The 144,179-nt window shown below is 34.5% G+C and overlaps 15 protein-coding genes, 3 long non-coding RNA genes and 1 other non-coding gene across 20 annotated transcripts; 8 read left to right on the top strand and 11 right to left on the bottom strand.

Annotated features, from left to right (window-relative positions):
• Positions 1–1,988: 1,988 nt before the first annotated feature.
• On the top strand, positions 1,989–2,561 carry LOC105972013 (protein NDR1). Its single transcript, XM_012996949.2, has one exon. The coding sequence runs from the start codon at positions 1,989–1,991 to the stop codon at positions 2,559–2,561; it is 573 nt and encodes a 190-aa protein (XP_012852403.2).
• A 17,339-nt stretch (positions 2,562–19,900) lies between these two features.
• Positions 19,901–21,325, bottom strand: LOC105972102 (F-box protein At3g07870). Its single transcript, XM_012997042.2, has one exon. The coding sequence runs from the start codon at positions 21,256–21,258 to the stop codon at positions 20,140–20,142; it is 1,119 nt and encodes a 372-aa protein (XP_012852496.2). The 5' UTR covers positions 21,259–21,325; the 3' UTR covers positions 19,901–20,139.
• Positions 21,326–24,538: 3,213 nt separating this feature from the next.
• LOC105972009 (F-box protein CPR1) lies at positions 24,539–25,835 on the bottom strand. Its single transcript, XM_088811867.1, has 2 exons — positions 25,348–25,835; positions 24,539–25,210 (listed from the first exon to the last, which is right to left on the bottom strand). The coding sequence occupies exons 1-2, from the start codon at positions 25,833–25,835 to the stop codon at positions 24,733–24,735; spliced, it is 966 nt and encodes a 321-aa protein (XP_088667993.1). The 3' UTR covers positions 24,539–24,732.
• A 1,531-nt stretch (positions 25,836–27,366) lies between these two features.
• On the bottom strand, positions 27,367–28,002 carry LOC105972011 (F-box protein CPR1). Its single transcript, XM_088811866.1, has 2 exons — positions 27,496–28,002; positions 27,367–27,426 (listed from the first exon to the last, which is right to left on the bottom strand). The coding sequence occupies exons 1-2, from the start codon at positions 28,000–28,002 to the stop codon at positions 27,367–27,369; spliced, it is 567 nt and encodes a 188-aa protein (XP_088667992.1).
• A 3,251-nt stretch (positions 28,003–31,253) lies between these two features.
• Positions 31,254–32,324, top strand: LOC105970453 (uncharacterized). Its single transcript, XR_016029271.1, has 5 exons — positions 31,254–31,359; positions 31,466–31,493; positions 31,599–31,666; positions 31,785–31,853; positions 32,058–32,324. It is a non-coding gene; the product is annotated as an uncharacterized LOC105970453 (long non-coding RNA).
• Positions 32,325–32,379: 55 nt separating this feature from the next.
• On the top strand, positions 32,380–34,660 carry LOC148765636 (F-box/kelch-repeat protein At3g06240-like). Its single transcript, XM_088811865.1, has 3 exons — positions 32,380–32,394; positions 32,980–33,013; positions 33,966–34,660. Exons 1-3 carry the CDS (start codon positions 32,380–32,382, stop codon positions 34,658–34,660), a joined length of 744 nt encoding a protein of 247 aa, XP_088667991.1.
• Positions 34,661–49,206: 14,546 nt separating this feature from the next.
• On the bottom strand, positions 49,207–50,650 carry LOC148765635 (F-box/kelch-repeat protein At3g06240-like). Its single transcript, XM_088811863.1, has 2 exons — positions 50,114–50,650; positions 49,207–49,221 (listed from the first exon to the last, which is right to left on the bottom strand). The coding sequence occupies exons 1-2, from the start codon at positions 50,648–50,650 to the stop codon at positions 49,207–49,209; spliced, it is 552 nt and encodes a 183-aa protein (XP_088667989.1).
• Positions 50,651–64,229: 13,579 nt separating this feature from the next.
• On the bottom strand, positions 64,230–65,548 carry LOC148765634 (uncharacterized). The gene is made up of 2 exons (XR_016029209.1): positions 65,416–65,548; positions 64,230–64,509 (listed from the first exon to the last, which is right to left on the bottom strand). It is a non-coding gene; the product is annotated as an uncharacterized LOC148765634 (long non-coding RNA).
• A 478-nt stretch (positions 65,549–66,026) lies between these two features.
• Positions 66,027–67,897, bottom strand: LOC105972028 (F-box protein CPR1). Its single transcript, XM_088811947.1, has 2 exons — positions 67,712–67,897; positions 66,027–67,648 (listed from the first exon to the last, which is right to left on the bottom strand). The coding sequence occupies exon 2, from the start codon at positions 67,361–67,363 to the stop codon at positions 66,248–66,250; it is 1,116 nt and encodes a 371-aa protein (XP_088668073.1). The 5' UTR covers positions 67,364–67,648; positions 67,712–67,897; the 3' UTR covers positions 66,027–66,247.
• Positions 67,898–68,792: 895 nt separating this feature from the next.
• Positions 68,793–70,011, bottom strand: LOC105972006 (F-box protein CPR1). Its single transcript, XM_012996941.2, has one exon. The coding sequence runs from the start codon at positions 70,009–70,011 to the stop codon at positions 68,908–68,910; it is 1,104 nt and encodes a 367-aa protein (XP_012852395.2). The 3' UTR covers positions 68,793–68,907.
• A 7,964-nt stretch (positions 70,012–77,975) lies between these two features.
• On the bottom strand, positions 77,976–79,441 carry LOC105972004 (F-box protein CPR1). Its single transcript, XM_088811973.1, has one exon. The coding sequence runs from the start codon at positions 79,385–79,387 to the stop codon at positions 78,293–78,295; it is 1,095 nt and encodes a 364-aa protein (XP_088668099.1). The 5' UTR covers positions 79,388–79,441; the 3' UTR covers positions 77,976–78,292.
• Positions 79,442–79,654: 213 nt separating this feature from the next.
• Positions 79,655–80,316, bottom strand: LOC148765633 (protein NDR1-like). The gene is made up of 2 exons (XM_088811862.1): positions 80,177–80,316; positions 79,655–80,066 (listed from the first exon to the last, which is right to left on the bottom strand). Exons 1-2 carry the CDS (start codon positions 80,314–80,316, stop codon positions 79,655–79,657), a joined length of 552 nt encoding a protein of 183 aa, XP_088667988.1.
• Positions 80,317–83,287: 2,971 nt separating this feature from the next.
• Positions 83,288–85,924, top strand: LOC148765632 (uncharacterized). Its single transcript, XR_016029255.1, has 3 exons — positions 83,288–83,456; positions 84,489–84,645; positions 85,466–85,924. It is a non-coding gene; the product is annotated as an uncharacterized LOC148765632 (long non-coding RNA).
• Positions 85,925–87,126: 1,202 nt separating this feature from the next.
• LOC105972046 (protein NDR1) lies at positions 87,127–87,899 on the top strand. The gene has a single exon (XM_012996978.2). The coding sequence runs from the start codon at positions 87,195–87,197 to the stop codon at positions 87,753–87,755; it is 561 nt and encodes a 186-aa protein (XP_012852432.2). The 5' UTR covers positions 87,127–87,194; the 3' UTR covers positions 87,756–87,899.
• A 4,370-nt stretch (positions 87,900–92,269) lies between these two features.
• On the bottom strand, positions 92,270–92,351 carry TRNAS-CGA (transfer RNA serine (anticodon CGA)). The gene has a single exon. It is a non-coding gene; the product is annotated as a tRNA-Ser (tRNA).
• Positions 92,352–97,961: 5,610 nt separating this feature from the next.
• Positions 97,962–101,416, bottom strand: LOC105972098 (uncharacterized). Of its 2 annotated transcripts, XM_012997035.2 has the most exons (7): positions 101,291–101,416; positions 100,536–100,610; positions 100,205–100,425; positions 99,341–99,563; positions 98,969–99,054; positions 98,774–98,865; positions 97,962–98,702 (listed from the first exon to the last, which is right to left on the bottom strand). In XM_012997035.2, the coding sequence occupies exons 1-7, from the start codon at positions 101,303–101,305 to the stop codon at positions 98,461–98,463; spliced, it is 954 nt and encodes a 317-aa protein (XP_012852489.2). In that variant the 5' UTR covers positions 101,306–101,416; the 3' UTR covers positions 97,962–98,460. The 2 variants fall into 2 exon arrangements, with proteins under 2 accessions (XP_012852489.2, XP_012852491.1); XM_012997037.2 differs by lacking the exon at positions 101,291–101,416 and having other exon boundaries at positions 100,536–100,831.
• Positions 101,417–106,865: 5,449 nt separating this feature from the next.
• On the top strand, positions 106,866–109,649 carry LOC148765630 (uncharacterized). The gene is made up of 8 exons (XM_088812172.1): positions 106,866–106,964; positions 107,360–107,595; positions 107,672–107,887; positions 107,997–108,092; positions 108,167–108,346; positions 108,479–108,885; positions 109,043–109,279; positions 109,366–109,649. Exons 1-6 carry the CDS (start codon positions 106,871–106,873, stop codon positions 108,581–108,583), a joined length of 927 nt encoding a protein of 308 aa, XP_088668298.1. The 5' UTR covers positions 106,866–106,870; the 3' UTR covers positions 108,584–108,885; positions 109,043–109,279; positions 109,366–109,649.
• Positions 109,650–137,825: 28,176 nt separating this feature from the next.
• On the top strand, positions 137,826–138,395 carry LOC148765629 (protein NDR1-like). Its single transcript, XM_088811858.1, has one exon. The coding sequence runs from the start codon at positions 137,826–137,828 to the stop codon at positions 138,393–138,395; it is 570 nt and encodes a 189-aa protein (XP_088667984.1).
• Positions 138,396–140,943: 2,548 nt separating this feature from the next.
• On the top strand, positions 140,944–141,785 carry LOC148765628 (protein NDR1-like). The gene has a single exon (XM_088812031.1). The coding sequence runs from the start codon at positions 141,046–141,048 to the stop codon at positions 141,700–141,702; it is 657 nt and encodes a 218-aa protein (XP_088668157.1). The 5' UTR covers positions 140,944–141,045; the 3' UTR covers positions 141,703–141,785.
• Positions 141,786–144,179: the final 2,394 nt, after the last annotated feature.

Below are 144,179 nucleotides of genomic sequence, written 5' to 3'. Positions count from 1 at the left end.
CCCCCTTGAAACGTAGTTATAAACTCTAATGGGATAATGCATTGGATACGTTATTACGATAGAGTTCTAACGGACTATTGGTTTCAGGAACTGGTGCAGACAACAAAGAGTTATGGGTGATTTAAGAAATATTGAGGGAGCCATGTCACCCCATAACTCTATGTTATCTCCATCACTAGCTAAAAGTAATAGTCCATTAGAACCCTATCGGAATAATGTATCCAATGCATTATCCCGTTAGAGTTTCTAACTACGTTTCAGGGGGGTGAGTGTAATTATCGATACCATAGGGACCTTAAAATTATTTAAGCATACCTCAGGGACGTGGGTGTAATTTACCCATATATATATATATATATATATATATATATATATATATATATATATATATATATATATATATATATATATATATATATATATATATATATATATATATATATATATATATATAATGATTAAAAAATTGACAGGAAAAAAATTATGTGAAGAATTTTTTTTTCTTGTTTTTTATTCCAAATCAATAAATAGAATTGGTCTTAATTCGTACAAGACGGCAAAGATAATATTTTATCCTTAACAAAAAAAAACAAAAGACGATCATATTTTTTTATTGTTGCAACTTATAATGTCAATATGCTAACAATCGCATAGGAATGAAATAAGGTTTTTATATTCATCAATTATTGAATTTATTCCTTGTTATACTCACTCAATTATTGGAGCAGGTGAATGGTGATCGATCACATAAATGTCAAAACGTACATAAACGAAGTACAGTTCACGATCCTATCCAAAAAAAAAAGAAAAAAGGTGTACAGTTCACGTACGTGTGGTGTAATTGGTAGAATTAATAAATTAATGTTGGGTTAACATCGACTGTTTTAAGTTGAACTTGTTAGAAGGACCAAACGTACACGTTTATGAATATATATATATATATATATATATATATATATATATATATATATATATATATATATATATATATATATGGGAAATGATGAATACATGACAAAACGATTTTTAATAAATATAGGATATTTTTTTAACTTTAACTTTATGTGTATTTTTTAACCCATATTTTAGTACTAATAGACATTTTAATATGAAAATTAATTCTCGTCATCTATTTATCATTAACTATTAAATGATTATATTTATTCTCTGCAATTTCGAGTCTCAAACATATTTGAAAAAAACTCTAGATTTATTTGTCTTTAATATTCGATATTGAGTATAACTAAATTTTTACCTCACTTTCAACCGTATTATCCTCCAAAACCGTAACTCCATGTTCATTAATGATGATTAATGGTATGATATTCTCTCAAAATAATGTCAATGAAAAGAAGAGTTTGAAAAAAATAAGAGGATATATATAAGTTTTGAATTTTTAAATAAATGAACTATGTTTACTAAAAATATTCGTCTGAAATTTTCCCAAAATAATGCCGTTGAAAACTTCTAAAAAAATAGATTTAACATAATAAGATGGAATATATAATAGATTTTGAATTTTTCAAAAATAAAATGTCCTACATTTACTAAAAGTCATCCTGCATTTGTCAGCACCCTAAATATGAATCGGGTGGACCAATGGGTTAATAGGCATACCAATAGCATTAGAATTTAAGCTAATTGTAAAAGTTAAATAAGAGGGATGTTACTAAATGGCCAAAAAAAAAAGATTGTACCCATACTTTAGGTAAATGTGTTCTGAGGGATATATATATATATATATATATATATATATATATATATATATGTGTGTGTGTGTGTGTGTGAGAGAGAGATATTGTAGATATTTTCAATATTAAAAGAATAATAATAATAATAATAATAATAATAAACAAAGAGTGGATGATCCCATTTGTGTTTATATAACACTATGCAGTTTATATATAATAAACACAATTTTCTGAACGGACACCACCAATAATATAATGCATGAATTCAGCAAAATAATATGTGAATGCTTGTGCTTGATGGTATCCATAGTAATCACAATTTTGGCTGGACTGACCTACACGATCAAACGCCCGCACTGCTACATCCAAGAATTCTACGTTCCCGCCCTCGACCTCTCCCTAAATAGTACCGTAGTCAACCCTTGTCTCTTCTTCGATCTCGCGTTCGAGAACATTATGAAAGATCACAGTGTACGCTACGGAGATGTTAACCTCACCTTCTCGTACGGTCGAAGTGCGGTCGCCAACTACGTGGTCCCCACTTTCTACCAGGGGATGTCGAAGAGGGCCGACAGGCGAGAGGTGGTGGAGAGCAGTGGTGTGCCGTGGGAGGCCGCCGTGAAGGCGGTTTCGAATGGGTCGGCAGCGGTTTTTCGTGTGGATTTGGTGGCTCGGCCGAGGTTTGGGTTTTGGTTTTGGTATTCGAAGAGGAAAGGTATGAGGATTGGGGCTGACGTGGAGGTTGATCGGTTTGGGATGAAGGTGAAGAGAGAGGATATTAGGCTGACCAACTTGGGGGCTTCCAAAACTAGGGTTGGCATTTTTGTTATGTTTGTTGGTCTTTTAGTTACGTTGCTGTGTTTGTTCTAATTTTGAGTTTGTATTATTATTTGTTTGATTTTGAAATCTAATGTGACAAAACATAAATGTCGGGATTAAAAAATTGGAAGTTGATTGTAATAATATGATTGTGTTTTTATCCAAATTTTAAGTGTCTTTTTTGTTGTCTTACTTAATTAAAAAAGGATATCCTACTTTTTTGTCTTTCAAATAAATTCAGCTCATTCAAATTTATTTGCAAATAAGGAAAACTCTTTTATATATATCAAAGTTATCCCAAATTCCTTGAAAACCTAATTCAACTTCAATTTCATTATTTACACCCCAATTTAGCTCAATTTCATCAATTAACCAATTTTGACCGCCACCGCCGGAGACTGTCGGTCTCCGGTGCGCCTGTCTCCGTCGTTGACTTTTTTTTTTTTCTTTTTTGTAAACTTGTTTTTTATAATAAGAAAATATTTTAATTAATATCACTGTCTTCTATATTATAAGAAAATATTTTAATTTATTTCATTTGTAAGAAAATATAGTTTTTTCAGCAATTCGTGTGATTTTTATTTTTCTTGCACTTTGTACACTCGAAATTAGGTTGGATGTTGAATAAAATAAAATTTTAATTTATTATTTTCCACCATGGAAATAAAGAAAAAAAACAATAAAATATAGCTGCCATTATTAAGTCATAAATATTCAATTCAGGGTGGATGGTGAATGATTCCGGCTTAATCCCACTCTTCACCTTGAAATGGAGAATTTTGGATTTTTGCACCCTTGAAAAACAACAATAACACTTTGCACCCGCAAACACAATAAATTATTTACTATGCACCCTTAATTGAATAATAAAGGATAATTCATTTTTTATTGGGGTTTTTTCCCGAGGTGCAAGATAACAAATTAAATTCTTATTTTCTTCGACCTCCAACCAAATTTTTAGCACACAAAGTGCGAAAATTAAAATCACACCGGATAATTGAAACAAAATTAAATTTTCTTACAAAATAAAATGAAATACACTAAATTATTCGATTGATAGATATTTTATTATAACTGATGGAAATATTATGTATAAATATTTGGAAGAAAATTGATTTTCAGATAACTTGATAATGAAATAGCTGAAGGATTTTTTTTTCGTAAAATATTTTTTTTTGTGATAAAAAATATAATTTTTAAATACCACTTCAAATATTAAATTACATTTATTATCTTTAAAAACTCATGTGGGGTGCATTATGCATGATATATTGTGTTTCGAGGGTGCGAGGGTGCAAAGTGCCAAAAATTTATATTTCAAGGGCTAAGGTGCAACAAAAATATATATAAAGGGGCCACGTGCAACAAAAATACTCAATTACGATGAATAATCCTTCAAAATTTTGCTATGGAGGCAATGTGCACTAGGGATGGCAACGGGTCGGTTATGTGGCGGGTTTTACCTAAACCCAAGACCCGACCCGCAAAAAATATATAAAATCCAGACCCGCCCCGACCCTTTTTAGCTTAGACACGGACCCGCCCGAATCCATACCCGAATTAAAATGTTCTGACCCGCTAGACTCGTTAACATTAAAAAAAAATTAATTTTTATAATATTTTGCTCGTATATTTTAACAACAAAATCTCAAAATTAAAATACAATATGTTAAAAAACTTGTACAAGTGATATGAAGTGAATAATAAAATTATATAATTAATTATATTTAACTTCTACAGTAAAAAAAGTTCAAAAGACAAGATGACTAGCGGTGGTAGACAAGTTTGATAGATATTACTTACGAGAAACAAGATTCAAAACAAATGAAACGGTGAAAAATTGGCAAATGAGAATAGACACGATGAAAGTTGGAAGTTTGATGAATGAAATCTTAAAGTAATTAGTATATATAAATTAACTATTAACTATAATATATTTATACGGGTCGATTCCGAGTCAGTTCCAATAAGACTCGTAACCCGACCCAAAACCGTCGGCTTCTAGAAACTTAAACCCATTACCCGACCTAAAGGCTAAAACCATTAAACTTACCCAAACCCGCCCAAACCGGTCAGTTCCGAGTCTACAACCCGGCAAACCCTTACCCATTGCCATCCCCATGTGCAACAAGAATAACATTTTGAAGGAGGACATTCACGTTTTAAAGTTTTGAGGGGGTAAAGTGCAAAAATTAGATTTTTTAGGAGGTGATGTGCAATTTGCCCTTAAAATAATGTTTAGTATTTATATATTACATCCGTAATAGGGTTGGATCACATCCGTTTGGCTAAGCTTATTTTAAACAGCTGATAAACTCTTACGTTTGATAAGATATATTTTAAGAGTTGATAAGCCGTTACATTTTACTTTTACAAGTAATTTTTAAAGTGTTTGGATAATGAGCTTATTTGCCATTTTTATTCATTATAAGATCTTAAATAAAAAGGTGGGGTAGATGTACTTATTTAAAAAGATTTTATTTGCTTCCCAACAATTTATTTTTTAAAAAATTAAGATCTTTTTTTTTAAATTACCAAACACTTTGGAATAGCTAATAAGATCTTAAACATCTTATAAGCTCTTTCTAACAAAATAAATAGCATCTAGGACAAAACGATCATACTTTCTTTCAACAAAATATATATTACAATTACACCCCTCATGAAACAATACTATAAGGCCTATTTTGGTTCAATGGATCCGGGTGGATGGATCCGGTAATCCAGCCGGATCTGTGAACACGCTAACCGGCCTAATGATTGATCTTGGGCCCGGGTACAAATTCGGCAATGTTGGGTATGCGTATCATGCCCATGGAGTTGGGTTCCTCTAATCCAGCGTTTCTTAAGCCCAAGTGCATACTTGCTGTTACTAAATTGCCCTCTTTAACTTCACGTAATTACCATATTACTAAATAGGGGTCTTAGGATATAGGTCCCTAGTGACAAAACTTATTAGAACTAAATGACAAGCTCAACTAAACATTTGCTTCACATCATTTATAAAATTCATTCCAAAAATGCCCCTCCACTCCCAAATTCAAAATATGTATTAAGTAAATTACAAACTGCATTTATCAATTTATTTATTATGCATTTAATATTTCATATCTTCATTTAACATTTTTTATTTTTTTTTACAAAATATTTGTATATCTTCCTTTTTTTTTTTTAATTATTCATTTTAGAATTGTATACACTTTTATAATTTTTTTTATTCAATATAATATTGAAAATTAAAAAAAAAATAACTGTTATTTTATTTTTATTTTGTTCAATTTACATATTTTCGATTTGTCTATAGTAGACTATGGTATACTACAGTGTACTATAGCATACTACGGTGTACTTATACTACGGTGTACTATAGTGTACTACGGTGTACTATGTTTTACTACTAAACCCTAGCCGCCAACAACTCCCAACCGTCGCCAACCCTAGCAGCCAACGCTCACAGCCACCGCGACCATTGTCACCTACCAACATTGAGAAAACCTAGAACTGCCGTTTGAACCCAAACTAAACAAAATCTCTTAAAAAATAAGAAAATCAGATGCAATTAATTATTCAAAATATGTTTTCAATAACATCCCAATCATAACCACAACCCCCGCCGCACAACCCCATGTCTTCGCCACCATAGCCGTCGCCACCTATCATAACCATTGTCATAGCCTCCATAACTATTCCACTGAAATTGAATTTTATCTTTTTTCTAAATACAAGTCTTTTAAAAGAGAAAGAAAAGAAGAAAAAAAAAGGGGGGTGGGTGACGATATGAGCGAGAGATTTGTTAATAGAGAAAGAAAAGAAAAAAGAAGAAGGGGGTTGGGGACGACATGAGAGAGTGAGAAGAGAGAGAGAGAGATGGGGGGAGGGGGTGGGGGGGAAACCAGAAAGTCAGAAGGGTGAGAGAGAGAGAGAGAGAGAGAGAGAGAGAGAGAGAGAGAGAGAGAGAGGGGTGTTGGGGGGAAACCAGAAAGTCAGAAGGGGTTCGCGGCGTGAGATTGAGGGGAAGAGAGAGAGAGTGACTTTTATTAGGTATTGTAGAGTATTTTTTGGGTTAAATAAAAAATAAGGTATGTGTATAAATTTTTATTTTGAAATAGGGATGTAATTAAAATGTTCTATTTATATCTAATTAGGTTTGGTTTGAAGGATGTGAGACATATTACCCCTAAATATAGTGGGGATGTTTGGTTTTATTTCCAAAACCAATTTCCAGTTCTATACTATTCATAAAACCGAGATCATATTTGTTTCACAATTTTATCCAGATAATTCCATTTTTTCCTATCAAATTTCTATTGAAAATACACTATTCATACTTTTTTCAATTTTCAAACCTACTAAAACCTACTACTAACCTATATATTTTATTCCATCAACTCATTTCTCTCTCCTCATTAATATTCACACTCTCTCTCCTCTCATTTCTCTCTCCTCATTAATATCTACACTCTCTTTCCTCTCAATTTACTACTACTAATAATAATAATAATAATAATAATAATAATAATAATAATAATAATAATAATAATAATAATAATAATAATAATAATAATAATAATAATAATAATAATAATAATAATAGTAATAATAATAATAATGATGATAATAATAATAATAATAATAATAATAATAATAATAATAATAATAATAATAATAATAATAATAATAATAATAATAATAATAATAATAATAATAATAATAATAATAATAATAAGGGTAAATTACAAACACCCCCCTGAGGTATGGTCAAATTACATAAACACCCCTCTTGTTTGGATAATTACAACCACCCCCTCAACTCCTCAAATTAAGTGGAATCTTCGAGATTACATGGAATATTATCGCTTGTGTACCCGTTTTATCCCATTCAAACTCTACATTATGAAGCAAGTTGATCATAATATGTGATTTTTAGCTTGTATATATTAGTTTGTGGTGCATCGGAAACTGTATGTTTACACAAAACGAGTACAAACTAGAGCACATTCCACGGAATCTAGATGATTACGTTGAATTTGGCACAATAAGGGTGGAGGTGTAAGAAAAAATCATAGTTGAGGGAGGTAGATGTAATTATCCAAACAAGAGGGTTTTTTTTGTAATTTGACCATACCTCAGGGGGGTGTTTGTAATTTACCCTAATAATAATAATAATAATAATAATAATAATAATAATAATAATAATAATAATAATAATAATAATAATAATAATAATAATAATAATAATAATAATAATAATAATAATAATAATAATAATAATAATAATAATAATAATAATAATAATAATAATAATAATAATAATAATAATAATAATAATAATAATAATAATAATAATAATAATAATAATATTGTTATTGTTATTAAAAATAATATTCATTGTAGAAGTAGTAGTAATAATAATAATGGTAATAGTAATAATAATACTAATAAATAATAAAATAATAATAATTATAATAATATAAGAATAATAATAATAATAATAATAATAATAATAATAATAATAATAATAATAATTATTATAATAATAATAATAATAATAATAATAATAATAATAATAATAATAATAATAATAATAATAATAATAATAATAATAATAATAATAATAATAATAATAATAATAATAATAATAATAATAATAATAATAATAATAATAATAATAATAATAATAATAATAATAATAATAATAATAATAATAATAATAATAATAATAATAATAATAATAATAATAATAATAATAATAATAATTATTATTATTATTATTATTATTATTATTATTATTATTATTATTATTATTATTATTATTATTATTATTATTATTATTATTATTATTATTATTATTATTATTATTATTATAATTATAATAATCTTCATCATCATCACTATCATCATCATCAATCATTATATTCTACTTTTGCACGTACTTTCGTAGAGAAAATTCACCACAACCAAACATATTCTCATTTCTACACCTACATAAAACTAAAAATATACCTTCATCCAAACATATTCCCATTTTCTACACAAAAACCAATAATCTACTTTTTCCATCAGAAATTTTGAAAACTAGAAATTCATTTTGGAAACATAACCAAACATCCCCAATATCTCTTCCTCACAACTGTTTTTTTCGCTGCCCTAATTCTGAAATTTTCAGATCTATTTCACAGAGCTTCAAACTCATCCTAGTCAAATTGAAGAATTTGGGGATCGTATGGGTTTCGATTGTTTTTATTATTCTAAGTATCCGTTCTTCATCTGATAGTTAAATGTATTTGTTTCCGTTGTCGTAGGTGATTTCGGTTTAGGTTTCGAAGCAGTTGGTTGTTCGGCCGCTAGCTCCCCGTTCTGGCACAACCATGGTTCGCCGGAACATAACAGTGCATTGTCGCGGACACTGCCGTTCCAGTTCCGTTGCAACGTCGCGGCTGCGTCGCGGCCGGGACGGACACATTTTAATTAAATTGTTAAAAAAATACTGTATATTTCAAATATGTTTTTAATAACAATATTACAATTCAATAATATGCAAAATATTATTAAAATTTAAAAAATAAATATTACAACGAATATTATGAAAATACAAGCTAATATTAATACCAAATAGAATACCGAACTGGAATTGTGTAGGATATAATTGAAGAGTGAGGCCAAAGAGATATGTGATTCAGGGGAATCTTCATTATCTAACTTGGCCACCACCATCATATTAGTTATTTATTTATTTTTTTATGTTTTTTTTTCCTTATTTTTTTTAGTCAAATTTGTTTTTTTTTTTCAAAATCTTTTTTCCTGTTCCGGCACCGTTCCGGTGCCGTTCCGGCCCCGTCGGGGCCGTTCCGTGGCTCCATCTCGCCCATCCCACCGATTTCTTGGCGTTCCGACGAGTCACGGTGCAAACACCGTTCTGGATACGGATTCCGCAACGGAGGGCACCGTTCCCGTTCCGGAACGGCCGTTCCAACCGTTCCGACGCCATTCCGGCGAACCATGGGCACAACGATTTCGGTTTCGCTGGTGGTAGACTGTTTGGTTGTCGATTTTCTCGCGGTACACGTCGAAATAAGACCTATAGTTCTCCAATGGGTTTAAGCTTTTGTAGATTACAGATTAATGGAGATTTGTCTTTTTTTTTTTTTTTTTTTTTTGGCATTCACAATACATGATTAAGGTTTGGGAAATGTAGCATTTTTTGGAAAAAAATAACCAATTTTTAGTTGGGAAAAAGTAGTACAGTACCTCATACTTAGTTGGAAATAACCATTTTTTGGAAGAAAACAAACCTTTGGGTTTGTCCAGAATCCAATTGAAATTTAATTGCCCTCTTTTGTATTGTTTTTTGTTTGAATGCAAGGTTTGGAAAAGTTGCAGTTTATGGAATAAATATGAGCAAATTTTTTATTTGCTCATACATTTGTTGAATCCGAGGTTAATAAAAGCTGAAGTTTTTGGAGTAAAGATCAAATTTTATGCTTGAGCAAATGTTGTAGGATTTACAATTGTTGAATTCGAACAGGAAATGACTGAAATTAGATCCAATCGATTGATAATTTTGCAGTTTTATTGGTCATTGTTCTATTATTACCAGGTTATATATTGTTTTTACAATATATGTTGTTTTTACAGTGAATATTGGTATATATTGTTATACACTGTTATATATTGTCAAATGGGTTTGAAATGGGGGTTATGGTTCGAATGATCCTCGAAGGTCGCTGCTTCAGATAGGTAGAATACCATCCACTCACAAAGCGACGAATAAATTTTCTACAAATATTTCGTAAAGTTTCTGTTAGTTTGGAGCTACCATGCCTAATATGGCTGGAAAAAAATTCTGTTATTTTGGAGCTATTTATCAATTTTAAAGCTTCATATTTTGTAGAAAATAGAAGATATAGATAATGACATCTAACTGTTATATTAATGTTCATTTTTCCAATACATAAACACAAATTGTGAATTATAATACAGTAAAATAAAGCAATAATGAAGTCACCCCATAACATAAACAACTAGAAACGTTTATTTGGGAAGTAAAGAAAATTCATCGTAGCTCGGGCATTCGGGTGTTTCAAATTCATCGTAATTGACCTTCCTCTTGTCATTATCGACAGCAACATCACCCGTTTTCGTGTTGAAAATAGAATTAATCTCCTTCCATTTTGGTTCGCCTTCATTACGATACACCAATGCGAACTATTCGTTCAAATCCATCACATTTAAACAACACAACGTGTATCCATAGTAAAAAGTAACTATGACGTACTAACCTTCAATACGAAATCCCAAATGTTCAGCGAAAACCGTATACGTCAATGAGGAATAAGTGACACCGGGAACTTGAACCAGCCAAGAGAAAGTGTTGTACCGTTGTACCATTGCTCGATGGCTAATTTTATAGTTACAAGAAAGAGGGGTGTTGTATAAAGGAATGAATGAGTGGTGCAACCAATATTTTACAAAGTGTCGGGTGTATAATATTTATATAATAATAAAAAGGGCTTGCAGGGGGTGGAAATGTAATTAACCAAAAAAATTAGGGTTGATTTTATAATCACAGGAAAATGGGAGGAAAGAATGGGTGGTGCAAGCAATATTTTAAAAATTGTCAGGTCTATAATATAAGAGCAAATTGCACTTCGCCCCCTCAAAAAAGTCGGTTTTGCACTTTCCCCCCTCAAAATAGAAAAATGAGACTGTCCCCCTTAAGAATATATAACTCGGTGCAGTTTGCCCCAAATATGTATTTTCGAGCTAATTCTTGTCGGATTTGAGTAAGTTGGAAGGGTAATTTCATCTTTTAAGGCTTTAAATGTCATTTAACCTTTTTTCACCCTACATTACAATGATTAAGAAGAACAAAGAACAAATTTTGTTGAATTTGGAAGAAAATTTCGTCTAACTTGGAAGCGAATATCATCAATTTGGGAAGAAAATTTTGTTAATTTCGGAACCCTACTTAACTCCGAAAGGAGGATTCTCAAGAGGAAGATGTAAAATGACATATAAACCAGTCATTCGGTGAGAATTAGACCGGTAATACCCATTTGGGGCAAAGTGCACCGTGTTATAAATTTTTAAGGGGAAGAGTCTAATTTTTCTATTTTGAAGGGGGAAAGTGCAAAACTTTTTTTGAGGGGGCAAAGTGCAATTTGCCCTATAATATAATAATAATAGGGCTATTTGATAAACACCCCTCATTGGATTTTTACTTCTTAATAAATCCAAATTTTAATTCAATTTTTGATATAAACCCAATTGACACAAACTACCCAAAATGCCCCAACTAATTGGTTGCAGATTACATCCATTTAGTGTCTTTTTGGATTTCTTTGTTTTTTTATTTTTTTTTTATTTTTTTTAATTTTAAATTAGTTTTTTTATTTATATTTTTCATTTTTTCATTTTATTTTTTTAAATGGTTTTATTTTATTTTCAGTTTTTTTAATTTAATTTTTTTGAAATGGTTTTTTCGAATTGTTTTCCATTTTTTTTGGAAAAAAATGTTTTATTTAATTTTTTTTGTTTTTCTTTATTTTGATTAAAAATTAAATTTCTTTTTTTTTCAATGTTTTTTTAAGTAATATTTTTTTTACTTTTTTTACCAGGTTATCAAATTAAAATTCGCTACATACTTATCGAAATCCACTATAAATTTATCGAAATCCACTATGAAATTAACATAATCGAAAAATAAAATTAACGTAATCGACTATGAAATTAATGTAATTAACTACAAAACTTCCGCAATCAACACCATCTAATGTAGATAAGCAAATCATTAGTACTAAAAGAAAAACAATGTGTTTTGCGAGGAGGAAAACAACTAGTTTTAACAATTCTAACAAAACTACTACACCATTACTCTCGTTTTTTTTAAAGACACCAACAAACGCCGCCACCACTAAAAAATAGTAGAGTTACCCGAGCATCACCTAACCTAATCACCCTTGTGCCATCGCCGCCTGTCAAAAGACTAACACAAAGAAAAATGAGACAACGTGTCAATTTAATTCATACGAAAAAAAAATCATTCTGAAAGCAAAAACCACTACGAAATTAATCTAATCCACTGCCAAAAAAATCTATATATAATATAAAAAGAGGATCTATGCCCTCAATGATTGACATGTGCCAAATATTGATGTCATTTATCAAAATTGCTTAGTTGGAGTTCAATTGATGAGGTGGATTCTTCAATTGGTGAGTTGGCTTTATATTTTTGGTATGTGTTTAAGTTATTTCCTATTTAATATTTGCACAATCATCTAAACATTACCACATATACATATATTCTTTAATGCATTTAATCTATATATAAATTCGAAAAATATTTATTTTTTAATGCATAAAATTAATTTTTTTTAATATTATGTATATATTTTTGATTTTTTTTAATTAATGTATATATTTTTCAATTTTAAAATATTTTGAAAATTTTCGAATTCTATGCAAAACATTTTCGATATTTTTATTATAATAATATTCAGAATTTTTTTAAAAAACATAATGCATTAATATATTTTATAAATTTATATTCATGTATTTATTATATTTTATTAATCATTTATATTTGATATCTTTTAGAATTAAATGTCATGTATTTTAATTTTGTCCATATATAGTAAACATATCAATTTATATTGAAAGAAGGTGTGCCATATCCATCTATACATATCAATATATATCATCCGGATATATATATATATATATATATATATATATATATATATATATATATATATATATATATATATATATATATATATATATATATATATATATATATATTCTACATACTATTTTTTTAATTACATATAACAACCATCTTTTTATTTATTTATGTAATTTATAAAGACAAGATACACAATTGAGTTTTTCACATATCCAATTTTGACCACAGTTTTTTTTTCTTCTTTCAATTCGGTTAACTTTCCTTTTATATTACACATTCCATGGTATTTACAATTATATTTTTTAATTTACAATCATTCCATTTTTTAATTAATGTAGTTGACAATTTACAAATTCAATTTTTATAGTCATCCAAAAAACCCGATTTATAATTATCATTTTCATATAGATTTGTGTATTTTCATTACTTTGTAAATAAAACTTGATTTACCATTCTTTTTATTTTATTTTATTTTTATTTTTTAATTACTTCATTCATTTTTTTAATATCATTTTTACACAAGTTTATATATATTTCATTTTACTTTTATTTTCCGGGTTCTCGTGCAATAAACCATCGAAAAATGATATTTAAACTAAATTGTTTTTTTCAAATAAATTTTAATCTTAATTATCATTTCCATATTTATTTGTCTATTCAATTTTTATGGATTGTTTCTGAATTCTCATTCAATAAACATATTTTTTTCCGGATTACCTTTACACTCTTATTATTTCTATATTTATTTCATTATACTTATTTTTTTCGGATTCTCATTCATTTTTAAATAATTTCAAATTCAAATAATTTGGCCATTGATATGCTTTTAATATTATTGATATTACTACCATATTCAATTGATATTCTCTGTTTTCATCATGCAAACACAAGTATATAAACCCCTACAACTTCAATTCATTCCACCACTGCATTTCATTCAAATTACACGTATGTATGTATTTTATTTAATTTTTTTTTATCGTCTCTTTGCTGTATTTTCCAATTTTTTTATTGTATATTTTTTTTCTGTTGGTATCAACATATATAAAGTATATATTTATATGTTTTTCTTTTCCAGATGAATATGATGTCAACCTATGAATCTGAGAATTCGACAAGAGACCAATAATTGATTATTGGTTTCAATATGATCCAATCATGTCGTTTGCGGAAAGATTATGTGCCGAAAGTTATAGATGAATGTCAGATGTTGTATTGAATGGAGAAATTAATAGTTTTGGTTTGGAAAAATTAATCGTATCGACTTCTTTTTGGTGAATCACCGACTAAGTATCAATGTTACAAGACATAAGACGACTTATTTTAAATACTGTGTTCGTTTAGAAAATTTCAGTAGAGCATCAATAAGTTAACATAGTTTAATTATTTATTTGTTTTAGTTATGTATCCCATTTCTTCGTTAATCATGTTGAAGTCGTTGTTCCTTTGACAAAGTTTGTGTACTATGATTAAAATTGTTCTTTAATTATATTTGTGACCTCTGAAAATAAAATATTTGTAATTTGTACATTAAATTATTTATTAATTATTTACCACATCATCCACAAAATTCGTCTTTTTTTCCATAGCTTGATTGGTTTTTTTTCCATATCATTGCTAATATATAAATCTTGGAAATATTGACAATTTACACATTAATCTGCAATCAATCAATCCGCTCATTGGTCCACATTACTTACATATTTATATTACTATCAATAATAATATAATCTTCTAATTTATTTAAATCTAAAAGATATTATTACACAAACCACATCATAAATCCTATAAATACTTCCTCCATTGTTATCACTCATTTATTCGTTTGCTTTTTCATTATGACGTCCTTATATTTTTTTTCAAATGTTACGTGGTTTGTGAATATTATGATATTGCATTTCCACTATTGTTATCCACTGTTATTTGTTCTTATTTTTTATTTTGATATTATTCTTGATATTCTTTTTTCCATTGTTTTTTGTTGCTATTTTTTTAGAGTTGTTGATGTTCATTGTCCATTTTTGATAATTATGTATATCTTTTCCAATTTTTCTGTTATTTTGCGTACCGTACTACACTTAATATGTTGACCTTACTGCAATCTTGCCTTAATATAGTTAAATTGTGCATAATTATGAAATCAATTGATAATATCCTCTATGCACATTTAATACGTATTATATGGAAATTTATATCCGTGGTTATGGAATGATTAAGAAAAATTACATGGAAATTGGTATATTTAAGCTTTATAAGAAAAAACCGTGCAATTATATTATATATATGATTATACTATAATTATTCGATTCTAAGATTTCATAAACGATATTTTATAATGTTAAACTGATAATTTATATTTTTTAAATGATTTTTTATTTAATTATTTTTATTATTTTGACAAACCCAAACCCACTTATTGGGATAAATTATTTATGCAACATCTGTTTTGTTACTAAATCTAGACAAAATATTCAAAAAAAATGGATAATTCTTTTTATACTGGTAAAATAAAATAAAAAATCATTTCTAAGTTATATTTCGGCGAATTAGGTGTGTTGAAATACTTAAATTGTTTCGAAAAACATAAAACTTATTTAAATATGGATAAATAATTTTTAAAATATGTATACCGTTACCACCACGGGATACAAGATTTTAAAAATTGGGTGAACGACATTTGATAATGATGGTAAAATTAATAATTTTCATTTTTTTAAGGTTATGTTTTGGTGACTTATATTCTCTGAACTATTTTAATATCTTACACGACTAACTTAAGTTCATTTAAATTACGACAAATAATTTTTAAAATTTATATTTCGTTACAACTACTAGATACAGTATTTGGTAATGAAAAAAATAATAACTTTCATTTTCTTAGTTATTGTTTAGTGAATTATGTGGTTTGAACTTTGGACTATTTGAGTTTATTTAACAAATATTTTTTTTGTCAACATTTATTTAAAAAATCTTAATTCATATAAATTTGGGTAAATAATTTATAAGATACCCATTTTTTTTTACCACCACTAAATAAAATATTTAATAATGGGTAAATAAAATTTATAATGGTAAATTGTTTTTTTGCATAAGTTATTATTTGGTGAATTATGTACTGGCCTATTTTAATTACTTTAACTAATCACAAACTCATTTAAATTTGGATAAATAATTTTATTTCTTTTGAGGAAATTTCCGTAAATAATTATTAAAATACTTATTTCTTTATCACCACGAGATAAGAGATCTAAAAATTGGTAAACGATATCTTTATAATGATAAATTGATAATTTTTATTGTAATTTATTGTTTGGTTACTATTTTAATATTCCGACACACATCTAAAATTGGACAGGGATAAATAATTTTTGGAATATATATTTCGTTACAACACCTAGAGTTAAATATTTAAGAAAATGGTAACAAAAATTTTAAAATCTAAAATAATATTTTTTTTTAAGTTGGGATAAAAAGAATTAAAAAATTAATACCGTCACTATAACTAAACAAAAGGTTCAAATATGGGTTAATAAAATTTTATTTATTATGGTAAAATAGCAATTATCATTTTTTATGTTATTGTATGATGAATTATGTGAGTTGTACTATTTTAATTATCCTGACAAAATTAAAACGCATTTAAATTGAGATAAATAATGTTTCAAATTTTTATATTGTTGCTATCATTAGATACAAGATTTCAAGAAAAGGTAAACGATGTTTTATAAAGGGGAAATAACAATTTTTATTTTTTAAATTATTGGTTTGGTGAATTATTTACATTGTACTATTTTAATCTAATAGACTAATTTGAGATAACTAATTTTTAAAATTTATATTTCATTACCACAACCAGATATGAGACAGAAAAAATGGGTAGATGAAATATAGTAATTGCCAAATCATAATTTTTACAAGTTATTATTTGGGGAATTATATGGGTTGAACTATTTTAGTGTCTTTAACTAACTAAACCCAGCTAAAATTAAATCAATAATTTTTATAATGCCTATTGTGTAATATGAAAGCTTTAAAAAATGGGTGGACAAATTTATTTCATGCTAAAATAACAAATTTTGCAAGTTATTGTTAGGTGAATTATTTGTATTGAACTATTTTAATTACTCTGACTATTCTAAATTTATTTAAATTTCGGAAATAAATTTTAAAATATGTATTTCGTTACCATTAGAAGATACAAGATTTAAAAAATGGGTGAATGAATTTTTATTATGGTCGAAATGATAATTTTAATTTTTTAATTATTTGTTTGTGAATTATGAGTATTTTACTATTTTATTGTTCCGAAAAAACTAAACCCACTTAAATTGGGATAGACACATTAAAATATTTATTTCGTTACCACAACAAGATAAAATATTTAAAAGTTGGGTAAACAACAATGTAATAAAGGTAAAATCATATATTTTTTTTGTTTGTAGGCTTATTGTTTGGTAAATTATGTGAGTTGAACTGTTTTAATTACTTTGACTAATTAAACTCATTTAAATCTAGGTAATAAATTATATATTAGATTTGTTGTTAACAAGACTAGATATAATATTTAAAAAATATGTAGAAGAATATTAATAATGGTAAAAGTTAACTTATTTGTTTCAAGTTATAATTTTTCAATCGAATTAATCAACATTGTGTTGTGCTCTGAACCCCTTCACATAGGTTGAAATTCAAGTTCGTTCATACGAATATCGATCATGCAAAAGGAATGTGCAATGAAACTAGGCTTCAAATTAATCGAACAGACGATCACATTCTTCAAGTTAATGTTGATCCCATTGAACTTCACCTTGCTACAAAGTACCAAAGACGACATTTTTTTGTTGTTGATGATTTCGTTTGCAAACCATCAACAAAAGTTGGAATCAAACGCACGTACATCTGTATCTTTCAATATATGTATTCAGCTGAAATTAACAGGTTTTTCTCGCTTAAAAAAATATAGGGTGAATATAGGTATTTATGCAAAATTTTAAACCAGATAAAAAGCGAAAAGGGTATGAGTGTACCCGCATCGTACCCGCCTGTAGATATAATATATATATATATATATATATATATATATATATATATATATATATATATATATATATATATATATATATATGTGTGTGTGTGTGTGTGTGTGTGTGTGTGTGTGTGTGTGTGTGTGTGTGTGTGTATTATACTTATTAATTATTGATTTTAAAATACTTTAATTTGTAGCATGATAATTTATGATATTTGAAATTTTTTTACTGTCGTAAGAAATTTATTGGCAATGTTTCAAGGATAATTATAAAAAAGAAAAAAATACTATTTTTTTTTGAACTTAAAAAAAAAAAAAAAACTATTTATAGGTATTTTGCGAGGTGGGTATGGGGACGCCAACTTTATAATTTGGGATTTTGATGGGAAGGGGAATTTCCTCGCGGGACGGAGATGTGGATTGCAAAATTCGCCCGATACCCGCCACATTGCCATCCCTATTGGAATACGTATTTGACGTATTATATTAAATATTTATTTTGGCGATTGCTAAGGCAAAGTTGGTCCGATGTTATTTGTTTTAATATTTTAAATTATACTAAGTTTATATTATATTTTATTTATTTATCGTGTTTAGTTGAATCAAATTTAAATTTTGAATTTAACTCCCGTGCATCGCACGGGTGAGATACTAGTTATACTTTTCAAAGACAAAATCCACTCAAATTATATCAAAACCCACTAAAAATTTACCGAAATTAACTAGAAATTAACAAAATCCACTCATATTAACAAAATCCACTACTATTAAGCTCATCAAAAACCACTATAAAATATAGAAAACACTAAAATATTAATGTAATCCACTACGAAAATTAATCTAATCCACTACAAAAAAAAAACATATTTTCAAAGACAAAATCCACTCCAATTATATCGAAATCCATTAAAAACTTACCAAAATCAACTAGAAAGTAATGAAATCCACTACTATTAAGCTCATCAAAAACCACTATAAAATATAGAAAACCACTAAAATATTAACGTAATCCACTACGAAATTAAACTAATTCACTACAAAAAAAAATCTTCTTTTTAAATACAAAATCCACTCCAATTATAATGAAAACCACTAAAAACTTACCGAAATCGACTAGAAATTAAAGAAATCCACTAATGTTAAGAAAATCATTCAATTTGTTTTATACTACTGTTCTAAAATTCTAGTAGAATACCTAGCCGCTAACTAATTTAAAAAACAAATTAATATTTTTTTTTTATTTCTCCAAAATTGCAATTTACTCACACTGAAATGATGCACACACACAATAATACACATAAAAAGTATATTTTATGCAATATATTATTGAATAAATATCATCCATATCCTAGGAAATTCACATCTTATGACCCAATTCAAACAGAATTCATGAACACTGATGACTGAACACAGATCAACCATTCAAGCACAAGTTAAGAAAGAGGGAAATTACCATGATGGTCTCGACGCTTCCAAAACTGCAGTCTCCTCCAATTCATTGACCTCGTCCACTAATATAGGAAAACATTCTGTATGTAGCATACTTCCTCAATGTTAGCACAAACGAAAATTTCCTCCTGATATGCAATATACTAATCTTTTCTCTCTTCTCTGAGAAATTATTTTCCTCTATTCCTTTCTCTTGCATCAAATTTGAACTCATTATTTTAATGCTACTCGTGATTGAAAACAATCTTGGTCACAAGAGAAATAAAGCATTCACAAAATATAAACTTTTATAATAATTTCAAGATCAAGCGATATTTAGCTCGAAAGCACAGAATAATTTAAAGTCTTGCCTGCAATGCCGTTCGTTTTCATCCCCACCAACGGTGTTTGTTTCGACTACTCTTCACCAAAATTAAAGCTTCTCCGATATTCTAAGTTATTACATCATCAGCATATCTAACTCATCTCCACTATCCATGCCCTCTAACCAAAAGCAAGCTTTCAACGTAATTATCAACAAACAACGAATATGGATCCCCGTAGATTCCAGGATCCTTAGTCTCCATCGTCTCTGGATTATAGACAACTAACCCAAGATCACGTATGGTAAGTAAAGCTTCACCACTCTTCCAAAACCAAACAAAATTTGTAATCTCCTCCAACAAATCAATCGTATATAACTTAGTCCAAGATTCTCTCACACAGTACTCCTTCATCATCCACACATTCCACGACACCATATTCGAACCGACAATTCCGAGCGAATCCTCAATCACGAAAATACCCAAGCTCGCAGAAGCATCCTCTGCCAACTCATCTGGCGGCATGACTTCGCCGAATACCTCGTCACCAATATCAAATGCCAAAATCGAACAACGTCGAGGTGCATTTTCATCGAACGGTTTGTAGGCGAGCCAATGCACAACACCATTCACGTAAGCTCGGCAGTGCGTACTTTTAAGAGCCCACAGAGTAATATCAACTCCACCAATCAACCGCCGCCAACTCCTCCGTTTATCGAGGGAAAATATCTCGACCTGCGGCGGAACACTCAAACAACCGACATCGTCGATTTTTCTGACGTAAACCAACCTCACAACCTTGTAAGCATTACTACCAAATCCTCCGAAACCCAGTACAACATGGTGGGATTCAATCGGATTGATAGTGGGGTTGGGTAAAACTATATGATTTCTAACGGATGGGTTCCATATAATAATACTGGGTATCGAAAGATTACTGAAGAACATATCATTCGATAAGCACACAAGCCCATCGCAAGAACCCACTACTCTGGAATACTCGATCGGGAATTCGAATGGAATTTTGATTTCCGAAGAGGAATTGATGCCAAGATGTCCATTTTCAGATGCTTTCAGAAATGAAAACTGATCGAGCTTGCTGTATTTACCGTGGCGCGTGAGGAGGGTTTGATTCTTACTGTTGGTTGAGAGGTGTGATGCGGTGAAGGCGGCGCTGGTGATAATCGACCGCCATGATTTCGAAACGGCGGTGAATCGGATTAGGGTTTTGACTGGCAATTTAACGAGTATTTCGGAGAGGAGATCTGCCGGAAAGTAGTCCGACATTGTTCACTGATGAAATTCTTCTTTCTAGGGTAGAGATTTGGGGAAATTGACAATACACTGTATTTTCATTTTTCTGGGTATTAAAAGAAGGGCAAATTGACCGGCCCTCAGTAGGAGAGTTGGTACCTAGCCTTTACCAATAGGGTAACGGTCTAGGGTTCGAGTCCCCCCTCCCCTACTTCCCCTTGTAATGGACTTGAATTTACTCAAAAAAAAAAAAAAAAGAAGGGCAAATTGCACATGACCCCCTATAAATTTAACATTTCCGCACTTAGTCCCTCTAAATTTCTAAAGGTAAATGCCCCCTTCATTCTCGTTGCACATTGCCCTATAGCAAAATCACGATGGATAATCACAGTTTATGTCCCTAAACTTTACCATTAAACGATTTATGTCCTCAAACATTTCAATCTACGAAATATGTCTTCAAACTTGTCACTTTTGATCACTTTACGTTATGCCGTTAACGTCGGCAGCTAACTTCGACGGAAATAGCACGCGTGGCTCACGTGACGTCTATATGGCCGTTAAATGTGACGTGGAATAATATATTGAATATTAAATGTTGACGTGGCACAAGAATATACTAATTTCCTCTAACTCACTCTCCCAAATCCCAAATCCCAAATCACGTTTCATTCCCATTCCCAAATTTTCCATCCAATCTGCATTCTTGCTCGAACCCATACTAAAATCGAAGTCATAAACCCATAAAAAATCCAAACATTCTCACATTTGAAGAGTTTTTCCTTTCTCAAAGAACAGCAAATTCACGTGCAAACACATGCCTGCAATCGAGAGGAAGAAGGTAAACGCGACTCCTCTTCTGGTTCTGAAAAATCTTAGAGGAAGCTTTAATTATTCTCCCAACTCCGTCTCTAGAACGTTGGGGTCGTGTGATTCTTCGCCTGCTGATGCTTGTGCCCCTTGTGGTCTCGATGAAGCGAGCACAAGGATGGTGAAGATGGCACAAATTCTACCCAACTCAGCAGTTTCAGATGCTGCCCAGAAGGTGTTCGACAAAATGTCTGAACCAATTCCGGAAAAAAAAAACATGTAGCACTTGTCAAAGCTGCATATAATTCTTTTTTCGCCAAGAATAGAGTGCCCAAGAATGGATTCCAGCTCCCCAATTTCCCCAACGAAGTGGAAGAAGACATGATATTTCAACCCGAAGATGAAAGTGAAATCGAGGAAACATTCGGCATTTGTTTATTGGGCTATTTTGCTAGTAAAATACCATGAAAAATGGCCATGGATCCACAGACGATTATGCTATTTTCGAATTTCACCTCAATTGAAGGATTCGAAATGGGATTTTAGGGATTGGATTTACGGGTTCATTGGGGATATGAAGAATTAGGGATTTTAGAATAGAAATAGGGGAGGAGAATGATGTGTCGCTCCACATCACGTTTCGTCGACCAAGTAGGCACTGGGTGTTGTACAACAGACATTTAACGGCCACATAGACATCACGTGAGCCACGCGTGCTATTTCCGTCGCAGGTAGCTGCCGACGTTAACGGCAGAACATAAAGTGATCAAAAGTGGCAAGTTTGAGGACATATTTCGTGGATTGAAATGTTTGAGGACATAAATCGTTTTAGTGGTAAATTTTAGGGACATGAAATGTAATTTTCCATGAATTATTCACTAGATTTGAGTGTCTTTGTTGCACTGCGCCCCTTTAAATGTTATTTTTGTTGCACGCTGCCCCCTTAAAAATATTATTTTTTCAGCACATTACCCTTTTAAAATGTTATTTTTGTTGCACAATGCCTACCAAAAATTGGCTTTTTGGGGCAAAGCGCAACCAAAACAATATTTCGGGGAGGCTTTTGGCAGAATAAAATCTTATTATTGTAAAGAAACAAAAATATCAATAATTAGATCGCCGATAACACCAACCATCCAACCCATTTTTCACCCAATAAAGTCGGTTGTCAATTATTACCCAAGCCACAATGGTCGGGCTAGTAATGATTTTCAATATTCAACAAAATCGATTGGCTTAGTTTGGGTAGGTTGGTTGATAATTGCGCGACCCGACCCATGTCGAGCCCTACCTGTATTGTTCTTATCCAAAAAAAAGAAAAACCCTGAAAGAATTACAGATACTGCCCCTATTAGCTTCTCCGATGTTGTCTATAAAATTGGTTCCAAAATAATTGTTAGTTGTTTAAAACCTTTTTTGAATGACCTAATATTCCCCACTCAAACAACTTTTGTTCACAAGCGAACTATTACGGATAATATTCATGTTGCTTATGAGGTTAACCACTTCATCAAATTCAAATCGAGAGGTCGTGGGAACTTTATGGCGATTAAGTTTAATATCAGCAAAGCTTACGATCAGACTGAGTGGCTTTTTTTTCGAAAAAAATCTTGCCCACTTTGGCCTCCCTCCTAATTTTGTTGAGATTATTTACGTGTCTACCGTCTCTTATTTCTTTTTAATGATTCTCAATTTGGCGCGGGGGTTCTGAAGAGAGGTCTTTGGCAGGGTGACCCCCTCTCACCATCTGCTCCACATAGGCTTCTCTTAGGTCCAAAAGGAAGTAGATAACGGGAATTTTCATGGGATTCGGATAGCTCTATCGGCCCCTATTCACTAGTAGAAAATTTGATTATTACTACGGTTTTGCAAACAACACCGGTAGAAAACACCATAACTTTGAAAAATATTTTGAGCAAATACGTGAGGACATCGGAGCAGGAGATTAATATGGACAAGTCTAATATGGAGTTCAGCCCGTCAAAACGTATCCACCAAATTATTATATTTTCCTAAGATATATTTTACTTATCTAACCATTATGTTATATTTTCTTATTTTTTTGCAGATATGGCTAATTTACATCCCATGTGTTGAGATATAAAATTTGATTTCCGATTATTTATCTTTTTAAAAAAAATCATGTATTTGATCTCAATCGTTTCCTATCATCGTACCGTCGTGAAAAAAACTAATATATTGTCTCCCTTTGCAGGCAAACTGCGTTTCATATATTCTATTGATCTTTCATCATAATATAAAATTTAACCAGCATACATCAAAAAATAAGATGCAAACCTTTTTTTCCATCAGTAAAGAATGCTCTTTCTTCTTCTCAAATATAAGGTCGATAAATTTTCATATGCATGCACCTATTTAGATACATAGACAGTATAATATATTTTCTCCTCTGCCGAATTATTTTCAACAAATTTGAACTCATTTTATCGAGCCTATAAAACGAGAAATAAATCATTGACAAAATGTAGAGGCTCAATACGCAGAAAAATAGAAATGCAAATTGTTGTAATAGTATCAAGATCAAGTGATATCTAACTCAAAACAATAAGAGTCTTGCCTGAAATGCCCTTCGTTTACATCCCCATCAACGGTGTTTAATTTGTTTCGGCTACTATTCACCAAAAAGCTTCTCCCATATTTCTAAGCTATTACATCACCGTATCTAACTCGTCTCCACTAATATGTCCGTCCTCTAAGCAAGAGCAAGCTTTCGACATAATTATACATATAAAGCGAGCTCGGAGTCCCATAGATTCCAAGATCTTTAGTATGCTTAGTCTCTGAATCATAGACGACTAACCTAGAATTCTCTAAGGCCAATAAAGCTTCGCCGCTATTCAAAAAGGCAACTACATTTTCTATCTTTTCAAACAAACGAATGGTATATAACTTAGTCCAAGATTCTCTCACACAGTACTCCTTCATCACCCACACATCACACGACTCGCCAGTTGACTTGACAACTCCGAGTGATTCGTTAATCAAGAAAATACTCAACTTTGCGAAACCTGAACCACCCGCCTCCCATTCTGGCAACACCACTTCACCGAATACCTCATCTCCAACATCAAAGGCCAAAATATAACTACGACGAAAACTATTGTCACCGATCGGTTTTTCCTCGATGAGCCAATGCCAACCCCATTCAAGAAAACTTGACGTAACAGACTTGGATAAGCGCCCAGAGTAAGATCAACTCCACCAATCAACCTCCGCCAACTCCATGTCTTGAGGGAAAATATCTCAACCCGTGTCGTAAAAATACCGGCCGCGTTTCTGCAGTAAACAAACCTCACTACCTTGTGGTGGGTACGACCTGCATCAACTCCGAAACCGAGTACAGAAATGTAGGCGTCTTTCGGATTGATAGTAGGGTCGGGTAAAACTACATGATTTCTAACAGAGGGGTTCCATATAACGCCACGTGATTGCGGAAAAATCATGAAGGATTTATTCGATAAGCACACAAGCCCATCGCAAGAGTCTACTATTCTTAAATAAATGTGTGATTCGTAGTAGGGGAATTCGAGTTTTGAGGGAGAATCGACGGCAAAGGGTCCATCTGCAGTGAATTTAACCAATGAATTTTTTCCTTCCGTGTGGACTAGGGTATGGGTATGGGTATGGTTCTTACCTTTTGAGAGGTGGGAAGCGATGAAGGCGGCGCTGGTGATAATCGACCGCCATGATTTGGAGACGGCGGCGAAGCGGATTAAGGATTTAACCGGCAGTTTTACGAGGATTTCGATCAGGAGGTCTGTTGGTACGTACTTCGACATGGTTTCTGATGAAAGCTCAAAGTTGAAACAATAACAAAACCCTAACGAAGAATTTATTTGTCCCTTTAAATTAAGGGCAAATTGCACTTCGACCCTTCAAAAATTGTCATTTTTGCACTTTTTCTCTTCAAATTAGAAAAAATGAGATTAACCCTCACGAGATATATAACTCGTAGTATTTTTCCCCAAATGTGTATTACCGGACTAATTCTTCTCGTCGGGTTTCAGTACGGGGAGGGGTAATTTAGTCGTTTAACACTAGTAGAAAATTTGCTTATTACTACGAATTTGTTTCCTACGGTGAAAAACCGTAATAAAAGGTACTTTTTACTATGGAACAATTTTGAAGTCGTAGTAAATACTAAGATTTATCGTAGCAAAAAAGTATTTAATACGTCCATTTACCGTAGCAAAACTTTTGTCACGCCCGTATATGCTACGGGGTAAATTCGTAACAAATGCGTAGTAAAAACCTTTTTACTACGAATTTGATACCTTCTGCTACGGTTAATGATCGTAGTAAAAAGACATTTTTCTACTAATATTTAAGGCTATAAATGTCATCTGATCATTTTTTATCACATATTACCGTTGGGGCTCTCTTTTATCTTCCAAATAGAATCACCCAAAAAAAATTGGGTTCTTTTCTTCCAAAATTAATTGAATTGCCGGGCAACAACCAGATGTTCTCCATCGATGGTTCAAACAGTTCCTCAAAGGTAACAGTTTGGTCCATAATTATATCAATTCCTATAATAAAAACCATCATTGCACAATCCTTAAGAAAATCGAAGTTGGGGACAATCTCATTTTTTCTATTTTGTGGGGGGAAAGTGCAAAAATGATATTTTTTGAGGGGGCGAAGTGTAGCCTTTAAATTAATTTAAATTTTATTTAGGTTAAAATTATGGGTGATAATCAGTTCATATGATCCGAGTTTTAGTAGGCTACAATACACGTACAATTGGGCTTCAAGACTATAAATCAAACTCAAATATTATTGGGTTATATATTTTTAGGCTAAAACTCGAATCCTATATTATTTCGAATCACGTGTTTAAATCGTGCTCAAATCAAGCTTATAACTTGCAAAATTTACAAGGACGAAGCGCAAAGGAATTAAAATTGGATGCTGGTCTTGGGAGTATCGGTACAATATTAATATTGTACCAAACAACATAGTGGTATGGCAATCCCAGCCCGAACTAAAACCATACCGCGAAAATATTAAGCACATCACAGTGTTCTCCATTTGTAGCATACTACACCGAAAGAATCACACAACCGAAACATTCCATTGGATAAACTAATCTCTTTTCTACCTAATCAATTAAATCTGAACGGAAAAATTACAGTTTACATCCCTCAAGTTTGCATTGATTTCACATTATTTTTAAAAGAAACACATTTGGTCCCTCTGTTTCAATAATTTAACACTTTTGGTCATTTTCGTCAACTTACCCTTAGATCGTCAGTTAAAGTGTAATCTCTAAATAACAAAAACCCCATTTGACTAATTTCGGTGGGTAGATTAAACTTTCCCGTGATCATGCCTTTCGATTTCATCCCCATCAAAGGTGTTCGGTTTAAGCTAAAAAAAATAAACTTTCTTAAATTGATAATTCTCAATTTTAAGTTATACATTAGCCATTTAATTAACCTGTCGTCCAAGCAAAAGCAAGCTTTCGACATAATTATCAACGTAGAACGACAGCGTAATAGTCCCATAGATTCCAAGATCTTTAACCCGCCTAGTATCTTGATTATAAGACACTAAATCAATCCTATTAGTGTCTAAATCAAGCCTATATAAACCCAATAAAGCTTCACCACACTTCCGAAACCCCATTACTCGAAACGCACCTCGCATCAAATCAACGGTGTACAACCTCGTCCAAGATTCTTCCACGCGGTACTCCTTCATCACCCACACATCACACGTGCACCCGACGTAATTGACCACACCGAGCGATTCCCCAATCACAAAGATGCGCTGAGTCGGTAGTTTACTCACATTTGCCAACTCGCGTGGCAACATTACTTCACCAAATACCTCATTGTCAATGTCAAAGGCCAAAATTGAACTAAGTCGAGCAACATTGTAATCGATCGGTTCTTTTTCCGAGAGCCAATGGACAACCCCATTAAAGAAAACTTGACAGTACATATTCCACTACAACATTTTAGGCTTTTTACGACCCTTTATTTTCTCGACGGTTACAAAACCGTCGTATATAATCATATTCTTGACGGTTTTAAACAAGTTGCCGACGGATAAAAACCATCAAATATAAAGATATTCTCGACGGTTTTCAACTATTAATTTACGAATAAAAATTGTCAGATAAAATTTAATAAAACGTTAATTAATTAAAGAGTAAAAAGCAGCCCCCTAAACTATGGGCTGTTTTGCACTTTGCCCCCCAAACAATTTTTTTTTTGCACGTTTTTACCTAAACTCGTTAATTCGTTGTACGGTGCCCCCTAAACTAAAGTTTCCGGCAATTTCGATCGGAATGTTAAAACACGTGCGTTGCACGTGATATTTGCAGGGATAAATTCGTCCCTTCACTTATATTGTATATATTAATTATGAATTAATCATTAAAAAACAAAAACAAACAAAAAACAAAAACAAAAAACAAAAACAAAAATAAAACAAAAAAGAAAGTATCATATCTTCATCCCGTCGGCCCAACACTCCTCCCAAACCCATCCCCAGCCAGAAAATCTTTCTTCCTCTGCCACCGATTCGTCCGCCTCCATTCCTGCCATTCTCTCTTTCCGTCACCACCTGTTTTCTAGACGTTTTCCTTTACAGGTCCATGGCTGTGAGAAATAGATCGAAATCTTTGGCCCAATTGTTTCGGGGGAGAATGCTTCTCCGATGAAAATTGGGGATTTCGATAATTTTTATGGGCTTGTTTTGATCGTAGTGAAACATTGGGTTTGTCTTTAATGGCTTGATTTTGTAGTTGTTGAAAAGTTTGTCGGCGGGCAACGAGCTTCTCTCCAATTGGCGATTGAAATCGAAGGTGAAATCGCCCGTCGTCGAGTTCTTGCTCAGTGTTCGATGTAATTGGATGAGGCGGCAAAGCTTATTGCTGTTTTGGATGTTCCTGGTTATTCTTCCCTAATACGCCGCCGTGGAAGTGGTGGTATATAAGGCGGAGATACGAGTAGGGATGGAAGAGGCTGTGGTGGGTTTATTCGTTGATTTTTCGACCCATTTTCGCCGTCCGGAAATCCACTCGTTAGCCCTAATAGCTCCTTGGAGATAAATTGTCTTTTGAGATGGGTTTTTTAAATTCTTTTTGAAGAACACTCTTAGCCATTTGCTGCAGAATAATATATTTAGTGTGTGTTTAGGGAAAAATGTCGAGATGATTTATAATTAGTTTTGATTGTTGAAATTTGTTTTGCCTAGAAATTGGTGCACAAATGGCTTTGGAGATGGATTTGAACCAGAGTGAGTTGTGGAAGAAGACCAGTTGGGGAAGATGACCAAAATAGAAAAGATTAGAAAAGAGAATAAAAAGTTAAAGTCAGACAATAATAAAAGTAAAAAGACAAATTTACACCTCCAAATCTCACGTGAATGGCACGTGCGTGAGATTCCGGTGACATTTGCCGGAAAATACCATATTTAGGACACCGTGCAACAAAAAAACAGTTTATGTAAGAACGTGCAAAAACAATTGTTTGGAGGGAAAACTGCTTTTTACTCTTAATTAAAATAACAAATGTACTTATATCCTTGAGAAATCACGCCTTTCAAATTAAACAGTAAACATAATACACAAAAAAAATTAGGGCTTTTTTCAATTCTGTCCACGCCACCGCCGCAACAACCGCCACCGACGGCCAAATCACTGATGTATACGCCGCCGGAGCCATTGTCATTGCTAACTCAATTCTCGCTGCTAATTTGGGAATCACCGGAGTGATGTTGAATTTGTTTTCACCGCCACCGGAACAGATACCGTCGAAGCCACAGACGTATGCACCGCCACCGGTACGGAGACCGCCGAAACAACCAACTTATAAACCGTCGCACCCGTCGCCATTGAGAACTCGATTTCCGCTGCTAATTTGGGAATCACCGGAGTGACGTTGAATTTGTTTCCAAAAATCTAATCCCCTTTCCTTGCTTACGAAGATATTAAAGGTCCAAATTAATTCCTGGTATCTTATTTTTCACATTTGACTGTACAAATTTGTCTGTACTAAATTATTAGTAGTAGCATAAATTCAAAATAGTTGGCACTCCAATTTCACCATTGCCATAGTAAAATCTAGTTGCACCAGAGATCTTTGCTAGATTTAGTTCATTGAGGATAGTTGTAGTTGCTGTTTTATTTTGACTGTACATGTGCTTTTAAATTATGTATCAGAAATTTATTTCTTAGATAGTTGAATCGTGTGATTTCAATAACTAGGAGTTGTTCTTCCCTATCTACATGCAATCAACTTCATTTCTCACTGCCTCTAACTGTGGAACAAGGCCATTTTGATGGTTTTGTGATATGCTAGTACTCAAAGTCTATTTCTAGTATTCTTTCGTCTTCATTTGAAATTTGTGCTAACTTCAGAAAAATGAGTTGTTTCTTGGTTTCAAGGTAACCTAAAGATGGTGGTTGAAGCATTAGAGGTATACTACTTTACCTCTTATATTCTATTCTATATCCATTGTATCATTTTTATTAGGCATTTACGATCTTGTAATCGTTTTCTTTTCATTTGAAAGATTCTGATAATAGTTGTTCATCCCTTTCCATAAGTGGCCAACTTGGAATTCGGAGAAAATATCGTATCATGTTTATATTACTTGCAGCATATTTGTTCGTTTGAGAGTAGTGAAATTGCTTAATTACATTTTCGACCTTCGTATGGATGGTAGAGTTTGGGTTGAGCTTTATGTAATTTGATGAATGTACGTAACTATGTTTAAATTCTCGTGTTGTAATTGTAATATCCTTAGTCTGATCATGGAGAGAATGCCAAGGCAAGTCATTTAGAATGGAATGGGATAATATATATATATATATATATATATATATATATATATATATATATATATATATATATATATATATATATATATATATATATATATATATATATATATATATATATATATATATATATATATATATATATATATTAAATTGGCACAAAGTTTGTGATTTTTTCTTCATTTCTACTTGTAAACAGGCTATGATGGAAAGGAAGCTATGGAAATGAAAGTGACTTTGGAAGTAAATTAAAGGGAGTGGTAAGTTTCATGTCTGTACTCTTGACAGCAGTTCTGTTCAATAAAAATACATTTGACTTAGAAACTTTTTTTCTTGCGGAGTAAGTTGACTGTGTTGCTACTTTCTTGATGCTAGGAAGACTGTATAAATGTTATGTTTAACTTTTTCTTGTTCTTTTTTATCTCTGTCTTTTCCAGAGAGGTCAACTTGCAGGAACATATGCATTTGGAACTTTTTACTATTTCACACTACTAAAATGAGTTTGTTGTGTAATATTTGTTATCAAATTTAGTACTTGGTGGTCATTACTTCATTAGACTGTTATATTAAGAATAAATTGCTTGAATAAATAATTATGTTTTTATGTTCTCGCAGCTGACAGATCTTCTGGCTTTTCTTTAAGGTACCATTTTATATGCGTTGAATTATGAAATACAAGTCTAAATGATAGAATTTACCTGTGAGCTTTCCAATTGTCGAGGTGAGCTGATTAGTTAACTAAATGCAGTTGAAATGAAAGGGACTTTTTTTTTGTGGCAGCTGTGGTTGGTCCATGGAGCAAAACTGGTTGTCTAGGTAATGTTCAATTGCCTCCAGCTATGGTTGTATGTATCATTTACTTTATTTTCAGTTGTTTAAATGACCAATTATTCAAGTTTTATCTTTCTAATCTTATGATTCATTTAATTTGTAGGCTAATGGGCACAAAGTGATGTCTGTCTCGCCACATTATGATGTCTGGCATACTTTTGTCCTTGTTGAGGTTAACTCTTAATCTCCAAGTCGAATTTCTTAATTGCTTATCTTTCAAGATTCTATTAAAATAATGATGATCTTATTAATTACATATTAAAGTCCGAGATAAACTAGAGACCGTTAAGTAGAGAATAAGATCTCGTCAATTTGCTGATATATGTGAATGATTTTGAGTCCAGCTTTATTGAACAAGAACCTTTTTATTTTGCAGGAAATTATAATTTTCCAGAGAAGTAATAAGTTTTTATTGATCAAATGCATCCTATCAAGTTCGAAGTTGGATATTTTTAGCACGTGTTTGGAAGAGGGCATATGGTCGCAAGAGGATATATGTCAAACGAGAAGTCGACGCAATTAATTTTTAGATTTTTTATTCTAATATTTGGAATTATGTAAATTTAACTACAAATGGAAGTTTGGCATTTAGTACTCTGTAAAGAAGAAATCGTGTTTTACAATGTATAATATAATTCATGTTGGACCTTTTAGCATAATTGACTTCATTTAGCATTAAACTACTACATTGTACAATGATGGACAATGAACAGGTATCAGAACTGAAAAATAATTAATAATAATAAAATAAAATAATCCCAAAACTATTCCTGACGGTTTTTAAGCATCATAACAAACTTTTCTTGACGGATTTTTTACATGTAAAAGTATATACGACGCCTCTTTTCTCGACGGTTTCCTGACGGGTTGAAACCGTCGTGTATAATCTTCCTGACGGTTTTTTCACTTTTCTTGACGCTTTTTATCCGTCGTATAAAGCGATAAATGTTGTAGTGTTTTTCGGTACAGATTATGTGGTGTTCTTTAAAGACTTATATTCGACTATCCATTAGGTGTAGGGGTGGTAAACATGCTGAGCTGACTAAGAAAAAGCTTGAACTCGAATTTGAGTTTTTCGAGCTCGAGCTTTTCTGTGTTTATCTCATGATTTATTCGGTGGTCCTTCACAATCCACTATTAATATATGCAGAGCCGGCCCTGGCCCAGGGCGAACAAGCCTCATTTTCTTTAGGGGCCCCACCACCACCAAACTCTCTCCTATCCACGTCACTCTTTATTAAATGCCACATCATTATGAGGTACTGATATTAATCCCCTCAAAATTTTGAAAAGTGCAGGTTACGATAGCAAAACTTCGATGGATTATTGATCGTAAGTGATTATTTTTGTTGCACGTTACCCCTTGAAAACACTATTTTTTTGCTCGTTGCCCCTTAAAATGTTATTTTTGTTGCCCAATACCATCCAAAAAATGATTTTTGGGGCAAAGTGCAACCAAAATAATAGGGCAAACTGCACATCACCCGCTGTATATTTGTAATTTTCGCACTTTACCCCCTCAAACTTTTGAAAAGTGAAAACCCCCCTTCAAAATATTATTCTTGTTGCACATTTCCCCGATAGCAAAATTCCGATGGATTATTCATCAGAATTGAGGATTTTTGTTGCACGTTATCCCTTTAAATATTATTTTTATTGCAAGTTGCTCCTTAAAAACATTCCATTTTTGCACATTACCCCTTTGAAATGTTATTTTTGTTTCACAATGCCCTCCACAAATTGGCTTATGGGGCAAAGTGCAATCAATATAATATTTTGAGGGGGGAAAATCCATCTTTAAATTTTTTTCTTTTGGGGAGAGGGTGTGGAAAACTGCGAAAAACAGAAATTAATTAATAGGGGCAAAGTGCATTTTGTCCGAAAATAATATGCATCCTTTTTTTTAAATTTTAGGATGAAAATTGCAAAAATAAAACATTTATAGGGGTTGAAGCGTATTTTATCCTTTACACAAAGCCAAGTTCAGGGTTATTAATAAAGCCCTAGAAAATTCACTTATAAAAAAATAAAAAATAAACCACACCCAAATCCTCCTTAAGCGTTTCGATCAAACCGACGAGCGAGAACACTTTTCGTTGCTAAACCTCGTCGCCGAAAACGGAGCCCTTTCCGTCAATTCCTCCTCGCATCTCGAATTCCCCGTAAAATCACGTACCGCATGTTCCCCGATAGTCGGCTGCTGCGACGGACTCGTGTGCCTGTTGGAAACTTGCTCCGCACGTTCTTCTCCGGAGCATGTGATATTATGGAACCCATCTATTAGAACTCATCTCGTATTGCCCACCCCCACTATCAACCCGAAAGAATCCCACGTGGTCGGTGGTCGTGCTGGGGTTCGGATCCGCCGCGAATCACGCCCACCATAAGGTTGTGAGGTTGGTTTATAAGCCTAATGATTTTGATGCTGAGGTGTTTTCCGTCAAGACACGGAGTTGGCGGAGGCTGATTGATGGAGTTGGAATTGCTCTGCAAGCTCTTAACACTGGCTACTGTCAGGCTTACTGTCAGGCTTTCTTGAACGGGGTTGTGCATTGGTTAGCACTCAACCCGGTCGATCGTCGTGCTTCGTTTCTGGCATTTGATGTCGGCGACGAGGTGTTCGGCGAAGTAATGTTGCCGGATTGTCTCGCGAGCGAGTGTTCAAATAAGCTATGCATTTTCGTGATGGGGGAATCGCTCGGCGTGGTCAAATATAATGAAGGTTACAAATCGTGGGATGTGTGGGTGATGAAGGAGTACCCTGTGAAAGAATCTTGGACGAAGATGTATACCGTCGAAGTAAGTGCAAGAGTGATTGGGTTTCGGAACAGTGGCGAAGCTTCGCTCGCATTACGTAGTCCTGGGTTGGTCGTCTATAATTTAAAGACTAAGCAGATGCAGAGTGAGGATCTTGGAATCTACGGGTGTGCGATGTTGTTCTATGTTGATAATTACGTCGAAAGCTTGCTCTTGCTTTAGATGATGACGTGTTAGTGGAGATCCAATCGAGGAGAAACCGAATCGAATGGAGATGCGTTTTGGTGAAGAATAGCTTGATGGCATTGGCAGGCAAGTAGTTCTCCGAGTTTTTTGAATGTTTTATTTTCTTAGGCCCAGTTTGGTTGCCAAGATTAGCCATGATTAACTAAATTATTGCACTTAATTTGATGTTTGGTATCCCAATAAATTGCACGGTCGACCCGCCAAAATTATGTAATCATGGCTTATCTTGCCTTATCTTAGCTTATTTTGTCTTCTAATGAGTTTTTTTTTGTTTGACGCTGCAAGCTCCAATAGAATATTTGGGTTTGATTAGATTATTTAATCTTATCTTAACTAATCTTATTTTACCAACCAAACACTGCATTAGGATAAAAATGATTCATTAGTAATACTGTTTATCCCATGGAAAACTTTCGGCTGTGCTATACTTTGAGAAAGTATGCTTGTTTTTATTTATTCTAGTGAGGTACTACTTATTTATTCTTAGTGAGGAGGTACTAGGGGAACTCTGCATTAGTTTTATGGTAAATTACGGCCACCCTTAAAGTAAGGTTAAATTACGAATAAATCCTTATGTTTGGGTAATTATAATTACCCCTCAACTGTGAATCTTCTTACACGTCCACCCTTTCGGTGTCAAATTTAGTGGAATCTTCTAGATTATGTGGAATATTCTCAAGTTTGTACCCATTTTACCCCATTCGAGCTCCACATCTTGAAACAAGATGATCATAGTTTGTAAATATCAGATTGTGATTCAGTACAAACTGCATTTTTGCACAAAATAAGTACAAACTAGAGAACATTCCACAAAATCTAAAACATTATGTGGACGTGTAAGAAGATTCGTAGTTGATAGATGGTTGTAATTACCCAAACAAAAGAGTGAGTTTCGTAATTTGACCTTACCGCAGGGGTGGCCGTAACTTACCCTTAATTTTATCTTGTGAATCTTGTCGGTAAATACATGGATTTCTTTAGCTTTACGTCACTCTACTTTATTGTCGGACTCGTGGAATTGAATTATGTTGCTCAATTTATTAAGGACGAACTAGAAAAATGCAATATTTAAAAATTTAAAAATATTATCTTGTACTGTTGGGTACATATTTAATAAATAACATCTAATTGTTATTGGACCAATTAATCGAATATATTCATATCGATTTAAGAATTCAATACATAAATAATAGTAAATTAATAATATTAAGTATTTAAATTTATTTTAGTTCATTAATTTCTTAAAATATATTTTCATTCATTATTATACAATATATATTACTTTTTTTTCGATAATTTAATTTTAGTTACTTTTCAATTTTTATGATCCAATAATTATTAGATTGTTATGTTTATTATGTTTTAATTTTAAAATATAAAATATTTGATGTTGAGGGGTAAGTGTTACATAGACTATACTTCTTCAGGGGTGGAAAGTGTATTTAGCTAACCCAAAAAACTATTGATATGAGGAAATCAGATAGCCATGGACCAATTTTGATTGGGTTTTGAACTGCGTAAAATCTTTGTTTTATTTCTTGTTAAAAAGTGAAGAGATATATGCATAGTGATCGTTTGCTTGATTGGGAACTCGTGTTAGGCTTTAAAATGAGCATCGGCAGTGTTTAAGTTTATATCGAAACTTGAAGAAAGAGCATTCTTTTATGACAGAAGAAATCGGTGGATGATTTTTATGCACGCACCTTGATGCGGTCGATACACATTTTATACGACTTGTCTTTCGATTTAAAGATATGTCAAATAGGTTGCAAATATTGTCTCTCGTGCTTGCGTTTATTTTTTATATGATGTCTAACATGTGAAAATACATTGGTACTTAAGGGAGACAAAAATATTAGTCTATCTTGTGATATGTTGCATGCAGGGCCGGTTCTGAGGGGAGGTGAAGTAGGCGGTAGCTTAGGGCCCCTGGATTTTTACGAAAATTTGGGGCCCCCAAATATTTTTATATACCCTTTATATATATATATATATATATATATATATATATATATATATATATATATATATATATATTTTAAAACCTCAATTCTAAAATAAATCTAAAAGCAAAGTTTTTTGGCTATTTTTATAATTTTATTAATCTTGGGGCCCCTAAATATTAAATTTATATTATTTTTGTTCGATTTTGATGACCTTCTCGTAATGCAAAACGATAAACCCGACTGTGAAATCATTTAAGTTTCTGCTCCTCCCAAGAATTTGATTCTTCGTTTTCTTCGTTATAATATTGCAAATATTTTAACCTCATTTTGAAGTACATTTCTTTAGATGTCAATTTTTTTCTGGGAAAATTACAGTTTTCATCCTTCATGTTCGCATTGATTTCATAGTTGGTCCCCCATGTTCACAAAAAACACATTTGGTCCCTCATGTTTCAATAATTTAACACTTTCGGTTATTTCGGTCAATTTACCGTTAGTCTGTCAGTTAAGACAGTGGTGGGCACACGCATGATTCCGTTAGTATTAATGGAAACTTGATGGGAATGACTAAAAATGTTGAATTTCTGAAATGTAAGGGACCAAATTTGCTTTTTGTGAACATGAGTGACCAAATATGAAATCGATGCAAAATTGAAGGACGGAAACTGTATTTTTCCTTTTTGTCAAGGTGTCCGGATTGTGGAATTGATATGTAGCATTTTCCTAGGTTGTACGTATAAAATTCTTGGAAACAAATCGATACCCTGCAATGAAAATCACAAAATACATATTTGGGCATGTTAAATGAAAGGCTAGCAAACAAGATTTTTTTGTTTGTGTCGCTAAATGTTTACAAATGCTGCAAAATTTAAGCATCCACGTAGGCAGCTCGATGTTAAGGTTATCAAACATTTTGACACAAAATGAATAAGTAGTATAGTATAAGGGACGAAAGTTATAATTCTCGTAATTCGATTTTGGCATTCGATATTGTTGATGAGGTATTCAGTGAAGTAATGTTGCCAGATGAGTTGGCAAGCGAAGACATAGCGCAGTTGCGCATTCTTGTGATTGGAGAATCGTTTGGCGTGCATGGTCAAACACGATAGAGATGATGCATACGATGTGTGGGTGATGAAGGAGTACTGTGTGAAAGAATCTTGGACTAAGTTATACACCATTGATCACTTGATTGGAAAGATAGAAAACCTATTCGAGTTTTGGAAGAGCGGTGAAGCTTTACTGGAAGTAAAGGGGCATGGGTTAGTTGTCTATAATCCGGAAACTAAGATGCCGAAGGTTCTTGGAATCAACGGGTATGTTTATCATTATGTCGAAAGTTTGCTCTTGTTTAGTGGGCTATCGAGGTGGAATTCATTGGAGTTGCATTTGAGGCATTGCGAAAGTCTAAAACACCGGAGAAGCTTTTTCGGTGAGGAGTACGTAGCTGGAATACATCGTTGATGGAGATGAAATCGAACGCCATGCATGCCATCCAAGATCTTAAATTATTTATGTTTTTTTTAAGAACAAAATGCGCCTCGCCTCTTAGAAATTTCTAGTTTTCGCACTTTCCCCTTACAAATTTAAAAATGGGATTATCCCCTTTCCAAATTTCATTATAGTTGCAATTTTGCGTATTTAGCCTTTACTTTTTGATGCATGCTATGTTTCTCGTAGAATGGAAATGATTTCGATAAAAAAAAGGCTTGATAGAATGTGACGGAGAAGAATGAAGATAAAAAACTGGTAAAAAAGGAGACAAGAGATTAGATTAGTATATACTGTATACCTAGCCGGAAGTAAAACTTTCGACTGTACTATCTAATTCGTTCTTGTCAATGGTCGTTAGGTCGAGCTTGTCACATATGGTTAGACTAGTGCGGTTTACATCTCTAGTATCAAGCTATTATACGGGAGTGTAAATTTACCCAATACACCTATATGGCTGGTTGCGGGTTCATTTATTACCAAAAAGATAAAATAGGTACTACTAGGGAAAATCTGCGTCGAGTTTATGTTATGAATAATATTAGAAAGGGCAAATTCCACTTTCCGTCATTGTACTTTGACTCGGTATCATTTTACCCTCTTCTATTTTTGATTGCATCGATTTGCAAGTTGCACTTGAAAAATTGTCTTAATGTGGACCTTGTTGTTAGTTTTCAGACTCTTGACCTCAATACCGTTTGATCTAAGGTCTGAAAATTGCAAAAAAACGCTACCCCTTTCAGTTTAAATAATTATTATTAAAAATAACATTAAAAAAAAGAAAAAGAATAAAAAAAGAACATAAAAATTCATGACATGGGGAAGGATCACATAGGGCTCAACCGCCAGTTACCCATTTTTTCATTATTTAATATTTTCTTTTTATTATTTTTTTTTTCTGAAACTGGGAGGGGTGGAGTTGTTGCAATTTTCAGACCTTGAATCGAACGGTGTTAAGAACAAATGTCTGAAAACTAACCGTGAGGGCCATATTAAGACAATTTTTCAAGTGCAGAGAGGAAAATCGATGCAATCGAGAATAGAATGGAGAAAAGTGATACCGGACCAAATTCTAAGAGGGGAAAGTGGGATTTGCCCTATTAGGAACTAGGGATGGTAAAAATGCCCGATCCGCTAGCTACCCGTGGGTATCCGACCCATTTAAAACGGTTACTGAAGCCATTAGGGTTTTGATAATGATTTTGGTAAAAGAAATACAAATCGTCACGGTCTTTGTATGATTTTGGTTTTACCTCGTCGATAATGGTATCAGACCAAAAACAAAAAATATATATATATATATATATATATATATATATATATATATATATCCTTATAAACACAGAAGGGTAGGCAATCTAAATGAAAGTTTAGACAATTGCAAATCCATTAAATCAATAACATGTAACAAAATAAAGAATTCTAGTTAAGTAGCTTAACATATTATAACTTTCGTTCAACATACCCAAAATATATTAATTAATATATTCCCTTCAAAGAAACACATTATTCAAAGTACAAATTGCATTACAAATTGTGTTTAGGGGGTTATGGAGGAAATTTAAGGATTCAAAGAGGTAGTATACGAATGAATTAGGGATTCGAAAAAGTGCAAGTTAGGTTCTAATTCAAGATGCAATCAGAAGTTGAACGTTCTCTTGCGTATCATGTGCAAAGCACTTGTTGTTTTCCATCCAAACTAACTAGCCAAATTGACGGACGGACGAAAACAACATCAAATGGCATGTTTAGCGATGAATAATGTTACTCCAACTTGTTTAGGGACAAAAAGCGAATGAGTAATCAAGTATACAGACGAAAAGTGTAATCATCCCCAAATAGGTAGTGTGACATATATAGTTCATACTTCTAAATATAAGGGGATAATTACAGTTTTTGTCCCTATATTACACATTTTTATTGTAATTTGGACCTTAATTATTTTATGCCACGAAATTTGTCCTCAAATAGTTGGTATTTTTTACACTTTCCATCCGTAGTTTGATTTGATGGAAAAGCACTTGTGGAGGAACATCACCATACTATTTCAATCATTTCTTTAAAATATTTGTACTTTTTACTTCATAACCGAAACGGAAACCAAAATCGAAACCGAAACCGAAACATGAGTCTTGACCCTTTTGCTGTTTTTTTAATGAATTACTCTAAAAAATAATTTGGGGCCGATGCCCCTGAACCCCCAAAATTTTAATCTCCCTCCGTTGGATTAATTCATAAAAACCTGGCCCCGCATTCAACAAAGGCATGAATCCCAATATAAACTCAAAGTTTCTCAATAAATCTTCTTTCAGGTGTTCCCATAGCCATATCTTCAGTAATTTACAAATTAGATGGAAAATTGAAATTTCAGAATACTCTGTACTATATACTAACAATTCTGATCTGAAATAATCTTCATCATAACAAAAAGAAAAAAAGAACAATTCAAAAAATATAAACGCTCGATATGCCGAAGATGGAAACACAAATTTTTATAATAATTCCAAGATCAAGTGATATCCAACTCAAAGCATAGAATAATTTAAAGTCATGCTTGCAAAATGATGTTTGTTTTCATCCCCATCAACCGTGTTTGTTTCAGCTACTATTCACCAAAGAAGCAAGCTTTCAGCATAAATATCGACATACGACGAATACGGATTCCCGTAGATTCCAAGATCCTTAGTCTCCTTCGTCTCCGGATTATAGACAACTAACCAAAGATCACGTAACGTCAGTAAAGCTTCACCACTCTTCCAAAATCCAACTAAATTATTAATCCCCTCCACCAAATCAATCTTATATAACTTAGTCCAAGATTCTTTCACACGGTACTCCTTCATCACCCACACGCCACACGACTCGTTAGTCGAACCGACAATTCCAAGTGATTCCTCAATCACGAAAACACCCAACTTTACCGAAGCACCCTGAAACACGTGGATTATTTCCATATTTTGTTTTTAACCTTCTTATTTTCTAAACTAAATTTTAGTTATTGAATAAGTAGTGCTTAGTGGGTTAAGTATAGTGCTTAGTGGGCTAAGTAGTGCTTAGTGGATTTAATTGTGGATTTTATTCTAACTTCCTAACTAACCCACTAACCCATTTTCTTGAGTGCTCTTGTGGTTGGTTTTCTTGCAGATCATGGGCTGAAGAGTGGAAGCTTGAAATGTCTATAAATACCGATTTCAATACTCAATGAAATTGATCGATTCCGAAGAAAAAAAAAAACACCGAGAGCTGAAAAGAATACATGAGTGTTTTAGTGTGTTTTTAGGATCGGTTGGTTGTACTCCTCATGAGTACAATCTTTACGTACTCCTTATGAGTACATTCTTTACGTACTTCTCATAAGTACATTCTTTGTAGTCTAGATTGTTTAGTATATATGTTTCTAGACTTGGTTGTAAGAATGATCAAGATAGTGATTCATTCATAAGTTCTTTACGTACTCCTCACGAGTACATCTTTGAAATCTAGAATTTTTAATATTTTTCTTTTTGTATCTAGATTTGAATGTAAGAATGATTCATTCATAAGGAAGAAGTTTTCGCACCTCTTCTGTTTGTATTCTTGGAATACTGATTTTAATATATTTTTCCGTCCTGTAAAGGGCAAGTTCACAAGTCTTTACTTGTGAACATTTTTAATTCTGAGTATTGTTCTTTTATCTTTATATTTCCGCTGCATGTTTGTTCAAGTGTCATAACACTTAAGATAACACCTTTGTATTAAACGAATTCGGGACCATAAATTCTTTCAATTGGCATCAAGAGCCAACACTTGACGTATACTAAGTGTTTGTTCCTATTTTCTTTTTCAGAAACGAATTCGTGATGGATACTCAGATGACTGCTTCTATGCGACCTCATGTACTCGACGGCACAAACTACACCTACTGGAAAGTCAAGATGAGGGCGTACATCAAAGCCATTGATGAGAGAGCCTGGAGATCTATTCTCACTGGATGGAAGCCACCAACTATCAAATGCTAACCAAAACTCAAAGGCGTTAAATGCGATTTTTAATTCAGTAGATTTAACAATGTTTAAATTGATCTCAGTGTGCACTTCTGCGAAGGATGCTTGGGAAGTTCTTCAGCTACATTGTGAAGGATCAGACAGTGTCAGAAGAACTAAGCTCAGATTACTCTCCTCTAAATTTGAGAGACTGAGAATGGAAGAAACTGAAACAATTTCTCAGTACAATGAGAAATTGATTGATTTAGCTAATGAATTTCAATCCTTAGGTGGTCCTTTGAGCAACGAGATACTGGTGAATAAGGTATTGAGAACTCTTCCAAAAAGATTCAGCATGACAGTTACTGCTATTGAGGAGGCCAAAGACACATCATCTCTACGGCTGGACGACTTAATTGGTAGCCTAAAGTCTAGAGAAATGAACTTTGAAGATCAAAGAAAGGAGAAAGGTAAGGCTATCTCAAATGCACTCCAGGCAGAATTAGAGAAGGAAGATGTTGCTCCGGAATATGATGATGACGCAGAGGAATGTCTCAACAATGTTGCATTCCAAATTCAGAAATTCAATAGGGCATACAGGCGAAGTGGAATCAAGCCCAGACAATTATTTCCAGATGGCTCTCCACAAAATCGACAAACTCAGCCCCGGAACAGATCTATTCCACAGAGAACATTTCCTCAAACATCTTCTCAAACCACTTTAAAAAATTCTTCATTTATTCGTTCAAATCCTGAACCACCTAACTTGGATCATATTAAATGCAGGGCATGTTCAGGATTTGGACATTATGCTAATGAATGTGCAAATACCTTGAGAAGAAGAGGAATGAGTTTGATTTGTGCTGTCAGTGATGAGGAGGAAGAGCAACCTGAACAGACAGAGGATCAGCAATCCACTAAACAAGCTCTTTCTGTCAGATATATCACTGAAAGTGCTTCTGAAACAGAATCACAAGGGGTTTCTCCAGATGCTGCAACACTTTCTGAAACACTTTCAGTGACTGAAATTTCTGAGTTAAATAATGATCATTATACATGTTTAAACTCTATTTCTTTGAATGCAGAAGAATCCAGTAAAGAAGCAGTTAGTGATGAGGAAGAAATGTGTAAGAGATTGTTCAGTGACTTGGAGAAGAAGACTCAAGCTCTAGATGCAGCCAACAAGGAAAATTCTTCCCTTAAAGAAACAATCACACATTTGGAGGTTGGTATCACCAAGAAGGATCTTGAACTGGCAAAGGTGAAAGATGAACTCAAAGAAGCAACTCTAGCAATCAAGAGGATGAATACCGGCACAACTAAACTCGAAGAGATTGTGTCACTGGAGAAGTACAACAAGAATGAAGGTCTAGGGTTCAACAAACAAGTGAAGAAACACAAGCCAGTAAAGAAGAAAGAAATTGTCCTTGTAAAAGAGAAGAGTTCAAATGGAAAACAATGCAGGAATTCCACAGTCACCACTCCAGAGTCCAGAATAAGGGAATACATTTGTCATTACTGTTTCTCACCAGGACATATTCGTCCATTTTGTGAAAAACACAGTAGTGATAAAATGTTGTACAAAATGAGTCACATCACTCCAGGCAACACCTTAAAGAAAAATGTAGAATTTACCAAAAAGGAGTGGAGAATATGGACTCCCAAAGGTAAACTTATGTGCAAAGCAGTATACACTTCTTTAAATGCTAACATTTCAGGTTCATGGTACTTTGATAGTGGATGCTCTAGGCACATAACTGGAACAAAAGAATTTCTATCAAACTACCATACACTCAATGGAGGACGTGTAACCTATGGAAGAGGAGCTAAAGGCAAAGTGGTTGGACGTGGAACACTCAGTATTGAGGGACTTCCAAAACTTTCAAATGTCTTACATGTTGAAGGATTGGGGTCAAATCTCATCAGTTCCAGGTTAATGGATAATTGTTATCAAACAGGTGATACCATCTCATGCAAGAGCTCAAGAGTAAGTGAAGTAGAGCAGTGGCACCAGAAACTAGGGCACACAAACTTCAAAAATCTGAAGCTGCTCAACAAGTACAATGCCATAAGAGGAATTCCAGATCTCAAGATCAAGGACATTCCTATATGCAGAATGTGCCAGAAGGGAAAGCAAACTGGAGTACCACACAAAGTGTTACAACCCGTTGGTACCACCATTTGTTTTGAACTTGTACATATGGATCTTATGGGTCCTATAGAGGTAGAAAGCCTAGGTGGTAAAAAATATGTATTTGTGTGTGTTGATGATTTTTCAAGATATACTTTGGTGTATTTTTAAAGAGAAAAATCTGGTCTAGAATACATGCATGTGTTTGGATGTGTTTGTATGTCCTAAACGATAGAAATCATCTAGCTAAATTTGATTCCAAAAGTGATTTGAGTTTATTTATGGGATACTCTAATAACAGTCATGCTTATAGAGTATATAACTTAAGAACTCGAACCATTATTGAATCTGTAAATGTGGTATTTGATGATTTTGCTGATCTTCGCAGTAAAACAGCTGAAGATGAAGTTGATGACCTGATTGCTGAAGGAGAAACAACTGAAGAAGACACTTCTGCCACAGATGGCCCAGATACAGACAGTCCAGTTTCAAGAGAAGAAGGTGCTGAGCCAAGTGTTACCACATCTGACTCAGTACATCCTCCAGAGTATACATAGACTGAATTGCAGCCAACCTTTGATGTCTGCAGAAAGGAACCATCAAGTAGAATCCAGAAAAATCACCCATCTACTCAAGTAGTGGGAGATATCTTTGATGGAATAAGAACCAGAAGAAAAGAGAGAGTGAATTACAGAGATATGGTAAGATTTGCAAATTTATCTTCTGAATGTGCACTAACTGGAACCACTTGTTTTGTGTCTTCAGTAGAACCAAGGAATATTGCAGAAGCTCTGAAGGATGAATTCTGGGTCAATGCAATGCATGAAGAGTTGAATCAGTTCATCAGAAATGATGTTTGGTACTTAGTTCCCAGACCAAGCCATGTAAATGTGATAGGAACTAAATGGATCTTCAAAAACAAAACTGATGAAAAAGGTACAGTGGTTAGAAATAAGGCTAGGTTAGTAGCACAAGGTTATACTCAAATTGAGGGTATAGACTTTGATGAGACTTTTGCTCCAGTAGCTAGAATTGAATCTATTAGGTTACTTCTTGCTATAGCCTGCTTTCTTAAAATCAAACTGTATCAGATGGATATCAAAAGTGCATTTCTGAATGGGGTTTTAAATGAGGAAGCATATGTAGAACAACCCAAGGGTTTTGAAGATTCTGCCAAGCCTAATCATGTTTTCAAGCTTAAGAAGGCACTGTATGGTCTTAAACAAGCTCCTAGAGCTTGGTATCAAAGACTCACTGACTTCTTACTTGAAATACAGTTCAACAGAGGAGAGGCAGACAGAACCCTATTTGTTAGAAGAACTAATAATCATATCATTATTGTTCATATATATGTTGATGATATTGTTTTTGGCTCTACTTGTGCTAACCTTTTACAGTCTTTTGTAGATTCTATGTCTCACACTTTTGAAATGAGCATGGTAGGGGAGTTGAATTACTTCTTAGGACTCCAAATCAAACAGACAGGTGAAGGAATTTTTTTAAATCAAAAGAAGTATGCTCTCAATCTGGTCAAAAGGTTTGAGTTGGAGTCAGCCAAGCACATGAAAACTCCAATGGGTTCCAGCCAAAAACTGTCCAAGGATGATGTTGCAGAAGATGTTGACAACACTCTTTACAGAAGCATGATTGGAAGCCTTCTGTATCTAACAACAAGCAGGCCTGACATTATGTTTAGTGTTTGTGTGTGTGCCAGGTACCAAGCTAATCCCAAAGTCACTCATCTTAAAGCTGTGAAGAGGATTATTAGGTATGTTGCAGGTACAGTAGATTTAGGGATTCAGTTTTTCAAAGACACTAATACAAAGTTGATAGGTTTTAGTGATTCTGATTGGGCTGGGGACATTAGTGACAGAAAAAGCACCTCAGGTGCATGTTTCTTTTTGGGGAATAATCTGGTTTCTTGGTTTAGTAGAAAGCAAAATTGTGTATCGCTCTCAACAGCTGAATCAGAATATGTAGCTGCTGGAGGATGTTGTGGTCAACTAATTTGGATGAAACAAATGTTGGGAGATTATGGGTTGACCAGTGATACCCTGACCATATATTGTGATAATTCAAGTGCTATTGACATTTCAAAAAATCCTGTTCAACACTCACGAACTAAACACATAGATATTAAACATCATTTTATTCGTGATATAGTTGAGAAAAATATAGTGTGCTTAAAGTACATTCCTACAGAAGATCAGTTGGCTGACATATTTACAAAGGCATTAGACTATGAGAGGTTTTCTAAACTCAGAAAATCTCTCGGGATGTGTACTGAATAAACATGTCCTGAAATATGTTGCAGCACCTCATCAAATATCTTAAGCTGCAACATAATTTACTGAAGCTTAGCTTCTTTAAATAATGACTTCACTGTGATGAATTATTTTTCTAAATAAGTAACTGGAAGTCTTTCACCTTGAAACATGATCATGCTTCATGTAAACATTTAGGGAATAATTACACTCACATAAGTCAAACTCCTCTATTTTGATAGTCATATCTTAGTAACTGAGGAACCTTCAAACTGAACACTTGATCATGTTCCATGTGAATTGTTTGACTTGAAAATAAGAGTTTAGAAAAAAAAAAAAAAAAAAAAAAAGATATATATATATATATATATATAATAAAATCTATGTCTGTTAGCCAATTCTTTTTCTCACTATTAATCATTAATAAATATGTTTTTATTTTTATGAATATTTCATGAGTGCTACGGTTTTATTCTTATTTTTTTTAATTATCCCTATTTATATGGGTCATGGGTACATGGGTTAGTCTTTCATTTTCCACTAAGTCCACTCCTTATTATGCCATGTGTCACGGTTTGCTTTAAACTGCCAAAGAAACTCTTATTCTCCTTAATCACACTCTCTCCAAGAAAAACGCACACCACTTCTTCACCTTCTCCACTTCAATTTTTTTTTGCAAAAATTAGGGCTTATAAATTTGTGCTTCATCTTTCGAAAATTCACACTCAAAAATCAACAGCACAAAGAAGCAATCTTTCTTTATCTACTGTATCATGGCATTTCCTCCAAGAAATCCTCTTCCAGCCGCAGTTGGTGATGTCCACAACGATGCTGCAGCACCTGAACCAGCAGACCCAAATCTGGCCATCATCGTTCATCCTGTCAACCTTGAAGCTATGCCGATCAGCTTTATTGAGCCCGGAGACGAGATGAATCCGATTGACCCAGACAACTTCCAGAACGTGGGTCCCTCTTCCAATGCAGGAAGGATTCCAACTCGCCGGTCCAAGCGCATGAATCCCTTCCCTGATCTGAATGCTACTGGATCACAACGCCGAAGGGGAAGACATTCTCCCAGCAGAGGCGGCAGAGGTAGAAGAAGAGGCAGCAGAGGCGGCGGCAGAGGTAGAAGAAGAGGCAGCAGAGTCGGTCGCACTCCAGTTAGGCCAAACCCACCAAGAGGCCTTCATTTGGTTGATGAAGAAACTGATGATGAAGAAGGAGATCCTACTTTTGCAGAACCAAGCCCAAGCTCTCTCCTCAAGCTCCACTGAGTCATCTTCCAAAGACTCACCTCCACTAGCATCAACTCAGGGAGAGACATTTCAGTCCAACATGTTGCTGCACATGTTTCTGAAAATGCTGCTGCACCTACTGTCTCAGACAATGCTTCTCAAAATGTTGCTGAGGATGCTGCTCCTTATCAAGATGAGGAAATGCCAGACTTTTCTGGGATGTCCTTTGCTGAGCATGTAGATATCACCACTGCTGATGCCGAGGACTTTGCCACCACAGAAGAAACCTCACTTCCTACACCCTCAGCTTCAAATGAAGATCCTCTGGAAACTCTGGCAGAAGCAGCTGTTCAAGTGGATGCACCACCTTCCCAGGCTGAAGAGGAAAAGAAAAGTGATGACAGTTGGGAAGTGCCCTTGCCTATTTCCGCAAGAATTTGCCATCCTCAGAGTCAGACAGTGATTCTTCCGAGGACTCATCTCAGATGGAAGAAGATGCTGCTCCACCTGTTGCATCACCTGAGCCAGCATACATCCCAGATGAACTTGAAGACTCAGAAGAAGATGAATCCTCTGAGGAAGAAGAGCTAGACTTGGATGTGAAGGATCTGTCAACTCCTATTGAGGTAAACAATGCCTTCAGTCCTATCCTTTATTTTGAATCTGATTCAAATTTGAGTCCTCAAATCATGAATTGCCAATTCATTGAGGAAAATAAAATTTTCAAGGATGAGTTTGATAGACATAGGATCACTGTTTTTCATAAGGACTTGATCAAAGAAAAATCCTTAGTCTAGTTGAGGTTGCATGTCCTTATGAAGGAATTTTTATGCCAATTTACAAAAAAATTTTTAAAGAAAAATTCTCCAAACTTTGGAAAAGTTTTTTTGTGCGAATCAATTTTCTCTTTTTCTCCCAAAACTATCAACTCTCATTTACAAACTCCTACTGTGATTGATGAGGATAATTATGGTGATTTTACTGAAGTTTGTAAAACTCTTTTTGGCAATCGTTTTAAATCCTTCTCTCATCTACTCCATTCTGCTTTCTCACACTTGGCATGATAATTGTTTTTCAAAATTTTCTCAAAGCTCCTCATGTCCAACCCTGGAATGGAGATAATTTCCTCTCAACTGAATCAGGTCAAAATAATCTTGGTACTAAAGGTGTTGCTTCTCATGTTGACAACATCCCTGACATTCTTGTTTCTGTTTCTCGAGATTTTTTGTTAAAACAGCTTACTCACTCGCTAGTTCATATCACATATCATCAGTGCATGGTGGAAATGCTTCAGAGAGCACTTTCTGATCAAAAAGGGGGAGAACAAGCTGGTCATGAAGTTGAAACAGGGTGAAGCTGAAGGAGCAGAGGAAAGTAGTGGATCCAGTACTAGTGATGGAGGAACAACAGCTGATACTGAGAAGACTTTGGATTGCACTATTTTGTTATTTGCTATATTGGTTATCATATTCAGGGGGAGTTCAAGCAATGACTCATGGGGAGTTAAGCTAAAATTTAGTTTTGATCAGAAAGTTAAAAAGGGGGAGTTTGAAACACGTGGATTATTTCCATATTTTGTTTTTAACCTTCTTATTTTCTAAACTAAATTTTAGTTATTGAATAAGTAGTGCTTAGTGGGTTAAGTATACTGCTAGTGGGCTAAGTATAATACTTAGTGGGCTAAGTAGTGCTTAGTGGATTTAATTGTGGATTTTATTCTAACTTCCTAACTAACCCACTAACCCATTTTCTTGAGTGCTCTTGTGGTTAGTTTTCTTGCAGATCATGGGCTGAAGAGTGGAAGCTTGAAATGTCTATAAATACCGATTTCAATACTCAATGAAATTGATCGATTCCGAAGAAAAAAAAAACACCGAGAGCTGAAAAGAATACATGAGTGTTTTAGTGTGTTTTTAGGATCGGTTGGTTGTACTCCTCATGAGTACAATCTTTACGTACTCCTTATGAGTACATTCTTTACGTACTTCTCATAAGTACATTCTTTGTAGTCTAGATTGTTTAGTATATATGTTTCTAGACTTGGTTGTAAGAATGATCAAGATATTGATTCATTCATAAGTTCTTTACGTACTCCTCACGAGTACATCTTTGAAATCTAGAATTTTTAATATTTTTCTTTTTGTATCTAGATTTGAATGTAAGAATGATCATGAGAATGATTCATTCATAAGGAAGAAGTTTTCGCACCTCTTCTGTTTGTATTCTTGGAATACTGATTTTAATATATTTTTCCGTCCTGTAAAGGGCAAGTTCACAAGTCTTTACTTGTGAACATTTTTAATTCTGAGTATTGTTCTTTTATCTTTATATTTCCGCTGCATGTTTGTTCAAGTGTCATAACACTTAAGATAACACCTTTGTATTAAACGAATTCGGGACCATAAATTCTTTCACACCCGTTGCCAACTCATCCGGCAGCACTACTTCACCGAACACTTCATCACCAATGTCGAACGCCAGAACCGAACTACGATCATGGATAGGTTCTTTGGCTAGCCAATGCACAACCCCATACAAGAAAGCTCGACGGTATACATTTGAATAAGCACGCAGAGCAACATCAACTCCACGAATCAGCCTCCGCCAACTCCACGTATTTAGGGAAAATATCTCGACCTGCGGCGGAACACCACCACTAAAACCGTCGAATATCGTGCATTCGTAAACCAACCTCACAACCTTAACGTGGGCACGACTACCAACTCCGAAACCGAGTACGGCAATGTGGGGCCCTTCCGGATTGATAGTGGGTTCGGGTAAAACTATATGATTTCTAACCGATGGATTCCATATAATAATCCCGCGTTGCGAAGGGTTACGGAAGAACATACAATTTGATAAGCACACAAGCCCATCGCAATAACCCACTACGTTGGAATACTCGATCGGGAATCCGAATGGAGCTTCGAGTACCATTGAAGAATTGATACCAAAACCTCCATTTTCAGATACTTTCAGCTATGAAAACTGATCGAGCTTGTTGTCGTGACTGTAGCGCGTGAGGAGTAGGGTTTGATTCTTACTGTTGTTTGAGAGGTGTGATGCGATGAAGGCGGCGCTGGTGATAATCGACCGCCATGATTTCGAAACGGCGGTGAATCGGATTAGGGTTTTGACTGGCAATTTAACGAGGATTTCGGAGAAGAGCTCCGTCGGAAAGTAGTTCGACATAACTCAGTGGTGAAAACCGGCGGGAGAGATTTGGGGGAAAATTGGCTGACCTAAATTCCTAACCCGCACCCCTATTATATTTTAGGATAAATTACCAAAGCGCCCTCAACTAAGGTCAAATTACCAAAAAAATCATCTATAACTATCAACAAAAACCTCCTCTCAAAGTTGGTCATATTTTGTTATCAAGTTATTTGAAAATCTACAAATATTTGAAAATTATATTATCCTACAAATTTTTTTACCAATTACAATAATAGATCCATTAATCGAATAATTTGGTGATCAAAGTTGTTTTTATTTTATTTTGTAAGAAAATATAGTTTTTTCAGCAACTCGTGTGATTTTTATTTTTTTCTCGCACTTCGTACTCTCGAAATTATGTTGGATACAAAATAAAATAAAATTTTACTTTGTTATTTTCCACCATGTAAAGAAAAAAACAATAAAATATAGTTGCCCTTGTTAAGTTAAATATTCAATTAAGGTGTATGGTGACTGATTTATTGTGTTTTGATGGTGCAAAGTGCTATTAAATTTTTTCAAGGGTGCAAAGTACCAAAATGCTCGACTTTAAGGGTATAAAGTGGGATTAAGCCAAAAACGTGTAAGGTTTATTTTACCCTTAAGTTAAATACAAATAAAAAATAATAAATCATAAATCTTAGAAACCCTCTGAAGTATGATCTAATTACCGAAAAAAATAGCTCATGTATTCATAATTAATAAAAGGGTAAAATTCATTGTGTACCCCTGTACTATGAGAAATGTATCGTTTACCCCTGATGTATGGAAAACATCAAATAGCCCCCTACTTTTGATAGTCAATGATCAAACTTTTAACAGTGTTAAATTTGAGTGTGCAATTACTATTTTACCATGTTTTACACGCCTTAGAGAATTCTTAAAATTTCTCCCTCTCTTCGATTTTCCACCTAAAAGATTCATATAATTCTCAACATTTTTGTGAAATTTGTTGAAAAAACCTTGTATGAGCATACTCGAAGGACGCTTACCCTAGAAGATGGTACGAATTTTGGTTTTAGGTTTTCTTTTCTTTCCCAATTACGGGATTAAATTTGGGTGAACTGAGTTTTTTGGGGGGTTCTTTAACCCGGTGACCTTAGAGGATAAAGGACACGATTTTAACTAAAAATAAGCTGTATTTTATGGATTATTGACAGTTTTCAGAACTCGTTCAAAATAGAGAATTTTGTCGATTTTAGTGTTGTTTGATTTTAGGGGTTTATGTTTAATTTCAAACAACAGATGTAAGTTTTTGCATTGCTATATAAATAGCAAACGTAATATCTTGTTTGAATTCTCAACTTTATTCATTTTTTTTAGTGCCATAGTAATAGATTTCTCAACCTGTATGTATGACATTTTATGCTTGACTTAAATGAATTTTTTATTTTCAATGAAAACGTAATGTTTTTATTTTCTTTTGCAGAGTGTATATTTTCTCCAACTCAGATTAAAAAAAGATATTTTTATGCAAAGTCTGTAAATCTTTGTTTTTAGTTTGCGGTTCATTAGAGTATTATTTTGATTTAGCATTTCTTTTATATTTTAGGGGTTTTCACTTTTTTTTGTTTACATTATAAATGGACAAATTTAGGGGGAAAAATTAAACGAAATGAAGAATTCAAGAATAAAATAAAAAATGGGTGAAAAGAGTGAAAAAAAAAATGTTGAGAAGATTAAAAAAAAAGGCTGAATAAGTGGGAAATCGGGTCAAAAAATGGCTAAAACTAGACAATCTATATGTAGAGATTATTGGGGGTAATTTCATCAATAAAAAGCCAACGGATCTTTATAACGGTTGGTCAAAGATTTGACTAACGGATTCGAGAAAAAAGTTAATGGCAGGGGGGTATTTGATGTTTTCCATACATGAGGGGGATATACCCTTTAATCCTTTAATATATTACGGATCTCTCATAGTACAGGGGTGCAAAATGAATTTTACCCTTTAACATATTACATCCGTAAATAGGGTCGGATCACATTTAGCGCCCTTTTAAATGATAAATATTACAACAAAACTCCTCATAAATAATATCTAGAACAAAAAAAATCATATTTTATTTCAACTACACCCCTCATGAAACAATACAATAACAATTACCCCCAAGGGAAAATCCGCATTTGTTGAGGGATACTCCAGGAAATCACTAAGTCAAGACTCAAAGTGCACACAATCAAATCTAGACCATAGAAAGGAGCATTCAGATTTAAACGGCATGCAAAATTCCAGCCCTCTTTTGCTCAAAAAAAAATTCCAGCCCTCTTACACTACCTACATTTTGTTCTATTTTCTACTCTCTTTTTTTTTTTTTCTTTTTAATAAATTATTTTTTTTACTTTATTTACTAAAAGCACAATCAACTACAAATTACAGTAATCAACTACAAAATTTAAATATAATCAATTATCTTTTATTAGATAATCAGCTATAATTTTAAGTTACATACAATTCAAAACAACTATCTATTATAACAAAAAGACTACAAAAATCATAATCAAACAGCTATTTTTTAATTATAATAAAAACGACGATACAAAAATTATAATTCGAGGCTGGGGGGGCCTGATAGTTTACTTATCAGAGAGGTTTTTTTTGCTATATAACTTTAAGGTCCCCGTGGTATCGATAATTACACTCACCCCTTGAAACGTAGTTATAAACTCTAATGGGATAATGCATTGGATACGTTATTACGATAGAGTTCTAACGGACTATTGGTTTCAGGAACTGGTGCAGACAACAAAGAGTTATGTGTGATTTAAGAAATATTGAGGGAGCCATGTCACCCCATAACTCTATGTTATCTCCATCACTAGCTAAAAGTAATAGTCCATTAGAACCCTATCGGAATAATATATCCAATGCATTATCCCGTTAGAGTTTCTAACTACGTTTCAGGGGGTGAGTGTAATTATCGATACCATAGGGACCTTAAAATTATTTAAGCATACCTCAGGGGTGTGGGTGTAATTTACCCATATATATATATATATATATATATATATATATATATATAATGATTAAAAAATTGACAGGAAAAAAATTATGTGAAGAATTTTTTTTTCTTGTTTTTTATTCCAAATCAATAAATAGAATTGGTCTTAATTCGTACAAGACGGCAAAGATAATATTTTATCCTTAACAAAAAAAACAAAAGACGATCATATTTTTTTTTATTGTTGCAACTTATAATGTCAATATGCTAACAATCACATAGGAATGAAATAAGGTTTTTATATTCATCAATTATTGAATTTATTCCTTGTTATACTCACTCAATTATTGGAGCAGGTGAATGGTGATCGATCACATAAATGTCAAAACGTACATAAACGAAGTACAGTTCACGATCCTATCCAAAAAAAAAAGAAAAAAGGTGTACAGTTCACGTACGTGTGGTGTAATTGGTAGAATTAATAAATTAATGTTGGGTTAACATCGACTGTTTTAAGTTGAACTTGTTAGAAGGACCAAACGTACACGTTTATGAATATATATATATATATATATATATATATATATATATATATATATATATATATATATATATATATATATATATATATATATATATATATATATGGGAAATGATGAATACATGACAAAACGATTTTTAATAAATATAAGATATTTTTTTAACTTTAACTTTATGTGTATTTTTTAACCCATATTTTAGTACTAATAGACATTTTAATATGAAAATTAATGCTCGTCATCTATTTATCATTAACTATTAAATGATTATATTTATTCTCTGCAATTTCGAGTCTCAAACATATCTGAAAAAAACTCTAGATTTATTTGTCTTTAATATTCGATATTGACTATAACTAAATTTTTACCTCACTTTTTCAACCGTATTATCCTCGAAAACCGTAACTCCATGTTCATTAATGATGATTAATGGTATGATATTCTCTCAAAATAATGTCAATGAAAAGAAGAGTTTGAAAAAAATAAGAGGATATATATAAGTTTTGAATTTTTAAATAAATGAACTATGTTTACTAAAAATATTCGTCTGAAATTTTCCCAAAATAATGCCGTTGAAAACTTCTAAAAAAATAGATTTAACATAATAAGATGGAATATATAATAGATTTTGAATTTTTCAAAAATAAAATGTCCTATATTTACTAAAAGTCATCCTGCATTTGTCAGCACCCTAAATATGAATCGGGGTGGACCAATGGGTTTTTTCTTAGGTTTTTTCTTTGGGGCTAGAATATGGGATTATTTAAGAGAAGTTTTTTTTTTTTTTTTTATGGACTAAAGTGTATAAAATTGAAAATTTGAGCGGGACAAAGCGCATTAACCAATATATAAATAACTAATAATAATAAAAAAATTGTTAAAAAACAAAAAAAAATTGGGGGACGGGGGCCAACCCAAGCATCATATCATAGGTACGCGAGCACGCACATACACACACACACACATATATATATATATATATATATATATATATATATATATATATATATATATATATATATATATATATATATATATATATATATATATATATATATATATATATATATATATATATATCTTAGTGACATCCCTTATTATTTGTTTTAATAGAATTAGACCCACTTTGTTATTTGAATTTGAGAGACCCCTAATTTCTCATTATTTTATTTTACTCTATATCATTCTAATTTTCCATCCCTCTTACACACTACCTATATTTCGTTCTATTTTCTATTTTTGTTCTTTTTAACAAATTATTTTTTTACTTTATTTACTAAAATCATGACAATCAACAACAAATTACAGTAATCAACTACAAAATTTAATAAAAAATCAATTATATTTTATTAGATAATGAGCTATAATATTAAGGTACATACAATTCAAAACAACTATCTATTATAAAAAAAAAGACTATACAAAAATCATAACCAAACAACTATTTTATTATAAAAAGAAATGACTACACAAAAATCATAATCAACTACAAAATAAACGAAGTCAACCACAAATATCACCGAAACCAACTACAATTATTGAAAACCATAAGGGTATAATAGGCATACCAATAGCATTAGAATTTAAGCTAATTGTAAAAGTCAAATAAGAGGGATGTTGCTAAATGGCAAAAAAAGATAAAAATATAAGAGAAATTGTAGATTATTTCAATATTAAAAGAAGAAGAAGAATAATAATAATAAAAAACACAAAGTGGATGATCCCATTTGTGTTTATATAAAACTATGCAGTTTATATATAAACACAGTTTTCTGAACGGACTTCTCCAAATTACACCACCAATAATATATATAATGGATGAATTCACCGCATTACTAGAGTGCCCTCCGAAGCCACGTGAATGCTTGTGCTACATTGCATCGATAGTGATCACACTTTTGGTTGGACTGACCTTCAACCTCCAACGCCCGCGCTGCTACATCCAAGAATTCTACGTTCCCGCCCTCGACCTCTCCCTAAATAGTACCGTAATCAACCCTTGTCTCTTCTTCGATCTCGCGTTCGAGAACATTATGGCAGATCACAGTGTACGCTACGGAGATGTTGGCCTCACCTTCTCGTACGGTCGAACCGCGGTCGCCAAATACGTGGTCCCCACTTTCTACCAGGGGAAGTCGAAGAGGGCCGACAGGCGAGAGGTGGTGGAGAGCAGTGGGGTGCCGTGGGAGGCCGCCGTGAAGGCGGTTTCGAATGGGTCGGCAGCGGTTTTTCGGGTGGATTTGGTGGCTCGGCCTAGGTTTAGGTTTTGGTTTTGGTATTCGAAGAGGAAAGGTATGAGGATTGGGGCTGACGTGGAGGTTGATGGGTTTGGGATGAAGATGAAGAGAGAGGATATTAGGCTGACCAACTTGGGGGCTTCCAAAACTAGGGTTGGCATTTTTGTTATGTTTGTTGGTCTTTTAGTTACGTTGCTGTGTTTGTTCTAATTTTGAGTTTGTATTATTATTTGTTTGATTTTGAAATCTAATGTGACAAAACATAAATCTCGGGATTAAAAAATTGGAAGTTGATTGTAATAATATGATTGTGTTTTTATCCAAATTTTAAGTGTCTTTCTTGTTGTTTTTTCTCTTTTTCTGGACAATTTTAATTAGGGCAAATAACGAATAGGCTCATGCAATATTACTTAATTAAAAAAAGGATATCCAACTTTTTTGTCTTTCAAATAAATTCAGCTCATTCAAATTTATTTGCAAATAAGGAAAACTCTTTTATATATATCAAAGTTATCCCAAATTCCTTGAAAACCTAATTCAACTTCAATTTCATTATTTACACCCCAATTTAGCTCAATTTCACCAATTAACCAATTTTGACCGCCACCGCCGGAGACTGTCGGTCTCCGGTGCGCCTGTCTCCGGCGTTGACTTTTTTTTTTTCTTTTTTGTAAACTTGTTTTTTATAATAAGAAAATATTTTAATTAATATCACTGTCTTCTATATTATAAGAAAATATTTTAATTTATTTCATTTGTAAGAAAATATAGTTTTTTCAGCAATTCGTGTGATTTTTATTTTTCTTGCACTTTGTACACTCGAAATTAGGTTGGATGTTGAATAAAATAAAAATTTAATTTATTATTTTCCACCATGGAAATAAAGAAAAAAAAAACAATAAAATATAGCTGCCATTATTAAGTCATAAATATTCAATTCAGGGTGGATGGTGAATGATTCCGGCTTAATCCCACTCTTCACCTTGAAATGGAGAATTTTGGATTTTTGCACCCTTGAAAAACAACAATAACACTTTGCACCCGCAAACACAATAAATTATTTACTATGCACCCTTAATTGAATAATAAAGGATAATTCGTTTTTTATTGGGGTTTTTTCCCGAGGTGCAAGATAACAAATTAAATTCTTATTTTCTTCGACCTCCAACCAAATTTTTAGCACACAAAGTGCGAAAATTAAAATCACACCGGATAATTGAAACAAAATTAAATTTTCTTACAAAATAAAATGAAATACACTAAATTATTCGATCGATAGATATTTTATTATAACTGATGGAAATATTATGTATAAATATTTGGAAGAAAATTGATTTTCAGATAACTTGATAATGAAATAGCTGAAGGATTTTTTTTTCGTAAAATATTTTTTTTTGTGATAAAAAATATAATTTTTAAATACCACTTCAAATATTAAATTACATTTATTATCTTTAAAAACTCATGTGGGGTGCATTATGCATGATATATTGTGTTTCGAGGGTGCGAGGGTGCAAAGTGCCAAAATTTTATATTTCAAGGGCTAAGGTGCAACAAAAATATATATAAAGGGGCCACGTGCAACAAAAATACTCAATTACGATGAATAATCCTTCAAAATTTTGCTATGGAGGCAATGTGCACTAGGGATGGCAACGGGTCGGTTATGTGGCGGGTTTTACCTAAACCCAAGACCCGACCCGCAAAAAATATATAAAATCCAGACCCGCCCCGACCCTTTTTAGCTTAGACACGGACCCGCCCGAATCCATACCCGAATTAAAATGTTCTGACCCGCTAGACTCGTTAACATTAAAAAAAAAAAAAATTATAATATTTTGCTCGTATATTTTAACAACAAAATCTCAAAATTAAAATACAATATGTTAAAAAACTTGTACAAGTGATATGAAGTGAATAATAAAATTATATAATTAATTATATTTAACTTCTACAGTAAAAAAAGTTCAAAAGACAAGATGACTAGCGGTGGTAGACAAGTTTGATAGATATTACTTACGAGAAACAAGATTCAAACAAATGAAACGGTGAAAAATTGGCAAATGAGAATAGACACGATGAAAGTTGGAAGTTTGATGAATGAAATTTTAAAGTAATTAGTATATATAAATTAACTATTAACTATAATATATTTATACGGGTCGATTCCGAGTCAGTTCCAATAAGACTCGTAACCCGACCCAAAACCGTCGGCTTCTAGAAACTTAAACCCATTACCCGACCTAAAGGCTAAAACCATTAAACTTACCCAAACCCGCCCAAACCGGCCAGTTCCGAGTCTACAACCCGGCAAACCCTTACCCATTGCCATCCCCATGTGCAACAAGAATAACACTTTGAAGGAGGACATTCACGTTTTAAAGTTTTGAGGGGGTAAAGTGCAAAAATTAGATTTTTTAGGAGGTGATGTGCAATTTGCCCTTAAAATAATGTTTAGTATTTATATATTACATCCGTAATAGGGTTGGATCACATCCATTTGGCTAAGCTTATTTTAAACAGCTGATAAACTCTTACGTTTGATAAGATATGTTTTAAGAGTTGATAAGCCGTTACATTTTACTTTTACAAGTAATTTTTAAAGTGTTTGGATAATGAGCTTATTTGCCATTTTTATTCATTATAAGATCTTAAATAAAAAGGTGGGGTAGATGTACTTATTTAAAAAGATTTTATTTGCTTCCCAACAATTTATTTTTTAAAAAATTAAGATCTTTTTTTTTAAATTACCAAACACTTTGGAAGAGCTAATAAGATCTTAAACATCTTATAAGCTCTTTCTAACAAAATAAATAACATCTAGGACAAAACGATCATACTTTCTTTAACCAAAATATATATTACAATTACACCCCTCATGAAACAATACTATAAGGCCTATTTTGGTTCAATGGATCCGGGTGGATGGATCCGGTAATCCAGCGGGATCTGTGAACACGCTAACCGGCCTAATGATTGATCTTGGGCCCGGGTACAAATTCGGCAATGTTGGGTATGCGTATCATGCCCATGGAGTTGGGTTCCTCTAATCCAGCGTTTCTTAAGCCCAAGTGCATACTTGCTGCTACTAAATTGCCCTCTTTAACTTCACGTAATTACCATATTACTAAATAGGGGTCTTAGGATATAGGTCCCTAGTGACAAAACTTATTAGAACTAAATGACAAGCTCAACTAAACATTTGCTTCACATCATTTATAAAATTTATTCCAAAAATGCCCCTCCACTCCCAAATTCAAAATATGTATTAAGTAAATTCCAAACTGCATTTATCAATTTATTTATTATGCATTTAATATTTCATATCTTCATTTAACATTTTTTATTTTTTTTAAAAGAATATTTGTATATCTTCCTTTTTTTTTTTTTAATTATTCATTTTAGAATTGTATACACTTTTATAATTTTTTTTATTCAATATAATATTGAAAAAAAAAAAAAAAATAACTGTTATTTTATTTTTATTTTGTTCAATTTACATATTTTCGATTTGTCTATAGTAGACTATGGTATACTACAGTGTACTATAGCATACTACGGTGTACTTATACTACGGTGTACTATAGTGTACTACGGTGTACTATGTTTTACTACTAAACCCTAGCCGCCAACAACTCCCAACCGTCGCCAACCCTAGCAGCCAACGCTCACAGCCACCGCGACCATTGTCACCTACCAACATTGAGAAAACCTAGAACTGCCGTTTGAACCCAAACTAAGCAAAATCTCTTAAAAAATAAGAAAATCAGATGCAATTAATTATTCAAAATATGTTTTCAATAACATCCCAATCATAACCACAACCCCCGCCGCACAGCCCCATGTCTTCGCCACCATAGCCGTCGCCACCTATCATAACCATTGTCATAGCCTCCATAACTATTCCACTGAAATTGAATTTTATCTTTTTTCTAAATACAAGTCTTTTAAAAGAGAAAGAAAAGAAGAAAAAAAAAGGGGGGTGGGTGACGATATGAGAGAGAGATATGTTAATAGAGAAAGAAAAGAAAAAAGAAGAAGGGGGTTGGGGACGACATGAGAGAGTGAGAAGAGAGAGAGAGAGATGGGGGGAGGGGGTGGGGGGAAACCAGAAAGTCAGAAGGGTGAGAGAGAGAGAGAGAGAGAGAGAGAGGTGTTGGGGGGAAACCAGAAAGTCAGAAGGGGTTCGCGGCGTGAGATTGAGGGGAAGAGAGAGAGAGTGACTTTTATTAGGTATTGTAAGGGTATTTTTTGGGTTAAATAAAAAATAAGGTATGTGTATAAATTTTTATTTTGAAATAGGGATGCAATTAAAATGTTCTATTTATATCTAATTAGGTTTGGTTTGAAGGATGTGAGACATATTACCCCTAAATATAATATCTCTTCCTCACAACTGTTTTTTTCGCTGCCCTAATTCTGAAATTTTCAGATCTATTTCACAGAGCTTCAAACTCATCCTAGTCAAATTGAAGAATTTGGGGATCGTATGGGTTTCGATTGTTTTTATTATTCTAAGTATCCGTTCTTCATCTGATAGTTAAATGTATTTGTTTCCGTTTTCGTAGGTGATTTCGGTTTAGGTTTCGAAGCAGTTGGTTGTTCGGCCGCTAGCTCCCCGTTCTGGCACAACCATGGTTCGCCGGAACATAACAGTGCATTGTCGCGGACACTGCCGTTCCAGTTCCGTTGCAACGTCGCGGCTGCGTCGCGGCCGGGACGGACACATTTTAATTAAATTGTTAAAAAAATACAGTATATTTCAAATATGTTTTTAATAACAATATTACAATTCAATAATATGCAAAATATTATTAAAATTTAAAAAATAAATATTACAACGAATATTATGAAAATACAAGCTAATATTAATACCAAATAAAATACCGAACTGGAATTTTGTAGGATATAATTGAAGAGTGAGGCCAAAGAGATATGTGATTCAGGGGAATCTTCATTATCTAACTTGGCCACCACCATCATATTAGTTATTTATTTATTTTTTTATGTTTTTTTTTCCTTATTTTTTTTAGTCAAATTTGTTTTTTTTTTTCAAAATCTTTTTTCCTGTTCCGGCACCGTTCCGGTGCCGTTTCGGCCCCGTCGGGGCCGTTCCGTGGCTCCATCTCGCCCATCCCACCGATTTCTTGGCGTTCCGACGAGTCACGGTGCAAACACCGTTCTGGATACGGATTCCGCAACGGAGGGCACCGTTCCCGTTCCGGAACGGCCGTTCCAACCGTTCCGACGCCATTCCGGCGAACCATGGGCACAACGATTTCGGTTTCGCTGGTGGTAGACTGTTTGGTTGTCGATTTTCTCGCGGTACACGTCGAAATAAGACCTATAGTTCTCCAATGGGTTTAAGCTTTTGTAGATTACAGATTAATGGAGATTTGTCTTTTTTTTTTTTTTTTTGGCATTCACAATACATGATTAAGGTTTGGGAAATGTAGCATTTTTTGGAAAAAAATAACCAATTTTTAGTTGGGAAAAAGTAGTACAGTACCTCATACTTAGTTGGAAATAACCATTTTTTGGAAGAAAACAAACCTTTGGGTTTGTCCAGAATCCAATTGAAATTTAATTGCCCTCTTTTGTATTGTTTTTTGTTTGAATGCAAGGTTTGGAAAAGTTGCAGTTTATGGAATAAATATGAGCAAATTTTTTATTTGCTCATACATTTGTTGAATCCGAGGTTAATAAAAGCTGAAGTTTTTGGAGTAAAGATCAAATTTTATGCTTGAGCAAATGTTGTAGGATTTACAATTGTTGAATTCGAACAGGAAATGACTGAAATTAGATCCAATCGATTGATAATTTTGCAGTTTTATTGGTCGTTGTTCTATTATTACCAGGTTATATATTGTTTTTACAATATATGTTGTTTTTACAGTGAATATTGGTATATATTGTTATACACTGTTATATATTGTTAAATGGGTTCGAAAAGGGGGTTATGGTTCGAATGATCCTCGAAGGTCGCTGCTTCAGATAGGTAGAATACCATCCACTCACAAGGCGACGAAGAAATTTTCTACAAATATTTCGTAAAGTTTCTGTTAGTTTGGAGCTACCATGCCTAATATGGCTGGAAAAAAATTCTGTTATTTTGGAGCTACTTCTCAATTTTAAAGCTTCATATTTTGTAGAAAATAGAAGATATAGATAATGACATCTAACTGTTATATTAATGTTCATTTTTCCAATACATAAACACAAATTGTGAATTATAATACAGTAAAATAAAGCAATAATGAAGTCACCCCATAACATAAACAACTAGAAACGTTTATTTGGGAAGTAAAGCAAATTCATCGTAGCTCGGGCATTCGGGTGTTTCAAATTCATCGTAATTGACCTTCCTCTTTTCATTATCGACAGCAATCACCCGTTTTCGTGTTGAAAATAGAATTAATCTCCTTCCATTTTGGTTCGCCTTCATTACGATACACCAATGCGAACTATTCGTTCAAATCCATCACATTTAAACAAAACAACGTGTATCCATAGTTAAAAGTAACTATGACGTACTAACCTTCAATACGAAATCCCAAACATGTTCAGCGAAAACCGTATACGTCAAAGAGGTATAAGCGACACCGGGAACTTGAACCAGCCAAGAGAAAGTGTTGTACCGTTGTACCATTGCTCGATGGCTAATTTTATAGTTACAGGAAAGAGGGGTGTTGTATAAAGGAATGAATGAGTGGTGCAACCAATATTTTACAAAGTGTCGGGTGTATAATATTTATATAATAATAAAAAGGGCTTGCAGGGGGTGGAAATGTAATTAACCAAAAAAATTAGGGTTGATTTTATAATCACAGGAAAATGGGAGGAAAGAATGGGTGGTGCAAGCAATATTTTAAAAATTGTCAGGTCTATAATATAAGGGAAAATTGCACTTCGCCCCCTCAAAAAAGTCGGTTCTGCACTTTCCCCCCTCAAAATAGAAAAATAGGACTGTCCCCCTTAAGAATATATAACTCGGTGCAGTTTGCCCCAAATGTGTATTTTCGAAGGGGGAAAGTGCAAAACCTTTTTTGAGGGGGCAAAGTGCAATTTGCCCTATAATATAATAATCAAATGGGCTATTTGATAAACACCGCTCATTGGATTTTTACTTCTTAATAAATCCAAATTTTAATTCAATTTTTGATATAAACCTAATTGACACAAACTACCCAAAATGCCCTAACTAATTGGATGCAGATTACATCCATTTAGTGTCTTTTTGGATTTCTTTGTTTTTTATTTTTATTTTTATTTTTATTTTAAATTAGTTTTTTTTATTTATATTTTTCATTTTTTCATTTTATTTTTTTAAATGGTTTTATTTTATTTTCAGTTTTTTTAATTTATTTTTTTTGAAATGGTTTTTTCGAATTGTTTTCCATGTTTTTTGGAAAAAATGTTTTATTTAATTTTTTTGTTTTTTTTATTTTGATTAAAAATTAAATTTCTTTTTTTTTTAATGTTTTTTTAAATAATATTTTTTTTACTTTTTTTACCAGGTTATCAAATTAAAATTCGCTACATACTTATCGAAATCCACTATGAAATTAACATAATCGAAAAATAAAATTAACGTAATCCACTATGAAATTAATGTAATTAACTACAAAACTTCCGCAATCAACACCATCTAATGTAGATAAGCAAATCATTAGTACTAAAAGAAAAACAATGTGTTTTGTGAGGAGGAAAACAAATAGTTTTAACAATTCTAACAAAACTACTACTATTACTCTCGTTTTTTTTAAAGACACCAACAAACGCCGCCACCACTAACAAATAGTAGAGTTACCCGAGCATCACCCAACCTAATCACCCTTGTGCCATCGCCGCCTGTCAAAAAACTAACACAAAGAAAAATGAGACAACGTGTCAATTTAATTCATACGAAAAAAAATTCATTCTGAAAGCAAAAACCACTACGAAATTAATCTAATCCACTACCAAAGAATTATACTTTTCAAAGACAAAATCCACTCCAATTATATCGAAATCCATTAAAAACTTACCAAAATCAACTAGAAAGTAATGAAATCCACTCATATTAACAAAATCCACTACTATTAAGCTCATCAAAAACCACTATAAAATATAGAAAACACTAAAATATTAACGTAATCCACTACGAAAATTAATCTAATCCACTACAAAAAAAAAAACATATTTTCAAAGACAAAATCCACTCCAATTATATCGAAATCCATTAAAAACTTACCAAAATCAACTAGAAAGTAATGAAATCCACTACTATTAAGCTCATCAAAAACCACTATAAAATATAGAAAACCACTAAAATATTAACGTAATCCACTACGAAATTAAACTAATTCACTACAAAAAAAAATCTTCTTTTTAAATACAAAATCCACTCCAATTATAATGAAAACCACTAAAAACTTACCGAAATCGACTAGAAATTAAAGAAATCCACTAATGTTAAGAAAATCATTCAATTTGTTTTATACTACTGTTCTAAAATTCTAGTAGAATACCTAGCCGCTAACTAATTTAAAAAACAAATTAATATTTTTTTTTTATTTCTCCAAAATTGCAATTTACTCACACTGAAATGATGCACACACACAATAATACACATAAAAAGTATATTTTATGCAATATATTATTGAATAAATATCATCCATATCCTAGGAAATTCACATCTTATGACCCAATTCAAACAGAATTCATGAACACTGATGACTGAACACAAATCAACCATTCAAGCACAAGTTAAGAAAGAGGGAAATTACCATGATGGTCTCGACGCTTCCAAAACTGCAGTCTCCTCCAATTCATTAATAGAGGAGGTTGAGTGGCAGTGGAGAGAGACGAAAGAGGGGCGCGGTGGTGGAGAGGGAAGAGAAAAACTCCTCATAATAATATCTAGAACAAAAAAAATCATATTTTATTTCAACTACACCCCTCATGAAACAATACTATTAACAATTACCCCCAAGGGAAAATTCGCATTTGTTGAGGGATACTCCAGGAAATCACCAAGTCAAGACTCAAAGTGCACACAATCAAATCTAGACCATAGAAAGGAGCATTCAGATTTAAACGGCATGCCAAATTCGATTACGCGAGTCCGACAATGAAGTAAAGTGTAAAATTAAAAAAAAAAAAATACACTCCAGACTTCCCTTAGTACCTCATTAGAATAAACGAGAACGACTACGATAGGAAAACATTCTGTATGTAGCATACTTCCTCAATGTTAGCACAAACGAAAATTTCCTCCTTACATGCAATATACTAATCTTTTCTCTCTTCGCTGAGAAATTATTTTCCTCTATTCCTTTCTCTTGCATCAAATTTGAACTCATTATTTTAATGCTACTCGTGATTGAAAACAATCTTCGTCACAAGAGAAATAAAGCATTCACAAAATATAAACTTTTATAATAATTTCAAGATCAAGCGATATTTCGCTGGAAAGCACAGAATAATTTAAAGTCTTGCCTGCAATGCCGTTCGTTTTCATCCCCACCAACGGTGTTTGTTTCGACTACTCTTCACCAAAATTAAAGCTTCTCCAATATTCTAAGTTATTACATCATCAGCATATCTAACTCATCTCCACTATCCATGCCCTCTAACCAAAAGCAAGCTTTCTACGTAATTATCAACAAACAACGAATATGGATCCCCGTAGATTCCAGGATCCTTAGTCTCCTTCGTCTCTGGATTATAGACAACTAACCCAAGATCACGTATGGTAAGTAAAGCTTCACCACTCTTCCAAAACCAAACAAAATTTGTAATCTCCTCCAACAAATCAATCGTATATAACTTAGTCCAAGATTCTCTCACACAGTACTCCTTCATCATCCACACATTCCACGACACCATATTCGAACCAACAATTCCGAGCGAATCCTCAATCACGAAAATAGCCAAGCTCGCAGAAGTATCCTCTGCCAACTCATCTGGCGGCATGACTTCGCCGAATACCTCGTCACCAATATCAAATGCCAAAATCGAACAACGTCGAGGTGCATTTTCATCGAACGGTTTGTAGGCGAGCCAATGCACAACACCATTCACGTAAGCTCGGCAGTGCATACTTTTAAGAGCCCACAGAGTAACATCATGAACTCCACCAATCAACCTCCGCCAACTCCGTGTATCGAGGGAAAATATCTCGACCTGCGGCGGAACACTCAAACAACCGACATCGTCGATTTTTCTGAGGTAAACCAACCTCACAACCTTGTAAACATGACTAGCAAATCCTCCAAAACCCAGTACAACGTTGTGGGATTCTATCGGATTGATAGTGGGGTTGGGTAAAACTATATGATTTCTAACAGATGGGTTCCATATAATAATACTGGATATCGAAGGATTACTGAAGAACATATCATTCGATAAGCACACAAGCCCATCGCAAGAACCCACTACTCTGGAATACTCAATCGGGAATTCGAATGGAATTTCGAATTCCGAATTGATACCAAAATGTCCGTTTTCAGATACTTTCAGCAATGAAAACTGATCTAGCTTGCTGTATTTACCGTGGCGCGTGAGGAGGAGGGTTTGATTCTTACTGTTGTTTGAGAGGTGTGATGCGGTGAAGGCGGCGCTGGTGATAATCGACCGCCATGATTTCGAAACGGCGGTGAATCGGATTAGGGTTTTGACTGGCAATTTAACGAGGATTTCGGAGAGGAGATCTGCCGGAAAGTAGTCCGACATTGTTCACTGATGAAATTCTTCTTTCTAGGGTAGAGATTTGGGGAAGTTGACAACACTCTGTATTTTCAGTTTTCTGGGCATTAAAAGAAGGGCAAATTGCACATGACCCCCTATAAATTTATAATTTCGCACTTTACTCCCTTTAAATTTAAAAGAAGTGAATGTCCCCTTTAAAATGTTATTTTTGTTACACATTGCCCTATAGCAAAATTCTAATGAGTAATTCACTAGAGTTGAGTATCTTTGTCGAACGTTGACCTTTTTAAATATTATTTTTGTTGCACGCTGCCCTCTTAAAAATATTATTTTTCAGCACGCTACCCTTTTAAAATGTTATTTTTGTTTCACGATGACCAACAAAAATTGACTTTTGGGGCAAAGTGCAACCGAAATAATATTTCGGGAGGATTTTTATCGTTATTGTAGAAAAAACAAAAATATCAATAATTAGATGGCCAATAACACCAACCATCCAACCATTTTTCACCCAATAAAGTCGGTTGCCAACTATTACCTCACAAAGTCGGGCTAGTAATATGGTATTCAATATTTAGTAAAATCTATTGGTAAGTTTGGGTAAGTAACTGGCCGATAATTGTCCGACCCGACCCATGTCGAGCCCTACCTATATAGTTCTTAACCCAAAAAAGAAAAACCCCGAACGAATTACTGATACCGCACTATTAGCCTATGCGATGTTGTCTATAAAATTTGTTCCAAAATAATTGTTAATTGTTTAAAGCCTTTTTTAAATGACGCAATCTTCCCCACTCAAACAACTTTTATTCACATGCGACCTATTACTGATAATATTCTTGTTGCTTATGAGGTTAACCACTTCATCAAATTCAAATTGAGAGGTTGTGGGAACTTTATGATCAGATTGAATGGCTTTTTTTTAGAAACAAAAACTTGCCCGTCTAATTTTGTTGAGATTATTTTACGACTTTGTTTTTTTTAAATCGTTTATTTGTTCTCAATCGTTTCCTATCATCGTACCGTCGTGAAAAAAACTAATATATTGTCTCCCTTTGCAGGCAAAAACTGTGTTTCATATATTCTATTGATCTTTCATCACAATATAAACTTTAACTAGTATACATCAAAAAATAAGATGCAGATCTTTTTTTCCATCAGTAAAGAATGCTCTTTCTTCGTCTCAAATATAAGGTCCATAAATTTTCATATGCATGCACCTATTTAGATACATAGACAGTATAATATATTTTCTCCTCTGCCGAATTATTTTCAACAAATTTGAACTCATTTTATCGAGCCTATAAAACGAGAAATAAATCATTGACAAAATGTAGAGGCTCAATACGCAGAAAAATAGAAATGCAAATTGTAATTGTAATAATATCAAGATCAAGTGATATCTAACTCAAAACAATAAGAGTTGCATAGAATAATTTAAAGTCTTGCCTGAAATGCCCTTCGTTTACATCCCCATCAACGGTGTTTAATTTGTTTCGGCTACTATTCAGCAAAAAGCTTCTCCCATATTTCTAAGTTATTACATCACCGTATCTAACTCGTCTCCACTAATATGTCCGTCCTCTAAGCAAGAGCAAGCTTTCGACATAATTATACATATAAAGCGAGCTCGGAGTCCCATAGATTCCAAGATCTTTAGTATGCTTAGTCTCTGAATCATAGACGACTAACCTAGAATTCTCTAAGGCCAATAAAGCTTCGCCGCTATTCAAAAAGGCAACTACATTTTCTATCTTTTCAAACAAACGAATGGTATATAACTTAGTCCAAGATTCTCTCACACAGTACTCCTTCATCACCCACACATCACACGACTCGCCAGTTGACTTGACAACTCCGAGTGATTCGTTAATCAAGAAAATACTCAACTTTGCGAAACCTGAACCACCCGCCTCCCATTCTGGCAACATCACTTCACCGAATACCTCATCTCCAACATCAAAGGCCAAAATATAACTACGACGAAAACTATTGTCACCGATCGGTTTTTCCTCGATGAGCCAATGCACAACCCCATTCAAGAAAACTTGACGTAACAGACTTGGATAAGCGCCCAGAGTAAGATCAACTCCACCAATCAACATCCGCCAACTCCATGTCTTGAGGGAAAATATCTCAACCCGTGTCGTATAAATACCGGCCGCGTTTCTGCAGTAAAGAAACCTCACTACCTTGTGGTGGGTACGACCTGCATCAACTCCGAAACCGAGTACAGAAATGTAGGCGTCTTTCGGATTGATAGTAGGGTCGGGTAAAACTACATGATTTCTAACAGACGGGTTCCATATAACGCCACGTGATTGCGGAAAAATCATGAAGGATTTATTCGATAAGCACACAAGCCCATCGCAAGAGTCTACTATTCTTAAATAAATGCTGTGTGGTTTGTAGTAGGGAAATTCGAGTTTTGAGGGAGAATCGACAGCAAAGGGTCCATCTGCAGTGAATTTAACCAATGAATTTTTTGCTTCCGTGTGGATTAGGGTATGGGTATGGTTTTTACCTTTTGAGAGGTGGGAAGCGATAAAGGCGGCGCTGGTGATAATCGACCGCCATGATTTGGAGACGGCGGCGAAGCGGATTAAGGATTTAACAGGCAGGTTTTGGAGGATTTCTATCAGAAGGTCTGTCGGTACGTTATTCGACGACATGGTTTAATTTACCGATGAAAGCTCAAAGTTGAAACAATAACAAAACCCTAACCAACAGCCGGTTTATTCCTTGAACCGTCCTTTGTATTTATACAGACTTAGGAAGAAATCCTAACTTAAGAAGAGTCCTACAACTAGGGGCGGAACCAGGATTTTTCGGTAGGGGAGGCCGAAAAGTTTAGAGAATTCATAAAAATATGTCAGGGGTTCGGGGCCAGCACCCCGAATTTTTTTAGGGATATTTATGAAGAAAACCAACACAAATGAGTAATGAGTAATTAGTGGTGCAAGTTGGAACGGAAATTCCAATTTCCGCCGGTTCCGATCCGAAGAGTTCCGATTTTGGAACAACTTTTTTCATCCCGACTTCCGAAATTCCGATTTCCGATTTTTTCCGATTTTTTTGGATTGGAATTGGAATTATATAAAATAAATTTGGAATTTCCGATTTCCGATCCGATTTGATTTCCGAAATTAATTCCGAAAAATTCCGATTTTTTTCCAAAAATACACCTATAAATAATAAATATTTTACAATATTTATTTTTCCGAAAAATACACCTATAAATTTTGTTTTAGGATTTTGACATAATGAGTTGTTGTTAGAAGTTTTATTAGATACTATGTTGTGTTCACTTTTATTTTTTTTTTGAACTAAATTTTAGTAGTTATTAGTTTTACTTTTATCGACGTGGACGTTTTTATTTTTTGAAAATTGTGAACATTTTAGAAAATTTTCGCTATGTATTGAAAATTTTAAACTAATGTGACTTCCGATTTTTTTCCGAAATTCCGAAATTTCCGGGCCTTTTGGAATTGGAATTAATTTTTAGATTCCGAAAATTTTGGAATTGGAATTGGAACTGATTTTGTACTTCCGAAACTTTTTGGAAATTTTCCGAAAACGTTAATTCCGATCCGATCCATCCGACTTTCACCCCTATGAGTAATAGAACTTTTTGTCAAAACAATATTCATAAACTTATATAAAATAAATTGCAATATAGTAACATTTAGTTGAATAAGTAAAAGTGTCTTAAAAAATAAAATCTTGAAATCCATAGAAATTCGATAGAGTGAAAACTTTAAATATTGAAAAGAAAAAAAAATTACTTTCTTTTGTATGTTATTTTATTTTCTTTATCATAAGCTTTAATAGAGATTAGGGCTTGAGATTGTAAAAATATTTAATAGGATAAATTATAAAAGAAAATTAAATTTAAAAGGTGGAAATAATAATTTATTTTTTTAATGTGGGCCATATATAAATATATGTAAATAAAAAAATCAATATATAATAGTAGATAAAAGTTATATAGGGCTCGTTCGGCTACCGCTATAAGGTTCTACTGACTAAATAATAGGGGCTAATAACACGTCCGGTTGACAAGATTCACACTTTTTCAAACCCGCTACTAAAATCAGAGCCCGCTATTAAAGGCTACTATTGCACAAAATTAGTAGCACCCTTCCCCCAGAGATTAATTTAATAGGGGTGACTAAAAAGGAAAAAAAGACAATTTTATCCTTAAAACCATATCGTATTATTTTAAACTAATTGGTTTTATAGACAATTCATATTTAATAACTGAATTTAACAAATTTAATAGAAGATCTAATCTAATAAACCGAACATGCTACTAACTAAATAATTAATTAGCCAATAAGGAGTTAATCCAATCTCATTTAATACAATCTAATCCAATATAGGTAACTGAACGAGCCCTTAATATATCAACCAATTACTAGTTATTTGTATATATATCTATTCAATATCTATAAATATTAGTATATATATATATATAATAGTAGTAAAAAAAAAAAAGAATTATGGGGGGACAACAGCCCCCTTGCCTTATTGTAGTTCCGCCAGTGCCACAACTACAAAACCCACTATATCTCACGACTCTTCTATTTCTTCTTACCATATACTATGTAACACACGCACGTGCGCACACACACAGGGGCGAACCTAGGGGATTTTCTTAGGGGCTGAAATATAGGGGTAATTTAAGAGATGATTTTTTTTTTTGTTTTTGAGGACTAAAATGACAAAATTAAAAATTTGGGGAGCGAAAGTACATTACCTAATACATAAATACAAAAAAAAAAAAGGAACAGCTTAAAAATAAATCTTGGGGGGGCGGGGGCCACCCCAGCCAAAGGCATGGGTACGCCCCTGCGCGCGCGCGCACACACACACACACACACACACACACACACACACACACATATATATATATATATATATATATATATATATATATATATATATATATATATATATATATATATATATATATATATATATATATATATATATATATATATATATATATATATATATATATATATATATATATATATCCACAATTCATAATTAGGGAAAACATGCGCCAAATTCAACTTTTTTTTTTGCGCGCGTTAAACCCGCTTGTGTTTCATTTTATTTTGCATGAAATCCCCTTTTCCGTTAAAAATTGATGCGGTTAACCACAAAGGGGATTTTTATGCGATTTTTTTATAACATAGGGGGATTTAGGGCATACCTTCTATAATACAAGGGAGTTTTATGCAAAAGCAGTTTATTCGTTTAAAGTTCATATTATTTTCTTAAATTAAGTCGAACACATTTATTCAGTTACTATAGGAAAAATTGAAATTTAATAGGTGTGGTGAATGTTATTTACTTATGTATTTATTAGAATTATTATATATTTTATAATTTATTTTGGATTAATATATGTGAAAAGAATATGAATAATTTGAGAATTCGTTCTAACTTCCATCTCGAATATTACTTTTTAGTTTTCATATTTTAAAGTAATAGATGTATGCGACTTAATTTAAGAAAATAATTTGAATTTTAAATGAATAATTTAATTTTGCATATGCCATCCTTGTGTTGGAAACTATACACCAAATTCCCCTATGTTATAAAAACTTGCATAAAATCCCCTCTATAGCGATGTTAACTATTAAGATAAATAGGAATTTTATGCAAGAAAAAAAAAACACAGGGATATTTGGCGCAGATTTTCCTTAACATAGAGGGTTTATATTGTTTACCCTATACAGTTTGGCTTCTAAGACTATAAATCAAACTCAAATATTATTGGGTTTTATGTTTGTAGGCTAACATCGAATCTTAAATTATTTCGAATGACGAGTTTAAATCGTGCTCAAATTAAGCTTACAACATGCAAAATTTACAAGGACGAAGCACAAAGGAATTGAAATTGGATGCCGGTCTTGGGAGTATCGGTACAATATTAATATCGTACCAAACAACATAGCGGTAACTAGGGCTGGAAAATAATTACCGTCTACCTAATACCACGGTATACCTACCAAACAATACCGAAAAATTACCGAAACTTCGGTAACCACTACATTTGGTACGGTATTTGTACCGTACCACAATTATACGGTACGGTAACGGTATTGTATTTTCTATACCATGGTAATTCTGTACCGTACCACAAATTTGAATTTTATAATTTAATTAATATATATTTATTTTATATTAGTTAATAATTAAATAAAATTGAAATTACTACATAAAATAAATATGTCAAAACTTAAAAAAAGTTAAAATACAATTCTTAAAAATTTATGGGACAATATTGAATCTTAATTAGTGCAACAAAAAGGCGTACATCCCATTTGGTTTTCACCGAAATAGTATGGCTTCAAATTGTGATTGAAAAAAAAAATCATGACTCTAATAATCTTATTTTGCAAGGTGTGGCTAAATCAATGAAGTTGAAGTTTGATAAATAATCAAGTAGCTTTGAAAAATTGAATAAGATCATATAAATAGCCAATATTCTTGTTTAAAGTGTTGTGTTTTTATAAAGATCGTCTTCAAAGTATAACAAATTACAATTAACGGTAGAGTACCATGTACCGATATACCGTACCGAAAGTAACGGTATACCGAATAACGGTATACCGCACTTGTTGGTACGGCAACGGTAGCGAATTTTTCAATACCATATAATTCGGTAGGTACACGGTATTGATCAAAATATTCGACAACCATAACGAAACCACCCCTAGCGATAACTACCAATCCCAGCCCGAACTAAAACCATACTGCGAAAATAATAAGCACATCGCAGTTTTCTCCGTTTGTAGCATACTACATCCAAAGAATGGCACAACCGAAACATTCCATTGGATAAACTAAGCTCTTGTCTACCTAACTATTTAAATCTCAACGGGAAAATTACTGTTTTCATCCCTCAAGTTTGCATTAATTTCACATTTGGTCCCTCATTTTCACAAAAAATATATTTGGTCCCTCATGTTTCAATAATTTAACACTTTTGGTCATTTCCGTCAATTTACCGTTAGTTCGTCAGTTAAAGTAGTGATGGGTACACACTTGATTCAGTTATTACTAACGGAACATTAACGAAAATGACTAAAAGTGTTGAATTTTAAAAACACAAGGGACCAATTGTGTTTTTCATGAACACGATGGACCAAATGTGTAATTGATGCAAACTTGAGGAACGAACACTGTAATTTTTCCAAATCTGAACGCTTAAGCATATTCATAACTGAGATCATCTTCATCATGAAAAGGAATAAAAATGTAAAAGGCTAATTAAATAGGAGGATGAAAAATAAATTATTTAAAAAAAATCTAGGATCAACCACATAAGATGCATGTTGGGTTCTTGTGAACCTTATCATCTCAATCAACATCAGATTCCAACGAAAGCAACTAAACAAACACAACATAAGGCGGGATTAATCATCGGTAGCGCCTAATCCTCTAGAACCAAACAAGACGTGTGCGAGTTCTTGATACACATTTGACTAATTTCAATCGATTAACCTGCAAAAATTACTACTCTGTAATCTATAAATAACGAAAAACCCCATTTGACTAATTTCGGTGGGTAGATTTAACTTTCCCGTAAACATGCCTTTCGATTTCATCCCCGTCAAAAATAATCAAACTTTCTTAAATTGATAGTTCTCCATTTTAAGTTATACATTAGCCATTTAATTAACCTGTCGTCCAAGCAAAAGCAAGCTTTGGACATAATTATCAACGTACGTAGAACGACAGCAATAGTCCCATAGATTCCAAGATCCTTAACCCGCCTACTATCGTCCAAGATTCTTCCACGCAGTACTCCTTCATCACCCATACATCACACGCGCACCCAACGTACTTGACCACACCGAGCGATTCCCCAATCACGAAGATGCGCAGAGTCGGTAGTTTACTTGCATTTGCCAACTCGCGTGGCAACATTACTTCACCGAACACCTCATTGTCAATGTCAAAGGCCAAAATTGAACTAAGTCGTGCATTACTGTAATCGATCGGTTCTTTTTCGGAGAGCCAATGGACAACCCAATTAAAGAAAACTTGACAGTACATATTCGAATAAGCCCGGAGTGTAACATCAACTCCGCGCACCCTCCGCCACCTCATTGTCTCGGGCGAGAATATCTCGACTTTCGGAGTGAAGTAGCTACGGTATACGAAATAAACCAGCCTCACAACCTTGTAAGCATGACTACACTCTGTATTTTCATTTTTCACTGATGAAATTCTTCTTTCTAGGGTAGAGATTTGGGGAAGTTGACAACACTCTGTATTTTCATTTTTCTGGGCATTAAAAGGAGGGCAAATTGCACATGACCCCCTATAAATTTATAATTTTCGCATTTTACTCTCTCTAAATTTAAAAGAAGTGAATGTCCCCCTTTAAAATATTATTTTTGTTGCACATTGTCCTATAGCAAAATTCTGATGGGTAATTCAATGGGGTGTGTTTTGTTGCACGTTGCCCTTTTTAAAATGTTATTTTTACTGCACGCTGCCCCATTTATAAATATTATTTTTCAGCACGTTATCCTTTTAAAATGTTATTTTTGCTGCAAACTGTCCGATTTAAAAATAATATTTTTCAGCACGTTAGCCTTTTAAAATGTTATTTTTGTTGCACGATCCCATCAAAAATTGTCTTTTGCGGCAAAGTGCAACCAAAATAATATTTCCGTGGGGAGGATTTTGATAGAATAAAATCTTATGATTGTAAAAAAACAAAAATATCAATAATTAGATGGTCCATAACACCAACCATTCAACCAATTTTCCACTAAATAAAGTTGGTTTCCAACTATTACCCAGCCCATAATGATCGGCCCAGTAATGGTTTTCAATATTCAGTAAAATTGATAGATTAATTTGGGTAGGTAATTGGCCGATAATTGTCCGAGCCAGCCCATGTCGAGCCCTACCTATATTGTTCTTATTCCAAAAAAGAAAAATCCTGAAAGAATTGCCGATACCGTCCTATTAGCCTCTGTGATGTTGTCTATAAAATTGGTTCCAAAATAATTGTTAATTGTTTATAGCCTCTTTTGAATGACCTAATCTTCCCCACTCAAACAACTTTTGCTTACGAGGTTAGCCACTTCATCAAATTCAAATTCAAATTTAGACTTAATCCCACTTTCCACCCTTAAAATATACTATTTTGGCATTTTGCACATTTGAAACAAATTAATAGCACTTTGCACCATCGAAACACAATATCTTCATGCATAATGAAACATCGCATGAGTTTTTAAAGCTAATAAAAGTAATTTAATATTTTTAGTTGTATTTAAAAATTATATTTTCTATCATAAATAAATATTTTTCGGGAAAACAAAATTCTTCAGCTATTTCGTTATTAAGTTATCTGAAAATATTATTTTCTTCAAAATATTTCTACCTAATATTTCCACCAATTACAATAAACGATCTATCAATCGAATAATTTAGTGATAAAAGTTTATTTGATTTTATTTTGTATGAATATTTTTTTTTTTCCAGTTATACGGTGTGATTTTTATTGTTTTGCTCTTTGTGCGCCCGAAATTAGATTGGAGGTTGAAGAAAATAATAATTTCATTTGACGTTATTTTGCACCCCGGAAAAAAAAAATCAATAAAAAATGAATAATCATTTATTATTCAATTAAGGGTGAATTGTGAATGATTTATTGTGTTTTGAGAGTGCAAATTACTATTATCATTTTTCAAGAGTGGAAAGTTTCAAAAGACTCCATTTTAAGGGTGCAATGTGGGATTAAGCCATTAAGTTTAATATCAGCAAAGCTTACGATCAGATTGAGTGGCTTTTTATAGAAACAAAAACTTGTCCGCTTTGGCCTCCCTCGTAATTTTGTTGAGATTATTATACGACTTTGTGTGTCTACCGTCTCTTATTTCTTTTTAATGATTCTCAATTTGGCTCGGGGGTTCTGAAGAGAGGTCTTCGGCAGGGTGACCCCCTCTCACCATATCTTTGTATCTACTGCACCTAGGCTTCGATAATGGGAATTTTCATGGGATTCGGATAGCTCCGGCTGCCCCTATTGTTGCGAATTTATGTTTTGGAGACGAGACTCTTTTTTGGTGAGGCCTCGGTAGAAGACACCATAACTTTGAAAAATATTTTGAGCCAATACGCGAGGACATCGGAGCAGTAGATTAAGATGGACAAGTCTACTATGGAGTTCAGCCCGTCAAAACGCCGACTGAAAACCGACACCTTATCCACCAAATTATTATATTTTCCTGAGATATATTTTACTTATCTAACCATTATTTTCTTAGTTTTTGCAGATATGGCTAATTACATCCCATGTGTTGAGATATAAAATTTGATTTCCGATTATTTATCTTTTTTTTTTTTTAAATCGTTTCCTATCATCGTACCGTCGTTAAAAAAACTAATATATTGTCTCCCTTTGCAGGCAAAAACTGTGTTTCATATATTCTATTGATCTTTCATCACAATATAAAATTTAACTAGTATACATCAAAAAATAAGATGCAGATCTTTTTTTTCCATCAGTAAAGAATGCTCTTTCTTCGTCTCAAATATAAGGTCGATAAATTTTCATATGCATGCACCTATTTAGATACATAGACAGTATAATATATTTTCTCCTCTGCCGAATTATTTTCAACAAATTTGAACTCATTTTATCGAGCCTATAAAACGAGAAATAAATCATTGACAAAATGTAGAGGAGCTCAATACGCAGAAAAATCGAAATGCAAAATATTGTAATAATATCAAGATCAAGTGATATCTAACTCAAAACAATAAGAGTTGCATAGAATAATTTAAAGTCTTCTTGCCTGAAATGCCCTTCGTTTACATCCCATCTACGGTGTTCAATTTGTTTCGGCTACTATTCACCAAAAAGCTTATCCCATTCTGTGTTATTACATCACCGTATCTAACTCGCCTCCACTACATATGTCCTCTAAGCAAGAGCAAACTTTCCACATAATTATATATAAAAAACTTTCCATAGACTCCAAGATCTTTAGTCTGCTTAGTCTCTGAATTATAGACAACTAACCTAGAATTCTCTAAGGCCAATAAAACTTCGCCACTATTCAAAAAGCCAACCACATTTTTTATCTTTTCAAACAAACGAACGGTATATAACTTAGTCCAAGATTCTTTCACACAGTACTCCTTCATCACCCACACATCACACGACTCGCCAGTTGACTTGACAACTCCGAGTGATTCCTTAATCACGAAAATACTCAACTTTGCAAAACCCGAACCACCCGCCTCCCATTCCGGCAACATCACTTCACGGAATACCTCGTCTCCAACATCAAAGGCCAGAATATAACTACGACGAAAACTATTGTCACCTATCGGTTCTTGCTCGATGAGCCAATGCACAACCCCATTCAAGAAAACTTGACGAAAATACAAACTTAGATAAGCGTGCAGAGAAATATCAACTCCACCAATCAACCTCCGCCAACTCCATGTCTTGAGGGAAAATATCTCAACCCGTGTCGTAAAAATACCGGCCGCGTTTCTGCAGTAAAGAAACCTCACCACCTTGTGGTGGGTACGACCGGCATCAACTCCAAAACCGAGTACGGAAATGTAGGCGTCTTCCGGATTGATAGCAGGGTTGGGTAAAGCTATATGATTTCTAACAGATGGGTTCCATATAACGCCGGGTGATTGCGCAAAATCAATTATGAAGAAGTTATTCGATAAGCAAACAAGCCCATCGCAAGAGTCTACTATTCTTGTATAAATGCTGTCTGATTCGTAGTAGGGAAATTCGAGTTTTGAGGGAGAATTGACAGCAAAGGGAACACCTCCAGTGAATTTAACCAATGAATTTGTTGATAGCGTGTGGATTAGGGTATGGGTATGGTTTTTACCTTTTGAGAGGTGGGAAGCGATGAAGGCGGCGCTGGTGATAATCGACCGCCATGATTTGGAGACGGCGGCGAAGCGGATTAAGGATTTAACCGGCAGTTTTACGAGGATTTCGATCAGGAGGTCTGTTGGTACGTAATTCGACATGGTTTCTGATGAAAGCTCAAAGTTGAAACAATAACAAAACCCTAACGAAGAATTTATTTGTCCCTTTAAATTAACGGCAAATTGCACTTCGACCCTTCAAAAAATGTCATTTTTGCACTTTTTCTCCTCAAATTAGAAAAATGAGATTTAACCCTTTTGAGATATATAGCTCGTTGTATTTTTCCCCAAATGTGTATTACCGATTAATTCTTCTCGTCGGATTTCAGTAACGGTAATTTTATCCGACATATGGGCTTCTAGGAAAAACTATTGCAGATGAATCATATAACACAGCAAAGTAACTAAAAGACCAACAAACATAACAAAAATGCCAACCCTAGTTTTGGAAGCCCCCAAGTTGGTCAGCCTAATATCCTCTCTCTTCATCTTCATCCCAAACCCATCAACCTCCACGTCAGCCCCAATCCTCATACCTTTCCTCTTCGAATACCAAAACCAAAACCCAAACCTCGGCCGAGCCACCAAATCCACACGAAAAACCGCTGCCGACCCATTCGAAACCGCCTTCACGGCGGACTCCCACGGCACCCCACTGCTCTCCACCACCTCTCGCCTGTCGGCCCTCTTCAACTTCCCCTGGTAGAAAGTGGGAACCACGTAGTTGGCGACCGCGGTTCGACCGTACGAGAAGGTGAGGTTACCATCTCCGTAGCGGACACTGCGATCTCCCAAAATGTTCTCGAACGCGAGATCGAAGAAGAGGCAAGGGTTGATTACCGTTGTATGATTTGAAATGCTCGTGTTTTGGGAGAGGTCGAGGGCAGGAACGTAGAATTCTTGGATGTAGCAGCGCGGGCCTTTGAGGTTGAAGCTTTTGTGTAGAGGTGCTTTTGTGTGTCACGTGCGGCGCACGTGCAATTTTCCGTCCAAACTAACTGGACAAATGGACGGAGGGACAAAAACGGCATAAAAGTGACATGTTTAGGGACAAAAATTGTAACTTCATCTTGTTTAGGGACGAAAATCGTTTAAGTGGTAATGTATAGGGACGAAAAGTGTAATTATCCATTTATTCTTCTTTTAATATTGAAAGAAGGGCAAATTGCTCATCACCCCCTGTAAATTTCTAATTTTTTCGCACTTTACCGCCTCAAAATTTTTAAAAGTGAATGTCCCCTTCGAAATATTATTCTTGTTGCACATTGCCCCGATAGCAAAATTCCGATGAATTATTCATTAAAATTGAGGAGTTATGTTGCACGTTGCCCTTTAAATGTTATTTTTATTGCACGTTGACCCTTAAAAACATTACTTTTTCGCACATTGCCTCTTTAAAATTTTATTTTTGTTGCACAGTGCCCTAAAAAAATTGGCTCATTGAGTAAAGTGCAATCAAAATAATATTTAGAAGGGGGAATATCCATTTTTTTTAATATTTAGGGGGGGAAGTGCGAAAATAAAAAAATTATAGGGGCAAAGTGCATTTTCAAATTAAAAAAGTCAATGTTAACCCAACATTAATTTATTAATTCTACCAATTACAATACACATACGTGGACTGTACTTCGTATATATCTACGTTTTGAGCTTTAGGTCATCACCTCCTCCAGTAATTGAGTTGAACAAGGAAAAAACAATTAATTGATGAATATAAAAAGCTTATTACATTCCTATGTGATTGTCAGCATATATAGTGACATTACATCACAAGTTACAACAATAAAAAAATATGATCGTCTTTTGTATTCTTTGTAAGGACAAAATATTATCTCTGCCGTCTTATACTAATTAAGACCAATTCTTCTATTTAATTAGTATTCTTAAGATATAGGTATCCTGTGATAAAACTAATTAGAACTAAATGACAAGTTTAAATAAAGATTTGCTACATATTCTTTATTAAATTCATTTTGAAAATACCCTTCCACTCATCTTTATTTTTTCAATTTTCAGTCTAGCATTAATCTTTTACATTATTATAAATAACTTTTTGTTTTCCTTATTTTTAACATTTTATTGAAAATTACGAAAAGAAAATATTTTTCCTTTTCGTTAAATAATTCAGCAGTTTTACAAATACTATGGTATACTATGTTGTACAATAGTTTACACTACCATTAAAAAAACTTTTTTTCTACATAATATTGAAAATTACAAAAAAAAAAAAAAAACGTGCTTTTTGTTATTTTTTTAATTCAATCTACATATTTTTATTTATTTATTTATTGTCAATATTGTAGTAGACTATGATATACTACGGTGTACTATGATATACTACGGTGTATTATAATATATCACGGTGTACGGACAAACCCTAGCAGCCAACAACACCCAATCATGTTTTTTCAACAAATCAAATTCTGAAATATTTCATTTCATACAAGTCCAAATCCTGTTTTTTCTCTCTTTTTTTTCAATTTTTTTTATTATATACAATAGGACAAAATGTACTTTACCCCCTACAGATTTCCCATTTTCGTGCTTTCCCTCCCCCTAAAAATTCAAAAGCTGGATGATCCCCCTTCAAAATATTCTTTTGGTTGCACATTGCCCCAGAAGCCAATTTTTCGTGGTCATTGTGAAACAAAAATAACATTTTAAAGGGGCAATGCGCAAAAAGTTAATGTTTTTAAGGGGTAACGTGCAACAAAAATAACATGTAAAGGGGGCATAAAGGGGCAATGCGCAACAAAAATACTCAAATGCCGATGAATAATCCATCGAATTTATGCTATCGGGGCAATTTGCAGAAAGAATAACACTTTGAAGGGGGCATTCAGATTTAAAATTTTAAGGGGGTAAAGTGTAAAAATTATAATTTTTTAGGGGGTGATGTGCAATTTCACTATACAATATATTTATATATATATATATATATATATATATATTAATTTTCATTATCTGAAGGTCGTCAAAGCTCTATTCAAATGACTCCTCAATTCCGATAAGTTGACTTTAGACTTTTGAATTTTTTTCTCTCCGGCGGCAGATCTTCGGAGCTACAGTTCTATAAACTTCTTACTTATGATTAGTGATGATGCTAATATGTAACTCACCTAGGGTGGTGTAGAAAACGAGCTGGAAGAGCAAACACATGAACTAAGCCGGGGGTTGATCCGGCGGAAACCCCTCCAACGCTCAAGTCAGACGTGCTGATAGTGAAAATAGTCCAGAGAATACATTTGATAGTATTGCTCAGTTAATAGGACGTACCTTGAAGAATGAGTTCCAACCTTTATTTATAGCTTAAATGAGATTGTTGGGCCCAAACCTTATTTGAAGGTTATTGGGCCTCGGTGATTGTGGTCTTCGATATTGGGCTCGTGGCCCAGTATGTAAGGAAATTGTAGGCCCATTGGGTCGGCCCAATTAGGCACACTACAAAAAAATGTATTTTTTGTGACGAAAGTTAAATTTGTCACATCAATAACAAGTTTATATGACAAAATCGGATGTCGTCTCATAAGTAATGTTTTATGAGACAAAATTGTTTTCGTCACATAAAGTTCGTTTTATGTGACAATATTATAAATTCGTCGTGGAAAGAAATGGCTAGCTCATTCAAACAATTGGTGCACCCATTTAAGTGACAACATTTAATTGTTTTATGACAAAGTATTTCGTCACAGTCATTTTTTTATGGTGACAAAATTGATTTTGTCACAACTAAATAATTTATAAATAACTTCAATTAGATGCAAAATAACTTGTATATTTAAATTTTAATGGCGTACAACAAACATATGAAATCTAAAAACATGTTACGCAAATTCATTGTGAAAGATGCATTATATTTTAATTGAAAATTATTATAGTAGATTCCAGTGATAATAGTATTAAAAGTAATAAAATAATATAAATTTCAAAGAATAAGTCTTGATAATTGGTTTTTTTTTGCCATTTAGCAATTAAATATTTGTTTTGGCCATTTAGCAATCTACTATTATTTTCCTCTCTCGTTTCGACTCTCATGTTAACCACCACCGCCAGCCTTCCGCCCGTCGCCTTCGCCACCACCCCCCACCTTCCGCCTGTCACCTTCGCCACCACCGCCAGCCTTCCGCTTGTCGCCTCCGCTACCAGTAGCCTCTCAACCGATTCAACTAAGGTAATTTTATTTTTCTCAATCTCTACACATCTCTACCTCTGCTCCTTTGTCATTTTTTTCTCTCCCGATCTGCAATCGAATGTTAGAATTTTGGCTAGAAGTGCGTAAGTTAGCTATTTTGAGCCTCTACCCCTCTATCATTTTTATTCTCTCTTAATCTGAAATGTAATGTTAAGGTTGTGGCTAAAAGTTCGTAAATTGGGTTTTTTTTTTCTCACAATTAAATTAATGATATCTAATTTAATTTTCGAAATTCGTTGATGGTTTCTTCGATGTTTGAATTTAAATTAGGTTTTCTGAATCAGAATTATGTAGTTTTCTAGTATGATGCTGCAATGGAAGTGCAATAATGAAGCCCTAAAGGAAGAAATGAAGCGCATAGATGGAATCCCCCTGCTCTTGTTTACTATTAATTAATTATCTTCTGCGAAAATACTTCGTGTTCTCCTTTGCTGATTCATCTGCTTCGCCGGTGTCTGTTGAAATCGGCATTAACTTTACTGATTTCTCTAAGTTTTTGTTGAATAATTAGTCGATTACTTGTTTCGGCATCTGAAGCTTCATAGCAAGTCGAATTTATGTTTCTTAGTTCATGTCTTAATATCCAGTAGCTAATTTTATTTTTTTGCACTATTTTAGCTGTGTTTTTTTCCCCTGATTTACTAATTCTAATGGGGTTTCCTCATTCTAATTTATCTTCTTGATTTATGTTTTGTGATGTGTGTTTGTAGGAGAGAGAGAGAATTAAAAGGGGTTTTTGGATGATAGAAGAAATACTGGACTTTCTTGAGAGAATTATCAATGTCGCACACCAGGTGTTTGATCATTTTACAAGACGCTGTTTCCCATTTCTTTATTAATTAATTGATACATTGTTGTTGAATTGTGGTTTCTGCTGCTTAGCTAAGAACAGGTAAACTTGTAAAATATACAAATAAATGCTGAATAGGCTAGAGAAATCTGAATTTTAACATCCTTGGAAGTTTGAAACTGTGATTTAATATTTTCTTGACATTCGAGTACTTTGCGTAGGTATAAGGAAAACCGTTGGGATCTGAAGCAGCTGGTTGGATTTGGTGGTATGCCGTCTTCTCATTCACCTACAGTGACTGCTCTTTCAATGGTTGTTGGTCTCCAAAACGGTTTTGGTGGATCGGCTTTTGCTATTGCATTAGTCTTGGCATTTGTGGTACGATAAACTCGTCTTTCTTAACTCTGCCTTTTTTGTATTTTTCGCAATAATTAAAAATCGTGTTTTTTTTTTGTTTTCATCAGTTTGCTAGAGCTGTTTGTTGAACATGTGATAAGTCTAATCAACGTGATTTTTTTCTCTCAGACATAGTCTATTTCAAGGGATTTTAGTACTGGAAATTATCGTTTTTAGCCCTTTATACGGCCTCGTCTACACCGAGGGATTACTTAGACTACAAAGATACAGGTAAAAAGGTTTCAGTTTGGTATAACTCTTATATAGGCCTTGTGAGCTTTGTGTTACAATTTATATCTGTGATATAGTTCAAATGACAGATATTTATGCAGCCGATCTATTTCAAATGTTTTTTTATCGTGTTATACGGTTTTGTTATTGCTTTTTCTTTAGTTATTCTTCAGACGTGGAATAGTTTTCTTCTCGTGTCAATTCTTTCCGAGGTTTTTGATGCATTCATGGATATTAGGACCGATTCATTTTGAAGAAAATAATAAAATCTCCTAACAACGGAGTTCTGTGGTTTCGAGTGAAACAGCAAAAAAGATGATTATATTCCATATTTCTTGAAATATTTCCCTCGTTATCTATGTTCTTTTTTCAGGACGCTCAAGAACTGACGTAAATGGAAATACTGAGCAGTGTCTGTTTAACCTTATGACAGTGCCAAATTTATGTCTGAAAAATGGTAAAAAAATATTTTATTTTCCTGTTTTCAGGAATCAATTTCTATCAGATTTTTATTTATTTTTTATTTTTTATATTTAATTGTGTAAATAGTTTCGGAACCTATTTTCTGAAGGTGATGAATCTGTGATGCAGGATGGTGTTATTACAACAGAAGGAAAGGAAACATGTGAGTTTGGACTATACATTTGATATCTCTAAGGTATTTATTCAACGTCATAAATCTTTTGATTTTCAGGTTTTAGTTTAAAGAATTCAGAAGTTAGACAACTTTTCGAGAACTCCCAATTCATCATTTGATGCAATGGTTGGAATTTGGAAATAGAATTGCTACATTTTATTTAGTCATTGAATCCAGGGCCATGTGAAAGCATTTTCTACAATTTATTCTGCCTTGAGAGATAGGGCTATGTCAAGGTTGTGAGGAGGAAGAATATCGCTCCACTGAAGGAAGGACGGTGTCTATATATTACGTAGTTTATTTTTTAATGTAAGTTTCAATTTGATTTTATTGACTCATGTATTTTGTATGTGTAATTGTACGATATATTGCAATACAATTTTATTTCCGAAATCATTGTTTAGTTTTGTGGAATTGTATTATTAGTTTCTTTAATTTAAATATGAATAATATAAATATTATATAGCAAATTATATATTTGTTGTAAATTTTCTTTTGTGACGAAATAATTGTCTCAATAGATATTATGTCTATGTCACAAAATAATTTGTCACAAGAAGTAAGTGAAAAGATCACCTCTTGTGACGACAAATGTTTTTAGTGACGAACATATTATGTTTATGCGACGACCACTTCGTCACAACAATAGAACTTTATGTGACGAATTTTGCTTTTGTCACAATATTTTGTGACGAAAACTTCAGTTTGTCACATAACACCTTTCGCGACGGGGCCTACGCGACGATCGCTGTGACGAAAAATATTGTCACCTAAATTTTTTTGTGACAAAATACTGAGTTTTTGCGACGAGTTTTTGCGTCACATAAAACTGTTTTTTTTGTAGTGGCATATCAATTAGCTAAATTACGTCAAGTAAACTAAATCAAGTTAGCTTAATCAAATGCAAATAGTTCAAACTTCAAAGTATTAGTATGGCGGGAAACTTATTTAAAACACGGCCATATGTATTTCAAATTTAATTTGAATACAAGTCTAGAGAAAAAAATTATTTGCAAATTTATTCATAAATATTCGACTTGCCATCCACTCAAGTCATACCTATTCTATTTGGAAAAAAATAAAGTTAGTTTTCATCTCCAAGTTTGTACCAATTTCACATTCGGTCCCTCATGTTTATAAAAAATATATTTGGTCCCTCATTTTCCAAAAATTCAACACTTTTAGTTATTTCCGTCAATTTTCTATTAAAAATCTAACCGAATCAACTTTGTTCCCATCACTGCCTTAACAGACAATAAGTTGACGGAGATGACGAAAAAGTGTTAACTTATTAAAACATGAGGGACCAAATGTTTTTTTTGTCAACAAAATGTGAAATTAGTACAACTTGAGAGTTGAAATCTGTAATTTTCCCTTTTATTTTCTTCCTCCCACTATCACCAAGTTTTGACTTTTAATCTATTGACTTTGTGCGGTCTTTCTTTAATCATTCCAACTTAAGATTTTTTAAAGATAAAGAATAAATAATGGGTAGCTTCTTGGGATTTATTTAAATTATATATATATATATATATATATATATATATATATATATATATATATATATATATATATAACCTAGTCAAGAAAATATAGTTCTATAAATGTATTTATTTCTTCTTCTTCTTTTGTGTGTGTTGTGTTCTATACATATATTATTCCAATGGGAAAATGTTGTATCTCGATATGGACAATCTGCATAGTGATAATCTTAACTCCAGTCATAGTAATACTTTCGCTAAGCTTCGTTACACACAAGCCCAGATTATACATACAGGATATGTACGTACCTGCCCTAAAAACCACCACGGGTTCATCCAACGCCACCAGGCTCAACACCTTCATTTTCATCGACCTCAAGCTTCAGAACGTGATGCCGTTTAACGGGATCCGTTACGGCGATCTCAACCTAACCTTCTTCTACGCCACGAACACGAGTCTGCCTGCGGTGGGCAACTACACCGCCCCCGGGTTCTATCAGGGCCTGAAGAAGACGGCCCACCGTAGGGTGGTGGTGCGGACAAGTGGGCTGCCGTGGGACGATGCGTTCGTGAAGGTTTCCGGTGGGTCGGTGGTGGATATTCGGGTGGAGTTGGCGACCACGGTTAAGCTCAGGCGGTGCGGTAGGTATTTGGAGAGGGAGGCCATGGTGGTGAAGGCTAACGTGCGCCTCGATGGGTCCGGTGAGGAAGTCAACAAGAAGACCGTTAGGCTCGTCGGTTAATTTTCTGATAATTATATACGAATTGATCAACTCAATTTATTGTTATTTTTTAAATTATTTGTTTTGTGATTTTAGTTTTGTTTTAGGATATTTGTGTGCATAAAAATATTTATTTGTGTATGATTTCATGTGAGTGCAATTATTGAACTTTGTGCTAATTTAGGTGAGTGCTAATTGCATATAAGTCCCTGTGTAATTTTGAATGACCGAAAAAATCCCTGTGTTATAAAAATTAGCATAGACTACTCTATATTGTTTTTAACAAAGCACATTGCCCCTTAATATTAAAATCGGCGGTTGACTTACATAAAATGACTGCGTTACCCTGATGAATTTATCTACTCTAAACAAAACTCAGAAAAGAAAAGAAAAACAAAACAAAAAACAAAACAAAAAAGAAAGAGAGAAAAAAATATATAATGTTTTTTTTCCCCGTCAAAACGCCTGCGCCATCAGCCGACGACCGCCACCAGCCAAAGGCCACCTTCCATCAACCCTGCCCCTTCCTACACAGGCACTCGTGGTCTAGGATTCGCGCCGAAAGGATCCAACCCATGAGTCGAAGAACGAGAGATAAGTGATTGCAATGGTGAGAAGCTTGTGCATCGAAGCAAAATGAATGAAGTTGAAGAGAGGGGAAGCAAATTGCAACAAAGTCTGCCATTTTTGGTGTGTGTGTGTGTGTGTGTGTGTGTGTGTGTGTGTGTGTGTGTTTTTGTGTTTTTTTTCACGATTACTCCATTCCGTAAACTAAATTATGGACAACCAAATTATCGTGGGCGGATTGTAGGGATTCTGCTTCTCAATTTTGGAAAGGTGAGACTTTTAATATTGTTGGATGGTGAGGAAGAGGGCCTTTCTGAAAACATTAGGAACTGGATTAAAAAATATGAAAACTTTCATTTTGGGCTTGTAATTTTGAGGTGAATTTCTAATTTGCGGAATATATTTTTAAAGGATATTTTGGTCTTTCCTGATCCAAAAACAAATGCCCAATCGCACAAACCGCGAGTGTATCTCACGTCGAGATCAGAGGGTCTTTATTGCCTTTGACAAATTTTCATAGGGGGTTTTGTGCTAATTTATTTAATATAAGGGTTTTTTCAGCAATTCAAGATTATACAGGGGTGGTTTTCGCAAAAGAAAACCATTTAGGTGATGGTCCAGCACTACAAAAAAATCGCAGTCCTTTTTTGGAATTAAACTATATTTTTGTGGAGGTGATGTTTAGTTTTCTTGAGTATTGAAATGTGGTTTTTATGAATAAGTCTCTCACCAACTATCTTTATTATTTTAGGTCCAGGGATTATATTTTTTTTGTTAATAAGTCCATTTCTTTAATATGTATTATAAACAAGGGTAAATTACATCCGTACCCCTGAGGTATGCTTAAATAACTTTAAGGTCCATGTGGTATCGATGATTACGCTCACCCCCTGAAACATAGTTAGAAACTCTAATGGGATAATTCATTGGATACGTTATTCCGATAGAGTTCTATCGAACTACCACTTTTAGTTAGTGGTGGAGACAACATGACACAACATAGATTTATGGGATGACATGGCTCCCCCGACATTTCCTAAATCACCCATAACTCTTTGTTGTCTCCACCACTTCCGGAAACTAATAGTTCGTTAGAACTCTATCGGAATAACATATCCAATGCATTATCCCATTAGAGTTTCTAACTTTGTTTCAGGGGGGTGAGTGTAATTATCAATACCACATGAACCTTAAAGTGATTTTAGCATACCTAAGGGGTGTGGGTGTAATTTACCCTATAAATAAATGCAACATTAAGGGTACATTACAACCACCCCCTGAGGTATGGTTAAATTACAAAAAACCCCTCCTGTTTGGGTAATTACAACTACCCCTCAACTAAAAATCTTCTTACACGTCCACCCTTGCGGTTTCAAATTTAGTGTAATTTTCGAGATTATATAGATTATAATTTATATGGTTAAATTCAAACTCCACATTTTGAAGCAAGATGATCATAATATGTGTTTTTTGGCTTGTATATATCAGATTGTGGTGCGTCATAAACTATATTTTTACACAAAACGAGTACAAAGTAGAGCACATTCCACGAAATCTAGATGATTATGTTGAATTTGACACCATAAGGGTGGAGATGTAAGAAAAAATCATAGTTGAGGGGTAGATGTGATTAACCAGACGAGAGGGGTTTTTTTCGTAAATTAACCATACCTCAGGGGGTGGTTGTAATTTACCCCAAAATTACCCCCAACCCTTTAAACTCAATTCCTAATTGTAATCCTAATTTAACTTCAAATTAATAAATTGTTGACCACAAAAATCCAATTTTGACTTTTTCTTTTTTTAATTTTTTGTTCTGATTATTTTTTTTGCTGCCGGTTTCCGGCGTTGACTTTTTTTTTTTCCCTAAAAAGTTTATCCGTTTCTTTTACGCCCGCCGCTGAAAGTTGACCGTAATTGTACTGTCATTAACAATAATTATAATGGCCATGACCGTGTAATTGTAATGTCGTTGACAGTACATTTACGTAATTGTACTGTCGTTGACAATACAATTACTATTAACCACAAAAATATTGGTTTTTTTTTTTTTTGTATTTTGTTTGAATTGTTGACAAGTCAACATAATATTAATTACTGTCAACTACATCAATATTATTTTTTTTTTGGCATTTTTGTTTTGTTTGATTTGTTGACCGATTAGAGTAACAATATTTATGTCTACTATTGTATTATTCATGAAAAATGTCGATTCTACTGAAGACAAAATTTAACCTCCCTCTGAGGGTAATTTTTTTTCTTTGGAAATAGCATTAAAAAATGTCATGTCTGCAGTGGTAGAATTAGCAATTTTCGCGAAATAATCACTGGAATAAAAAAGATTCCTTAAAAAAACACACCGTCGGGAGGTTTGTGTAAGAAGGAAACAAACGTCGGGGGTTTTTGGTAATTATGGATAAGTAGGGGTGTCTTTTTAATTTAGCCTTAGTTCAGAGGGTTTTTCTAATTTATCCAAACAATTCTGGCTTAATCTCACTTTGTACCCTTAAAATGGAACTTTTTGGCACTTTGCACCCTTAAAAAATAACAATAGCACTTTGCAACCTCAAAACACAATAAATCATTCACAATGCACCATAAATTGAATAATAAACACAATTTCATTTTTCATTAGTGTTATTTTTTTCTCGGGGTGCAAAATAAAAAAATAAATTGTTATACTCTTGAACCCCCACCTAATTTCGAGCGGATAAAGTGGGAAAAAAATAAAAATAACTCCGGATTATTTAAAAAACTATATTTACTTACAAAATAAAATAAAATAAACTTTTATCACTAAGTTATTCGATTAATGGATCTTTTATTGTAACTGGTGGAAAATATTTGGAAGAAAAAATAATTTCCAGATAACTTGATAACGGAATAGCTGAAGGATTTTTTTCGTAAAATATTTTATTTCGATAAAAAAAAATATAATTTTTAAATGTTGATGAAATGTATTTTTATTTTTGCACTTTATAGTTTCAAAATGATTGATGAATTAAAAAAAAATGACATTTGGCATCCTTAAATTATATTTTTTAGCTTTAAAAATTCATTTGGGGGTGCATTATGCATGATTTATTGTGTTTCGAGGGTACAAAATGCTATTAATTTGTTTCGAGGGTGCAAAGTGCCAAAATGGTATATTTCAAGGGTGCAAAGTGAGATTAAGCCGAGAACTTTTAGCAAATTGAAAAATACCGGTTGTCATAATCCGAAAAAAGTATTAGTGCCGAAAATGTGTTTATCAAATTACCGCCATAATAGTAATAAATATCGCCTAATTAAGGATTATATTCTTGTAAGAAAACTGCATTAATATGCAAGCACACTACAGCGGATGGGAAGAAGAGTAACCAAAATCGTATATGCATGTGTGTCTATGTAGGTGTGTGATTATATAAGTGGCTGTGTGGCAAAGCTTCGACGATGGCAATAGCAGAAAAAAAGGAAGAATCATATTTGAGGGAGTGCAATGGGATTGGACGGATCTGACGGAGTGCAGTTACTCAGATAGGATGAAGGCGAAAGTGAAAAACAAAGAACTTTTAGTAAATTGAAAAATATAGCCTAATTAAGGATTATATTCTTGTAAGAAAACTGCATTAATGAAGACAATATGCATGCACACTACAATTGCAGATTGTAACAGATTACTTTCAGCACACTGGTTATAATAGCAAATAGCAATTACTTCCTCTAGGCTGATTGAATAAAGAAAAAAGAAATGAGAAGGTAATATTAAAGGGTACTTGATTTTGGTACAGCACAATGAGGATTTATGAAATGTTAATCTATTCACTTATAATATTATCTTTATAATTCTTTCTTAAAAAGTTTTTTAATTAAATATATCTATTATTAATATTTTTATTACTTATTTATTTGTTTTCCGCCCGTAAACATTCAATATTTTTAATAAAAAGGATGAAATTGGAAAAGTTATTTCGAAAATTAAAAAATTACGTCAACAGCAGGATTCGAACCTGCGCAGGCAAAGCCCAACAGATTTCGAGTCTGTCTCCTTAACCACTCGGACATATTGACTTTGATGCTATGGATGATCAAGTGGTCAACTTATCATTTTATATTACTTAGTAATTTAATTATAAAATGGATATTCGAATCTGATCTAGTTGTCCTCTATTTTTTTTGATAAGTAGTTGTCCTCTATTTGACTATTGTTGGAATTTTATGCTGCATGGACACTTCTAGAAGGAGAAGAGTCCCGTAATCGATATCTGGACACTCAGACACGTCGGGACTCGGCTCGGACATCCGTATCGGGTTATGTCGTAATTTTGCTAAAAATAGAACACCAGTGACGGGAAGTGTCCGCAATTTTAAAAAAGTTGGGACACTACTCTTATGTTTTAAAAGAAATGCATAATAAAAAAATACGAATTTCCTTCTCTATATTACAAATTTATGCTAGTGGATCCTTCTATTTTGAGTTTGTCTCTGTCTTCTATAAGAGCACCTAAAAGTCCAAAATTCTAGCGGCGACGACGATCAAGAACACGAGCAGGGGAGCAGCAAGGGCAAGCGGTTCTCTTTTGCGATTTGACGACTTATAAATATTTTTTACAATTTATAAATGTACCCCTATATTTTAATAATTTATAAATATACCCATATTATAGCGCCCCGATTTGGAGGCAACTACTCTTATAATTCACCGAAAACAATTTCTATAATTCTATAAAATAAATTCGAAACTTAAAGTTTCAAAACCTTTATTTATGATATCGAAAAGGATTAATACTGCATTACAACTTGAACTAATACGAAATACAAAGTTCAAAATAGATGACTATTTATTCTATTACAAAGACGCCCAATTGAGTGACTTATCCGAAAATCGACTCAATTTAATATATAGTTTAAGAAAAATAACATGACCACTTGATACCTAACCTGCGCATAACATCCAAGAAAGGAAACGAATAAGTCCAAATGACTTAGTGAGAAAGTATATAGTTTTTAAGAAACGCAATAGGAAATTTAATCGGCATAAGATGAAAGAAATATATAAAGGCTCAAAATTTGATTTTTTTGTTGGCGGGATCTCCAACCTTGTATCTCCCAATTATCCCTTTTAACCCTTATCCCTCCATTCCGACTCGAGTGGCCGCTCGAGTGGAAACATGCATTAGGCACAATCGGAATGTGCTGGTTTGGCCTCAAGACGTTTACCTCCAAATCGTCAAAAGTCCAAACAATCAAGTGGGTTTCGTTCGGTAGACTAGACACCGACAACCCGATGTTGCCCAATCGTCTTGCCAAAAGATCCCGGGCCCAAGCTCCCCCAAGAGCGTCCTCAAGGGTGGGGACATGAATAAGGTTCAAGATTTAACAAAATCTCTTGCTAAAATCGGTTTCAATCAATATGATAGAATCCCATAATTATATCAACAAAAGAAAGGACTGCAATAAGTTAAATCATGGGAAGAAATCAAAAAGACATAAGCTCTGAGAATTTAAGAAATTCAAAAACTTAATAAACTCAAGAATTTGAACAAGCCAAGGAAATAATTTGGGGATGTTGTGCGCAGCAAGAAATTGGGCTAAACCATAGTTTCTCACCTTCTATTTGTGGAGTTTGTGAGATTTAGATTTGACCTAGAAATTCCTTCTTCTTCTTTAGTTCTTGGCCTCCATCTTTGTTTTCTCTGTAAATTTAGTGCGTGAAGTAGGGTGAAGAAAAACACAACTTGTCGATTTCTTTTATAGAGGGGAAGGAAAACATGTGACGTGTCTAGCAAAAAAAATTGTTTCTGCATGAATTGATGCGGTGTCAATCTCTCAATTTCTACCGAATAAATTTCTGCCAGGTCAAATTCATTGAATCTGCCCTATTTTGTTATTTACTTATTAATTCCCAAGATTTTCTCAAAATATTAATTTAGTCCCCAATATATATTTTTTTTTGAAGTATAATTAAAATAAATTACTCTTAAGTGAGATAAATAATGTTCGAGAATTTTACGAGGCGTTACACATATATCTTTTTATATTTATGCGTATCCCCACGTATCCGTATCCTAGTTTTTTAGTGTTAATTTTTATTTAGAGGTTTTTCGAGATAGTTGAACAGAGATTTGAGAAACAGAGAAAAGTCGAGGCAAGAACTTTGTTCTCTCTCCTTAAGAAAAAATTGCCCCGCTACAGTGCTTCGATTTCAACAATTGTCTCCCAAGATACAACGACTTACAATTCCAACAGAGCAGCACAACAACTGTTGGAACACAACGAACGAAAAGACGTTTTGGACTTGTATTGACACGAAAGAAAGATAATGCAACAAATATGCTTATGAATGCTTGGATGATTGAGTGAGATTGCTGGAAAACTAGGGCTCTATTTATAGTGTTCAGAAAGTTGTGTTCCAAAAGACACAACTCTAGATTTAAATATTAATAATTAAGCCCAAAACAAACATTTCCAAAGGCCTCGGACATGCGCACGCGCTCGGTCCGGGCGGGCGGCGGCGGCGCGCGTGTGGCTTGGTACTTAAGCCCACACTTGATTATACCTCTAGCTATCCACTTGACACTATTTAAAATGTTCTCATTAATGCTCTTTTCGTAAAGTGGGATAGGTGACTTTTCACCTCCCACCAAGCCCTTTGAGTTCACTTTAGCTCATTGAAGTACTTACTTTGTGCATTTATTTCTCATTCATCCCATATTGGACTTGAGCATTTAAACACACTACAATTATCTACTCGAAGCGTAGATTATGTTTCCATAATTTATTCTTTGAAACAATCACGGAATTTTACTTCAATATTTTTCAAATTTGAGGTGAACACCTCAATTTTTCCAACATTTAGAAATGTCGTATCGCTGTGTCCGTATCCGCGTATTGCAGTGTCTGCGTATCCATGTTCGTGAAGCATAGTTGGAATTGGATTACTTTTGTGCTAAAAACAAAAAAGAACTAAAAATCTCCCATTAATTGTTCAATGTACTCTTTCAAAATCCTAATCTCATTTTTTATTTATCCCATCTCCTTTCTCGTTTCTTTTTTCTCTCTTCTTCTTCTTTTTTTTTCTTCTTAATCACTCTTTTCTCTGGCAACTGCCTCTACATTGGTCATGAGGGTTGTCGCTTACACCGACAAGGAGCAGAAGAATCAGCCGGAGAGGAAGAGCGGTGGGGACCACGTCCTTCGGCTCCAGCAAGTTAATCCGGAAGGGATAGGAGCAAAATCACTCACCGTCGGTTGAAGTTTCCTAGAGTTTTGTGAAGATTAGATTGTCGTGGTACTTTACATCAACGGTTGAGAGTGGTGGTGCAACAGGCGGCGAAGTGTGGTGGTGCAGCAGGTGGCAGAGGCGAAAAATTTATTGAAGTGGGGAGGTGATTGTGTGATGTGACGGCGGTGTGGTGAGATGGAGAGCAAATCTAGGGTTTTTGGTAGATAGACGGACGACGGCGCGGGTAGAGAAAATCACGCAGGCTGGACCCTTAATCGACTACGTGGTTTGGTAGTCGATTAAGTTAATCGACAATGCTCTGATAGTCGATTAAAGTGTTAATCGACTGTTTTGGTAGTCGATTAAGGTTACTCGATTTAATTTATTTAAAAAAAACTTAATATATCTCATCTTAATTTTTTAAAATCTTTCTTTTTATAAGTTTTCATTGACATTATTTTGGAAGAATATCACACCATTAATCATCAAAAGCATGAATCTGTCGGCTTTTCAAGATGATACGGTTGAAAGTGAGGTAAAAATTTATTTATACTCAATATTAAATATGAAAGACAAATAAATATAGAGTTTTTTTCAAATGTGTTTGAGGCTTGGAAACTGTAGAGAATAAATATAGTCATGTTACGTTCGTGATATGCATGGAGTATCTTTCCCGGCTACTTAATGTACGTCCGATTGGAGAACTCAACTACCATCCGATGTGTCATCTCCACAAGATCACACATTTGATCTTTGCGGACGATCTAATGGTATTTTCTCGAGGAGACGTGTAATCGGTCCGTATCCTCGCCAAGACGGTCTACGAATTTGGGCAGGTTTCGGGGCTCAAGGCAAATCATACGAAGTCTAATATCTTCTTAGCGAGAGTTAAACCGGGATTCCACTCGCTGCATCTAAATTACGAGTGCTCAACTATCAACCATTGCTCGATAAAATCGAGCAAGCCATAGGAGCATGGACTCGCCAAACTCTCTCTTATGCAGGACGATTGGAGATTTTGAAAACCGTGGTTCAAGGTACTTGCTGCTATTGATTATCCATATTTTCGATTCCACATGCAGTTATCGATCGTATAGAGACAATATGCAAAACGTTTTATGGGGTGCGGCGGCCCCAAAAGTAACGTGGCCGAGGCTGTGCAAACCAAAGGAAGAAGGGGGTTTGGGTCTTCTTGATTTGATTGATTGGAATCGAAGCTTTCTTGTGAAAAATTTGTGGGATTTTCACTTGAAGAAAGACTCTCTGTGGATACAGTGGGTGAATGAGTTATATTTCAAGGGACAAACCATATGGGAGTGATCACCGCCACTTACAGCTTCACCCTTCTTCAAGAGCATCATCCGGATCGGGGGCGAACTGGTGGAGAGCGCGGGGACTACTCAGTTACTTATTGCTAAGCTGGAATCTTTTACAGAGCTTGGCAAATTAAATGTGAGCAAAGTATTCGACTGGATTAGGGCAAAGGCCCCGATCAAACCGTGGGGTAAACTTCTTTGGGCGCCATCTATGACTCCAAAGCACTCGTTTATCTTATGGATGGCAACCATGGATCGATTGGCCACAATGGACCGAGTGGAGAAACGCTCACGTGAAGCCGTCAACTCCAAATGCGTCTTATGTGGTGTGGAGAACGAGACTAAGAAGCACCTTTTTTTCGCATGCAGCATGTCTCGAGAGGTGTGGACCAACATACGGATATGGTTGGGTATCCGCATAAGACCAACCACATTGGATGCCGCACTTAAATGGCTCAAGAAAGACGTACGAGGGAAGTCGTACCGTAGCAAGATGCAGCAATGTGCACTAGCAAGTCTCGTGTACCACATTTGGGAGGCTCGGAACAAGTGAAAATTTGAGAAAATTGTAACTTCTCTGAAGGACCTCACAAGGAAGATTCAGCTACATGTTTACTCGGACATGTTCTGCCAGCACCCGGAGCTAGCGATTTCAAGGACGAACGGACAACCGGGCAGCTTTATGCACCCATGAGGGCGTGATCTAGATGCTAGGCTCTCGTGGGTTTTTCCCACTTTTATTTCTGCTTTTATGTTAGTTTATTTCTTTTGATTTCTGCATTAGGTTCTGCAATTTTCTCGAGTATACCCGTTGTAATTGTCTACGACTTTTTTTGATTTATAGTATTTACATTTTAATAAAAAAAAAAGTTATAAGTGGAGGACGAGAATTATTTTTTGTATTAAAATATCTCTTGCTACTAAAGTGCGTCCAAAATAGAGATAAAAATTAAAATTAAAAACAATATCCTACATTTAATAAAAATCGTTATGCATTTATCATTTCCCATCATAAAAGAAAAATAAAAAATCATAAATTTACTGGCATCAGTTAGGGTTCAAACTATTGTCAAACTAGTTTTAAAATTAAGATGGCAAAATAAACTGGAAAACTGTAAGGAAAATAATTAGCAGTAATAGTAAAATCCGGGAAAAATATAATATAACAAGTCCTGAAATTTATGTTACATATAAAATTTGCAAAGTCTACTTTTTTTTTTTTTTTTTTTTTCTCCTGAACCTGTACATATAAAAGCCCCTATTTCACTGTTAATAACCCCCCAAGAACTTCACTCTCTCTTCATCTAAATCGCTCTTGCAATAAAACCACCTCTTACGGAAAAAAAAAAGTCCGAAAAAAAAACGGGCGTTTGTTAGTTTCACCTTTACGCGTTCTAAAACCAACTCAATTAAAAAAAAAAAAAAAAAAAAAAAAAACGCACGTTAAAAACCAGAGAAAATTCTCTACACCTCTAAAGCTCACTAATTCTCTCGTTTTCTCGGTACGAATACTCAAAAAAACACGGGAGAAAAAGCATTCTAGTCGTCGATATAATTTAATTTTTCTTTTTTTTGGTTTTTTTTTTTTTTTGGAGGGGTTTAACTAAAAAAACGGATTTTATTTCGGTTATGCTTCTTATCAATGGCGAATTCCCATGAAGTAATTGAAGTCATGGTGCTGCACGTGTAATTGCTTTAGCCAAGAATCGGCAACACTCACCATTGAAAAGAGCCTCTCTTGATCTTGACCGCCCATTTTGTCGGATATCCAAACATCGCCTTGCATCTTATAAGTCGCCAAACCAAACGGAGGCAGAGCTATGCTTTCACCTTCTTTCCCTTTCCTCTCGACATTCTCCGCATCTTCTTCAAAATCCATATCTATAAAAAAAAAAAAATAGTGAGGAGACGAGTTATCTCGATAACGAAGGGAATATAAAAATGGAATATACCTTGAAAAGAAGAGGAAAGTGTGTGGTAAGTGAGGAAGCACGTCTGCAAGTCTCTAACGGCTCTTCCGGCGGGAATGTGATAAATAGGGTACCTATGCGTTTTTTTTTTGTTCACAAAAAGACGAATGAGTACATATATATACATTTTCTTTAAATCTCGTTTTTTTATCGATTTTACGAGTGAAGATGACTAACCATGCAACGGCCATCCAACTAGCAGGTGAAAGATCTACACTTCTCAAAGACATTAATCCAGGGTATCTTTCCGCCAAGCTAAAAGTCTGAAGAGAAAAAATGAAAACCGATAAATAAATAAAATAAATAAAGAAATTCAACGTTTTGCGTAACGGAATCATATTTGATGCCCTTGACAAAATGGACATACATGATCGAAAGGAAAGAGTATATTCTAAAGAAAAAAGTTTAGTTAGTTTTCAAAAGCAATGCACAATAGACAAAAGACGAATATTCTCTGAAGACGTTGATTCATTTCAAAAGAAAAAAAAATTATTTCAAGTATTTAATTAATTATAAATCTAATAAAAAAGAAAAAGATGGGCTGGTTACCTTGTCCGCGAGGGGAACTCTTCCGTAAGGAGACGACTTTTCAAAGTATTGAAAATAAAGATTACCCAATCGAGCGTTTGGATGCCACGAGCAATCTTGCTCGGAAAGCCCTTCTTCGGAGGAACATCCGTCCCACCTAGACAACTTCTCGCTCTCACTCTCGTCACTAAATGAATCGCTAAACGAATCTCTAGTCTCGCTCGAGTCCGTTTCATCCCTATCCCTATTCAAATCAACAAGTTTCGATATTTCAAATGATTATGTAATTACAATAACACCATTATTGAAGCAATGTAACTAAGAGTAACTCCATTTTCTTTTTTTGCCCATATGTCGCCATTATATAAATATAACAATACGAAAACGAGATTTTAATGAACTTGCAATTAGAGCCAAGAAAGATCCGATGAAAACACTTTTGATCAAAAAGTTGCATTTATTTACGATTTTATGAACTTGCAATTAGAACCGAAAACGAAATTAAACGATAACATTCTCAATCCAAAATTTGCATTTTTTAAAATTGTTTTAAGCAATACAAAATTAAATAGATTATCAATTAAAATAAATAAAAAAAGATGATCAATTTTGGCAATGCTATAATTAAAATTACCTTGTACAATTTAGAGTTTTTAATGAACTTGCAATTAGAACCAAGAACGGTCCGATGATGAAAACACTTTTGATCAAAAGGTTGCATTTTTTTTTCGATCTTATGAACTTTCAATTAGAACCAAGAACGAAATCAAACGACAACATTCTTGATCCAAAATTTGAATTTTCTTAATTGTTTTAAGCAATACAACATTAAAATAGATTATCAAAGATGATCAATTTTGGCAATGCAATAATAATTAAAATTACCTAGTACAATTTAGAGATGAATTGCTGGTGAAAATTTGGATTGCGGAGAGATACGGAACGAAATATTGGATTAAATTCTGGCCGTCGTCGGAGACGATCGGGATTCCGGCGCCGCACGCGCTCCATTCGTCGAAGCTAGTCCAAAGATCACCGAGGGTAAAATAGTCAATGTTCTCTCTTTCCCATGGATGCCATAGCTTGTTCAGCTTCATCATCTCACTCTGCCCAACAACAACAACAACAACAATAAATGTACAATGCCATCAATCTAATTAATTAAAAAACAACAAATAAATTTTAATTATTTAAAAAAAAAAAAAAAAAAAAAAACCTTGGGCAGAAATTGAGATGGGACCACAGGGGTTGTGCAATCCAAGAAGCTTTCAAGATTTGTTTGCATCGGTACCTTATCAAAGATAAACATGGTTTTCAGACACACACACAGAGATAGAGAGAGAGAGATAGAGAGAGAAAGAGAGAGATTGCTCTGATTCTCTCTCCAATCTCTTTAGGGAAAACAGGGGGAAAACAAAAAGACGAGAGAGAGAGAGAGAGAGAGAGAGAGAAACAGAGTAAGGTAAAAACAATAAAGAAAGGGTGGGGGAGGAATTCAATGGGAGAGAAAGTGAGAAATTAAGGGGATTTTCTCTCTCTTTGTCTGAAGGAAAGAAGAGAGAGAGAGAGAGAGAGAGAGAGAGAGAGAAACAAAACTAATGGCAAATACCACAAAGTCTATTTTCCAACTATATGCTCTTTCTTTCTTTCTTTTTTTTTTTTATTTTTTTAATTTTAATTTCTAATTTTTTCCTTTATAAAAAAATTTCCAATTCAACCAGATTTTTTCAATCGCCGACAAATCCGGACCCAAACAAGTCAAGATTTCGTCTCCGGGTTCAAAACCCGAAATCAAGAACCAAGAACTCAGTTTTTTTTTTCTCTCTCCTCTTTTTCCAGTCAAATAAATTGGAATTTCAGAGGCAACCCACAATCCCAAAATATTATTACTACAGATCAAAACAAACTTTCTTACAAAATCCCAAAAAAGAAAAAGAAAAAAAAAAGTCAATCTTGACAAACTTATGGTACCGGAATTTCGGTCATCGCCGCCGGGAAAAAGAGTTTGAAAGTCTGGGCACTGTGTGTAGAGAGAGAAATGTGTGTGTAGAGAGAGAAAGGAAGAGAGAGGATTTGAGGATCAGATATTTCATTAATTGAAGCCGTGAGCATGTGTTTAATGTTTCCTTAAAAAGGTTATAAGAAATTAAAAACAGCGTGCTCTGAAAAATACGTTTCGTTTGTACCAACACGTGCGTGCTTATATTTATTGTTCTTGGTTATTTAGTGTTTGAGATATTGCGATGTGTTCCAACTGATTTCTGTAAGAACAATTTGTCATAAATATATTTATTTATTGTTCTTGGTAGTTTTGATTGCAATGAAAACTGTAGATGGAAGAAGAGAAAGTGATAAGAATCGACGTAAATAATGCTAGGCTGCGCCGAATATTCCATCCGATGTGTAGAATTGAAAATTGCACAATAAATTAATCTTCTTAAAAAATAATCGAAATAATCGACAGTCAAAATCTAGGGATAGTACCATTCCTGTGTAATCTCTAATTACCAAAAAGAAAAAAAATTAGCAAGGACTCCGTATAAAATTTAGTCAAGGTCAATAAAGGACACGTGACGAAGAAGATTGGAAAAAATTATAATTTTTAATATATTTTGAATTATTTGGAAGTGTAAACGACAATTTTAATTACGGATGGAAATAGCATGAATTGGATGGAAATTAGCACTTTTGGAGCGTTCTGTTTTTTTTTTGAAAGTGAAGTACTAATTCAAATTTTGTTCCAAAACATCATAAGTTTCAAAAACAAAAAAAAAATTAAAAAAATTGGAAATTAAAATAATATTGAATTTTGAAATCTAATATGTATTTCAATTCGTTCCCAAAAATTGAAAATCGGACCTTTCGAGATTCGTAAGAAAAGTTATTGTTACAAAATCAAAAATATTCGGATTAGAAGTGACGGGATTCAAAAAATTTGTTTCAATTTTCACCATAACTTTGCTCACGATAACTTGAAAAAACAATATTTCATTTGGAAATTATTCAAAATTCTAAAATCTTAAAGATATTATTTATACCGTCAATTCAAATAAAATTTACACCATGTAATATGTCATCCTTACGAACTTGCATTAATATTTTTATACTCCATTAGAATACATTCTTTTGGAGTATATATGAAGTTGTTTATAATATTTTACCGGAAACATACGGTTTTCTTTCTGAAGTTTGAATCGATTTTACATTTACTCATCTATATTCGCAAAATATAAATTTGGTCCCTCAAGTTCTAAAAATTCAACATTTTTTGTCATTTTTTCGTTAATAGTAATTGAATCAAGCGTGTTCCTCATCATTGCCTAAACTAAGGGATTAAAGGTAAATTAGCGAAAATAGTAAATTATTAAAGCATGAGAGATTAAATATGTTTTTTTTTGTGAATATGGAGCATTAAATGTGAAATATGTGTGAATTTGAGGAGTGAAAACTGTAATTTTCCCATTATTTTACATAAAATACATTTTATTAACGCATATGATCACCGTTATCGCTTATTGGGCTTGTTTTTAGTGAAGTGGAATGGGTTTGTTTCCTCCGATTTCATATTTCTTATTTTTGTGATGGAGCTCCATTTATTAACCCTTGTAACTTCATTTTCATTGAACCTATGTGTTTAATTATATATGTATAGTAGAATCTTGATAAATTAATACTCGATAACTTAATAATCTTGTTAATAATATTTTTTCGCGGTCCCGACTCGGGGGCAACGCGCTAAATTATTAATTCATTAAATTTATAAGATAATACACATTCGAAAATTTTAAAAAGCCACATATAAAGTATAAATTAATAATGCATAAAAATAATTTTTAAATTACATATTACAATACATATTTTTATAGATTTATGATGGCGTAGTAAAATATAATTTAATTGTCGCTTGTTTCTTGTTGAAGTCCACGTCATCATCAATCTTATCCCTCAATTTTCTTAACATGGTTAGAACTTTTTGTATAGTTTTCTCGTAACTAAACAAGAAATTGTCAATACTATTGTTGTTTTAAGAGCTTTCGTTCGAGAAACATGCTCTATCGTACATTGAACTAATGGTACAATGAATAATATATACGTACAATATATATATATATATATATATATATATATATATATATATATATATATATATATATATATATATATATATATATATATATATATATATATATATATATATATATATATATATATATATATATATATATATTGAAGATAATAATAAAAATAATTTCATAAATTAATAATTATTAATTTATAGACAAGTTAATATTTTGTTAAATTAATAGGAATTTTTTATGGTCCCAACTGTATTAATTTATAAAAATTTATCCGTATATATAAAGATCATCAACATATATTAAATTGATTATTACAAATAAGCATATGGTACGTAATTTATTCTAGGGTAACCTCCACTTCCCCCTTGTACTTTAACTCAATATCACTTTACTCCCTGCTACTCTCAATTGCATGGATTTGTCTAATGCCCTTGAAAAATTGTCTCAATGTCGCCCTCGCTGTTAGTTGTCAGACATTTGACTTTAACACCGTATGGTCTAAGCTCTTAAATTACAACAACGCCACTCCTCCAAATTTAAATAATTATTAAAAAGACAAAAAAAAAATTCAAGACAACGAGAAAGCATAGTGGACAACAACTACAATTTATTTTTATTTCTTTTAATTTTTTTATAATTATTTAAACTGGAGGAGTGGTTTTTTTGTAATTTTCAGACCTTAGACCAAACTGTGTTGATGTAAAATGCCTGAAAACTAACGGCAAGGGTCACATTGAGACTATATTTCAAATGCATGAGGGCAAATCAATGCAATCAAAAGTAGAAGGGGTCAATTGATTTTGAGCCAAAGTACAAGGGTCAAAAGTGAAATTTACCCTTTATTCTAATATAGAGCTACCCTAAATCTTTTTTTATAAAAAAGTTTAGACAGAAGGCAAAGCTGTGTAAATGAGTAACACACCCTCTCACGTTTTAATATACTATAATTTCATCCATTTAATCCCAATTTAACCACAATTTGACCAATTATTCAATTGTGACCCCTAACTCAATTTTGACTGTAGTCACCATTGACCGTCGGTCTTCAAGGTCGATTTTTTTTCTTTTCAAAACGGTTCGTCCCTGGTAAACACAGTAGTATTAATGTGGTTGATATTAATATTAATTGTATTACTGTTTAAAATAGTAATATTCCTATATTACTAGGTAGTGCAGTAATATTAACACAACAAAATTACTATATTACATCATAAGAGCAACTCCAATGCTAAATATCAAAATTGGATTATCAAATACTCATTTGATATTTAAGATAATATTTTAAAATAGATTTAAAACTCATCTACTCCAATTATGGTTATCAAATTTTATTATCAATCAGAAGTATTTTGATAATTTTATATGTAATTGACACATGTCAATTTGTGAATGGTTGGTTAGGTGGTTACTTTTTTGATAACTCAATCTGCTGAAAGTATTTTTAGATTCAAAGAGGAGAAATATCAAAATACAAACCCATTTTAATAACCTCTTTGGAGAACATTTTTTTTAAATTGTAGGAGTCAAATGGTAGTTAAATGATTTGATAACTCATTTAATAATTTCATTAGAGTTGCTCTAAATAATATTATTATGTTGACCGGTCAATAAAGACAAATAAAGTAAAACGCCAAAAAGATTAATATTATTTTTGTGGACAGTACTATGACGAATATTTTATCACAAGGGCATATTTTAGAAAATCGGTAGATAAATAAAAAAATAAAAACAAACACTAACAAATATCCGCCAAGAACAAACACAAAGTTTTGCGCAATCTCACTTCAGTTAACTTGAGTTACAGGTGCAGACATAATTATGGGAAAACGATACTTTATGGTCATCCGATTTATTGCTCTACTGTCGACACATATCCTCCAGTTGCCGTCTTTCTTCTTCACTAGTAGCACAGGCACCGCACACGGGCTCATACTCTCTGTGATAAACCCCTTTTTCAGCAGCTCCTCCACCTCATCTCGCAAAACCTCACATTCTTGCGGATTCATCCGATAATGTGGCAGATTTGGTAGGCTAGCACCAGACACTGAATCAATGTGGTGTTGAACGTCTCTCATAGGCGGCAGCGAATCCGGTAGGTCATTGAACACCAACTCATCAAACTCCGTAAGTAACAGTTCACTACTAGAAAACCAGCTTTTAATGACGCCCCCATGACGCCTTAATATGACGCGTTTTGAAACCCGTCTCAATAACTATCTATTATGACACCTTATATTAAAATAGCCGGATCCGTTTTCTAATCACAATTTTTTCGGTTTTTTTATTTAAAAAAAATACATGTTATGACGCTTTTAAATCAATTGTCATAATATATCATCTATTTTGTGACGGTATTAATAAGACGTCTTAATAGCTGTTAATTAACCAACACAAAATAAAGGAAATTAATTAAGAATTTTATAATCACATTAAATTAAATCAATAAAAATAATTACTTTTAATTTACATCCTCAATTTAGTGGGGAAGAAATCACGTCTCCTACTAACTCTCCCCAAATCTTTTTTATTCCTTTTTTTTTCTCTATTTTCCTTCTAACTATACAAAGTGCCAAATTCTCTGAAAACTTCGATTACGACTCCCGCGAGAAAGAAGCAAATTCTTTGGCAATTTTCATACCTAGAACACGGAGAAAAAGAATTGAAAAATTGAAGACGAATTTTGCATACAAACTCAAATTCCTGGAGAAATATCGACGCACTCAATCAACAAAAGAACTCGAAGATAACCCATCGGTTTGCACAGCCCGTCGAGGTAAAATCAGTTGTTGTTGCTAATTTCTTTTTAAATCTGCCATCTTTGTTTTTTTTTATATGTTCAGTGTAAAATAAAAAGTTGGGGCTTTTGCTGATTATTAAGAATTTTAATGGGTTTTTCGTCAAAGAATCTTATTGATTTTGTGGTATGAATTGAATTCAATAACTTCAGTATAATTTATTCAATTTAATTCGATTTATTTGCAGTTATTTGATTCAAGATTAAGTTTTGTTTTAATGTTTTTCTTTGGGTCTTGTTATCGATAAAACTAGAAACAGAGTTTTTTTTTTTGTTTTTTTTTAATCCGAGTGTTAGTCTGATTCTTCTTTTTTGTAGTGAATAATGAATCTGTGATTTCTTAGGTTTCTTGTATCAGATATATATTGCACCTATCCTGAGGATGAAATAACCTTAAATATTTATGAACATTATATTGGGCATTTTGACAACTTTGTGTAGCTACTGTACGTATGATTCTATATATGCTTCATACTTTTTTTTTTTAATTAGCCATGAAAATCTTTGGTTTTAAGTTGTCGTATATCTCTAATGAGATATGTTGAAATATACTTAAAAAATAGGTACTTCAAGTATTTTTTTTGATTTTTTTGTTTTTTTTATTCTTCAGAGCTAGGTTCTTTGTTTACCTTTTCTTTATCATTTAAATGCGATATTGGTTTTGTAGTAACGGAAATCATGAGATGTGGTAAACGCACTAAAATTGGGCACGATAATCATCAAACTGAGTCACATTCACATGCGATGGAAAATAAGGTTCATGATATTACAGGTATGTGGGGAACATATTAATATAAGGGTGACTGGTGGTTTGAACTGTTAAATTAAAAAAAGCAACATGCAGACTAAAAAATAACATTCATATTGTTCATGTTTTAACTTGGGCAGTGCATTTTAATGAAGAAACTTGTGTGGTGTTTTTTTTTTTTTTTTTTTTTTGCTTTGATAACTTGGAAATTTTGTCAGGTTGAATTTTGTAACTTTAGATAAATGTGCATTAAACTTGTGTCGTTTTAAGGGCTTAATGTGTTTACATTACTACTAATTTATTCTATATTATGCATGTTAGAAATTGTATATAACTTGATATATAATTAGTGATTACTGTAATTTTTGCACAAGACAAGTTAAAACGAACTATCTTATTGGCATAATTTGTTTTTGCAGAAGATGCTCATGGGAAAAGAACTAGAGGACCTACTTACATGGCACGTGTTTGGGTAAGGAAAGACCGTAAGGAAGTGGAGTTCAATGAGTTAGGTCAGGCTATTGGTCCAAACAAAAGTGAATATGTCGAATTCATTGGTACTTTAGTCAGAAATGGTAAATTGCTTCCACTTAACATTAAAGATTGGCATAATGTGTCAAAGTCGTACAAAAGCAAATTATTGGAGTTAGTTAAGGTAATACAAAGCAATGTATGACATTAATTATTTTTTTTAATATGTTATTTATTAAACTATCTTATTGATATGTTAGGAAAAGTTTTGTGATTCTCCCAACCTTGAACGTCATACATTAATGAATTTGGCAAAAAGTTGGAGGAATTGGAAGAATAGAGTAAAGACAAAATTCTTTGATCCTGATTTACCTTTGGAACAAAACTTACGCAGACGGCCTGATACGGAGGATGAGAGGGTCTTCCCCGATCAATGGAAGGATTTAGTGATCTATTGGAGCAATGATGCAGTACAAGTAAGTTAATTTTCAATGTTTAAATTTGAATTCTGACTTGTATATAAATATATATATATATTTCTTTTATATTAGTTGTCTTCTAAATTTTTTTTTATTATATTTTCAGAAACTATGTGATCAAAACAGAGATAACAGAATAAAAAAGACCATGGATCACATTACTGGCAAACGAAGTTTTGCTCAAGTGAGAGATAAGATGAAGGTTAGTTTGTTTGAAGATATATGCTTTAACTTCAAACCTGTTATCTACTTATTCACGTAAAATACAATTTGTAGAAGGAGTTATTGGCATCAAAAAAATCGGATGATGAAAGAATGGAAGATGAAAGCGATGTTGATGAAATAAGTGGCAATAAGGAAGAAGAAGACAATGTCGAACCCTCACGGATGGATCTTTTTGCAAAGTGTTATACTAAAAATGGGGAGACATCTAATCCTGATGTAGAAGATAATCTGGTAAGTGTATTTTCAGATTATATTAAATTATTTCATTTTTTTCTCAACTAATTACCCTTAATTAATTCAATAAGATATATAGATTTTAAGTTAAAGAATTACTCTGACCAATTCGTTATAATTTATATGCAGCGGAAGATGAAAGAATTAGTTAGTGGACTTTCCATGGTGAAAAAGATATTGGTCCGAATGATATTTTCTCTCAAGTTGTTGGACCAAATAAAAGGGGAAGAGTAAAGATGTATGGAAAAGGTGCCACTGCAGCTATAGTATATGGCGATATTTCGAGGCGTGGTAAATTTTCAGATACATCCATGGGTAATCAAAATGAAGTTGAAGCCTTAAAACAAAGAGTTGATCAGCAAGAGATGCTTATAATGGAGCAAAATAAACAAATACAAGAACTCCTAAAAATGAATAAACAAAATTTAGGACATTATTCTCCACCAGAAACCACTAGAGCCCTGTCATCATCATCTCATGGTCATTCAATCTCTCGTCGTCTTTCAACATCATCTTCTAGCAAGACGTCTTTACAGGTAACTTGACTATGAGCCATGTTTGTGAGTTATTCGGGTTTTTTTTTGGTAATCTAAATGTGAATAATAAGTTGAGCTGTCATTTGACTTTTCATTTTATTTTATTGCGTTGTATAGAATTGAGATCTCAGTAAATGTAGATTAATATTGATTGTAGGTTGGAGCAAAAGTATCTTTGAGAAGTATGTCTGAGTTATCTAAAGTTGTGGCTATTGGCTATGTTCAAAGTTTGGATCCATCAAAACACGTTGGACAAATGCGTTTGGGAAATAATTGGTGTGAGGTTCACATTAATGTTGGAGTTGATCCGGAAGAGGAGTTAATTCGACCAATTTCACATTTCAAAACTATTGGCGAGGCTATAGGATTGACGGTTGCTTGGCCACAATATTTGGTAATGATCTATGATACATCTCATTAACAAATTCGTAGTTTATATTAGATTCATTTGACTAAATTACTGTTTCATCATATTCATAGGTTTACCAGGATACATAAAGAATTTAGAAGACTAGCTTATGATTGACGGCCAGGTCATACTTTTGGATCACTTTTGAAGTTAGTTTTTAAGTTACGTACATTCTCATCAATTTACATTCTTATTAGAATTTTTATTTTATTTTATTTTATGCAAACATATTTGAGAACTATGGAATTTTTTATTGGATGGTGGAAGAAGGTATATTTTGGATGTTGGATTTCTTGGTATCTTTCAAACATTATTATTATTTTTGAGATTTTGAAATGAATGCATTCAATTTGAAGAACGTTTTCTTCATGTTCATGTAGATAATTGAATAACGTTTTCTTCATGTTCATGTAGAGGAGTTTTATTTTTTCTCGGTTGTGGGTTGAGCTTGTGTATAGAATAATTTTATTGTGTTAGTTTTACATATAAAACATTATTGTATAGTATCAGTGCATAAAAATTGCACAGAATCAAATCGTCATTATAGGCACGGTAATGGGTGTCATAAGACTATTTATCTGGACATATACGATGTCATATAATCAAACATATTAAGACGCCTAATACCGTCACATAAAAAGGTAGTTATGGTAGTTAATTATCAATAACATGACGCTGAGGAGCGTCACAATAACACATATTGAGACCATAAAGCCGTCACAATAAATACATATTGAGACGCACCAAGTGTCATATAATTAACTTGTTGAGACACTCATAAACGTCACAATAACACGATTTAAAGACGCCTATTGCCGTCATATAAAGAGGTAGTTACGGTGGTTAGAAAAATGTTATTGTGACGGTACCGAGCGTCACAATATACCCATTGTTGGGGCGGAAAAGCACGTCCTAATAGTCTATCTATAGGGACGGTGGGGCGTCACAACAAGATATTATGACGGCCACCTATGTGACGCTTTTTGGAGGCGTCGCAATAGACGAAGCGTCACAATAGGTGGCTGTAGTGACACTTAAGGGCGTCATAATATACCTTTTTTGTAGTAGTGGTTGTACACTCTTAGGGATTTCGACGGTTTGTTTATGAACCTCTTCTTCCTTTTGAATTCCCAAAGACCTCATCATCGTCACGTATACTCCGGCTGCTGATTCGACATCTTTTATGAATTCGCTCTTAGATTGGGAGACCACAAAAACTGGTTCTTTTTCCACTATTCTGGCAGGCTTGACCGTCGACTCCGATCGGAGTAACATCACAATCTTGTGCCCACCCCATTCAAATATGCATGAGTTTTCTCTCCCCTGATAGGTCATATTAACGTCGAATTGCCAAGGCCGACCGAGTAGTATATGGCTAGCATCCATGTCTATGACGTCGCATGTCACCTCATTGGCATAGTTCATTCCAATTGAGATAGGCACACGACACACTTCTGTCACTTTAACCGTTGGCCCTCTCTGAACCCACCCAATAGTGTAGGGGACTAGGTGTTTTTCCACCGGTAAGTTCAAATAATCTACCAATCTTCTCGCAACAAAATTTTCGTAACTACCATTGTCAACTATCAAATCGCACACCTTCTTATTAACTGAGCACTGAGAACGAAATATGCTATTTCGTTGGTTTTGCTGCATCGCCGTACAAAGAACTCGTTGCACCACACAGTTAACTTGCTCTCCATTCTCCTGACTATGATATTCTGCCGTATCATCTTTTCTTGAAAAACGTCTTCATCATAACCTTCCTGATCACTCTCGCCTCTCTGCTCCGACCCACCTACTAAGTTCACGGGTCTTCTCTCAGGGCACTCGTTGGAACGGTGCCCAGGTTTGTGACACCTAAAACAGTTTCCAGGGACTGGTCTCGCATAGGGATTGTTTGTTCGAGGCTGAACGGGCGTGCTCGAACTACCGGCACCGGCTCTCGTCTGGATCTGTGGTGCCCGTTTTGGCGGGGCAACAAGATTAGGGTTTTGGGATACGAACTTACCCTTATCAACCGACAGTGGTGAATAATTTGGCGGTCTACGATAATTATTCACGTTGTTCCGTCGCTCAAATTCTTCTGCTCGCAACGCCATACTCTGTGCATCCTGAATGGTATAAACTGGCTGCAAACCTATTCGGTCACGAATATTAGCTTTCAACCCGTTCAAATACCAGGCCACTTGCTGGTTCTCCGACTTCCTTAAATTATTTCGATCTGCCAGTTTCAAGAATTCCGTGGTGTATTCGTGTATAGACCTACTACCCTGCAAACAATTATGGTATAAATTGTATACGTGTTGTTCATAGTCGGCCGGTAGGAATCAATCGTGAAGAAGCCCCTTCATCCTCCTCCAAGACTGCACTGGGCCCTTCCCTTGTCGAGCCCGTGATCGCTGCAACTGGTCCAACCATATAGCCGCACCACTTTTCAACTTGTACGCAATCATCTTGACCATCCTCTCGGGTGGGGTGTTCAGCACATCAAAAGCACTCTCCACTTCGACCACCCAATCCAGAAAATCCTCTATGGGGAGGTTTCCATGGAAAGGTGGAATCTAAGCCCTGGTTGGATAATCGTCGTACTGCCTTTGTCCCTGCCTAGGTTGATTTCCGTCGACTATTGCTCTGTCGTTCTCATCCAAGTCTTCGTCACTGTCCGGGTGACAACATGGTTGGTCACGAATCTGATTCCTAACATGCGCACCTCGGGCTAATTCCCCAGCGCGCGCTATATTAGGTTCGCCCCTCCTGTTGTTGCCATTGAGGGCAATTCCCTGTAGCAACTCCCGAAGTTGCTGCAGCTCACCTCGAATCTCTACTCGAAATTCCTCTATAGCCTGTCGAGATTCTTCTCGAGCGAGCTCGACTGCCACCTGAATGTTATCAACCTCGAGGTCATTGCCATCGCGGTTGTCGTCTCCTTGTTTCGCACCTTTCGCCATCTAACCAGGAAAAACCTCGCTACTGATGCCAACTGACGCAGAACGGAAGCACGGTAAAGAATTAATTTCTACGAATTAATCCTATAGAACACGATAACTCTGGAATCCACCTGATAATTGAGAGAAAAATCAGAAATTTTATTAATAATGAAAGATGCTGAAAAATAAACCCTAGAGCAACTATTTATACTAAAGAAAACGAAAAACCTAATCAAACTAGGAAAACGAGAAAATTACCAAAAAAGGCAAAAAACGAAATAACTCCTAAACCTAATAGAATACCGAAAGTTGGAAACAACCCAACTTGCGGAATTCAAATACGATTTTTCTAGAATTAATTATGAATTATTTAAAAGTTTCATAAAATAGCAAAAACGTCGTTTTGAAGGCCTAAACAACCTCGAAACGCCAAAATCCATCGCACATCACGGCATAACGGTGATTTTGACACCCCTCGTCGTTTCGGTTCGGAAAATCTTGGCCCCACCCAGTTCTAACTCCGCCACCTCTGCATCAAATAGGTAGACACTTGTTAGCAAGTTGTAAAGATTTCTAAAAGCTCTCTAGAAAATTGTTGATTTGATTTACTTTCTGAAATGTAACTATAATATGAATGAAATGCTCTATAGAGCCACTCTTGACCATAGTATTATTAAATCAATCTCACCTTTGATTTTGCAGGTGGGGCATTAATTATATATATGAATATAATTTCATTTGTAAAATCAACTAAACATGTATATATGTTAATTAACATAAGATAACATCCTTAAAATTTATATTTGGTCATTTTTTGAGTCGCCACAACAGTTTGTTATGTTGTGTTAATTTTTTGTATTAATTTTATCATTTCCTTTCGTTTCCAAATGTAAGTAAATCCGATCAGTTTCTGGGACCATTATTGACAATTGTATTTTTTTAGAGAAACAAAATCCCAACTTGTTGCTCATATTCTCTGTGAAATTGCAGATGTGGCTTGTTTAAATTCTTTTGTATTCGAATTGAGTTTCTTGAACGCCGGATATTTCATGTTATTTTATGAATTTTGAAATAGTCAAAAATGCGCTTTAATTAGAAAAACTATAACTATTTCAAAAATAATATATTGTTATTTTTTAAGTGACCAGAAAAATTCGTTGCCGTATGTTACTTTTTGTCTTTCTTTTACTACTAATTCATGTTAAGAGAGTGATCATAGAACTTATAATATTAACAAGTGAAAATTACTTAATTAAAATAAAAGTAATTATTTCTTAAAGTAATTATTGATTGGTAGTGTTGTATATTTTTTTTCGCGTTTCATCTTTAGTTTTATTAATAGTTTTAAATTTGTAATTATAATAGTGACAAGAAAATATAATTTTGTTCCTTGGTAATTATAAAACTATTCTACGATCAATAAATAAATAATTGACATATTATTAAGAAATATATTTGATTTTTATTTAGATTTTTGAAAATTAAAATATACATAGAATAAAAATATAAATTATTATTAATAATATTAATTTTTAAGAATAACTAATGATAGATTGGGTTCGGATTTTAAATTAGGGGCTCTTTGATATAACCTCCTCAATATTTTTTTTAATAGGGAGAGGCCCAAACTATTTTGCACCATTTGAGAAAAATTCATTCATAATTTCAGTCACCTATTTTTTTCAATTATATCCCTTTTTTGCCACCTCATTAGCACCATGCGCCCCCATTTTTTTTTTAATTTTTTTTTCGTTATTTTAACTTTTTTTCTCTGTCAGGTATAATAATCGACTATGAGATATAAGCATAGTCGATTACGAATCTAGCTACTAAAAATAACAAATCACAACTACAAAAAAGTGCAAAATCAACCATATTTTACAAAAACAAAAAATATACAAACATTACAATTAATTTATACAATTGGAATCTAAACACAAAATCCAAAAAAATAAATAAAATTGGAGCCGATTAAACCTTAATCGACTATTGCACATAATCGATTAAGCCTTAATCTACTATTGGACGTAGTCGCTTAAGCCTGCGCGAATTTTTCTGTCCGTGCCATAGTCTGTTTAATATAACCAAAATCCTAGATATGCCACCCATCGTCACCACCCGATCACCATCCCCAACCATAAATGTTGTTCACCTCGCCACGTCTCACTCCAACATCGACCACCTCCCCATTGCCGAATCAGCACATCTGAGTGTAATTAGTATTGTTGTCCGTATATGAAAACTACATATAAAAAAAACGAAAGGAGCAATTTCATATTGTTGGCACAACTACATACATAATAAAAGACTACTACAAATATCTCAAATAAATATAACAATAATCGTAACATAACAATAATAATAAACTAAATCTACTTTATTACCAACTAAGAACAGATCTATCAACATACATAATGCACGACAATAATCAAAGTTGTAGAGCATAGCAGCTCAAATCAGAAAAATGAAAAAAAATCAACTACCAAACATTAAAAATGAATAAAAAATATGAAATCGAGTTACCTTAATTGACTACCAAAACCGTCGAATAACACTTTAATCGACTACATAAAGCACAGTCGATTAACTTAATCGACTACCAAAATACGTAGTCGATTAAGGGTCCAGCCTGCGCGAATTTCTCTACCCGCGCCATCCTCCATGCATCCGATCTACCAAAAAACCATAAATCTACATCCCCATCATCACCACACCGCCGTCATCTTTACTGTTAGAATCCCATGGATTCTAATTGTACGAGAATTAATAAAACTTGTGCCACAAGTTTTCATATACCGTGAGCTAAAGAAGGGAAGAGTCCTTGTAGCTTTTAATTCTTTTAATTTGTCATTAATTGATTTATAATAGGAATTATTCTTCTAAAGAGTTTCCTTGTATTGAAAATATTATTTCCTACGTAATTAAGAGTTTCCTAACCCTAATGGACTCTATTTCCTTGTAGGATTCTTATAACATGTAGAAGTATAAATACAGCAACACGGCGCCACAGATCTCACGCCTTCTTGGAGAGAAAAAAATTACACAGAATATTTTCTTTACTCTCGTTTTTATTAGCGTCTTGCTGGAGAGAAAAAGATTTCTTTTTTTTTTTTTCTCGTTGCTGTTGCGTTTGTTGGACAAAAAAAATATTTTTCCTTTCTTTGTTGCTCCTACAGCTTTTTCATCGAGAGAAGTTCAAGAGAAAATATTTTTCCTCTCGTTTTTATTGCTCCATTGTGATACGTGATTTCCATAGAAAATATACCGGCTTCAAGGCTTTGTGGTGAAGACACCAAGATTCAAGGAGTATCACAAGTTTGCTTCTTCTATACAAAAAGGAGATCGGTTCTTCGGGAGAGGGGCTTAAACAGATCTCGGGAGGAGATCGATCCGCCGACTGAGGGATTCAGCGTTGAAGGGAGTTCAACCGTGCGGAGCAAGGGACGTGCTGCAAATTGAAGATTTATAATTCAGCGTAGTATACAAGAACGACGTCAACAAAGAGGGAGTCTTTGTATTTTGATTAAGTCCTATTATTGTATTCGTAAAACTAAAAATTAGTAAATTTTATTTGCAGGTCCCCGTGGATGTAGGGTACAGTTGTATCCGAACCACATTAAAATTTGTGTCTCGTTTATTTCTGTTTTTACGAACTGCTTCACGAACTGTTGCAACACTTCACGCAACAGTAACGAAAAACTGAATCTGACACAGATAATTTATATCTGCACGAAATAAATTCTAACAATTGGCATCAGAGCCTATCACTAGATACACTTAATGAGATTTTGGGATTTAATTTTTTTTAATTTGTTTTGTGCAGATATGCTTCATCGTGAAGGAGCGTCTACAGTACGACCACCTCTCTTGGATGGATCAAATTACTCTTACTGGAAATCGAAGATGAAGATGTTCACCAAGTCCGTTGATGAACGAGCTTGGCGTGCTATCGTGACTGGTTGGACCCCGCCCATGGCTAAAGGAACGGATGGTATGCAAACGGTAAAACCAGAAGAAGCATGGACTAATGAAGAGATATTACTTGCCAATTACAACTCAAGGGCGATAAACTCAATTTTCAGTGGCGTTGGTGACAATCAGTTCAAACTGATAGCATCGTGTGAATCAGCAAAAAAGGCATGGGAGATCCTACAAGTGACGTATGAAGGCACATCAACTGTTAAAACATCTAAGCTGCAGATGCTAGCCACGAGATTTGAGAGTCTTCATATGGAGGAGGACGAGACGATTGCTGATTTCCACGCTAAGCTGTGTGATATTTCAAATGAATCGTATGCACTAGGTGAACAATACTCGGAAACAAAGTTGGTAAGAAAGGCACTACGTTCATTACCAGAAAGATTCGCTTACAGAGTTGCAGCAATCGAAGAAGTGAGAGATATCAATACGCTAAAGCTAGATGAACTCATGGGTAAACTGCAAACCCAAGAAATGAATTTTAGAGCAAATATTCGAGAAAAGAAAAAGGTGAAGAATGTGGCATTCCAAGCTGAAGCTTCCCATGGCATCTCACAAGGCCAAACATTTCATGAGTGTGACATTGATATTGAAGAATCCTTAGCAATTATGTCAAATAACCTCGAAAGCCTGCGTCAAAAAATTGAAAATAGAGAAAATTCCTCTCAATCAGGTAAGTCTGTTAACCCTAACAAATTTAAAAAGTTTTCTAATAATGGTTATTTTGGTGATGCAAAGTCTAGGAGAAAGCAATGTCGAGAGTGTGGGGGTTTTGGACATATTCAGGCCGAGTGTGCGAACACTTTGAAGAAAAACAAGATGTCACTCACCACTGTTTGGAGTGATAAAGAGGACAGTGATGAGGATGAGAACAACAAAGGAGATCAAACCACTAACTTTATGGCATTCAGTGGTACTACTTCGATGAGCAGAACCGAGGGAACTGTTGCAACAGTCTGTCCGACAGATTTCAGGTATGATGAATTATCTTTAAATAAGGACAATAGTCTGACTTCATCATTTAATTTTGCAGGTGAATCTGAGAGCAGTAGTGATGATGAAGAGCCAACCCTCGAAGAGGCGAAAGATGTATATGAAAAAATGTACCGGAAGTGGCTTGAAGTATCTGAGGTAAATAAGCGCCTTGAAAATGATAAGCATGTTCTCATAGAGGAAAATAAAGTGTTGAAGGTAAGAATTTCTACTCTTGAACAAAATGTTATTTCTTCTAGTAGAGAAATAGATAGCTTGCAGGCTAAATTTGCTCAAACCCAAGATGTTATTTCTAAGTTTAATACTGGTAGAGTAACTTTGAATGAAATTTTGAACAAAAATCAGCCGAACTACTGTCGTATAGGTATAGGGGGTAACCAACTATCTACTGGTGCATCGAAACAGAAAGAAAATCCTAAAAGAAAAATCAATTTTGTTAAGCAACCCACTGTTTCACAGACTGTTGCGACAGTTGCACCAACACAGCCATTTCAAAGAAAAGTGTTTGTTCCTACCTGTCATTTTTGTCATGTTCCTGGTTATATACGACCCAGATGTTTTAAGTACTTGAAAATGGTTAAAAGAATAATGGCCCGCTCACCACTTTCCGCTAAAATTGATCACACTTTTGTGTCGTCTCAAAAATCCAAGATAAAGGTTGATTTAGTGAATAAAACTCAACAAAAAATCTGGGTAAAGAAGTCTGATCTTAATTGTTTATCTGCCATTACTTCTTTAAACTCATGTGATGATAGTACTAACTGTTCCAACAGTTCTGGTGACAAAGCTAGTTTGGGGAATAAAAAACTTGGTAATCTGAATTGTGATAATTTGTATGCGAAAATTAAGTTTATGCATCCAATTCAGCATTCGAGAACTAAGCTTACTGATATTTGTCATCTTTTCATAAGGGGCTTGGTCGAAAAGGGGGTTGTCTCAATTGATTATGCTGCAACAGAGAATGAATTAACTGATGCTTTTGCAAAAACCCTTGATGCACAGAGATTTGATTCCTTGCGAAAATCGCTGGGAATTTATGTTGTTTAATCTGATGCAGTTGCATGAACTGTTGCAACAGTCTGTGTGTCCAGACTTGCAACTTTTAGTGGTAGGACACTTCATATGTTTTTGCATCTCATATAGGACCTGCATTAAGCATACTGCATATGATTGAGACTAATGTGAGTTTGATACTTCGTGTACTTCTAAATTTTGTGGGGGTAGAACTTCACCAATTCCCAAAATGAGTACTTAAAAGGCTCCAACTTATTTATTTCTCTGAATAGTCTTGTCATGGTTGGATGTTTTTATTGGGAAAAGCTGCCTCTTTTAATGAGTGAAAGCTACTCTTGAACTACTGTTACTAATATATATATCTACAACCATTTGGTCAGTGAATAGTTCGAAGCCTTTTTGAGTCGAGCCAGTAAATCACGTGGCCGAAAGCTCGCTACAAGGCTCAATTAGAAAGCCCAGGGGACTACACATTGCACGGCCAATATAAATTATATATATGGTCAGTGAATAGTTCGAAGCCTAGTTGAGTCGAGCCAGTAAACCACTTGACCGAACACTTACTACAAAGCTCAATTAGAAAGCCCAGGGGACTACACATTGCACGACCACCATAATCCCGTTCCTTTTAATTGCTCTGTTTTTTCATGGGAAAAAGCTACCATTAGACGTGTGTGTACGCTACCTAATAAGAGCATCTTTGTGTTTGACTTGGGATTATTAAGTTTATTGGTTGCATTGGCAGTCAGATTTTTGGAGATTGCATTTATCGTGAATGTGAAGATAAATCTCATATGTTTTGTTTAACCATGCAGTATCCTATTCACATATGTCTCTTCACTCATGTTTATTTCTCATGTTTACTTCTTGTCTTGCATTAGGCATTATTTAAAAAAAAAAAAAAAAAAGAGAGAGAGAAAGAGAGACGGGATTTTTGTTTATGTGCCGGTTAAATTTAATTTTTTGTTGCAGCCGGATCTATTGAGTTTACTCCTCTCATCTCCACGTTTCTTAGGAAGTTTGGCAAAGTCTGTAGTCTTTGCTATTTAATGTTGGATTTGATATCACTATCCTTTGATTTTCGCATTGCAATTATCGTGTGGTATTGAGTTTGTGAGTTTGTGATTTTGTGTGCACGTCATGTATGGTGATTCTTCTTACTTTCAAAATTCTCTCTTCGTTTGATTTTTTGTTAAGTGTTTGACCAGCTTGCTTGAATCATCAAGATCATTAGTCCATGTTGAGTTATCGCTGCATGGTGATTGCCCAGAAAGGAGGAGAAAATAACAGTAACGATGGCATGAACACAGGGGGAGTTCCGACAACTGTTGCGACAGTGCATCTGACAGTTGCTGGAACAGTGCATGAATGCAGGGGGAGTTCAGACAACTGTTGAGACAATGCATCATACAGTTGTTGGAATAGTGCAGAAATACAGGACAAATAAGGAGGAATTCACTGTAAAGGGAAGTTGATTCTCCTACTGCATATTTTTTGTTGTTCTTTGCTTAATTGAACAACTGTACACTATATGCTGAACTGTTGAGACAAACTGGTACAACAGTTTATATTTGCAGATGTTATTTTGCATTTGCTGACCCTTGTTCATGCATATATCATATATTTAGGGGGAGTAAATGTTCTGACCAATCAATGTCAAAGGGGGAGAGTGTTAGAATCTCGGTGGGATTCTAAGTCCACAACACCAAGTGGAAACCTATGGAGATGTTTATTGTCATTAATTGGTTTAGGTCTTCACAAGAATATAAAAGGGGGTGCTAATGCAGACGTTATTTGCTGAGTTTTTTATCACGTGGATAATTTACCACGTTGTCATCCACCGCCTTCCAAGTCTATCAAGCCGAGTAAGCAAAGGGGAAGAATGAATGCATTTACAAGAGGAGCTGCCTAAGGATCATTCACAGAGGGAGATACACATGCAGGGGGAGCTGACTCCGTTGTGAACCACCTGCCGAAGCCACTACTGTGGGAACAGTTGCTGAAACTGTGGCACTTACTATTGCAGCAGTTGATGCCACTCTTGTTGTTGAGAAGAGTTGATGATGATCTTTTGTTTTATTTGCTTCGGTCTAATCATCTGATTGTTTTATTTTCAGGTGATTTACTCATCGGGAGAAAATAATTATAATCAATAAACGACAAAGGGGGAGATTGTTAGAATCCCATGGATTCTAATTGTACGAGAATTAATAAAACTTGTGCCACAAGTTTTCATATACCGTGAGCTAAAGAAGGGAAGAGTGCTTGTAGCTTTTAATTCTTTTAATTTGTCATTAATTGATTTATAATAGGAATTATTCTTCTAAAGAGTTTCCTTGTATTGAAAATATTATTTCCTACGTAATTAAGAGTTTCCTAACCCTAATGGACTCTATTTCCTTGTAGGATTCTTATAACATGTAGAAGTATAAATACAGCAACACGGCGCCACAGATCTCACGCCTTCTTGGAGAGAAAAAAATTACACAGAATATTTTCTTTACTCTCGTTTTTATTGGCGTCTTGCTGGAGAGAAAAAGATTTTTTTTTTTTCTCGTTGCTGTTGCGTTTGTTGGAGAAAAAAAATATTTTTCCTTTCTTTGTTGCTCCTACAGCTTTTTCATCGAGAGAAGTTCAAGAGAAAATATTTTTCCTCTCGTTTTTATTGCTCCATCGTGATACGTGATTTCCATAGAAAATATACCGGCTTCAAGGCTTTGTGGTGAAGACACCAAGATTCAAGGAGTATCACAAGTTTGCTTCTTCTATACAAAAAGGAGATCGGTTCTTCGGGAGAGGGGCTTAAACAGATCTCGGGAGGAGATCGATCCGCCGACTGAGGGATTCAGCGTTGAAGGGAGTTCAACCGTGCGGAGCAAGGGACGTGCTGCAAATTGAAGATTTATAATTCAGCGTAGTATACAAGAACGACGTCAACAAAGAGGGAGTCTTTGTATTTTGATTAAGTCCTATTATTGTATTCGTAAAACTAAAAATTAGTAAATTTTATTTGCAGGTCCCCGTGGATGTAGGGTACAGTTGTATCCGAACCACATTAAAATTTGTGTCTCGTTTATTTCTGTTTTTACGAACTGCTTCACGAACTGTTGCAACACTTCACGCAACAGTAACGAAAAACTGAATCTGACACAAATAATTTATATCTGCACGAAATAAATTCTAACATTTACAATTTCTACACAAAATTAGGTTGCCCATTTCTTATTTGAGTTTCTCCGACTCCAACCATGTTTACAATTTGACCAGGATTAGTGATGTAAAAAATGATGGTGAAATGAAAACTACAAAGATACAATCACACCTCATTATCTCGGTTGAAATGGTGGGATAATTTAACAATAAACATTATTGTTAGTCAACATTTTAGCCATGAAAGTGCAGAGTTCAACTAATCATTATCCGCTTACATCTGCTAATTAAAAAAAATAACAAGTAATTAAGCCAATAACACATTGATATGCATAATTGAGCCAACCTAATGGGCCTACAAATTATTTACTTACTGGGCTACGAGCCCAATATCAAAGACCATTATCACCGAGGTCCAATCACCTTCAAGTAAGGTTTGGGCCTGACAATCTCAACTAAGCTATAAATAAATGTTTGAACTCATTCTTTAAGGTACGTCCTATTAACTGAGCAATACTATAACATGTATTCTCTGGACCATCTATACTATCAGCACGTCTGACTTAAGCGTCAGAGGGGTTTCCGCCGGATCAACCCCCGGCCTAGTTCACGTGATCTATGATCGCAGGTATCTCAAGGTCATCAAGCTCGTGAGCCAGTGATCCACTCTGCTCTTCCAGCTCATTTACTTCAACTCTCTAAGGTGATCTATCTCTAGCATCATCATTTTGGCGCCGTCTGTGGGAAGGCAAACACAATCACGTAGCGCAAATGATGGCCTTGAGACATCTGCTCAGGGGAGTATGACACTGCTAACAACCTCCCACCTCGTGGAGGCTCTGGCTTGCCACTTCCTCCTCCCATGCTCGAGATCCACCACGAGACCCTCCTCGTGATGTTCCACTAGATCCTCAACAGGATCCCCTTCTTCCCGCCCCTCGATCGGTTCAGAGAACCGAGGAGGCCATTCAACGCTAGCAAGGGTTATCGGCTCCATGGGGGCTTACCTCTGCCCCCAAAATATTTTGTTCGCCAAGGGTTATCGACTCCCTGGGGGTTTACAGTGCCCCCAAAATATTTCGCTCGCCAAGGGTTATCGACTCCCTGGGGGTTTACAGTGCCCCCAAAACATTTCGCTCGCCAAGGGTTATCGACTCCCTGGGGGTTTACAGTGCCCCAAAAACATTTCGCTCGCCAAGGGTTATCGACTCCCTGGGGGTTTACAGTGCCCCCAAAACATTTCGCTTGCCAAAGGTTATCGACACCCTAGGGGGTTTATAGTACCCCCAAAATATTTCGTTCGCCAAGGGTGATCGACTCCCTGGGGGTTTACAATGCGCCCAAAACATTTCGTCCGCCATGGGTTATCGATTCCATGGGAGCCTACCTCCACCCCCTCGAACGGTTCAAATAACCGAAGAAGACCTTCAGCGTATGATCGATGAACCTTCAACAAGATGAACTTCTATTTGCTCCTCTAACGGTTCAGATAACCGATAAGGACCTTCAGCGTACGACCGCGAAAGTTTCACCTCGTGTTGCCATTGAAGCAATGGCACAACCGTGTGCATCCACCTCAGACCATAGGTCTCGAGCGCCACATTATAAAAGTAGAGGGCTATCCCATCCCAAGGTTGGCATCACCCTTACCTTTCAACCCCAAGTGGGTGCACATCCCATCTCAAGAGATGAGTATAATCTCCCTATTCAAAAAATAGAACATCCCCAAAGGGGTGAACATCAACCACGTAAAAAAAAAAAAAAAAAAAGATGAAAAGAAAGAGAAAGAAGAAAGAAGAAGAAGAAAAAATGAAAGGAAAAGAACGAACGCGCGTGCATAGTGCGCGCCAGGCGCGCGCGTGCACAGTGCGTGCCAGGCGCGCGTCAGCAGCAGAAAAAAAAATAAAAAATAAAATAAAAAACGCGTGCAAAGCACGCGCGGTGGCAGACACGCGCCAATCGCGCGACTACAGGGGCGCGCGCACGTCAGCCAAAAAAAAAAAAAAAAAGAAAAAAAAAATTAAAAGCAGCAGGCAGCAGGAGCACGTGCCAAGCTGCACCACCCATCACATCCATTCACTCGTTTGCGTCAGCTCCCATCACATCCGCGCGCATCCCTATACATCATCATCAAATTGCGCGCGCCTCTCTATACATCATCAAAGCGCGCGTGTGCCTCCACATATCACATTAACTCGTGCGCGCACCTTCCTCGACTCACCTAATCGCCCGCAACTTGCACTGCGTACCACCAAATCGCTCGGGAATTTCAACAGGTTCTACCAAATGGCGCAAGGATTCCAACGCACCCCACCCAATAGTGTTCGTACTCCACAGACAAAATAATAATTATTATTTCTCCACGCCACGCCAAAAATTAATGGTACACCACAACACCGATCTACTCTCGACACGATCTGGTATTCTTTTCGACGCGACTCCCACATCGAATCGAGAGTGGGGGGCTTGCAAGACTCCCACGAGGAAACCACTCGTTCGGTCCTACAACCCGCAGCGAGACAACTCCCACGATGAGATAACTCGCTCGGTCCTATAACCCGTTGTGAGGCAACTTCCACGAGGAGCCAACTCCCTCGGGTCTACGAAACCACAGCGAGATAACTCCCACAAGGAGAGAACTCGCTCCGTCCTACAACCCTTGCGAGACAACTCCCATGAGGAGCAAACTCGCTCGGTCCTACAAACCCATTGCGAGACAACTCCCACGAGGAGCCAACTCGCTCGGTACTACGAACCCTCAGCGAGACAACTCCCACGAGGAGCCAACTCGCTCGGTCCTACGAATCCGCAGCGAGACAACTCCCACGAGGAGCAAACTCGCTCGATCCTACCAACCCGCAGCGAGACAACTCCCACGAGGATCCAACTCGCTCGGTCCCACGAACCCGTTGCGAGGCAACTCCCACGAGTACCCAACTCCCTCGGTAATACAAACCCACGGCGAGATAACTCCCACGAGGAGCCAACTCGCTCGGTACTACGAACCCTTCGCGAGACAACTCCCACGAGGAGCCAACTTGCTCGGCACTCCAAATCCGTTGCAAAGCAACTCCCACGTGCAGCCACCTCGCTCGATAATAAGACTCGCTGCGAGACAACTCCCACGAGGAGACAAATCGCTCAGAGCGACCTCAATCCGCACACTCCTCAGTCGCGCGTCATCCAATGCTCCTACAATTTTGCTGCGAGACAACTCCCATGAGGAGACAACTCGCCCAAAATTCACTACATAATCGCAAGCTCAAGTTAACACGATTACAACCCTAGAAACACTTAGAGATATTATGGGAATCTATATAGCCTGGCCAGCTTGATTACTCAAATTTATCTACTTGTTTTCGATGGGTCATTCATTAAAACGTGGTCACGGTCCAAACACACTTACGACCCACGAGGTCTAACAAGGGGCACGATCCCCATAAAAAATCTTGAGAGCCTGATCCCCTCCTCAAGTACATCATGCACAAGGCTATATGTAAATACATACAAGCAACGCGTCACAACATTGACAATGTCGATAAATAACAACTCCCACGAGGAGAATACTCGCTCTGTGCTACTACATTATCGCGAGACAACTCCCACGAGGAGATAACTCGATCAACTCTATTACCCCGCGACGAGACAACTCCCACGTGGAGATAACTTGATCCGAGCTACTACATCGTCGAGGGACAACACCGACGACTCAAGTGACTTACATCGCGACAACTTGGTTGCGCTACGCGCCAATGCGCCTTCACGCCCCTCCGACACACGCTCCAATGCGTTTTCGCACACCATTAGGCCATACGCCAACGATCGACTTCTACAATTTTTACTCTCGACACGATCAGACACCCATTTCAACATGGCCCCCACATCGAATCGAGAGTGGGGGGCTTAATGATATGCATAATTGGGCCAACCCAATGGGCCTACAAATTATTTACCTACTGGGCCACGAGCCCAATATCAAAGACCATTATCACCGAGGTCCAATCACCTTCAAGTAAGGTTTGGGCCCGACAATCTCAACTAAGCTATAAATAAAGGTTTGAACTCATTCTATAAGGTACATCCTATTAACTGAGCAATACTATAACATGTATTCTCTGGACCATTTATACTATCAGCACGTCTGACTTGAGCGTCGGAGGGGTTTCCGCCGGATCAACCCCCGGCCTAGTTCACGTGTTGTATGATCGCAGGTATATCAAGGTCATCAAGCTCGTGAGCCAGTGATCCACTATGCTCTTCCAGCTCATTTACTTCAACTCTCTAAGGTAATCTATCTCTAGCATCATCACACACATATTGTGCAAAGTTAGATTAAAACTAATAATTGGTGAAAATAGTTGAACGCAAAAAGTAAATCGACAACAACAATTACCTGAAAATTGGGCAGCTAGGGTTTCCCGATAGGAGATTTTGAGATGGTGGCGATGCTGCGGAGATGTTGTTAGGCAGTTGCGATATGTTTTGGAAAATGAAATTAATGAGACGAGTTGTGGCGTTAAACGGTGGTAACTTGTGGCTGATGATCGGATAATCTCGAGATGTGAAATAAACATCGAAGGATAGTTTTAGGATTATAAAAATAATGGGATTATTTTGTAGACCCCCTCATTTCCAAATTATATAGAACTAACTACCAAGTGGATTACATTTAGGGGAAACCCCCCTCATTTCGAAAATATGTTGACATACCCCCCTGGGCTACCCTGAAGTTCCTATAATACCCTTCTAAAATCAGTTTTAAACCCTAGCCACTCACGGTCTCTCTCTTCTTCTCCCAAATACAAAATCCCGCCTCCACAAACCCACCGGCGAAATTGCTTCCCGGAGCCATAACTTTCTTTCCGGTGGTCGGAATTCGATGGTTTAACTACCGTTGGATTCCTCTCGTCGAGCTCTTTCTTTTGGTGGTGATTTCATTCAGTTTTGAGCGCTGATCTGTTTCTGCAATTTTTTTTCATTCGAGGATGGTGGTCTTGCCGGAGCTTTATTTTGTGTTCCACCCGTCGAAATTTGACGGGTCCCCACCGTTGGATTCCTCTCGTCGGGATCTATATTTTGATGGTAATTTCGTTTATTTTTATATTTTCAGATTTATTTCTATATTTTTTGCATTTGTGGGCGCGCGGAACCGTGGGTGGTTATTAGCGGCGTCTAGGGTTTTGGTAGGAGGCGAGGGGGTGAGGAGTCACTGTCTGTTTGATTTAAAATCTATAGCATTTCCCAGCAATAACGTCTCTCTCTATCTCTCGATCTCTTAGTGTTTGTTCATGATTTTTGAGTGTTTTGATGTTTTTCTTCAAATTTTGTTGATTTGCACTAAAGTAATTTCTTTTTGTTTTGATTTTGCAATTGCAGCTTAATGAATGCCATTGATCCTTTCCTTGAAGATGTCAATTTTTTTTTTGAAGTTACATCTGATTTGTTCAACAGACTGTATACATTACTATACATTACTTTAGTAACATGTAGTTACATATGCGTATATTTGTGTATTTTTTATTTGTATTTTATTGATTCTGATGGTATTTATAATAAAAATATTGAAATTTGTAAATTTTTGTTGGGGTTTTATGAATTTATTTTGTATAAGTCAGTATTCATGTGTGTATATAATTGATCGACTAAAAGCATGGGGACAAAAAACGAACATAACTATGAATTACTATAGGTACTATAGTTACATGTAGTTATTTTCAGTATTGTAAACATATTGTTTTGAAAATTAAAAAAGAAAAATTAATTTTTTTTTAATTTAAAAAAAATTAAAAAATTATATATATATATATATATATATATATATATATATATATATATATATATTTAACAAACAGGTTTATATATATAAAAAAAAAATAATAAATAAATCAGCGAAAATGATAAATGCAGGACCATATATGCTGATGCAGTTTGGCCGAAAATTGCATATAAGGGTAGTATAGTACTTTCGCTTCTCCAGGGGGGAATGTCAAAGAATGATTTGGACTTGGGTTTATCTCTAATTTATTTGGTGGCTAGTGGGGTATTAGCTAGGGGGTTTTCTCAAATTATTTTTGGGAGAGGGGGTTCCCTTAACTACATTTCCTAGATGAGGTTATTGCTATTTTTTCCTTTTAAATTAAGTTTTTATGGGTTAGATCTTCAATTTTATCAAATTATTATCAATAATATTAATTTTTAAAAATAATCAATGATAGATCGGGTTCGAACATAGAGTTGTGGATGTAGAAGCGTGAGTCTTTAATTTGAAGTCTTTAAAAATAAATAAATTAAAATTATTGAATAACAATGCATATGAAAATTAATAATTTATTTAACATTAGTTTACCTCAATTAATTTTTTTATGAGTTCAATTAAATTATTTTATTATATACATTTATTGCTAAATAATTAACTATTAAATATCTTATTTGGCCTATTGGCTAGTACTATCAAAATATATGCAAGAGACCCGAGTATCGCCCCATTTGAAACATTTTTGGACATAATTCCTTCAATTAAATTCGGGTCCTCGAGTAGCGCCCCCCCCCCCAAAAACCAAGCTCGCCGGGTATCGGATCCACAAAAATAAGACCCAAAACCGACCAGTGGTGTATCTAGCATGGTCCTAGGGTATGCAGTTGCACACCATTGGATTTAAAAAAAAAAAAATATATATATAATAATTTTGGGTTTTTTTTTTGATATTTATAACTAATGGGGTTAAATTGAAATTTAGTAAAAATTAATATAACCTTACCCACAAACAGAGTCCATAATCCAGAAGGCTTTTTTCCTCTGTTTTACACTTCTCTCCAGTAACGAAATATAAAAACAGAGAACACAAACGCTTCACCAAAAAGTTGAAAAAAAAAACGATCGCGGTTTACTTCTCCCTTCGTCAACTCCGATCAAACAACACATGATTTCCGCCACCAATCCACCCCTATGACGCAACTGGTTAGCAACAATTTCATTAATTTAGTAAAAGGGGATTTTTTAATTGGGTTGAAAGAAAATAAAATAAAAAAATTAAAATTAAGGTTTCTACAGTCAGTTCTACTTCTGTTACAGAGAGGGGGGGGGGGGGGGGGGGGGGGGGGGGGCAGTTATCTGAAAGTATTTGAGTCAGTTAAGAAAGAGACATGAGGATATAAATTTGTAATTTCAAGTGGAATTTTTAATTGCAAAATCAAAGGATATATGCACTTTGCACGTGCACCACATTATGTAGTGATTCCATCCATTTTTAATTATTATAAAAACTTCTATTTTTTTTTATCTAATTATATTTATTTTCAGAAACTAGATCGATTTGTGACAAAGACAAAACGCCCTCGGCTAGAAGAACCATCAATATCAAATGATAATGTGAATATTGGAAGGCCAACTAATGATATCGTCCAAGAAGAACAAGTTCAAGATATTCACTCTCAATTGCAAATAGAAGTTAATGTGAACACTATTTAGGCCGACCCGGGATTAAGATTGCCTATTAGTGTTCTTGCTAAGACTTCAAAAGAGCTTGAAACTATCCGGAGAGCTTACTTACAAAAAGGTCCTTGTCAACCTCGACTCCATACATTTCCTCAATCTACTTTATATGGACAAGAACGTAGATTTAGTGCGGATTGGTACAATGAATTTGGTAGTTGGTTGGAATATAGTGAAAGTAAAGATGAGGTATTTTGCTTATGTTGCTATCTTTTTAAGGTTGGCGATAGTGCAAAAGGGGGTGGTGATAAATTTGTTGGTGAAGGTTATAAGAATTGGCACAAGAAAAAGAGTTTGAGAACACACGAGGGAAATCATGATAGCGTTCATCATCATTGCTACATGGCTTGTCAAGATTTAATGAATAATAAATGTCACATAGATGTTCCTCTTGCGAACAAAACTAAAGAATCTAAACGTGAGTATTACATTCGGTTGCGTACAATGAATAAGGCCATAACATATCTCTTACGGCAAGGACTTGCATTGCGGGGGCATGATGAATCAAATGAGTCGTTAAATAAAGGTAATTTTGTTGAGCTTATCAAGGTTATGGCGGAAGACAACGATGAAATTAATCGAGTTTTTTTGGATAACTCTCCGGGAAATTGCATAAAGAAAGCACCAAATATTCAAAACCAAATTATCAGTTCATTTGCTCATTTTGTCTTGAAAGCTATTATTTGTAACATTGGTGATGATTTCTTTGCATTACTAGTTGACGAGGCACGTGATGTTTCCATTAAAGAACAAATGGCCGTTTGCTTTACGTTATGTGAACGGTGAAGGGAAAATTATTGAACGTTTTATTGGCGTTGTTCATGTTCCAAACACTACTGCACGATGTCTGAAAGTTTCTCTTGAGTCTCTTCTTACGGCATTTGGCTTGAGCTTGACACGTGTGCGTGGCCAAGGTTATGATGGAGCTAGTAACATGCAAGAAGAGTTTAATGGTTTGAAGAGTTTAATATTGAAAGAAAACAAGTCTGCTTTTTATGTCCATTGTTTTGCTCATCAACTTCAGTTGGCTCTTGTGCAAATTACTAAGAAGAATAAGCAATTATGTGAGTTTTTTGGTTCTCTTGCAATGTTAGCAAATATTATTGGAGGTTCTTGTAAACGTCAAGAGTTGCTTCGGGAGAAACAATTTGAAACACTGTGCGAAAAGATTTCTTTTGATAATTTTGTAACGGGTAGTGCTTTGAATCAAGAACCCACTTTAAAAAGGCCGGGAGATGCACGTTGGAATTCATATTATTTCACAATCTTGAGTATGATTAAGTTGTTCTCGTCGGTGGTTGATGTACTAGAGTATTTAGCAAATAATAGTGATGATGTTGCTCATTGTGGACAAGCCACAATTCTTTTATGAAATATTGAGTGTTTTGAGTTTGCCTTTGTTTTGCACTTAATGAGATCAGTCTTGGGAATCACAAATGATTTATCACAAGCATTGCAGAAAAAAGACCAAGACCTTGCTAATGCCATGAAACTTGTTACTTTTGCTAAAGATCGACTACAAGAATTGAGAGAAGATGGTTGGGGCAAATTGTTGCAAGAAACTTCAGAATTTTGTGTTGAGCATGACATTCTTGTCCCAAACATGGATGATAATTTTCTACTTTACTCAAGAGATGGCAGAGTATCCCGAAGAGGTACACAAATTACAAACTTGAATATTGAGGTGCTTTACACAGTCATAGATCTTCAACTTTCAGAGTTGAAAGTTGAAGATCGTTTTGATAATATCAATACGGAGTTACTTAGTTTGATATCGTGTTTTGATCCAAGTAATTCGTTCTCTGCTTTTGATAAAAATGCTTTGGTGAAATTAGCTGGATTTTATCCGAACGAGTTTGATGATTGTGGTCTTATCGTGCTTGAAAATCAACTTGAAAATTTTATTAGAGATGTTAGAAGTGATCAAGACTTTTCAAATATGGTGGGGGCTAGTAGACTTGCTGAGAAGTTGGTTGCAAAGAGAAAAAATATTACTTATCCATTGGTGTACTTGCTATTGAAGTTGTCATTAATTTTGCCGGTTGCAACCGCATCAGTGGAAAGGGTATTTTCTGCAATGAAGATTGTCAAGTCAGAATTACGCAATCGTATGGGGGATCAATTGTTGAATGATATTTTGGTGTCGTACATTGAAAATGATATATTAGATAATGTTAGTGTCGACGAAGTGGTGACTTTTTTCCAAGAAATGGGACCACGTCGAAAGATATTTTAGAACTTTTTATTTGTATATCAAAACGGTAGTATTTTAAAAAAAAAATTCCATGTGTATTATTTATATATTTCTTTTTTATTAAATTTCGAACACCCTTGATTAAAATCCTGGATTCGCCACTGAAACCGACCCATGCTAACTCGGGTCCGGGTCGAAGGTGATCGGGCGGGGCAGGTCCTTTTCCGTGTTGGGTCCGACCCGTGGCCACGTCACCTCTTAAATTATGAATATTATAATAAAATTCTTCATACGCAACTTCTAGTACAATTACCCCTTCATAAAATAATATAGTGTCAACTAGGGGTGGGCATTCGGGTCGGGTTATTCGGGTATAACCCGACCCGGTCGGGTATTACCCGACCGGATCGGGTAATTTTTTACGTAGCCGGGTTTTTCCCGGGTTCGGGTACCCGGTGATCCCAAACCGGGTCGGGTCCGGGTAATAGAAATTCTACCCGGGTACCCGATCGGGTACCCGGTTTAAAAAATTTTTTTTTTTTTTTTTTTTTTTATATATATATAAAGATATATATATATATATATGTCTGTAATACATACTATATATATATATATATGTCTATGTTTGTATGTATATATATGTATATGTCTGTGTGTCTGTGTATATATATATATATATGTATATCAGTATATGTCTATATATATATATAAATATATATATGTATATCAGTGTATGTATCTGTCTATATATATATATATATATATATAATATATATGTATATCAGTATATGTATATGTATATTTCTATATATATATATTTATACCTTAAAAAAAAAAGAAAAAAAAAAAAAAAAAGAGGAAAATAGCAAAACCCGAACCCGACCCGAACCCGACCCGAAATAACCGGGTACCCGGTTGCCGGGTACCCGGTTATCTCGGGTCGGGTTCGGGTAATTTTTTTTTTGCAAAAAACCCGAATAACCCGACCCGAATAACCCGAATAACCCGACCCGACCCGACCCGAATGCCCACCCCTACTTGGGGGCAGCAAGAACTCGTTGAATTACCAAGCATTCTCCCTCCTCTGGCTCAATCTCTTCGCGCTCATAATTGGCATCTTCATCATATTTTGGCTCTGGTTCTTCTATTTGTTTTTCCGTTCCTTCTTCACCCACAAGCCCCATACGAGCATCACTCCTCCGCTTCGGGCACTCATTCATGTAATGTCCAGGTTGGCCGCATTTGAAACAATTGGCAGGTTTAGCTTTGTTTGCTGCTGAATTATTCTCACTTTAGCCTCTGTTAGGGAGATTTTGATTGGAAAGTTCGGTTTTGGATGGATAGAGGCTTTGAATATCCACAAACTTCCTCGCACCCCGTCTTGATAACTTTGATTCAACTTTCAAGGCCAATTGATAGGCGTCGTTTAACTTCCACACTTGCTGCAACTCCACTTCATCTCTAATGGGTAGTATCAAGCCATTAACATATCTTGCAATAAGATGATCTTCAGACTCTTGATTGTCACAACGAGCCATTAATTTGTAAAATTCTTCTGTATAGTCAACCACACTTCTATTGCCCTGTTGTAAAGTATTAAATTGCATAAATATATTTTGAGCAAACTTCAGGGGTAGAAAATTTTCTCGTAATCGTGCTTTCATTATTTCCCATGAAGCAATCTTCGGCTTTCCTTTTCTTAATCTCATATCTTGTACCTTATCCCACCAAGAGGATGCATAACCGCGGAGCCCGGTCGCCACCAACTTCACTTTTTGATTCTCGGGAATTTCTTTGTACTCAAAGAATTTCTCTACAGCACTAAGCCAATCCAAAAACTCCTCCGGTTGAAGGCGTCCCTGGAATTCTGGTAGATCAACCTTTAGAGTGTCCGAAGGATATGACATTCTTCTACCAAAATTTTGATGTTGGCTCTCAGCAAAAGGATTTGTTAGCTCTGAGTCATCACTGGAATAACAATGACTGGAACCTCGTCCACTTCTAGCTTCCTGACGCTCGAGACGCAACGTTAACTCCTCAACTTGTCTCCGGAGAGTTTGAATTTCAACATTTCGTTCATCACCCAAGTTTTCCATGATTGGGTTATTTCTTCCACGCCCACCTCTTCCTCTTCTTGCTGCCATCGAGAAAGAAGACACAGGCCCAACGTTAACGGCAGAATATAAAGTGATCAAAAGTGGCAAGTTTGAGGACATATTTCGTGGATTGAAATATTTGAGGACATAAATCGTTTTAGTGGTAAAGTTTAGGGACATAAACTATAATTTTCCCCAAGGATCACAATAAAAATTGAAAAAAAAATCTATATTTTGTAAAGAAAATATTGACACCACCGCAGGGGTTTCGCTGTGCGCGGCGGTAATTTTTTGAACCCATTGGATGACGGCGATGGCCTTGTCGGTGACGGTGGTTTCATTAATGGTGCTTCCAACAAAGGATATGTAGTGTTCGGTACCGCCGCTGATCTGGACCGGTGGATGAACAAGTTGTTTGGGGTAGGGAAGGGGAAGTGGAAGGGGAAGAAGATAAAAGGTTTCTTTAAATTTGTAATAGTATTGAATAATTGTTAAAGGATAATAAAATATTTTTAACATGAAATAAAAAATACCATAGTATTTATAAAATTAGGCAAAATCGATTTTATTGTATACACAACTAAAAACAATATTTCTTAAATTACAATATATGTTTAGTTCTCTTTTACATTTTTATTTTTATTTTTAATAATTACTAAACAAAGAAATAAATAATATATATAAAATTAAAAATAACTGGCTAATAAAAAGTTGGTTTAATCAAATTAATTAATGTTATGGAAATAAAATATTAAATTAAGAAATAAATAATATTTGTGAATAAAATATAATGAACAAATTGAATTGCTAAAACCCTCCTACTTTTTTTTATCATTTAACCTTTTTAGTAGATTTATTCGTATTTTATTTTTTGTGGACTAAATTGTAAGAATTGATGTGATATTGGGGCTAAGTAAACAATATATGTAAAAAAGGTGGTTGAAGTGTAGTGTCACGTGCTCCACACGTGCTTTTTTTGTCCAAACTGACTCCAAGATTAAATGACGGACTGAAAATGTAAAAAAAATGTTTTGTTTGAGGACTAAATCATGGTAAGAAAAATATAGAGACTAAAATTAATTTCGATATGTAGTATGGGGACAAAAAATGTAATTATCCCGTAAGTTTGACTGTTCTAATAAATAAATATGTATACATACTTACTCATAGGAAAAATTATATTTTATGTCCATGAACTTTGTCACTAAAACGATTTTCATCCTCAATTTTTTTTATCCACTAAATATATCTTCAAACTTGCCACTTTTTATCAATTTACGTTCAGCCGTTAACTTCGTCAGTTAGCTTGGACAAAAATATCTCGTGTGGCTCACGTGATGTCGATTTGGCCATAAAAAGTTGACTTGGCTTACACCCTAAGCCGATATGGCGGAAAACATGACGTGGAGTGACACATCATTCTCTCCCTTTATTTCAATTTGGAAATCCCTAATTTTTCATTACTTCTAATTCATTCAACATGAACGCATAAACACTACCCCCAAATTTCTCATACGAAGCCTCAAATGAAGGTGAAATTCCGTAACAACAAGATCGCCCAACCCTAATTTTGCAAATTTTCAAATTAAACATTTGTGGAGTTGGAACATTACAATCGAGCAATATTTTTTTACTTTGCTAAGTTTCTTCAAAGTTGATATCTTTGAACTTTGGTTTTGGGACTTTGGGAATTTATGAGTTGAATTATAGCTCTTAATTTGCCAAGCACTATCACCCTGATTTTTGCCACATAACACATTAAAACCACGTATATCCATCTTTTTTATAAACTGCCCTTAACCTAATTTTTATGGGTTTACAAGTTCGAATGTGTTATGGTTTCGAACAACAATGCAAATTTGATTGAAATTTTGGGAGTGGGTTTACGCGATTGAACGATATTTTAGAATTAGATGGCTAGAGTTTACGAGATGAAGAGTGAAGCGAGGTTTGAGAATTGGAGACTTGCCGGGGTGGGCCCGACGATTACACTCCGACACTCAAGTTAGATATTCGGCTTGATATTTTGCAGATTCTTAAATATCATCCGTCAAAGAGTTATCTTACCAAGTGAGCTATACCTCATATTTATAGTTAGGTGAACTTGATTGCTTATTTCTTGTAGAGAATCAATTTGTCTTTTTCCCTTAGTTGGGCCCCTACTAGGTTAAGTGGGCCTAAAGCCCATTTAGATACATCAGTCCGCAATAGATTTGAAGTTATGCAGAGTGCTATCAATTATATTGAGCCCGTGGAAGGATCACAATCTTTGTGTGATCGAATCTCTCCTTGAGTTTTTGCCATATTTTCGATGATCTTTCCAATTGTATATACTCGTCTTTCAAACCCTCGAAAAGATGACGGCGAATAAAAATCATAGCATTTGCCTCATATTGTATATCTTTCCTGTTTACCTCCTTGATATCTATCAAATCCAAAATTTTCACAAGATCTAGTCCTTGGAGGTGTAATTTGATATTTAAGCGCCAAGATAAAAAGTTACTGTCGGTAACATTAAGGATTTGAAATCTTTGTTTTTCGATTGCAGCCATAATAAAATAAAAATATATAGAGAGAAAATTCTGACTTAATTTTACAAACCTTTTATGTATATATATATATATATATATATATATATATATATATATATATATATATATATGAACTTTATACTCGCTCCAAAATGCGAAATCCCTCGCCCCCAGGGCCCCCATCCCTTGGCCCGACAAGGATTGATGGAGGAATGTAAATCATGGTAACTCAACGGCCCGTTAAGGTAGCGGTAGGGGTGGGCATTCGGGTCGGGTCGGGTTATTCGGGTTATTCGGGTTTTTTGCAAAAAAAAAATTACCCGAACCCGACCCGAAATAACCGGGTACCCGAAATAACCGGGTACCCGGCAACCGGGTACCCGGTTATCTCGGGTCGGGTTCGGGTCGGGTTCGGGTTTTGCTATTTTCCTCTTTTTTTTTTTTTTTTTTTTTTTTTTTTTTAAATAAACAATAACTAAATTTACTTAAGATAGATATATATATATATATATATATATATATATATATATATATATATATATATATATATATATATATATATATATATATATATATATATATATATATATATATATATATATATATATATACTGTCACTGATATACATATATATATATATATATCAGTAATTCAGTATATGTATATATAGATATATATATGTATATCAGTGACAGTATATATATATATATATATATATGTATATATAGATATATATATATATATATATATATATATATATATATATATATATATATATATATATATATATATATATATATATATATATATATATATATATATATATATATATATTAAAAAAAAAAAAAAAAAAAAAAAAAAAAAATTCAACCGGGTACCCGATCGGGTACCCGGGTAGGATTTCTAATACCCGGACCCGACCCGGTTTGGGAGCACCGGGTACCCGAACCCGGGAAAAACCCGGTTACGTAAAAAATTACCCGACCCGGTCGGGTAATACCCAACCGGGTCGGGTTATACCCGAATAACCCGACCCGAATGCCCACCCCTAGGTAGCGGACTCGGAACTGGTGCCCACAAGGAACCAATCTCATTGGAGTTGAAATTCCCACACTGTGGCTGCCAGGATTCGATCCTAGGACCTTGCTCCAACTTACCACCTCCGGAACCAGTTCAGCTACACCCATGCGGGCATATGAACTTTATACTCGATTATACGTAGATTTGTAGAGTATGAAAATCAATTTAGAACTAAATAGTAGGAGCTGAAATGAAAATAGACAGACGCAATAAGCTTTGCAAATTGAACTCTGTTATGTGAATTGTGAATTTCCATTGCACAGTACATCTATTTATACAAGACATGAATAACTAGCATTGTCATTCTGTTACAAGATTCATACTAACAGGGGCAGACCCACAATGTATCTTGGGGGGCGTCCTTGCTGGAAAAAAAATATTTAGCATTTGTTTTAATTGTATTATTTATTATTAATTTACGTACTTTAGTCCACCCAAACCCAAAATTTAAATTTTATATACTTTAAACCCATAAAAATATTGCACCCAAAACCCCCTAGGTCCGCCTCTGCATTCAAGGGATGTATTGACATGTAGCTTTGGATCTTAATGACGTAGTCCACAAGAAACATTGGATGTGTATTATTGATTTTTTTGTTGTTTAACTCAATTCGTGGGGGGCTGATCTTTCATCCAAATGCCAACCCATTTTCCATTATTCTGAAAAATACAAAATACTCCGTAAGGGTGGTCTAATTGGTAGAGCACACAGAGTACACAAAGTCACATGATTTGAATTTGAGTTCCTTTGTCAATGTTTTCTAAGTCGAGTTATTGTTACTTATTTGTAGTAGGATTTACATTTCTTTTGTGGCGTACGAGCTATTACGCTAAAATACTGCGGTTTACTCAGTACACCTATATAAACAATTCATCGCAGATTCTTTATTAGAAAAAAAATACAAAGTGGATGTTCCCATTTGTGTTTATATAACAATTATAGTGATCTATATAAATTAAACACATCTTCTCTTATACCACCACCAACAATGGATGATCATTTCGGCTCATTATTTGGGTGCTCTACCAATCCATGTCACTGCTTATGCTGCTTAGCCATCTTAGTAATCACAATGTGGACTGCCCTAAGCGTCAATCTCGTAGGCCAATATTGTTACCTCCACGAATTCTACGTTCCGGCTCTTGATCTTTCCCAAAATAGCATTTCGAACAATACCAATACAATTATTAACCCTTGCCTCTTCTTCGATATCGCCTTCCAGAACGTCTTGACGGATCACAGTGTACGTTACGGAGATGTCAACCTCACATTATCGTACGGTCGAAGCGCGGTCGCGAACTATGTGGTCCCCACCTTCTATCAGGGGCAGGGGACGACGGTCAACGCGCGGGAAGTGGTGGAGACTAATGGGTTGCAGTGGTTGACGGCCGCGAAGGCGGTTTTGAATAATGGGCCGGCCGCGGTTTTCAGGGTTGACTTGGTGGCGCGGCCGAGGGTTAAGTTATGGTTTTGGTATCCAAAGAGGAAAAACATGAGGGTTGGAGCTGAGGTGGAGGTTGATGGTTCTGGGATGAAAATGAAGAAAGAGGATATTAGGCTCAAATCGGCGGCTTCTGAAGGCGGGATTCGGGTTTTTGTTATGTTTGCGAGTCTTTTAGTTACGTTGCTTTGTTTGTTCTAAATTTGACTTTGTAATTGTTTGATTTTCAAATGTATGTGTTTGTCTGTGTGTGTGCACTTCTCATATAGCAAATAACAAATATTTATACAAAAAGGAAAAACAAAAATAGAATAGTTATGTTTTGGGCAAATAACGGTCCCCCTCTTGAGATAATATTATAAATTACGGAAAAATCCTTCATGTGTGGCTAATTATAACCGTCCCCTTGAACTACGTATTTTCTTACAAAAGAACCCCTCATTTAGTAGGTAAATTTGACACCGTAAAGGTGGACGTGTAAGACAATATATAGTTAGGGGGTTGACTGTAATTTGCCCTTATCACTACAAGAAAATGCAAAATAGGCAACGATTTCTTTATCGACGAAATTAATTTTGTTGCCAATAGTTATATTTTAGCAACGAAATATAGTATTTGTGGCTAAAGATTAACGTTTTTGTACAAGATGTTTTTGTTGCCTTTGAATCTCTTAGGCAACGAAATATATTGTTGCGAATGATATCATATATATTTCGCAACGAATTTCATGAAAGACAACAATTTTGTTTGTTGCAAACAAGTATTTCTTTTTGCTACGGTATAAAATTGTAGTAAATACATTCACAACAGCAACAAATTTATTTTGTCACCAATAAGTGAAGAAAGACGACAATTTTTTTTGTTGGAAATGCTCCACGAGATTTGGCAACAAAATATAATCGTTGCCAATTTATAAACCAACTTTTTTTTCTTGATTTTAATTTACAGTAATGTTATTAAATGGATATATATATATATATATATATATTTTTTTTTTTTTCGTTATGACTCAATATTATTTATTTATATAATTTAATTTGACATTATTTATATAACTTTTTTAATCATTTTACCTTGTCTATTTAGTTTTTATAAATTTATTTGAAGTTTATTTACACAAATGTGTTGTTGCCCAAGAACGAAATAAATTCGTTGTGCATACATATATTTTTGCAATGAATAAATTCGTTGGTATACTAAATACATCGGCGACGAAATAATTTTGTTGTGTATTCATAAATGTATTGGCAACGAGTTATAGTTGGCAACGGAACAAATTCGTTCTAGATTATAAACGTATTTGGTTCGACCCAGCAAACTGATTCCGAATAGGTTGGTGGTCCAAAGGTCAAAGGCCGGGGTGGTCCGAGGGTCGGATCCACGGATGTGGGTCGGGTCGGGCTCCAATATAAAAGCCAACCATTAATTTACATATCTCTTTTCCAACGAAATAAGTTCGTTGTGCATACATATATTTTTGCAATGAATAAATTCGTTGGTATACTAAATACATCGGCGACGAAATAAATTTGTTGTGTATTCATAAATGTATTGGCAACGAATTATAGTTGGCAACGGAACAAATTCGTTTTAGATTATAAACGTATTTGCAACGATATATTTTTGGTGACGAAATAGATTCGTTGGCTATAATAGTGTATGCACAACGAATTTTGATTTTCGTTGCCATGAACTTTTAGTAACGAGGTTTTGACGACGAACTTGGCAACAACAAAAAATTGTTGCGAATTGTATTGCCAACGAAATTTTACCCATTCAACAACAAAATATTTCGTTGTGAAATATAAAATTTCTTGTAGTGTATTTTTATGAGATAATATGCAATACCCGTAAATTGGGGAATATTGATATTTTGCCCACACCCAAATTACAATTTTAATTTGTGAGACCCCCTGAACTAGTTTGAGAAGACAAAAATATCCTAAACCACTATAACTCTAAATCTAATTATTTGTCTCCACCTATCACTTTCATCTCCTCTCTTCTTCACCTCTCCACCTAAATTTCTTAACTCTCTCTCCGAAATATCCGACCTTTCTCCACCGCCGCCAAACTCGTTTATTCTATGGATGGCAACTCTGGATCGCATGGCCACGATGAACCGGTTGGAAAGAATGGGCGCTCCAATCGAACACTCGAAATGTGCCTTATGTGGCATCGTTAACGAAAATAGGGCACACCTCTTTTTCCGATGCAGCACGTCAAGGGAAGTGTGGGACAAAATTAGGGTATGGTTGAGGAGACCCAGCAGCCGACCACATTGGATGCAACACTTAAATGGCTCAAGAAAGAAGTTCGGGGCAAATCGTACCGTAGCAAAACAAAACGATGTGTGCTGGCAAGGATTGTTTATCACATATGGGAGGGTGGGTCGGAATTAGTGAAAATTCGAAACTTATCCGAGTGAGCTAACTAAGAAGATCTAAACGCATGTTTATTCGGCAATGTTTGGCCAGCATCGGGAACTGGCCGTTTCGAGGGTAAGGGGACAACCGGGCAGCCTTATATATGCACACGTGAAGAAGATCCGATGGACTCAGTACTAGGGTTTGGGAGTAGCCCAAGTTTCGTATTTTTCGTATGGACTTTATGCTTTTATTTTGCTTTAGTTTCATTATATTATCTGTTGACCAGTTACTACAATTTCCCCCGATATACCCGTTGTAGTTGTCTACGAATTATTTTATAATATTTATATTTTGATAAAAAAAAAAAAAAAAGACAAAGTCAATACTATAGTACAAGACGGTTTCAACCATTACATATACTATGTTCTAAAAATACATATAGTGTACATATACAAATACAGATTCTTCTCTCCACTACAACAATGGATGATAGTACAGTATTTTTATGCGTATGCAACTTAGTTATCATTGCAATCATCATTTTCCTTGTGGAAACCATACCTTTAGCCATCAACTACAGCTACACAGACCCATACTGCTACGTCGAAAAATTCTATGTTCCCGCCCTCGATCTCTCCCAATTGCACGCACCTCCGCATAATAATAATAATGATGGCACCGTAGTCAACCCTTGTCTTTTCTTCGATCTCGCCTTCGGTGGCAAGGAAGATGGGAGCGACATAAACTACGGGGATATTAACTTCACATTCTCGTACGGTGGGAAAGCGGTAGCAAACTACGTCGTTCCGAGCTTTAAACAGGACGAGGAGAAGACGGAGTACCGGCGGGATGTGGTGGAGAGCGGTGGGGTGCCGTGGGAGAACGCTGTGGAGGCGGTTTTGAATGGGTCAACGGTGGTTTTTAGGGTTGACTTTGCGGCACGGCCCAAGCGTTTGAAACGGTTTGGGGTGTATTCGAAGAGGAAGTATGTGAAGATTGGGGCTGACGTGGAGGTTGATGGGTCCGGGATGAAGGTGAAGAAAACCCATATTTTGCTCAACTTGGCTGCTTCACAGCTTGGGGGCGCGTGGACTTTTGTTCTTTTGAGTTTTTATTTATTTGGTTTTTTTTATGTGTGACCACGTAAATAAGTTGATGTTTATTATTGTGTATTTATTGGTTTATGGATTTTGTACATGTTTGCACAAATTATATCATTATATGTCCTTTGTTTTATTTTTTTTATATTTTTTTATTTTTGATATGCCTAATTGGGCCGGCCCAATAAGCACACACGAGCCAGATTTAGAAGAACATTATTACGAAAGTCCAATGATCACTTTCAAAGAAGGTTTGAGCCCAATCGACAAGGTATAAATAACGATTTAATTCATTTATTAAATGTACGCCATATTATCTGAGCAATTTTGTAATTCGTAGTCTCTTAACTACTTCGCTATCCGCATGTTTGATTTGAGCGTCGGAGGGGGTTTTCGCCGGATCAACCCCCTGCCTAGTTCACCTTTTTTCTTTTCGCAGGTATCTTAGGACCATCTAACTCGTGAGCCAGTGATCCACTTTGCTCTCTCGACTCATCTTACTTCACTTATTTAAGGTGATCGTATATTGAAATACGACCAAAATGTGTTTAAAAGTGGGTGAATTAGGCTTCTCATCAAAATATTTTCCTTATAAAAGAATTATCGCGATAGAAGAAATTCTTTTAACATTATGGAACTTTTTCTTCAACAAAGGAATTTGTTCGCGAACAATAGGGATGACTGCAGGGCGGATACCCTCGGAAAAATGTATTATCAGAATCATTACCATTTAATATAACTAAAACAAGAAACATACCAAAACCATTAAAAAAAATTATCGGAATAATAGAACCACTACCACCAATATCCGGATACCCATAGATATCCATTAACCATTAAAATAATCATAATAAAAAATAACTTTGGGTCCGATAACGTTTAAGTAACTCTCAGAAAAGAGGAAGAAAAAAAGAAAAGAAAAATAAAAAGTAAATTATACAAATATATCCTCCCTAAATTATTTAATATTTTATTTAAATTTTGCCAAATTATTTTTTATTCATATTATGTTGAATTAAAAATAATGCAATTTATATATATATATATATATATATATATATATATATATATATATATATATATATATATATATATATATATATATATATATATATATATATATTAAATGGTCGGGTACCCATGACCGTAAAGGTAAAACCAGAACCATACCCAAAACCATTACCAAACCCTATTGGTTTCGGTAACGGGTTTTAAACGGAGCGAATACCCACAGATAGCTAGCTGTTCGAGTTTTTTTGCCATCCCTAGCAAACTATTCAAAATTACGGTTCCAATGGAGATCTAATATTCCATCAATGAAGTAGTAAATATAGAACGCAGTGAATTACAAGGTATGAATAGTGGTTCGGAGAATTTTTTCTAGCTTTTTGAACTTTTATTCCACGTGGACGTGCCTCGGACCTCTATATATACAATACAAGATGTTATCTCCTTAGCTGGTGATATCGGTTATGACTCAAGTAGATTTATATTTATTTATATAAGAACTTCAGAGCGTATTTTTGACGTCTCACATTAGAAAATACAGTCTCAGTCGCACAATATGCGTGTGGGTCACACAACATGCTTTCGAGGACGTTTTTTCGCTTTGACTAATTTTCATATAGAGGTTTGTGCTAATTGTATAACAATGAAACTTTTTTAGCTTTCGAGATTAGACAGGGGTGGTTTCTTGAAAAAAAAACACTTATGAAAACAACAAAGTCAATATACAGTTGTGACGGTTTCAACCCATGTACCTTTATATATACTTGTTCTAAAAACACAAAGTCTATCTATATCCGAATTTGCAAAGATAAAACTATAGGCTACTATTTCTACAAATTAAGATAGCTTCTTCTCCACGGAATTCTCTCTGTAGCTCCATCAATGAATACATGCGCAACTATCTGCTTATGCCAACTTATTACCTTAGCGATCTTCATTTCCGTTGCCGTAACGATACCCCTAACCGTCAAGACCACGCTTCCGGGCCCACGCTTCTTCATCAAAGAATTCTATGTCCCCGCCCTCGATCTCTCCCAACGCTACACAACTCGGCCAAATAATAATAATAATAATAATAATAACAACAATACCATCGTAATATTTAACCCTTGTCTCTTCTTCGACATCGCCTTTGTGAACATCGAGGACGACCACCGCGTACATTACGGAGATGTTAACCTCACCTTTTCGTACCACGGCGGAAATAATAAGGCCGTTACGAATTACGTGGTTCGGAGCTTTGACCAGGGGTGGTTGGACGTGGACTACCGGCGGGAGGTGGTGGAGAGCCGAGGAGTGCCGTGGGAGGACGCCGTGAAGGCGGTTTCGAATGGGTCGGCGGTGGTTTTCAGGGTGGACTTGGCGGCGCGGATCGAGTTTGACTTGTTTAATTCGAAGAAGAAGGATGTGAGGATTGGGTACTTGGGAATATTCTTGTTCTGTTTTTCAGCCTTTCAGTTACGTGGCAATGTTTCTTCTTTTGAGAATTTTAATCAAATCTTTATGGC

Source organism: Erythranthe guttata, chromosome 13 (genome assembly GCF_056151865.1).
Source record: "Erythranthe guttata isolate IM_541 chromosome 13, IM_541, whole genome shotgun sequence".
NCBI lineage: Eukaryota > Viridiplantae > Streptophyta > Magnoliopsida > Lamiales > Phrymaceae > Erythranthe > Erythranthe guttata.
Note: the sequence above shows the minus strand (reverse complement) of the source record. Positions and strands in the feature narration are given on the sequence as shown.

Coding starts and splice junctions, on each gene's coding strand:
- LOC105972013 (XM_012996949.2), top strand. CDS start 1,989: ATGGTATCCATAGTAATCACAATTTTGGCTGGACTGACCTACACGATC.
- LOC105972102 (XM_012997042.2), bottom strand. CDS start 21,258: ATGTCGGACTACTTTCCGGCAGATCTCCTCTCCGAAATACTCGTTAAA.
- LOC105972009 (XM_088811867.1), bottom strand. CDS start 25,835: ATGTCGAAGTACGTACCAACAGACCTCCTGATCGAAATCCTCGTAAAA. Junction 25,211..25,347: donor ACCCACCACAAGGTAGTGAG/GTTTGTTTACTG, acceptor TGTTACGTCAAG/TTTTCTTGAATGGGGTTGGC.
- LOC105972011 (XM_088811866.1), bottom strand. CDS start 28,002: ATGTACTGTCAAGTTTTCTTTAATGGGGTTGTCCATTGGCTCTCGGAA. Junction 27,427..27,495: donor TGCTTTTGCTTGGACGACAG/GTTAATTAAATG, acceptor TATTTTTTTTAG/CTTAAACCGAACACCTTTGA.
- LOC148765636 (XM_088811865.1), top strand. Junction 33,014..33,965: donor ACTTCGATGGATTATTGATC/GTAAGTGATTAT, acceptor CCCATCTATTAG/AACTCATCTCGTATTGCCCA.
- LOC148765635 (XM_088811863.1), bottom strand. CDS start 50,650: ATGGTACTCGAAGCTCCATTCGGATTCCCGATCGAGTATTCCAACGTA.
- LOC105972028 (XM_088811947.1), bottom strand. CDS start 67,363: ATGTCGGACTACTTTCCGGCAGATCTCCTCTCCGAAATCCTCGTTAAA.
- LOC105972006 (XM_012996941.2), bottom strand. CDS start 70,011: ATGTCGTCGAATAACGTACCGACAGACCTTCTGATAGAAATCCTCCAA.
- LOC105972004 (XM_088811973.1), bottom strand. CDS start 79,387: ATGTCGAATTACGTACCAACAGACCTCCTGATCGAAATCCTCGTAAAA.
- LOC148765633 (XM_088811862.1), bottom strand. CDS start 80,316: ATGCCGTTTTTGTCCCTCCGTCCATTTGTCCAGTTAGTTTGGACGGAA. Junction 80,067..80,176: donor GCTACATCCAAGAATTCTAC/GTTCCTGCCCTC, acceptor GGGAGATCGCAG/TGTCCGCTACGGAGATGGTA.
- LOC105972046 (XM_012996978.2), top strand. CDS start 87,195: ATGGGAAAATGTTGTATCTCGATATGGACAATCTGCATAGTGATAATC.
- LOC105972098 (XM_012997037.2), bottom strand. CDS start 100,628: ATGTTTATCTTTGATAAGGTACCGATGCAAACAAATCTTGAAAGCTTC. Junction 98,866..98,968: donor AGTTGGATGGCCGTTGCATG/GTTAGTCATCTT, acceptor AAAAACGCATAG/GTACCCTATTTATCACATTC. Junction 98,703..98,773: donor ACTTTCCTCTTCTTTTCAAG/GTATATTCCATT, acceptor TTTTTTTTATAG/ATATGGATTTTGAAGAAGAT.
- LOC148765630 (XM_088812172.1), top strand. CDS start 106,871: ATGAGATGTGGTAAACGCACTAAAATTGGGCACGATAATCATCAAACT. Junction 107,596..107,671: donor AATTATTGGAGTTAGTTAAG/GTAATACAAAGC, acceptor TTGATATGTTAG/GAAAAGTTTTGTGATTCTCC. Junction 108,347..108,478: donor CTGATGTAGAAGATAATCTG/GTAAGTGTATTT, acceptor ATTTATATGCAG/CGGAAGATGAAAGAATTAGT.
- LOC148765629 (XM_088811858.1), top strand. CDS start 137,826: ATGTGGACTGCCCTAAGCGTCAATCTCGTAGGCCAATATTGTTACCTC.
- LOC148765628 (XM_088812031.1), top strand. CDS start 141,046: ATGGATGATAGTACAGTATTTTTATGCGTATGCAACTTAGTTATCATT.